Source organism: Triticum urartu, chromosome 2A (genome assembly GCF_056163025.1).
Source record: "Triticum urartu cultivar PI428250 chromosome 2A, HENAU_Tu73, whole genome shotgun sequence".
NCBI classification, from domain to species: Eukaryota; Viridiplantae; Streptophyta; class Magnoliopsida; order Poales; family Poaceae; genus Triticum; species Triticum urartu.
The window spans coordinates 733,589,126-733,711,548 of NC_141874.1; the positions used below are offsets into that span (position 1 = coordinate 733,589,126).

A 122,423-nucleotide genomic window follows, 5' to 3' on the forward strand; every position below is an offset into this window, starting at 1 on the left:
GATCGTTGGATGACATAATACAGTTACGGTGTAGGTCGATGGTGGTACTCTAGCTCGAACCAAACTCCGATCCGGCTCATCCGACCTCCAGTTTAGGTTCACTATTCATCAATTTTAGTGCTACGTATTCCTATTTGCATTATACTTGGTGCATAAAATTAATGAATCATCAATTTATTATTATTTGTTTGGACAGGGCCTCAGTCTGTTTGGAATCAGATACAACCATCTGATCCATGATTGTTCTTGGGCATCATATTTCAAAATATACTTTTTTTGGATTTTGTAAAGGTTGCAGATAACAAGCCATTGGGAGCTAATGGTTCAGCTAGACCCTGCATTTTCTTGACCTTTTTCCTGTTAGGTAAATAAACTACCATGGTACTTTTCTAATGCGATTGTAAAGTTTTGCCAATCCGGTGAGCATATGAGACTGAAATATTGGGTCCACTCTCAGGAACTAAACTGCTTACTGATTACTTTACCTCATGTTATTCACGTGAAAATAGCAGAAGTTTTCTTATCTAACTTCATTTGATTTATTTCTATGCATTGTAGCCCATAGCAACGCACGAGCATTCTACTAGTCAAGGTATAGATAGAGTAATCTCTCTGAATTTTGTTGCCTTTTTCATAGCAACAGATACGGTAGTTGCTTTGTAATGTGGCAAAACGGGATAATTGCCAAATGGTGAAAGGAGTGGCTTTTCACCAAAGGAGTAAGTGTCAACCTCTTGAATGCTTGTTGATATAAGTTCTTGAATTAAGTAGGTGGGGTTAGTGACCAACAACAAACCAAGAATTTAAGGGGGGCATCCAAAAACATGTGGAGCTAAAATATATATGGTGGAGTGAGTAGACAAGGATGATCCACTATTCAACTTAACCTGATATTTTTACGAGAGGATGAGTATGGTAGTAGAAATATCTCCACAAATTTTCATGAATTTCTCAGCTCAAATGGGCGGGAAAGGTAATTACTTTTAATTAGAAAATATTGCATCGGAGATAGCATTTTTTTAAAGATAAAGGGTTTCCCCTTTCTTTATATTATAAAGCAACCATTCGATACAACCAGCTCACTGGGGCTGCGGCACAAACAAGCCCCAAAAAATGAGAGAAAGAAAGAGAAACAATGCCGACGCCAACATCTCAACTAAGCAAAGATGGCTGACACCCGCTGCACCCTCCGGAGAAGTTCTACCGCACTCCTAGCACTCCAAAGCCTCACGTACCAAATCTAGATTTTATATGCATTGAAGAACTACTGTGATTTATTTATTTGTATAATCTTGCAAGCAGAGTAGATGATGGCTCCTTTGTAAAGCCAAGGCTAGGGTCTAATATTTCAATAAATTAGAATATGATTTTTGGATGGCTATGATCAAGGTAGGTGAGACCAAGGACATTCAAGGATGGAATGAGAATATTTCCTGTGATGAAAAAGTAAAGATGCCATGTTCCATATTGTCATCCACCTTAACCAAGAACTAAATTCAAAGAAAAACATATGAAGGGAAAACATGATAAAAATCACAAACATGATTAGACAGGTTCTCGTCTTCTACCGAGCCCGGAAGGTTTCCATTTTGGTTCTAGCATCTTTTTCCAGCTGCATGGATTCAATGGTTGTAGACTGTAGTGCTCCTTGACCATGTGCATGCATCATTGGGCAGCGCTCCAAACATGGTAATGTGGCCATGCTGTACGGGTTTTTTCTCGGTTTTCCTTTAATTAACCAAGCTTGTGTTACCTTATTAACGGGTCAATTCTACTCCCACTTAATGAATAGGAAAAGGCTTCTACCAGTTGCTCGGAAAAAAACGCATTGCTGCGTACGCGACCACCCTCCACTGGCTCTGATGATATCAAAGCAATGCATTATCCCCTGCTGCGACGAGCGCATGATCACGAGGTTTCCCGGTCACCCTCTCAAGCTGCCACTGTACTCCAGTTTGAATTGTTAGGGAGTAGTAACGATTTTCTTTAGGCGTACCTGTAGCAGCGTTCAAGTCTGAGACTTGTTGGCCTGCTCTGAAAAGAGCTGTTCACATTGCCGCCGTCTCCGTACTAGTCTCGAATCCGGACTTTGCCACTTTGATAATCTTCAAATCCTTCGAGATGCCCATGTCGAGCTCTCTGCGGCCTCTCATAACTCTATATATATACAGCCGAGAAATAACACAAGCCATACCGGGCTACTACACGTACATGTCGTTGTACCAGTGTGGGTAAGCTCATGACTCATCAGCCAACTATTGTCATTTGAGGACGGTCAAAAACGATGTTTAGCTTGGAGAACGTTCTGTGCCTTAGCTTCGACGCTTTGAACTACGCGGAACAAACTGGCTATTGAGATCATCTCGTCCCACCCTTTTAACTATATTTTCAAATGGTTTCTATTTTTACAGCAATGGTGGCCTCTAGAGAAGAGGAAAAACAATGATGTGATGGCAACCATTCTTCTCAAGATCAAGCAGCTTCAAGCCTACCATAGGAACGCTTGAGCCAGATCAGTCCATCTAGTTTGCCATGCTAGCGCTCTTCTATGAGTCGGGCCTTGTACCCGTGTGCTTTATCTTTGCTTTAACTTTCCATCTTGCTGATGGTTTGTAATGACTCTATGTCGCTACCATGGCCGTTGTTGGCTTTATTAATTTAGAAAGCCGGGCACTTTCTGTGTCTGTTTCTGGAAAGAGCCTTTTCTTTAAGTTCATAAAAATGGATTTTTAATGCCTGAAAATTTTCAAATTATTTTGTACTCCCTCTGTAAACTAATATAAGAGCGTTTAGATAACTAAAATAGTGATCTAAATGCTCTTATATTAGTTTACGGAGGGAGTACATGCATGTATAGCAGTGTAGTATATCCGGCCAAATTTTCATCAATATAGGTGCTTGCATGTGAGAAATACAAAAAAACAAATACATGCAAAAAAGGGCTTTTTTTGTTGATTTTGGGGGCGGAATTTTGTCTTTTTTATGCAGCATATAATACAACATGTCATTGAACGAAATTTCACATGTACCTAGACCACATGCATGTATATTCATGTAAAAAAATCAAAATAATCCAATGCACCCGTGCACCAAAAGTCCGCTTTACTCATTGCTGGCTCTTTTTTGTGGGCGAGTCTACGTACGCGTCCACACCAGCTTACCTTTCTCCACATCTCTGGAGATATTCATCCGATACGACCGTAATTAGTACTGCAGCAAGCAAACCCACATGCCGTTACGTTTCTCCTGTCATCCTCTCAGTGTGGAGCGTAGACTATAATCTGGCCCCGTGGTGACGAATTTTCTTTGAGCGTGCAGCACAGTCGTTGGACTTTTGAGTCTCCAGCTTGCCGGTCGTCTGGCCATATGTGCTAGCTACATACGGTCTATGTCAATTGTCAACCTTGATGTATTCATCTATCACTTCTGCTTCGGTAGATCCTCATTAAATACATTAACGGTTGAGATTACCCCATACCCCCTCGTAATAAAGGGCACGATGGCCATTTTGAAAGTACATCACCTTCGAGTTTTTTTTGGAGTGCTCTGCTCTCTTCCCGGAAGGTAGGCCGTCTGTGCTATATATGGTCTATATCGACCTTGATGTTTTTATCCTTATCAACTAGTTCCATTAGTTCCAGTTTTGCCATCTTTCATCTATATCAGTGTCGGCGCAAGCAGCTATGCACTACGTCCCCATCTTCTTCCTCCTGTTCTTGAGTTCATTCTGCAAACCCGATGACCAGCTCACACTAGCAAAGCCGCTCACCGACCGCGACACTCTCATCTCCGAGAGCGGGGACTTTGCTCTGGGCTTCTTCTCCCCGAGAAGCTCCAACAAGAGTTTTTACCTTGGCATATGGTACCACAGCCTCCCGGGGCCACGGACTGTTGTGTGGATCGCCAACCGAGACGACCCAATCATCAACCCTTCATCCATGATGCTCAAGGTAACTAACAATTCTCGCATGGTATTATTTGACTCTGAAGGTCGTGATATTTGGATGGCAGCAAGCAATATCACTACTGGAGCGGCAGGAGCCTATGCAGTACTAAACAACTCGGGGAACTTTGTTCTCCGTTCGTCGAACAACATGGACATATGGCAGAGTTTTGATCATCCGACCGACACAATACTTCCAAACATGAGATTTTTGGTGAGCTACAAGGCACAAATCGTCGCACGCCTTGTTGCTTGGAAGGCCCCGGATGACCCATCTTCTGGGGACTTCTCATGCAGCGGCGACACAAGATCCCCAGACCTACAGTTGGTAACTTGGAACAAGGCTGGGTTATATTGTCGTATCATTGTGTTGGACGGTGTGTCGGTGTCCGGTGGCACACTAAACAACACTAGCTCCATCTCGTACCAAACAATTGTCACCTCTGGAGACGAGTTCAGTTACACGTTCACTGTCTCCGACAACTCACCGTTCAGGCACATGATGCTTGACTACACTGGCAAGTTGAAGAATCTAAGTTGGGACAATCGCTCTGCGTCGTGGATAGTCATCAATGAGCACCCCAATAGTGCTTGCGATCTCTACGCGTCTTGTGGCCCGTTTGGCTATTGTGACTTCACCGAGGCCATCCCAACATGTCAGTGCTTTGATGGGTTTGAGCCCGTCGACAGTAGTAACTCTTTTAAAGGATGTCAGAGAAAAGAAGCGCTGAAATGCAGCAAGAAAAGTCATTTCACGTCTTTTCCTGGAATGAAGGTTCCTAACATGTTCTTGCATATACGGAACAGAAACTTGGATGAATGTGCAGCTGAGTGCATCAACAATTCGTGTACAGCGTATGCTTATGCCGACTTGAGTAGCGGAGGTGCTATGGCAGACCCATCAAGGTGCTTAGTTTGGTCAGGGGAGCTTATTGATGCTCAGAAGGCAATCGGTAGCGAGAACCTGTACCTCCGACTTGCCAACTCTCCTGGTATTCGGTATTCCATGCCCTCTTTTTTTTACCTAGTCAGTAGTGTTTTTAATACTCTATTGCTAGTATATATATCAATACATATTTGACCCAAAAAATGTAGTACTATAAAAATAAGTTCCAAAAAAAATCTAAGCATACCATTTTCAAGATATCCAATCTAAATATATCAAGCAGTATCAGTAGTTAAAGTTTTAGAAGTTCCATATCCGAAACATCACGTTGTTTAGAACTGGAAGGAGTACATAAAAGGAATGCCTCTTAAAATTTCAGATTTTGGTATGGCAAGAATCTTTGGTGCAAACCAGAATCATGCTAACACAACCCGGGTCGTCGGAACATAGTAAGTAACTGGTGTACTAATAAACTCTTAGCGCTCTAGTTTATATGGTTTAGTATAGTTTGTTTTGTACATTCCTTGCTAACTTGTTGAATGTTTTAAATAGTGGTTATATGTCCCCTGAATATGCAATGGGAGGTGCATTTTCTGTGAAATCAGACACTTATAGCTTTGGGGTTCTTCTCTTGGAGATTGTTAGTGGCATGAAGATTAGCTCACCTCAGCTCAACATGGAATTTTGTAGCCTTATATCTTATGTAAGTATTGCATATTCACCATTGGCTCTTTGCCGAGCGTTTTCTAGCCGACACTTGGCAAAGGCAAGTCTTTGCCAAGTGTCCGTTTTCTGCCGAGTGCTTTTCAGCCACACTCGATTTAGGAGGGTCTTTGCCGAATGCACGACAGGATGCACTCGGAAATCACCTCAATCCCGGTAGTGAATATGGGAATTTTCTAATTAATCTCTCACCCAAACAATAATTTATTAACTTGATCATGACTTCCTACTATTGGTCAGGCCTGGAGATTATGGGAAGATGGAAAAGCTACCGAACTGGTGGACTCCTTCATTGCTGCGAGCTGCCCACTTCATGAGGTTGTACGGTGCATTCATGTGGGACTCTTGTGTGTCCAAGACCATCCAAATGATAGACCACTAATGTCCTCAGTTATGTTTATGTTAGAGAATAAAAGTGCACTCCAAAGCATCCTGTATACGTTGCTCTAGGTAATTATGAAGGTGAAGAAGTCAGGGAGGGAATGAGTTCAACAAATGAAATGAGTATGACAACGCTCAAGGGTCGTTAGTTTTTGCACAACTTGATGTGCATGAATTTTAGTGTACATCAGGAGTGGAGCTAGCATTAAAGCATTAGAACTATCTTTATTTGATTTGACCCAATGGTTTGGCAGAGGTGAGCCAATTAAGCATTTGTTTTGGCTGGGTCTCTGGTGTACATAGTTGTATGCTTTATGATTTACTCTCTAGATTCGAACTGAAGTGTTGCTTAGGCGGCTGCAATATTTGTGAGTCTATTGTACTAGAAGAGTTGTGAATAACAGAGTGGAGTAACCATTCAGGTCAGGAGGAGGCCTGCCTGGCTCCACCTATCATGGTCCTCGATGTTCAACCACGTAATTTTTACTGATATAAAAGAGTCATATTACAAAACATTTTAATCATCATCAATTCCTGTGACTATCACGCCCTTCGATTCGTCAAAAAAGTACTATGCGCTAAAATTCAGAATGCACTTCATCATTCACAGTTCACACAAATATTGTTGCCACATTAGTGTTAGATGACACGATATATAACAACCAAAAGTCAAAGGAGCCTTCAGCAACCAAGCATGGGTTTGTGTTTCTCAGGGGTACTCTGATATCTCTCTCTTGAGCAATGCGGTGTGGACTATTTGCTGAGAACTCCATTAAATGCTGCTGCAATGGGAGTGATTGTAGTAACCAATCGACATGATACAGTTTTGCATGCAATTGGGGTGGAAGATGTGCATCGAGTTGAACATTGATGCAATCGAGTTGCCAGAAGATACATGATGGGAGCTGCTTTGGAAGAGTGTGAACATTGATAAGGAAAGAAAATTGAAAACCTTCGAGAGATAGATGTGGTGGACTACCTCTCACAATCAAGGTTACTACTAGTGTCTTGTAACTAAATGGAAATCTGAGAAGGAGTGGAGAAAGGTTTTAAACAGAAGTGCTTGGTCTATGGGTAATCTTCCAACTGAGCTCAGAGGTGCTTTATATTCGAGTTATGATGATCTACCATGGCATTTGAAGCAATGTTTCCTCTATTTAGCCTCATATCCAGAAGATTGGCGCATATGCCATGATGATCTAATCAGGCTTTGGGCTGCTGAAGCTTTTGTGGAGGAGCATGATGAACAACTTCAAGAAGATACAACTGAAGAATATTACTCTGAGTTCATATATAAGAATCTCCTACAATCAGACCATTTACTTGCTGACCATAGTTGGTGCAAAATGCATGATCATCTAAGGTAGCTTGGTCAACATATGTCTGGAGAAGAAAGATTTTGTGGAGACCATCCGGGGATAAAACTTTGTCCAAACTAAGTTGTGTTTCAGTTGTCACTAACAAGGATTATATAGCACTCCCAATATGAACAAAGAGATGATTACATCGCCTTTTTCCTATTATAAGGGATCAAGTGTTGAGAATACAATTCTTAAGAGACTTCCATGCATTTGTGTTTTAGATCTGACTGGTTCATCTATTCAAAGCATTACAGATTGCATTAGAAGTTTGATCCACCTATGACTACTTGATCTTAATGATGCAAACATATCTTACCTTTTAGAGTCCATCGGTTCCCTCATAAATCTTCAGATAATAAACCTACAAAGGTGCAAAGCTCTGAACAGCCTTCCTTTGGCGCTCACTCAATTGTGCAATTTAAGGCGCCTAGTTCTGACTGTATACCAATAAATTAGGTTCTAGAAGGAATATGCAGATTAGAATTCCTCAATGGATAGAAGGATTTCCTATTAGTGGTGGAAGTGACAATGGAAAAACACAAGACGGGTGGAAGTTGGAAGGGTTGGAAGATCTCTCAGTCTCTCACAGCTAAGGCAGCTTGCGATTACCAAATTGGAAAGAGCAACTACTTGTACTATAGACTCATTGTTAACAGGCAAAAAATAATCTCACATATGAATCACATTCAGAAGATGCTGACAATATTGAGAATATCTTTCAGCAGTTAATCTCTCCACACAACCTGGAATATGTAGTTATTAATGGATTCTTTGGCCGGACGTATCTACATGGCTTGGCAACACCCACGTGTCTTCAGTTGTATACTTGAAACTCATAGACTGCAGTTCATGTGGGCATCTTCCACCAATTGGTCAGCTGCCCAACTTGAGATATCTGGAAATTGATGGAGTAATAGGGCTTACCAAGACGAGGACCGAGTTTGTGGACTGCGGGGTGCTGGTGCTAATCCCATGTCCAAGGATGCAGTTCTTGCTTTCCCCAAGATCAAAATGTTGAGGATACAGGATATGCCTAACTGGGAGGAATGTGTTGTAAAGTATAAGCGAGAGACAAATGACAAGTAGTAGAACCGTTGTTCTCATTGATAGGATTTGTTACAATATATACATGTATTAAAAATGTTCCTGATATATAGCGAAAATTTACAATGTGTATGAAAAAAGTACTCCCTCCGTCCCATAATATAAGAGCGTTTTTTACACTAGTGTGGTGTCAAAAATGCTCTTATATTATGGAACAGAGGGAGTAGTCATCAAATTTTCTTTAAATATTGCTGGTGTATATAGAAAATGTACAATTAAAAAGAAAAAAAACTGCATGTGGACTGTTAGATGCTCAAGGTCTGCTTCATCTTCTGAAAAATCTTAAGGTCTGGTTTCTATATATACGAGTTTTAATATAGTTAGGTGTATACTTAATGATATACTGCATGTGGACTGAGTTTCTTGGCTGGTGGTTATAATGTACACTGGAATGCTGTGAACTGAGATGTAATAAAACTGTTCTGTTTGAAACGAAGATATTCCTGTTCCGTGTACCGTCGCTATTATCTTTAGTTTGCTCATATGCTCAAATGAAGAAACATATTTAGATTGCTTTGATGCACTGCACTTCCGCAATATGTGTCAGATGTTTCAAAATCCTCTTGGCTAGCATCTCTTCCTGGAGTACTCTTGAAGGCTGGCACGGTCTGTGTGGACTGGATGTGGTGTTAATTCTGAAAGAAATTTAGCAGTTGATCAGCTGTATAGCAACCTGTGAATCAGTAATGCCAAGAAAATGTGCTACTGAAAACAAGATCGCTCATTGTGGCTATAGTTCTCACCTTGAACATTTCAGTTCTACTGAGACTACATGTTTGAGAAAACATTGCAAAAAAGTTGTTTGTTCATGTCACTAATTCTTCTATGTAGGTATGCTAGCATGTGCTCGATTCATTCAAATGTTGTAAAAGTCCCAGAAGGCACGACGCACCTCTTACGAGCAAGCAAAACAGACACAGCCAAAGATCAAGTTAGAATACAGACTGGTGAATCGTGATGCCGCCTGACTGCCTCGTTCTTCCCCACATTGGCTGGCTGACACCGCCACTGCGCCATCACCGCCTGAGCCTGACTGCCTCCGCCCCTTCGGTCTTCTGACCGCTTCTCTCGAAGGACTGGGTTGGGTCTTGGGTCCATACATAATCCTTCTTCGGGTGCTCCAACCGAAATGAGCGCTCTCCCAAGGCCAAGTGGTTCCTATCCTTCATTACTACCCTACAGCCCAGAGACAACAGAAGCTCTCTGTCAGTAATCACCCAACTGTTGTGAGATTGACGAGGCAGTACCAAACAACCATCAACTCTGGTGATGAGTTCTACTACATGTTCACAATCTCCGGCAACTCAACCTTCATGCGCCTAGTGCTTGACTATACCGGCAAGATCAAGTTTCTAAGCTGGAACAACCACTCATCATCATGGGTACTCATTGCTCAACGCCCGGGGACTGCATGCGACCTCTATGCCGCATGTGGTCCGTTTAGTTACTGTGACTTCACTCAGATAATCCCAGCATGCCAATGTCTTGATGGGTTTGAGCCCGTCAACCGTATTAACTTTTCCAGAGGATGTCGGAGAAAGGAAGGTTTGAAATGTGGCAAGCAAAGTCATTTCACGGCCATGCCGGGATGAAGGTCCCAGATAAGTTCTTGCACATACGGAATAGAAGCTTCGATGAGTGCGCGTCTGAATGCAGCCTAAACTGCTCGTGCACAGCTTATGCTTATGCCAACTTGAGTAGTGTCGGCGTTATGCCCGACCTGTCAAGAACCTATACGTCTGACTTGCTTATCACTAACTATGCCAGTGTATCTGATTAATTTGCAAGTGAGCTTGACATGATGTTTTGAATATTGACAGTCTTCATCATGTTAGTTCGACCATTATTGTGCTGTACAGTATGTACTAAAACCAGCATAACCTTAATAATATAAATGTATTTTTGACAAAGTCTAGGCATATCAGTTTCAAGTATCCAGTCTAAAGCTAGTATTGACATCTAATTACCTTCATGGATCCATCATGGTATGTATGCAAGTGATTTTTGAATCTCTGATTGGTTACAATTATGCAGCTAAAAAGAAGACAAATTCAATAAAGATTGTGATCCCAATCATAGCATTTATGTTTTCTACTGGCATGCATATCACTGGTCTGGATGTACAAATACAGAGGTAAAGTTACAAATGTCCTCTTATTTTTAACAGGTACATATTAGTGTTTTTTTAAACTATGGATCCCCAAACCACAAACGGAGAAAGAAGGAAAACCAGAAGAAATTGGCACTAGGATACTTTAACACATCCAATGAACTTCAAGGTGAAAATGCTGAATTTCCATTTGTTAGCTTTGAAGACATCCTTTCAGCAACAAATGGTTTCGCCGATTCCAACTTGCTTGGACAGGGAGGTTTTGGCAACATTTACAAGGTAGTACAAAGCTGTACTTACAGTAGTTTTTGATGGAAAAAGAAATAATCCTAATTTACATTTCAATTATTATTGGACTTCAGAAACTACCCTTGACTCTCAATCGTTTGGTTTATCAGACCGTCAAACTTCTACCAAAAAATTCTCCTGCCCCAGGTATGCACTGACCAAGAAGCTACCCAGATTTGGATGATGCAGCATATACGTGGACAAGTTAATGACTTGGGTATCTAACAACTAATTATTATTAATGCCATTTCTAACATAAGGCTTCGCTGACACAAGAGTTAATGCATGTCGAAGTGGATCCCAAATTAGTGAAATATGGCCTTTTTTATGCCAAACTATGCAAAGTGGTTTAGAATGGATTGGTGATTAGAACTAGATTTATATTTATATTTGAGGATGCACCGGAAACATATTCGCACGAAAAGGTAACAATAGGAGTGAAAAAGTTGGTTTCCAGTTCTTTCTTAATTTAAAAAATGTGCTCATGTAGGCAACATTGGGAGGAGGAAATGTCGTTGCTGTCAAAAGGCTTAGTGAGGGTTCTAGACAAGGTATAGCAGAGTTAAAAAATGAAGTAGTTCTAATTGCCAAACTGCAGCATAAGAACCTAGTCAGACTTCTTGGTTGCTGCATTCATGAAGACCAGCTTTGCTTCTTGCTGATCATGATAGATGCTTCACGAAAACATGTGCTCGATTGGTTAACACGGTTCAAAATAATTAAAGTAATATCAAGAGGCCTTCTTTATCTTCATCAAGATTCAAGGTTAACAATAATTCACAGAGATCTTAAAGCAAGCAACATCCTGTTGGACACAGAAATTACTCCCAAAATTTCAGATTTTGGTACGGCAAGAATCTTTGGTGCAAACCAGGACCAAGCAAATACTACCCGAGTCATTGGGACATAGTAAGTAACTGGTGTACTAACAAACGCTTACACAGCTGTTTTTATGGTCTAGTATAACTCGATTTGTACATTCTTGAGTTCTTGTTGAATGTTTTAAACAGTGGTTACATGTCACCTGAATATGCGATGAGAGGTGCCTTATCTGTGAAATCAGACACTTATAGCTTCGGTATTCTTCTCTTGGAGATTATTAGTGGCTTGAAGATCAGCTCACCTCAGCCATAAAGAACTCTTCTAGCCTTTGTCTCTTATGTGAGTACTGTGGAACATATTTCCAGTTAACACTCCCCCCCTTGCAAATATTAGTAACTTTTATCTTGAACTCGTTCTATTGGTCAGGCATGGAGATTACGGGAAGATGGAAAAGCAATTGGACTGGTGGACTCTTCGATAGTGGCGAGTTGCCCATTTAATGAAGTTCTAAGGTGTATCCATGTGGGACTCTTGTGTGTTCAGGACAATGCCAATGATAGGCCCCCGATGTCATCAGTTATGTTTATGTTAGAGAATGAAATCGCAGTCCTTCCGAAGCCAAAGCAACCTGTATGTTTTGGTATGAGTAATTATGGAGATGGACGAGCGGAGAGCATAGAGAATTCTGTAGATGCATCAAGTATAACAAGAAAAGTATAGCTAATCATATAGCTAATCCACCATGGAGGCAAGGCCCCCGATGTCGTTAAATGTTTTATTTTTTAAAGGTATAGCTAATCATATAGTTTATGATTTACTCTATCTGAACTGCACATTTCATATGTGGTTGTCATATACGTTCATTTGTTGTACAAGAAAAGCTGTGAATTACACAGATGCTGATCCACCATGGAGGCAAGGGGACACAACCCCCCTTTACTTCCATCCTAGTCCATGATATCTGTCTTACTGAATAATTATTATCCTCTTGGTAAAATAGTTTTTTATCTGACTATTATTATCAGAAACCATACATGATGTATGTCTTACTTCCATCCTAGTCCATGATGTATGTCTTACTGAATAATTATTATCCTCTTGGTAAAATAGTTTTTTATCTGACTATTATTATCAGAAACCATACATGGTAGAATGTCCTACCAAATATGATTAACAGCTTCCACGTTGTGAATGTGCGGGATCTGTATGTCGTAATACATTGCAAAACATTGTCACCGTAATCAGTTTGTGTAACCATTTTGCACACCATCAGATTTACAAGACAATTGCACAATAATATTTTAAAATGCACCTTCGGTTTTCACACCTCAATCAAGTAACAAGGAGCGATGACTCCACGGGTAGCACACGAGGCCGCACTGCCGCTGCAGCTTGGGTCAACATTTCTGGATGCAGTCGGTGTGCGTGTTCCACTGGGTGGGATGTTGTGGCCTGTCATCTTCTACGGAGCTCAGTGGCGTGGATTTGATGGCTTGCTGATATGCTTGTGTCGTTGAGCGGTGCTCCAGGGGAAACAAGTTTAGCCAGGCAGCGTAGCCATGTTGTACGGTTTTTTGCTCGGTTTTCTCTTAACCAAGGTATTATTTTTTTGAAACTGTAATCAACCAAACTTATTTAACTTTTCACCAACTTACTTTATTAACCGGTCATTTCTACTTCTTCACGTATAGAGAGCGCTCCTTCTAGTTGCTAAAAATAGTAATTCATGGGCTATAGGCGACCCCCTTTCACAGGCTCTGGTAACATCAAGCAATGAATTATCCCCTGTTCCAACGAGGGCGTGGTCAGGAGGTTTTCCGGGTCGCCCTCTGAAGCTGTCACTACTACAGTTTGAACTATTGGTAATAACGATTGTTCTTTGGGCATGTGTCATTGTTCAAGTCTTTGAGACTTATTTGCCTTCTCTCGTCCATCCGCCATTGCTAATCTAGGTCCCACAAAAGGAGCCATTTTCATCGCTGTCTCCATCAACTAGTCTCAAATCCAGACTTTGCCACTTTGATATCTTCAATTTCTTTGACTCTTTGATATATTCAGATCATTCGGTTTGTTCTTGGGCCCATACTCCTCCGTGCTGAGATGCCTTCTCATAACTCCATATGCAAGCACAGAAACAACACAGGCATACCACACTACCACACATGTTCGCTGTTCCAGTGTGGGTCAAGCTCACGACTAATCAGCCGGCTCTTTTGTGGTCAAAGCTGTGATGAGGTTTCCCTGTCGCCCTCTTACTCTAGACTCCAACTGGACTTGTAGCGACAAATTTTCTTTGCGCGTACAGCACCGTTGTTGAAGACTTTTCATCTGCTCTGCTCTCCTGCTGGCCAACCATCTGTACTATGGTCTATGTCGACTCTCATGTCTTTATCCATATCACTAGTCCCACTAATTCCAGATTTTGCCATCTTTCATCTATATATGTGTGACACTTCCGTCCCTTGGCACAAACGGATGAAGGAGGTGGCCTAATGGCTATGCTCTACATTCCCATCTTCTTCCTACTATTCTTGAGTTCATTCTGCAAACCTGATGACCAGCTCACACAAGCAAAGCCACTCACTGACCGCGACATTCTCATCTCCGAGAACGGGGTCTTCGCTCTGGGATTCTTCTCCCCGACAAGCTCCAACAAGAGTTTTTACCTTGGCATATGGTACCACAGCCTCCCCGGGCCACAGACTGTCGTGTGGATCGCCAACCGAGACGACCCAATCATCAACCCTTCGTCCATGGTGCTCAAGGTAACTAACAATTCTCGCATGGTATTATCCAACTCCGAAGGCCGTGATATTTGGATGGCAGCAAACAATATCACTACTGGGGCGGTAGGAGCTTATGCAGTACTACTCAACTCAGGGAACTTTATCCTCCGGTCTTCGGACGACCAGGACATATGGTTGAGCTTCGATCATCCGACCGATACCGTCCTTCCAAGTATGAGATTTTTGGTGAGCTACAAGGCACAAGTCATCGCACGGCTTGTTGCTTGGAAGGGCCCGGATGACCCATCTTCTGGGGACTTCTCATGCAGCGGTGACCCAAGATCCCCAGACTTTCAGTTGGTAACATTGAACAAGGCTACGATATATTGCCGTATCATTGTGTGGGACGGTGTGTCGGTGTCCGGCCGCACATTTCTAACCAACACTAGCTCCATCTTGTACCAAACAGTTGTCAACTCTGGAGACGAGTTCAGTTTCATGTTCACCCTCTCCGACAACTCACCGTTCGTGCGCCTCATGCTTGACTACACTGGCAAGTTGAAGGCTCTAGCCTGGGACAACCACTCCATGTCATGGACAGTCATCAATGAGCGCCCCAATAATGCTTGTGATCTGTATGGCTCATGTGGCCCGTTTGGCTATTGTGACTTCACCGAGGCCATTCCAACATGTCAGTGCTTTGATGGGTTTGAGCCTGTTGACAGTAGTAACTCTTTTAAAGGATGCCAAAGAAAAGAAGTGCTGAAATGCCGCAAGCAAAGTCATTTCACGTCTTTTCCTGGAATGAAGGTTCCTGACATGTTCTTGCATGTAAGGAACAGAAGCTTGGATGACTGTGCAGCTGAGTGCATCAACAATTGCTCGTGTACAGCGTATGCTTATGCCAACTTGAGTAGCGGTGGTGCTATGGCGGACCTGTCAAGGTGCTTGGTTTGGTCAGGGGAGCTTATTGATGCTCAGAAGACAACCGTTGGCGACAATATGTACCTCCGACTTGCCAATTCTCCTGGTATTCGGTGTTCCATGCCCTCTTTTTTTTATTAACTCCAAGTCAGTAGTGATTTTAATGCTCTATCGCTTGTTTAATAGATTTTTTCCACGTAAATAGGATGTGCTCACAAGTTACCACCAATATTGACGGGGACATGCACATGGACATGATTTATCATGCAAATACATAAAAAAATGAAGGTGTGAAAGTTATGTTGCTTATGACTGACTATTTAAGTGTGAAACTAATTTGTGTTTCACCTTAACATCATGTTTTAATACTGACACATGTTTAAAATGTAACTTTAACCATTGTTTTGCAATGTAATATACATATTTAACCCAAAAAGTTGTAATACTATAAAAATAATTCCAAACAATCTAAGCATACCAGTTTCAAGATATCCAATCTAAATATCAAGTAGTGTCAGCCGTTAAAGTTTCAGAAGTTTCATATCGAAAACATCACGTTTTCTAGAACTGGAAGGAGTACATATGGAAGGTCCTCTTGTTTAAATAAACAAGGCATTCCTTTTAACATCATTGTACAATTGCTAGGTTGTTCAATTACTGCATTGACAATTCTTTCCAGATTCCACGTCTTAACTTTCCCTTTAGGCCATAGCTAGTTACTGTTTTTCCTCTTGAATTAATAATAATGGCCAATTCATATTTGCAAGATCAACTTTTTTTTAAGAAGGTCAAATCTTTGATTTACAACTGGCCATGTATTCAGGTTATGAAATAATTATAGTCTAGGTGCCTAATTAGCTTCACAAATCCGTCATGGTACTTATGGAAGTTAATTCTGAATTTCTGATTGGTCGCATTTCAATGCAGTCGACAAGAAAACTGCTCCACTAAAGATTGTACTCCCCATTATATCATGTCTGCTATTATTAGCATGCATAGTCTTCAGCTGGATGTACAAATATAGAGGTAAAGTAACAAATAACGTCTTCTTTTCGACATATTACATTAGTGCAAGAGTTAAGAAAAAGAGTTCATGTCCTAATCAACAGGCAAATGGGGAAAGAAGAAAAACCAGAAGAAACTGATGCTAGGATACATTAGCACATCTAACTCACTAGAAGGCAAAAATACGGAATTTCCATGTTTTAGCTATGAAGACATACTTTCAGGAACTAAGTCGTTTGCGGATTCCAACTTGCTTGGACGTGGAGGTTTTGGCAAAGTTTACAAGGTAACATGATGGGCTAGTCTTGTCATTCGATGTACAAAGAAACAATTTTAGAGTTGAGAAGTACCCCATGGGCTCAATTGAAGAACACATTTCTTCATGTAAAAATGTTACACATAGGTTCGAAAAAGTTAGTTTCCATTTTTTGCTCATTGAAAAAGTTCTCTCATGTAGGGCACACTGGAAGGTGGAAATGAAGTTGCTGTCAAAAGGCTTAGTAAGAGTTCTGGACAAGGTACACTGGAGTTCAAAAATGAAGTAGTTCTCATTGCAAAACTACAGCACAAGAACCTAGTTAGACTTCTCGGCTGCTGCACTCATGAAGATGAGAAGTTATTGATCTACGAGTACTTAGCTAACAAAAGTTTGGATGCCTTTCTTTTTGGTATGTGCTAGTTTGTTGATTACATACATTTTTTACATTAACCAAAATTATTCATGATGGCTTGTTTCCTTTTATATTGACCATGAAAGATCATGCACGAAAACATGTGCTCGATTGGTTGACACGGTTCAAAATAATTAAAGGAATAGCAAGAGGCCTTCTTTATCTCCATCAAGATTCAAGATTAACAGTAATTCACCGAGATCTCAAAGCAAGCAACATTTTGTTGGATATGGAAATGACTCCTAAAATTTCAGATTTTGGTATGGCAAGAATCTTTGGTGCAAACCAGAATCATGCTAACACTAGTCGGGTCGTCGGAACATAGTAAGTAACTAGTGTACTAATGGACTCTTAGCTCTCTAGTTTTATATGGTTTAGCATAGCGTAGAAATTACTGGTGTACTAATGGACTCTTAGCTCTCTTATTCCAGTTACTTAGCTTATAGTTACTTGTTGAATGTTTTAAACAGTGGTTACATGTCCCCTGAATATGCCATGGGAGGTACATTTTCAGTGAAATCAGACGCTTATAGCTTTGGGGTCCTTCTCTTGGAGATTGTCAGTGGCTTGAAGATCAGCTCAGCTCAGCTCAAAATGGAATTTGGTAGCCTTATATCTTATGTAAGTGCTGTGTAATCACTACCGGGATATTTGCTGCGTGTTTTCTAGCCTTGTCGAGTGTCCATTTTCTGCAGCACTCGGTTTAGGAGGGCCTTTGCCTAGTGCCCGACAGAAATCACTCAGCAATCACCTTGATTCCGGTAGTGAATATGGGGAATTTCTAATTAATCTCTCCACCCAAACAATATATTTAGTAACCTGATTGCAACTTCATGCTATATATTGGTCAGGCCTGGAGATTATGGGAAGATGGAAAAGCAACTGAATTGGTGGACTCCTTCATTGCTGCGAGCTGCCCACTTCATGAAGTTGTACGATGCATTCATGTGGGACTCTTGTGTGTCCAAGATCATCCAAATGATAGGCCACTAATGTCCTCGGTTATGTTTATGTTAGAGAATGAAAGTGCAATGCTTCCACCTCCAAAGCATCCTGTATACTTTGCTCTAGGTAATTATGAAGGTGAACAAGCCAGTGAGAACACGAGTTCCTCGAATGCAATGAGTATCACAATGCTCAAAGGCCGTTAGTTGGTGTATAACATAGTGTGCATTGAACTTTTTGTACATCAGGGGTGGAGCCAGTAGAGTTGGGTTCATCTAAACTGAATTACCTTGTATACTCTAGTACTAAATCACTTATTTGAATTATGTTTATTTGGGTTGACCCAATAGTTTGGTACAGGTGAGCTAATTAAGCATGTGTTTTGGCTTCACCCCTGGTGTACATAGTTGTATACTTTATGATTTACACTCTGAACTGAAGTTTTGCTTAGGTGGTTGCAATATTTGTGAGGCTATTGTAGTAGAAAAGTTGTGAATAACAGGGTGCAGAAACCATTCAGGTAAGGAGGCCGCCTGCCCGGCTACCCCTATCACGGTCCTCTACGTCCAACCACATTGTATTTTATTGATAGAAGAGTTTTATTACAAAACACTTTAATCGTCATCAATTCTTGTAACTATGTATCATGCCATCCCATTCGTCAAAAAGCTACTATGCACTAATTCTGAATACACTTCGGCATTCACACTTCAAACAAATATCGTTGCCACATTAATGTTAGAAGAAAAATCCAAATGTGTATGGATATATACCTCGACGGAGTTTTTTTTTTGACGTGTCGACGGAGGTTCTTGGCTCAAGCGGGTCCATGGAGATCCCGGAGTGCTAATAAGCCGTTTCGGATAACTTGGCTTAACCAGATATTGCCATAATTAATGCCGCAGCAAGCAAACCCCACATGCTGCCGTAAGGTTTCCCACTCTAGACTCCAATCACTACCCAAACTGTCCGGTTCCTCGAGGCATGGACCGGCAGCTCAATGAGGGGCGGGGGGGGGGGGGGGGGGGGGGGGGGAGTGTGCACACGTGGTGGTTTTTCCAGCACCTTCAATCTCCGGTTGCCTTCCATCTTTTTTTATCAAAATCTGATACACGATGCAGTATAGTGGCATGCTCAAACATGTAACCACTTTTTTTTAAGAAAATATAGCAGTGCCACTATCCAGCTTTCAAATGTGGAGGCTGCCACTAACTTTGTTGAAATTGAGATAAAAATGGATAGGCCTCAATTGAGTATTGAGATATGGACTTGCACAGAGACAACAAAGGTTGATGAATTTCAAATGAATAAATAAATAAGAAAAAGGCAAAAGGAAATAAAGAAAAGGGACATGGAAAAAGAGAAAATAAGAAAATACAGAAAAAGGAGTATCACAACCCCCCCCCCCCCCCCCCCATATGCAGATGCACACATGGCGCAAAAAAATGAGTTGCCCTAAACAAAAAGCAAACAATGTGAGTGGTTGTGTAAAGGGGTGAGTCCCTTAGTATTTCACAATTGATCCTCTTTCCATTTCCGATCCGCAAATAAATCACACGCTACAAACATAGAAAAGACAACCCACAACTTAGCTAAAGCCCACGATACGGGAACTAAAAATCCAACACGGCCCAACAGTTTTCCCACGAGCGTGGCCGTGCAGGGATCAACAACGAAGCCACACAAGAAAGAGAGCAACACGAATCTTGGTGTTTTACATCGTGCGATTGAGCAGTTAGATGTGGCATAAGTAACTCTCATCTAGATGTGATTTAGCAAAATTATTTGTGCAATGACCATGGACGCATTTTTTGGGAAGCGTGTGCCACTGAATATGCTTAGGATGGTAGAAGGGTTAGAATACAAAAGCAAATCACAAGTTCAACGCTAGCAACTAAAATGCAAATTGATAGTAGAGGTTTTCGATAGGTGGTGTTGACATTTCTACTATTCCGATCCATTCAATCCCATCTTCTAGAGAACTAGGTTGGCAAGGAAGGTGAGAAAGGTGACAAAGTTTGATGGTCAAAAATATTGGTTGCTTTATATTTGGTATTTTGCTCAAAAGGTAGCATTGGTGGTTTATAAAAAAAGTACCATGGTACCAATATTTTGGTTAATCTTATCAAGGTATAGATAGAGTAATCTCTCCGAATTTTGTATTCTTTTTCATAGCAACAGATAGCGTAGTTGCTTTGCAATGTGGCATAACGGGATAATTGCCAAATGGTGAAAGGAGTGGCTTTTCACCAAAGGAGTAAATGTCAACCTCTTGAATTCTTGTTGGTATAAGTTCTTGAATTAAGTAGGTGGGGTTAGTGACCAATAACAAGCCAAGAATTTAAGGGGAGCATCCAAAAACATGTGGAGCTAAAATATGGTGGTGTGAGTGGACGAGGATGGTCCACTGTTCAAATTAACCCAATAGTTTTACTAGAGGTCAAGTATGGTAGTAGAAACATCTCCACATTTCATGAATTTCTCAGCTCAAATGAGCAGGAAAGGGGAATTACTTTTGATTAGGAAATATCGCATTAGATATAGCAATATGTTTTTGCAAATATAGATTCTATATGCATTTGGGAGCTACTGTGATTTCTTTGTATAATCTTGCAAGCAAAGGAGACGAGGGTTCCTCTGTAAAGCCAAGGCTAGGGTTTAATATTTCAATAAATTAGAATATGTTTTTTGGATGGCTATGATCAAGGTAGGTGAAAACCAAGGATATTCAAGGATGGAATGAAAATATTTGTTGTGATGAAAACGTAAATATGCCATGTTCCATATTGTCATCCACCTTAACCAAGAACAAAAACAAAAAGATATGAAAGGAAAACAGGACAACAATCACAAACATTATTACACAGCTTCTCGTCTTTTACGGAGTTCGGAAGGTTTCCATTTTGGTTCTAGCCTCTCTTTCCAGCTGCATGGATTTGATGGTTGCAGTGCTCCTTGCCGATGTGCAGGCATCATTGGGCGGGCTCCGGTTGGCCATGCTGTACGGGGTTTTGCTCGGGTTTTCCTTAATTAACCAAGCTCGTGTTACCTTATTAACCGTCAATGCTACTCCCACTTAATGAATAGGAAAAGCTTCTACCAGTTGCTCGGAAAAAAAGCATGGCTGCGTACGTGACCACCCTCCACCGGCTCTGATGATATCAAAGCAGTGCGTTATCCCCTGCTGCGACGAGCGCGTGATCATGAGGTTTCCCGGTCACCCTCTCAAGCTGCCACTGTACTCCAGTTTGAATTGTTAGGGAGTAGTAACGATTTTCTTTAGGCGTACCTGTAGCAGCGTTCAGTCTGAGACTTGTTGGCCTGCTCTCATCAAACCGTCAGCACTAGAAGGTCCATGAAAAGAGCTGTTCACATTGCCGTCACTGTCGATTAGTCTCGAATCCGGACTTTGCCACTTTGATAATCTTCAAATCCTTCGAGATGCCCATGTCGAGCTCTCAGTGGCCTCTCATAACCCTATATACAACCCAGAAATAACACAAGCCATACCAGGCTACCAGACACACGTCGCTGTACCACTGTACCAGTGTGGGTCAAGCTCATGACTCATCAGCCAAATATTGTCATTTGAGCACGGTCAAAAACGCTGTTTAGCTTGAAGAACGTTCTGTGCCTTAGCTTCGACGCTTTGGACTACACGGAACAAACTGGCTATTGAGGAAATTATCTCGTTCCACCCTTCTAACTATATTTTCAAATGGTTTCTATTTTTACAGCAATGGTGGCCTCTAGGGAAGAGGAAAAACAATGATGTGATGGCAAACATTCTTCTCAAGATCAAGCAGCTTCAAGCCTACCATAGGAAGCTTGAGCCAGATCAGTCCATCTAGTTTGCCGTTCTAGCGCTCTTCTATGAGTTGCGCCTTGTATCTGCGCGTTTTACGTACCTTTGCTTTAACTTTCCATCTTGTTGATGCGTGGTCTCCAATAACTCTAAGTCTGTATCATGGCCATTGCTGGCTTTATTAATTTTAAAGTCGGTGCTTCTTGTGCCTGTTTCTGAAAAAAAACATTGAGCTTTTCTTTAAGTTCAAAAATATGGATTTTTACGGGCTGAATAAAAAAAAAAATTGTACACGCATGTATAGCAATGTAGTATATCGGGCCAAATTTTCATCAATAGCTGGCTCTTTTTTGTGGCCGAGTCTCTGCGTACGCGTCCACACCAGCTTACCTTTCTCCACATCTCTGGAGATATTCATCCGGCCGTAATTAGTACTGCAGCAAGCAAACCCACACGCCGTTACGTTTCTCCTGTCATCCTCTCAGTGTGGAGCTTAGACTCCAATCTAGCCCTGTAGTGACGAATTTTCTTTGAGCGTGCAGCACAGTCGTTGGACTTTTGAGTCTGCAGCCTGCTGCCGGTCGTCTGGCCATATGTGCTATATATATGGTCTATTTCAATTGTCAACCTTGAGGTATTTATCTATACCGAAGACTTTTGAGTCTGTTCTGCCCCTCCGATCCTGTGCTATATATGGTGTATGTCGACCTTGATGTTTTTATCCTTATCAACTAGTTCCATTAGTTCCACACTTTGCCATCTCTCGGCCTAATGACCATGCACTACATCCCCATCTTCTTCCTCCTTTTCTTGAGTTCATTCTGCAAACCCGATGACCAGCTCACACAAGCAAAGCCACTCACCGACCGCGACACTCTCATCTCCGGGAGTGGGGACTTTTCTCTGGGCTTCTTCTCCCCGAGAAGCTCCAACAGGAGTTTTTACCTTGGCATATGGTACCACAGCCTCCCCGGGCCACGGTCCGTCGTGTGGATCGCCAACCGAGACAGCCTAATCATCAACCCTTCGTCCATGATGCTCACGGTAACTAACAATTCTCGCATGGTATTATCTGACACTGAAGGCCGTAATATTTGGATGGCAGCAAGCAATATCACCACTGGAGTGGCAGGAGCTTATGCAGTACTAAAAAACTCGGGGAACTTTGTTCTCCGTTCATCGAACAACATGGACATATGGCAGAGTTTTGATCATCCAACCGACACAATACTTCCAACCATGAGAATCTTGGTGAGCTACAAAGCACAAATCATCGCACGCCTTGTTGCTTGGTAGGGCCTGGATGACCCATCTTCTGGGGACTTCTCATGCAGCGGCGACACAAAATCCCCAGACCTTCAGTTGGTAACTTGGAACAAGGCTAGGTTATATTGTCGTATCATTGTGTTGGACGGTGTGTCGGTGTCCGGTGGCACACTAAACAACACTAGCTCCATCTCGTACCAAACAATTGTCACCTCTGGAGACGAGTTCAATTACAGGTTCACTGTTTCCAACAACTCACCATTCAGGCGCATGATGCTTGACTACACTAGCAAGTTGAAGAATCTACGTTGGGACAATCACTCTGCGTCGTGGATAGTCATCAATGAGCACCCCAATAGTGCTTGCGATCTCTACGCCTCTTGTGGCCCGTTTGGCTACTGTGACTTCACTGAGGCCATTCCAACATGTCAGTGCTTTGATGGGTTTGAGCCCGTCGACAGTAGTAACTCTTTTAAAGGATGTCAGAGAAAAGAAGCTCTGGAATGCAGCAAGAAAAGTCATTTCACGCCTTTTCCTGGAATGAAGGTTCCTAACATGTTCTTGCATATACGGAACAGAAACTTGGATGACTGTGCAGCTGAGTGCATCAACAATTGCTCGTGTACAGCGTATGCTTATGCCGACTTGAGTAGCGGAGGTGCTATGGTAGACCCATCAAGGTGCTTAGTTTGGTCAGGGGAGCTTATTGATGCTCAGAAGGCAACCGGTAGCGAGAACCTGTACCTCCGACTTGCCGACTCTCCTGGTATTCGGTATCCCATGCCCTCTTTTTTTTACCTAGTCAGTAGTGTTTTTAATACTCTATTGCTAGTATATATATCAATACATATTTGACCCAAAAGATGTAGTACTATAAAAATAATTTCCAAAAAAATCTAAGCATACCATTTTCAAGATAACCAATCTAAATATATCAAGCAGTATCAGTAGTTAAAGTTTTAGAAGTTCCATATCCAAAACATCACGTTGTTTAGAACTGGAAGGAGTACATAAAAGGAAGGTGCTCTTGTTTAAATATACACGGCATTCCATTTAACATCATTTTACAATTGCTAGGTTGTTCAATTACTTCTGGCCTTCACTTTCAAATTCAACTACAATTCTTTCCAGATTCCATGTCTTAACTTTCCCAGGAGAATTTTCACCCGCAAATTTTTTTCTCCCAGAAGGCCATAGCTAGTTACTATTTTTTCTCTTGAATTAACAATAATGGCCAATGCATATTTGCAAAATCAACTACCTTTTTTTAAGATGACCAAATCTTTGATTTACCACCTGCCCTGGTAGTTCTGGTTAAGAAATAACGTTAGTCTAGGTGCCTAATTAGCTTCACTAATCCGTCATGATACTTATGGAAGTTAATTCTGAATTCTGATTGGACGCATTTCTGCAGTCGACAAGAAAACCAGTCCAGTAAAGATTGTACTCCCCGTTATATCATGTCTGCTACTACTGGCATGCATAGTCTTCGTCTGGATGTACAAATATAGAGGTAGAGTAAAAAAATATCCTCTTGTTTTCGACATATTATATTAGTGCAAGAGTTAAGAAAAAGGGTGGATGTCCTAATCGACAGGAAAATGGGGAAAGAAGCAAAACCAGAAGAAACTGATGCTAGGATACATTAGCACATCCAACTCACTAGAAGGCAATAATATGGAATTTCCATGTTTTAGCTATGAAGACATACTTTCAGCAACAATTTTTTTCTCGGATTCCAGCTTGCTTGGACGTGGAGGTTTTGGCAAAGTTTACAAGGTAACATGATGTACTAGCCTTGTCATTCGAGGTACAAAGGAAATAATTTTAGAGTTGAAAAGTATCTCAGGCTCAATTGGAAAACACATTTCTTCATGTTAAAATATTACACATAGTGTTTGGAAAAGTTTGTTTCAATTTTTTGCTCGGTTGAAAAAGTTTGCTCATGTAGGGCACACTGGATGGTGGAAATGAAGTTGCGTCAAGAGGCTTAGTAAGAGTTCTGGACAAGGTATAGTGGAGTTCAAAAATGAAGTAGTTCTCATTGCAAAACTGCAGCATAAGAACCTAGTCAGACTTCTCGGCTGCTGCATTCATGAAGATGAGAAGTTATTGATCTACGAGTACTTAGCTAATAAAAGTTTGGATGCCTTTCTTTTTGGTATGTGCTAGTTTGTTGATTACATACTTTTTTTACATTAACAAAAATGATACTCATGATGATCTGTTTCCTTCCATATTGATCATGAAAGATCATGCACGAAAACATGTGCTCGATTGGTTGACACGGTTCAAAATAATTAAAGGAATAGCAAGAGGCCTTCTTTATCTCCACCAAGATTCAAGATTAACAGTAATTCACAGAGATCTCAAAGCAAGCAACATTTTGTTGGATATAGAAATGACTCCTAAAATTTCAGATTTTGGTATGGCAAGAATCTTTGGTGCAAACCAGAATCATGCTAACACAACCCGGGTCGTCGGAACATAGTAAGTAACTGGTGTACTAATAAACTCTTAGCGCTCTAGTTTATATGGTTTAGTATAGTTTGTTTTGTACATTCCTTGCTAACTTGTTGAATGTTTTAAATAGTGGTTATATGTCCCCTGAATATGCAATGGGAGCTGCATTTTCTGTGAAATCAGACACTTATAGCTTTGGGGTTCTTCTCTTGGAGATTGTTAGTGGCATGAAGATTAGCTCACCTCAGCTCAACATGGAATTTTGTAGCCTTATATCTTATGTAAGTATTGCATATTCACCATTGGGCTCTTTGCCGAGCATTTTCTTGCCGACACTTGGCAAAGGCAAGTCTTTGGCAAGTATTCGTTTTCTGCTGAGTGCTTTTTAGCCACACTTGGTTTAGGAGGGTCTTTGCCGAGTGTACGACATGATGCACTCGGAAATCACCTCAATCCTTGTAGTGAATATGGGAATTTTCTAATTAATCTCTCACCCAAACAATATATTTATTAACTTGATCATGACTTCATGCTATTGGTCAGGCCTGGAGATTATGGGAAGATGGAAAAGCTACCGAACTGGTGGACTCCTTCATTGCTGCGAGCTGCCCACTTCATGAGGTCGTACGGTGCATTCATGTGGGACTCTTGTGTGTCCAAGACCATCCAAATGATAGACCACTAATGTCCTCGGTTATGTTTATGTTAGAGAATGAAAGTGCAGTGCTTGCACCTCCAAAGCATCCTGTATACTTTGCTCTAGGTAATTATGAAGGTGAAGAAGCCAGGGAGAAAATGAGTTCCACAAATGAAATGAGTATGACAACGCTCAAGGGTCGTTAGTTTTTGCACAACTTAATGTGCATGAATTTTAGTGTACATCATGGGTGGAGTTAGCATTAAAGCATTAGAACTATCTTTATTTTTTTTGACCCAATGATTTGGCAGAGGTGAGCCAATTAAGCATTTGGTTTGGCTGGGCCCCTGGTATACATAGTTGTATGCTTTATGATTTACTCTCTCTATTCGAACTGAAGTGTTGCTTAGGTGGCTGCAATACACTACTAGGAAAACGGTTTTTAACGATGGTATATGCGGTCGTTAAAAGTCGGATTGTGGTCATTAAAGTTCATTAACGACCACGGTCTACTGGTCGTAGTAGGCTCCGTCGTTAAAAGTATAACGACCACATAGCTTTCGTGGTCGTTCTTCTCGTAACGACGGGATGATGTGTTGTCGTAAATCCCAAGTCAATAACGACCACAATTATAGTATTAACGGCCATTTTTTCGTCGCTAATAATGTTCGAATGGCGATCGCTAATTTTTCATGGTGATCAAAGCATCATACCACGTTATATACCATCTCCGATCAACCACCTTAGAATCGCAAACGATCACATTATGCGACATCCAACATTTGAATTAACAAAAGCCTCTTTTATCTTTTATTAATAGACAAGAGAGAAATTGACAAAATTCCACCATACAATTCTACAATTAGTATACCATTTAAGAAATTTGGGTGAAAATCACTCTTTACATGACCACGGTACTACCTCATTTCTAATTGGAAAATGTGATAATATTTCTAAATCTTCAATCGAGAGGCACCATCCTTGTTTGAATGGATATAATTCTTCAGCAGCGATTACAATGCCTCCTCATTCTTCTATATATTATAAGCTTGATCATCAGTCCTAAAAAATGTTGGGAAATTTAATGAAAGTCAGTCAATGTAAATAAGTTGGCACAAAGTATAATACCAGATAAAATCAGTGTACGAAAACAACTAACTTGATCGTAATTAGAAGGCATCAATGGTTATAGGCATAGAGAGCATCGATATGTACTAATATGAATGATCATAACAGAATTCAAATGCAAACATCCACAGCTCTTATTCAAATCAGACAATAGCACCTACCGTCGGGAGCAGCTGGAAACACAATATATAATGAAACAAGAAACCACGGTGGTGCCAAAAACGTTTTGTTTTGTTTTTTGTTTTGCTAAAGCTAATTAAAGTACACAAAGAGTATGCTGGAAATACAGAACAATGAGCTAGTATTTTAGGATTAGAACTTGTAACCAAGTAGGTTAGCTTGTGTTAATCCTAGCTGCCACATATACGTATGTATATCCATTTGTAAACATTTAATAGTGAGAGGAAATAAACGAAAAGAACCAGGCTTGATACAAGCATGTGGCAATATGCCGGTTTGTGTGTGCACGTGTACTAGTACGTTTTCAGCCGTGAGGATCGATCAACGCAAAGATACATCAGGAGCTTTGTACGTGTGTGTTTCGTCAGGCTAGAATCAATTAACTTGATGCTAGCTTTGTACTGCATTGCTTCAGACAGTCTGGGGCAGGAATCAAGCTGCTTGTTCTCTTGTACCAACTCCTCTGCATATAAGTACATCCTATTGCCTACACCCGGCAATGTAAACTTAACTTTCCATGGATCACCATACTATCTTATGTATCCTATAAACCAATTTGGGCATAGATGATACCTCGCGTATTGGCAGACGGTCTGCAGGAAACAAACACCATCTTCTCTGAAGATAAAGTTCAGATTGAACTTAATAGATTTTTCGAGACCAGAAAAAACGGTGATTCTCAAATAGATTTTTCTGATGGTAGTATTCGAACCTGTAGAAACAAAAAGAACAAAATCAGCACCATCTTTGTTGGAACTGATTCAAGAGCAAACAGGCAAATGCGGAACCATCTTCTCTGAAGAAAACAACTTAAGCGATTTTTACCTTCCTAAAATACCTTAATTGGAGAAAGATCATAAAAGAAAAACATGTAAAGAAGAGCTTGTACTCACCGCTCTCCCTAATTCACATCTATCCATAAATCTGCAGCAAGGAACATCTTCAGGGTGGGGACTTCCTTCCTGCTGCGGCGACACATGCGCATCCTTCTCCCCGCGCACATCCTAGGGAAGACCACTCGTCCCCTCCACCCGCCGCCTCTCCATCCTCCTCACCTCAGCCCCTACACCATGCGGGAGGCCGGTCGAGGGTTAGCTATTACCTCTCATGCTCTCCGATGGCCATGGATGGGGGAGGACATGGATGTGTCGCATCTTGATGAGGCTGGATGGACGAGGCGCAACACGGAAGGTGGAGGTCATGCTCGCGGCGGCGGATCGGGTGGAAGAGGAAACGAGAGAGAGGCGGCGGGTCATGTGGGAGATGAAACGAGAGAAGGTCATGTTAGGAAGGAGAGATAATTAAAGGAGAGGTGATTGAGTCAATAACGACCACACCCATGAGATTTTTAAGCCACGAGTAGTTCGGTGGCTGTTACGAGTATATTTGGTAGCCTGATTTTATCGTGCGGGGTTTGCTTTAGTTCTTTTAACGACCAATAGTTTTTTTCCATCATCGTTAATAATTGTTTCTCTAGTAGTGATATTTGTGAGTCTATTGTACTAGAAGAGTTGTGAATAACACAGTGGAGTAACCATTCAGGTTAGGAGGAGGCCAGCCCGGCTCCACCTATCATGGTCCTCGATGTCCAACCACGTAATTTTTACTGATATAAAAGAGTTATATTACAAAACATTTCAATCATCATCAATTCCTATGACTATCACGCCCTTCGATTCGTCAAAAAAGTACTATGCGCTAAAATTCAGAATGCACTTCATCATTCACACTTCACACAAATATTGTTGCCACATTAGTGTTAGATGACACGATATATAACAACCAAAAGTCAAAGGAGCCTTCAGCAACCGAGCATGGGTTTGTGTTTCTCAGGGGTACTCTGATCTCTCTCACTTGAGCAATGCGGTGTGGACTATTTGCTGAGAACTCCATTACATGCTGCTGCAACGGGAGTCATTCTAGTAACCACTCGACATGATACAGTTTTGCATGCAATTGGGGTGGAAGATGTGCATCGAGCTGAACATTGATGCAATCGAGATGCCAGCAGATACATGATGGGAGCTGCTTTGGAAGAGTGTGAACATTGATAAGGAAAGAAAAATGAAAACCTTCGAGAGATAGATGTGGTGGACTACCTCTCACAATCCAGGTTACTGCTAGTGTCTTGTAACTAAATGGAAATCTGAGAAGGAATGGAGAATGGTTTTAAAGAGAAGTGCTTGGTCTATGGGTAATCTTCCAACTGAGCTCAGATGTGCTTTGTATTCGAGTTATGATGATCTACCACGGCATTTGAAGAAATGTTTCCTCTATTTAGCCTCATATCCAGAAGATTGGCGCATATGTCATGATGATCTAATCAGGCTTTGGGCTGCTGAAGCTTTTGTGGAGGAACATGATGAACAACTTCAAGAAGATACAACTGAAGAATATTACTCTGAGTTCATATATAGGAATATCCCACAATCAGACCGTTTACTTGCTGACCATACACTACTAGGCACTAGTAGAAAACAGGGCTATGGTCCAGGCCGGCTCAGCCCATTAGTCCCGGTTCAGTCTAGAACCGGGACCAATGTGGGCATTGGTCCCGGTTCTTGGGCCCAGGGGGCCGGCCGGGCCACGTGGGCCATTGGTCCCGGTTCGTCTGGACCTTTTGGTCCCGGTTGGGGGGACAAACCGGGACCAATGGGCCTCGCTCCTGGCCCACCACCATTGGTCCCGGTTGGTGGCTTGAACCGGGACCAAAGGCTCCCCTTTAGTCCCGACTCATGTCACCAACCGGGACCAATGAGGTGCCTATATATACCCCCTCGCGCAAGAGCAGAGCACAGTGCTCTGTTTTTTCTGGCCGAGGGGGAGAGGGCTTTGTGGTGCTCTAGCTCACCTCCTATGCACATGAGGTGTTCGATGGAATGCCCGAGCCACACTACTTAAGCTTTCTCCTCTCGAAGCTCGACCTCCAAGCTCCATTTTCCTCGAGATTTGTCTAGATTTAGCGGTCCGTCACGCCCCGTCCCCGTCTTCACCGTTGTCGATCACCCGCGCTGATCTCATCACCGACACCACCGTGGTGAGCCTCTTGTTCTTATCTTCTTTCTGAAAGGAAAAATATTCTTACTTGTATGTTTAGATAGATACTTGTATCATTTTCTTACATTTATTATTATATAGTGCGATGGTTTTGGTATCCGCCCCCGTCGGCCCTCGTCCTGTCTATGATTCGGATTTGGTATGTATATTATCTTTATAACTATTGGTTCATTTATTGTTTATGAAAATTATGCCGACCAACGTGACATAGATTTTATTTATCTAGGATGTATGTGAATCGGAAATGCCAACCGACCCTATTGTCGAGAGGTTAAATTTAGTTGAAGAAGAAAACAATTTGTTGAAGGAAAAAATAAAAAAAATTGAGGAGGAGAAGATGATATTGGAGTTGCATGTTGCGGATGTCGTCGATGATCACAAGATCAAGATGGATGCAATGCGCTTGAAGATTAGAAAGATTAGAAAATATGCCATTCATACCGAGGCTTGGTATCATTATGCCGTTGGATCAATTGTTACCTTGGTTGCGATTATGATTGCATTTGTTTTCGCATTGAAATGTTTTACATAGTTTCAATGTATGGTTTAATTAATTAGATGCTCTGGAGAGCTATATGTTATTAGATGAGAACTATGTATGCACTTTGGTTTTAATGTGATGATGAACTTCTATTAATTTAGACACTTAATTATATATAATCCACGCAGATGAACCGGCAATGGATGTACGGTGACAGACACACCCGCGAGTACATTAAGGGCGTGCATGAGTTTCTCGATGCGGCTGAGGCAAACAAGCAGAATGGTTTTATGTGTTGTCCATGCACTGAATGTGGGAATACGAGGTCTTACTCTAACCGTAAAATCCTTCACTCCCACCTGCTTTACAAGGGTTTCATGCCACACTATAATGTTTGGACGAGGCACGGAGAAATAGGGGTTATGATGGAAGACGACGAAGAAGAAGAGTACGATGACAACTATGTGCCCCCTGAATACGGTGATGCTGCAACGGGGGGAGCTGGTGAAGATCAAGAGGAACCAGACGATGTGCCCAATGATGCTGCCACGGGTGAAGCTGCTGAAGATCAAGAGGAACCAGACGATGTGCCCGATGATGATGATCTCCGCCGGGTCATTGGCGATGCAAGGACGCAATGCATTAGTCAAAAGGAGAAGCTGAAGTTCGATCGCATGTTAGAGTATCACAAAAAAGGGTTATACCCCAATTGCGAAGATGGCAACACAAATCTCGGTACCGTGCTGGAATTGCTGCAGTGGAAGGCAGAGAATGCTGTGGCTGACAAAGGATTTGAGAAGCTACTGAAAATATTGAAGAAGAAGCTTCCAAAGGATAACGAATTGCCCGACAGTACATACGCAGCAAAGAAGGTCGTATGCCCTCTAGGATTGGAGGTGGAGAAGATACATGCATGCCCTAATGACTGCATCCTCTACCGCGGTGCATACAAGGATCTGAACACATGCCCGGTATGCGGTGCGTTGCGGTATAAGATCAGACGAGATGACCCTGGTGATGTTGACGGCGTGCCCCTCAGGAAGAGGGTTCCTACAAAGGTGATGTGGTATGCTCCTATAATACCACGGTTGAAACGTCTGTTCAGAAACGAAGAGCATGCCAAGTTGATGCGATGGCACAGTGAGAATCGAAAGAAAGATGGGAAGTTGAGAGCACCCGCTGACGGGTCACAGTGGAGAAAAATCGAGAGAAAGTACTGGGATGAGTTTGCAAAGGACCCAAGGAATGTATGGTTTGCTTTAAGCGCGAATGGCATTAATCCTTTCGGGGAGCAGAGCAGCAATCACAGCACCTGGCCCGTGACTCTATGTATGTATAACCTTCCTCCTTGGATGTGCATGAAGCGGAAGTTCATTATGATGCCAGTTCTCATCCAAGGCCCTAAGCAACCCGGCAACGAAATTGATGTGTACCTAAGGCCATTAGTTGAAGAACTTTTACAGCTGTGGAATGGAAATGGTGTACGTACGTGGGATGAGCACAGACAGGAGGAATTTAACCTTAAGGCGTTGCTGTTCGTGACCATCAACGATTGGCCCGCTCTCAGTAACCTTTCAGGACAGACAAACAAAGGATACCACGCATGCACGCACTGTTTAGATGACACTGAAAGTATATACCTGGACAAATGCAGGAAGAATGTGTACCTGGGCCATCGTCGATTTCTTCCGACCAACCATCAATGTCGAAAGAAAGGCAAGCATTTCAAAGGCGAGGCAGATCACCAGAAGAAGCCCGCCATGCGCACTGGTGATCACGTGCTTGCTATGGTCAATGATTTACACTACGTAATGTTTGGAAAGGGTCCCGATGGACTAGCTGTTCCGAATGACGCTGAGGGATACGCACCCATGTGGAAGAAGAAATCTATATTTTGGGACCTACCCTACTGGAAAGACCTAGAGGTCTGCTCCTCAATCGACGTGATGCACGTGACGAAGAACCTTTGCGTGAACCTGCTAGGCTTCTTGGGCGTGTATGGGAAGACAAAAGATACACCTGAGGCACGGGAGGACCTGCAACATTTGCATGAAAAAGACGGCATGCCTCCGAAGCAGTATAAAGGTCCTCCCAGCTACGCTCTTACGAAAGAAGAGAAAGAAATCTTTTTTGAATGTCTGCTCAATATGAAGGTCACGACTGGCTTCTCGTCGAATATAAAGGGAATAATAAATATGCCAGAGAAAAAGTTTCAGAACCTAAAGTCTCATGACTGCCACGTGATTATGACGCAACTGCTTCCGGTTGCATTGAGGGGGCTTCTACCGGAAAACGTCCTATTAGCCATTGTGAAGCTATGTGCATTCCTCAATGCAATCTCTCAGAAGGTGATCGATCCAGAAATCGTACCAAGGCTAAGGAGTGATGTGGCGCAATGTCTTGTCAGTTTCGAGCTGGTGTTCCCACCATCCTTCTTCAATATCATGACGCACGTCCTAGTTCATCTAGTCGACGAGATTGTCATCCTGGGGCCCGTATTTCTACACAATATGTTCCCCTTTGAGAGGTTCATGGGAGTCCTAAAGAAATATGTCCGTAACCGCGCTAGGCCAGAAGGAAGCATCTCCATGGGCCATCAAACAGAGGATGTTATCGGGTTTTGTGTTGACTTCATTCCTGGCCTTAACAAGATAGGTCTCCCTAAATCGCGGTATGAGGGGAGACTGACTGGAAAAGGCACTCTTGGAAGAGACTCAATAATATGCAGGGACGGATATTCTTGGTCTCAAGCACACTACACAGTTCTACAGAACTCTACCTTGGTGACCCCGTATGTCGATGAACACAAGAACAGTCTGCGCTCCAAACACCCGGAGCAGTGCGACGACTGGATTACATGTGAACACATCAGGACTTTCAGCAGTTGGTTGGAAACACGTCTCAGAGGTGACAACACTGTTTGTGATGAGTTGTACTTGTTGTCCAGGGGACCATCTTTGACTGTATTGACTTACAAAGGATACGAGATAAATGGGAATACATTTTACACGATCGCCCAAGATCAAAAGAGCACAAACCAAAACAGTAGTTTCCGCTTTGATGCAGCAACTGAGAGCGGAAAGGATACATATTATGGTTACATAGTGGACATATGGGAACTTGACTACGGACCTGATTTTAAGGTCCCTTTGTTTAAGTGCAAATGGGTCAATCTGTTAGGCGGTGGGGTACAGGTAGACCCACAGTACGGAATGACAACAGTGGATCTGAAAAATCTTGGGTACACTGACGAACCGTTCGTCCTAGCCAATGATGTGGCACATGTTATCTATGTGAAGGACATGTCTACCAAACCAAGAAAAAGAAAAGATAAGGAAGCGAATACATCATACGATGAGCCAAAGCGCCACATAGTTCTTTCAGGAAAAAGGGACATCCTGGGAGTGGACGGCAAGACAGACATGTCTGAAGATTATGAAAAGTTTCATGAAATTCCTCCCTTCAATGTCAAGGCTGACCCAAGCATCCTGATAAACAATGAAGATTATCCATGGTTACGGCGCAATAAGCAAATGACACAAGCGAAGCAAAAGTGAAGACTTTCTCCCGCAACTATTATGATGATACCATGCCAAATTTGTAACAGACGAACATGCTACCATTGTCCGTTTTGTACATGCACATGCTATGTGGGTGAAATTATGATACCATCCCAACTTTCAACTTTTTCAGAGTTCATTTGAAATGCTTTCATGTCTTATGGTTCGAAACTTTGATACTTCGAAAGTGATTGTCCATTTTGTACACGAAGTGCATCAAGTTTTTGTCGTAACCCTCTCTACTTTTTGGAACATGCTATGTGGGTGAAATGATGATACCATGCCAACTTTCAACCTTTTCAGAGTTCATTTTGAAATGCTTTCCAATTTCAGAGTCATTTAGCTCAAAGAATGAATTAATAGCAAACAGAATAAACTACAAAACTTTTATGAAAATAAAAACAATCAATTAAAATATTATGTTATGATCAACTAAAATAAAACTATAATATTCTTCAATAGCAAAAAGAATATAATTTTTGTGACCTAAAATAAAACTATAAGTATTTAATTGTAAGTATAAATAAAAAAATAAATAGCAAAGAAGAAAAAAAATTCTATTTTTATAGTAAAGTTATTCATAAACTAGTGATTCACACAAATTTTTAAAAATTCAAATTTAAACTATTCAAAATTTAAAACTAATGGCACTAATAGAAAGTTTATAATTTTTGTGACCTAAAAGCAAAAAGAAATCACTAAAAAACTGTAAGTATTTAGTTGTAAGTAGAAATAAAAAATAAATAGAAAAAAAATTCTATTTTTATAGTAAAGTTATTCATAAACTAGTGATTCACACAAATTTTTAAAAATTCAAATTTAAACTATTCAAAATTTAAAACTAATGGCACTAACAGAAAGTTTATAATTTTTGTGACCTAAAAGCAAAAGGAAATCACTAAAAAACTGTAAGTATTTAGTTTTAAGTAGAAATAAAAAATAAATAAAAAAAATTCTATTTTTGTAGTAAAGTTATTCATAAACTAGTGATTCACACAAATTTTTAAAAATTCAAATTTAAACTATTTAAAATTTAAAACTAATGGCACTAACAGAAAGTTTATAATTTTTGTGACCTAAAAGCAAAAAGAAATCACTAAAAAACTGTAAGTATTTAGTTTTAAGTAGAAATAAAAAAATAAAAAACCAAAAAATGTAGAAATAAAAAAGAAAAAACCAAAAAAATGCCTCCTACTGGGCCTCCACGGCCTGAATACGACTAGAAACCCTACATGGGCCAGGATTTAGGCCCGCAGAAGGCCCAATAGGCCCACAGGCAGTAGCAAGGTTAGGCCTGAAAGCCTGCATTAGAGAGGAGCTCGAATGAGGAGGCACACCAGCGCTTATAAACCAGTGCCGGCGCCCTTCAGCTAGCGATGTGGGCCTAAACTTTTGGGCGCGGGGCAGCACAAGGCCACTGGTCCCGGTTGGTGGCACCAACCGGGACTAAAGGTGGCATTGGTCACGGTTCGTGGCACCAACCGTGACCATTGCCCCCCTTTAGTCCCGGTTGGTGCCACCAACCGGGACCAATGGCCTTCGCTTCCTGCCCTTTGGGCTGCCGAAAAGAGGCCTTTGGTCTCGGTTGGTGGCACCAACCGGGACTAATGCCCACCTTTGGTCCCGGTTGCTGCCACGAACCGGGACTAAAGGCTCTGCTATATAAGCCCACACTTTGGAAATTTTCACCAACTGCTCCATTCCCCATCGCCGACGCCGCCAGGCTGCTCGTCCTCCTCATCGCCGTCGCCGCGCCCTGCCCCGTCGCCGTCGCTGCGCCCTGCCCCATCGCCGTCGCCGCGCCCTGTCGCTGTCGTCGTCGTCGCGCCCTCCTGCCTGTCGCCGGCCGCCCTGCCCCGAGCTCGCTGCCGTCCGCGCGCCCTGCCCCGAGCCCCGCCTCCTCGATCGTCCCCGTCGCCGTGTGCCGCCCCGAGCCCGCGGCCGTCCCCGTCGCCGTGTGCCACCCCGAGCCCGTCGTCCCCGAGCCCCGCGCACGCCGTCCTCGAGCCCGCCGTCCTCCTTCCCGTCGCTGGCCTCCTCTCCCCGTCGCCGCCCGCCCCCAGTGAGCTCCCCCCTTTCCCATCATCGTCGCCGACGATGCCACCCATTGCCGCCGCTGCTCTCCTGTTCATATATGCAAAAGTTACATTTTTAGAAAATCATCTATATATGTTCAGAAAAGTTTATATGAATGTGGCTATATATATATATGTTCAGAAAATTTCTATATGTATGTGTGGCTATGTATGTGTATGTGGCTATGTGTATGTGTGGCTATATATGTTCAGAAAAGTTCGAACATGAGAGGGGGGATGATAGATGATGATGAGGGGGGGGGGGGAGGGGGGACGTCGGACATTCATGAGAGAGGCGGGGAAGAAGGGGAAGAAGAGGGAGAAGAAGAGGGGGTCGAGAGGGGGTCTAGGGTCGCCGAGGGGTCGAGGGTCGTCGAACATGAGAGGAGGAAGAGGATAAAAAAAGAAGAGGAATAAGAAAAGAAAAAAGAGGAGAAGAAAGAATAGAGGAGAAGATCTCCTCTATTCTTTCTTCTCCTCTTTTTTTTCTTCTTCTTCCTCTTTTTTTTATCGGGAACGAGGGTCGTCGAGGGTCGCCGAGCGGTAGAGGAAGAAGAGGATAAAAAAGAAGAGGAAGAAAAAAAAAGAGGGGTCGACGGTCGCCTAGGGGTCGAGGGTCGAGAGGGGGTCTAGGGTCGCCGAGAGGGGAGAGGAAGACGAGGAGAAATAAATAAGAAGAAGAAAAAAGAAGAAAAAGAAGAGGAGAAGAAGAAAGGAATAGAGGAGAAGAATAGAAAAATAGAATATATATTCTATTTTCTCTTTTCTCCTCTATTCCTTTCTTCTTCTCCTATTTTTTTTCTTCTTTTTTTTCTTCGACACGTGGGGGGGGGGGTCGAGAACGTCGGACATTCATGAGAGAGGCGAGGAAGAAGGGGAAGAAGAGGGAGAAGAAGAGAAGAGGAAGAAGAGGAAGTCTTCTCCTCTATTCTTTCTTCTCTTCTTTTTTCTTCTACTTCTTCCTCTTTATTTTATCGAGAACGAGGGTCGTCGAGAGGGTCGCCGAGCGGTAGAGGAGAAACCCTAAATAGAAAGTATCGTCGGTGTGAGATACATGTACCGTCGGTGTCGGACACTACATCCACATCCCACAAGTGGCGCGGGCTTCGACGCCCACGTCACTTGTGGGACGTGGATGTAGTGTCCGACACCGAAGGCCACATGTATCTCACACCCACAATACTTGCTAGCTATTTAGGGTTTCCTCTACCGAAAAGAAGAGGAGAAATAAATAAGAAGAAGAAAAAAGAAGAAAAAGAAGAGGAGAAGAAGAAAGGAATAGTGGAGAAGAAGAGAAAATAGAATATATTCTATTTTCTCTTCTTCTCCACTATTCCTTTCTTCTTCTCCTCTTTTTTTTCTTCTTTTTTTTGAATCCTTTGACACTAGGCAACCTCCCGACCCCTCGGCGATCCTCTCGAACATGAGAGGAAGAAGAGGGTCGTCTAGGGGTCGAGGGTTCCAGGGTCGTCGAGGGTTCGAGGGGTCGAGAGAGGTTTCCTAGTGTCAAAGTATTGAAGAAATCCATGCCTTCATCATTAGCCGGAAGTAACCAGGGCATGTTGGTACGAAGTTCTGCAAAGTTGTTCTGGAATGGAGTCCCGGATAGAATAATCCGCCTTTTGGTACGAATTCAGCAAAGGCCTTCCAAATAGCGATATTCGAAAGGCTCTTTCTGAACTTTGTACCAAAAAGCGAATTATCCTATCTGGGACTCCGTTCCAGAACAACTTTGAAGAGCTTCGTACCATCATGCACATGTTACTTTCGCCTAATGATGAAGACATGGTTTTGTTGAATCCTTTGACACTAGGCAACCTCCCGACCCCTCGGCGATCCTCTCAAACATGAGAGGAAGAAGAGGGTTGTCTAGGGGTCGAGGATTCCAGGGTCGTCAAGGGTTCGAGGGGTCGAGGATCGCCGAGGGGTCGAGAGAGGTTTCCTAGTGTCAAAGTATTGAAGAAATCCATGCCTTCATCATTAGCCGGAAGTAACCAGGGCATGTTGGTACGAAGTTCTGCAAAGTTGTTCTGGAATGGAGTCCCGGATAGAATAATCCGCCTTTTGGTACGAATTCAGCAAAGGCCTTCCAAATAGCGATATTCGGAAGGCTCTTTCTGAACTTTGTACCAAAAAGCGAATTATCCTATCTGGGACTCCGTTCCAGAACAACTTTGAAGAGCTTCGTACCATCATGCACATGTTACTTTCGCCTAATGATGAAGACATGGTTTTGTTGAATCCTTTGACACTAGGCAACCTCCCGACCCCTCGGCGATCCTCTCGAACATGAGGAAGAAGAGGGTCATCTAGGGGTCGAGGGTTCCAGGGTCGTCGAGGGTTCGAGGGGTTGAGGGTTCTTCTCCTGTATTCTTTCTTCTCCTTTTTTTTTCTTCTTCCTCTTTTTTTTATCGGGAATGAGGGTCGTCGAGGGACATAGATGTAGTGTCGTCATTGTCGATATATACCCCCTCCCGATAGCTTACTATGATTAGGTAGCTAGTTCTACGTTTGGCACTAATATATCCATCTTTCATGTTTGAATAATAATTGCCATGTTGTAAATATTTGTAGAAACTATGGACACCGCCCTAGACGAAGCAACAAAAGAAGCGTTATTGAGGGACATAATCGCAGAAGGAAGTGATGCCATCTCGTTGTTTCTCAACGAAACCGATGGTCTGGAAGGAGAGGGTGAACAAGCTGGCTACGGTGACCTAATGCCGGTGCAAGAAGAAGAACATGAGGACGGCTCCGGTGACCCAATGCCGGTGCAAGAAGGAGACCGTGATGATGGCTCCGGTGACCGAACCGAGTCCGGCCAGGTATATATATTAGTTAAGCCTATGCTGACTAGCTGATTGATGCATTCATTGTTTTGGTATGTACACATATTAATTAAGTCTTTGTTCTTTTTTCTAGCCCTCCGGATCGAGCACAACTTCGGTAAAGAGACAAGGCCCGAAGAAAAAGTTGAGCTCGGATGAAAAGTTTGAGATCATAGCAATCGCGCCCGACGGCCAACCTATTGAACCCCTCCGGACAAAGAGCGCATTTGTTGCTCAGTGCAGGGTTCTGGTTAGGGACAAGATCCCGATAAGCATCCAGCAATGGTTTAAGCCGGCTACAGAAGACCCTGAGGTGTCTTATGTCAATGATATGCAGAAAAATGATCTTTGGACTGAGCTGAAGTCAAATTTCACCCTACCGCCTGAGGATAATCCAGAGAACCAAGTTAAAGAGAAATTAATCAAGTCTTTTGCTCTGAAGAGGATGGCAGAACTATTCAGGAGGTGGAAGAAAGAGCTGAATAAGTTTGTCGAAAATAATGAGACACCAGAATTCAAGGGCAAATATGAGAAGATCAGATATCACTGGCCCGCATTTGTGGCCCACAAGATATCGGAAAAGAGTAAGAAGATGTCGGCGACAAATAAGAAAAATGCTGCAAAGAAGAAGCTTCACCATCGCACGGGGTCAGGTGGCTACCTCGTAGCCCGGCCTAAGTGGTCCAAGATTGAGAATGATCTGGTTCATAAAGGGATCGAACCAGAGACAAATAACTGGCCAGACCGTTGCCGGACTTGGTTCTTCGGGGCTGGCGGAACCCTGGACCCTGAAACAGGGAAGTGCATTTGGACGAACGATCAAATGGACATACCAGTCAGTAAGCTTAAGCAGTATATCGAAGCAGCGCAGGAAGGGACGTTCTTTCCAGACAGAGAGAACGACGAGCTCACAATGGCCCTCGGGAATCCTGAGCACCCTGGACGGACACGAGGCACGCCAGGCTCCATTCCGTGGAAGGTTGGGTTTCCGGACGCAGGCGGTTACAAATCCCATGAGAAGAGGAAAAAAGTGCAGCATACCCAAATGCAGGCGCTGCAAGCAAGGGTAGACGCGATAGAGGAACGAGAAGCAAATCGCAGCAAACGTACTGCCGAAGCCTCCCCCGAAGCTACCCCGCCATCTCAGCGCAGAAGCAGCGTGACTTCCACCGAGCTGCTTCAGCCGGAGCATGCCTTGACGGCTCCTGCCAGCTATCCCGTGGATGCTATCACGGAGTCTCAAAATTGCCACCTTATGACGCAATGGATGAATTTGAAGGTCAAGGCGGCTGTTGGCTCTGTTTATCCTACTGAACCCGGCACAACTTTTCACTGCCGGCCGATTCCAGAAGGATATGCTAGGGTGATGGTGGATGAGATAAAGGAGGGATTTGAGGACCACCAGCTTGACCACCCTACCGGTGAAGGGGAGACTCGGCTGGGGTCTGCTCTGAAGACTCCATGCCTATGGCGGAAGGACCTCATCAACCTTCCGAACTGGACGCCTCCGCCTCCTCCTCCTCCTCCTCCGGCAAGTCAGGGCACTCCGCCTCCACCGCCTCCTCCGCCGGCGAGTGACGATCAGGGCCCTCGGCCGGCTCCTTCTCCGGCGCGTGGCGGCACTCCGCCTCCTTCTCCGCCTGCGCCGACGCGCCCGAGCAGCCAGCCTCCTCCTTCTCCGCCTCGTCCGCAAGGGCGGAAGAGACTTGCCGCCACTCCAGCTGCTCCGGCGCATCGTAGTCCTTCTCCTCCGCCTCTTAAGCAAGTAAAGAAGACAACCGCTCCGTCTGCTCGGTCGGCGTCTAGCAGTACAACCAGAGGTGGGAGGACATACAGATTTGGTCCTTCTCTGAAAACTCCAGAGAAGATACCATATGAGAGGACCCTGGAGGAGAATGCCGAGATCGTGCGAGAAGAAGTGAGGAACTTCTTGAAGGGGTGAAAGCAAAGAAACATCCACCTCCGGAGGAGAAGGTAGATCGGGTGAAAGTGAAGCGCACTCTGGCTGCCCTGACAAAACCACCGAAGTCTGATTCGCCGAAAGGAAACTATGACCGCATTGTTGGAAAGGAATTTGCTGAAGCGGAGCGGTCGGGAAGTACTGTCAGTGATCAAAGGCTGAAAGAACGACGAGCTGGGAAACAAATTGCCCAGCTCGGCGAACAAGCGAAGCAATCATGCCCCCCGCTCAAGGTGCCTAGCCACAACGTCGCTAATGATCCGAGGATGGTGCCCGGTTATAGCAATCTTGCAGATTACCTGCCCGACGAAGTACATTATGAACCCATGGACGTGCAGATACAAAGATACGAGTACGGGAAGCCTCTCGTCAAAGATGAAAGATCTCTATCAACGATGATGCGAAGATTGCATGATTGGTACTTGAAAATCTGCAGAGACTCTGGGGGGAGGAGTACTTTGTATGTGAAAGTTAAAAAGGAGCATGACCTCGTTGGAATTGATCTGTTGCCTGTTCCATTTAAGGAGTTCTATCAGTTTTTCAATCAATTGGCCCTCGATAAAACAATGTTCGCCTGCTACTGTCTGTAAGTAGTACTACTTCTGTCATTAAGTTTCTCTATATAGCTTATCTCTTTCATTGCATGTATTTATAATCATCCTCACTATATTATGCAGATTGAAGATCGCCGAATTGAAGAAAAGACAAGTCGGTGATATTGGGTTCATTAACACATATCTCATAGATGCAACTCAGGTTAAATTACATCCCACAGATACCGAGGCCAACTTGCTACGATCGTTGGTAATAAATCAAAACAAAGATATAATACTCTTTCCTTACAACTTCAAATGAGTGTTACTGTCTTGTGCGTATTCGGTTTCCCTTATATATTAGTCAAGGCTATAGTAATGTAATTGATGAGTTATGCATGCGTGTGCAGTTTCCACTATATTCTCCTACATATTAAGCTTGAGCAGGGACTAGTAACCGTCTTAGACTCAAGACGAAAAGATCCCCGGGACTATGCAGACATGACTCAAATACTCGAGAAGTAAGTTAAATCGATCATTATCCACCATATCAGCAACTTTGTTCATTTCCTGATATATCAAGTAATTGTTTTCTTTCTCCGGCAGGGTTTGGAGAAAATTCACCAGAAAAGCTCCGGGACTGCCGAAGGAGCTGCAATTTAGACACCCGAAAGTAAGTACTATAGTAGCATTTTAAGCGCATGTACTAGTCATTCAAGCGCTAGTTTCATCAATACCATTTGGCATTCTTGCTTATCAGTTTGATTAACCTCTATTTCTTGTAAAGTGGTTGTGGCAGGAACAAGGGAATGATTTCTGTGGATACTATGTTTGCGAGTCCATCCGCCACACGACCTGTGAGCGGGGCTACACTGAAGAACAATATGAAGTACGTAAATAACAACATTCACAATTTTATTATATTACCATCATTTGTGTTGAGTTTCATTCATTCATAAATATATGTATTGACCCCCTTCTTTAAATTAGATGTTTCGGAAGCGGGTTGAACTCCTAGCACCAGCTCGCATGCGAGCAATTCAAGAGGAATTGGCGGCATTCTTTCTTGACCACGTGATCCCTGAAAACGGAGAATTCTATGTGGACCCTGAGTCCGTATGATTATATTTGTAAGAGATAATTATTGTATATATGTAGCCGGTAGTGTCAGATAGATATACGAGAACTTGTTGTTCGACCAATCTCTCGGAGAAAGAGAGGTGGTCGATATCACTTCTCTCTGTATGCATATATGTTCATCACGATCTTCTGTTTCCTTCGTTTGCTTACTAGCTAGCCAGCGTGTCTAGTCCTCTCTATACGTATGTATAGTACGTAGCGTCGACCAAGCACGGACATAAGAGAGGACACTTCTCTCTATTAATTATAGCTAGCTAACACAATATATGAAACACCTAAATTAACCCCCCAAAACCCCCAACCCCCCCCCCTTTCAAAAAAAAACAAAAACCCCTGCCACAGAAATGCTGACGCGTGGATGCCTATTGGTCCCGGTTGGTGCCACCAACCGGGACCAAAGGGTCTCCTGACTGGGCTCTGCGCACTGCCCACGTGGAGGCCCATCAGTCCCGGTTCTAGATTGAACCGGGACTAAAGGGTCGGGGCATTAGTACCGACACTTTAGTCCCGGTTCAGGAACCGGGACTAAAGGCCCTTACGAACCGGGACTATAGGCCCTTTTTCTACCAGTGAGGGAAAACCTTATACACAGAGGATTATCAGTAGCGCCTGTTAAAACTAAGCGCTACTGCTACTTACCCGTAGCGCGGGGACACAAAGGGCGCTACAGCTATGATGGTAGCAGTAGCGCGTCTACAGGAAAAACGCTACTACTATAATTCCCACACTGTTGCCGGCAGGCTAGGAATAGTAGTAGCGAGCTTGGGGAAAACGCGCTAGCGCTAAGTTCGTTGTAGCAGCGCGTTTTCTAGGGAGAGTGCTACTGCTAAGGAAAAGAAAATAAAATGAAAAAGAAATAGAAAAGCAAATGAAAATAAAAGAAATAGAAAAAGCAAAAAGGAAAAAAGAAAATATAAAGAAAAATAAAAGATAACACTACAAGGGGAAAGCCTATACACAGAATCTTACCAGCATCACACTTTAAAATAAGGCGCTGCTGTTATGTAGCAGTAGCGCGCGCACACAAAACTTGCTGCTGAAATAAATGTAGCAGTAGTGCGCCTGCCCTGAGACGCGCTACTGTTATAATTGCCACGACGCCGCTGCGGGGCTAGTTCTAGCAGCAGCACGTTAATACGAAGAGCGCTACTGCTACGGACCATAGCAGTAGCGCATTTCTGCAATAACCTCTACTGCTAAGGTTACTACAAAAATTTAGTCCCACCTCGCTCCGTGAAGAGAGTTTCTACCACCTTAAATATGTTACTTCTCAAACTTTCACAAGCACCTGGTCTTCATTGAACTCCATGTGTAGAATTTATGGCCGCAATATGAGTCTTCACCGGTTCCTAAACCGGTGAGGACTCATATTGACAAATCAGATTGTACACAAAAAGATCATTGATGATCAATGTATTTTTGATGTCTATTTTTACATGCTGACACATAGCAGTAGCGCGTTCTTTGTGAAAGGCGCTACTGCTTGGTCATTTAGCAGTAGCGCCTTTCTTTATAGCGTGCTACTGCTAAGCCATTCCATCTCCCACCCCCCACTCTCCTCTATCCGATCCACTCACACTCACACTCACTCGATGTCCCCCTCACCCCCTCCCCCCGCGCCGGTCCTTCCCCGTCGCCCCTCCTCCCTCTGCGCCGCCGTCACCTCCTCCTCCTCGCTAGACTCGGTACCGGCCTCCTCCTTCATCCTCCCTCCACTCGCCGCTCGCCAGCCCCTCCTCGGTCCGCCTTCCTCCTCCGTCCTCCCTCCATTCGCCGCCGGCTGGCCCCTCGCTCCGCCTTCCTCCTCCGCGCTACTCTCTTCTCCCTCATCGAGTCACCCCTCCTTCTCCCTCCTCCCTCCTCCATCCACAACCTCTCCTCCCTGCTACATTTTCATTTAGTAGGCTAGTTCATATGCAACACTTTGATTTAGTTGATTTAGCAGGTTAGTTGATTTAGTTGATTTAGTATGCTAGTTGATTTTAGTAGGCTAGTTGATTTAGTTGATTTAGTATGCACCTTTTTATTGTTATTTTTTCTGTAGATGGATAGCTAGATGCTTTTGTTTTTCTGTAATAATTTATTTTTTGGCAAAATGTAGGTGCCAATTTAGTTAAATTTGCCACTTGTTTTCTAATCAATTATCTTAGGCAATAGGTGCCAAATTAGATGAAATGTCTTGGCAGGTGGTATCCTGATTTGGTAGATATTTGTGAAAAGTTTTTTCGGCAATAGGTGCCACCGAAATGCTTTGGTAGGTGGTACCTTGTCATCTAATATGTTACTAGATCTTAGGATTATAATTGTCCATCAAATTGCTTCTCGCGGAAGAACCAAAAATATCACATGCTACTGTTTTTCTTTCCTGTGAAGTGGACCGTTAATCCTTTGCTCATATTGCTTTAGGAAAATGGCGCCACCACCACCACCACCATGTCTACTATGCAAGTCAAGGTGCGCCAGCAGCCTTGCAACTGGCAAGCTATTCAGCATCTACTTCCAGCCGAGTTTTCGTCATGAGGCGGTAGGAAATTAGATGAAATGTAACAACTATTTTAATTTTAGTGTTGGCATTACTGCATTGTGTCATTTTGCTTTTTTTACACAGATCGTCCCATGCAATGTGAGGTTGAAATTCAATAAGCTGACAGGAGACACTGTGACATTTGAGGCTCCTCGGGGGCCGTACACTATGTTTCCAACAAGCGCCATAGCTAATCTAGCAGTAGCGCGTTTTGTTGACATGCGCTATAACTAAGTTCCTTAAATAAAGGAGAAAGGAAAAAACGAAAAGTAAAAAAGAAAAGGAAAAAGAAAAGGAAAAAGAAAAGGAAAAAAGAAAGGAAAAAAGAAAAGAAAAAGGAAAATAAATAGCTACTTCCTATAGCAGTAGCGCGTTTTATGTACCAGCGCTATATCTAACTTAGCTAAAGCGTTGTTTTCCGACCGGCGCTACCGCTACGTTTGACATAAGCCCCACGCGGGCTTTCTCCCCCTTACCCCCTTCTCCCCCAAATCCCCACTCTACTGTCGCCGCCGTCTCCCTACATCGCCGTCGGCCTCTGCGCGCCCTCCCGTCGCCCTCTGCACGCCGTCTGCCGCCCTCCGTCATCGTCTGGTGTCCTCTCTCGCCGCACGCCCGAGCCCCGACCCCGACCCCGACCTCGACGCCGTGCGCCCCCTCCCTCGGCCGCTCTGCCCCTCCTGCTCCCTGACTCCGCCGACGCCTGAAGTGAGCACGCCTACACCTCCTCCTCCTCCCCTACCTCTGCCTAGCTTGGGTGCTTAAGTAGTTGTAGATGCTTAAGTAGCTAGGGTTCATCTAATTAGTAGGGTTCAACAACTTAGCTGTATATGCTTAAGTAACTAGGGCGGTAGGGTTTAACTAGAAATGTTAAGGCAGTAGGATTTAACTAGATTTTAATTAGGGCACTAGGGTTAGGGCAGTAGGGTTTAACTATAAATGTTAGGGCAGTAGGGTTTACCTAGATGTTAATTAAGACAGTAGGGTTTAGTTTAGAGAAAAATTCAATATAAAAATATAAATTTCTATTAGTGCTGCAAGTCTAGTTGGTTCTTAATTTTCAATCAATTTTATTAGGAAAGAAATTTAGGACATAATTTGAATTGAGTTCTAGGGTCCATAATTTGAAATTTAGGACATAAATTGAGTTCTAGGGTTCATAATTTTTATTAGGACAGTAACTTGGGACAGAAATATATAAACGTTCTAGGTTTCTAGGATTCATCCATCTATATTTGGTTTTTGAATTGAGTTTGCGAGAGGATGAGATTTGTGTAGATTTTATTGAAGTGTCAAACACTAGGAGATGCAAATTTTAAGTGGTCTTGTTATATGCAAATTCCTGAATAGTGTTTGCTCATGTATATCTACTGTTGTAGTTGCTCATGTACAGGTTCTTAAGTGGTCCTATTATATGCAACATTGATGTGGTTCGATTGTGTCCAAGTGGCCTTTTGTTGTTTGCAAGGAATGATTCCGAGTGACCTATGTTTTGTCGGAGTGTTGATTCATTTCTGTTCCTGAGGCGCTCGATTTGTCCATTTTTTAGCAAAGGTCATGCCAAAAAATTTCGTGAATTTCGGCACGACTTATGCTGGAAACTAGGACATATCGAGTGCCTGGGATTTGCCGCAACGGGAATGAATCAACATTCCGGCAAAACATAGCCCTTTTTAATGTCATTATTCATTTTATTAGGTCTAGAATTAATTGATTAGACTTAATCGTAGGAAACATGGCTAACAATGATGAGGGAGGGGGTTCTGGTAATTGCAACGTCTACGAGGCGGCAAACAACTATTTAAACTATCCGGACGAGCAACAATGGTTGCAGTACCCCTTTGTCACATCCGAGACTGAGACCGACACCGGCACCGACACCGAGACCGGCACCGAGACGAACACCGGCACCGAGACCGGCGTCGATGGTGGCGAATTAGCCGATATAGAACCGAAACCGAAGAGGATACGGCGCCCAAACCAAAGAGAGATCACGCTCAAGAAGACAAGGAACCATGTGCCCTGCTTCGGCCATAAGACCGACTTCTGCTGCATCCAGCAACCGAGTGGTACTCTTAGTGATGGATTCTATGTCCTCCACCACATGCTGTAGTACATACGGGATTGCCAGTACCTTCGCATGTCACCTAGATCTGGCGATGCCGATATTCTGCAATGGGCAAAGAAACTATGAAATATCCCGGATCATCGACTCCGAGGTGAATTCTATCACATTCAGCGCGAACTTGCCCAAATCATCATGAAGGAGGTCCTCGAAAAAATAGGGATGTTCTATGAAGAAGGGCAAATGTCGCGGGAATCCGTCTGAACACGCGTAGCTACTCAGCATCTCGGCCTGAAGCCTTCCACTTCGCTCGAGAACTTCCTTCCTGATTTGGATGGATGGCACGACATGTTGGAGTGATTGACGATATATGACAATGTGTCCATTTAGTCACTACTTTCTCTATAATGAAACTTTGAGTTATGCACGACGAAACTTTGTGATGTAACTAAACCATCCTCCTCTACTAGCGAAGATCACTGTAGTAGGGCATTTTGGGTACGATGAACTTTGTTATTTATGCTTATGATATGTTGCTTCTATTTTTGCTAACTCTGTCTCTTTCTGTTGCTCAACTATATATGTTGCATATTATCGACTCATGTGACCATGCAGGCACATAGATCATCGATGGTGAAGAAGTGCTATTAGGGAAGGTTCCAGGAGTGTGCGACGAGTGGCCTGAGTGTCAGTCGCAGGTGCACCGGTTTTCGGGCGGCAGCCACGGAGGGTTCGATAGTAGAGCCGACGCGGAAGATAGTTACTTGTGGTTGACGCTAGTGCGAGAGAGTGATCGGAACCGGCGCCCAAAAAACTACTACATTATCCCTCTCTTGCTCATAGTGATCGCTCTTCTCTTCTATATCTTTGTTTAGATATCGATGATGAAACATGTGTATGTGATGACCATGCAATTGCTTGTATTCGAGACATGTCACTTAACTTGTGTCGCTATATCGTGATTATGATGAGACGACATGATTTGTGTTGGATGATATGATGAGACTATTATGTGTATGAAATGATGAGCATATTTCATGTTTATGATATGATTAGAATACTGTATAAAACTTGTACAAAAACACCACAAATACGTAGCAAAAAAATATGTGAATATATAGCAGTAGCGCTCTTTAGCAGGAAGCAGTAGCACCATAGACAAGCGCTACAACTATTTAGCAGTAGCGCTCGATGGACGAACGCTAGCGTTTTTTGGACAACGCTCTGCTAAGTAGGTATAGCAGTAGCGCGGGTCAAAACACGCTACTGCCACAAGTTAGTTGTAGCGCTTTACTAGTAGTGCCGCTCCCTGCGCTACTACTAGGCATTTGACCTGAGCTACTGATAGGCTTTTCCCTATTAGTGATAGTTGGTGCAAAATGCATGATCATTTAAGGTAGCTTGGTTAACATATATCTGGAGAAGAAAGTTTTTGTGGAGACCATTGGGGGATAAAACTTTGCCCAAACTAAGATGTGTTTCAGTTGTCACTAACAAGGATTATATAGCGCACTCCCAATATGAACAAAGAGATGATTACATCATCTTTTTCCTATTATAAGGGATCAAGTGTTGAGAATACAATTTTTAAGAGACTTCCATGCATTCGTGTTTTAGATCTGACTGGTTCATCTATTCAAAGCATTCCAGATTGCATTAGAAGTTTGATCCACCTGACTACTTGATCTTAATGATGCAAACATATCTTACCTTTTAGAGTCCATCGGTTCCCTCATGAATCTTTAGATAACAAACCTGCAAAGGTGCAAAGCTCTGAACAACCTTCCTTTGGCGCTCACTCAGTTGTCCAATTTAAGGCGCCTAGTTCTGACTGTATACCAATAAATCAGGTTCCAGAAGGAATATGCAGATTAGAATTCCTCGATGGATTAGAAGGATTTCCTTTTAGTGGCCGAAGTGACAATGGAAAAAACAAGACGGGTGGAAGTTGGAAGGGTTGGAAGTTCTCTCAGTCTCTCACAGCTAAGGCAGCTTGTGATTACCAAATTGGAAAGAGCAGCTACTTGTACTATAGAGTGAGCAGCTACTTGTACTATAGACTCATTGTTAACAGGCAAAAAATAATCTCACATATGAATCACATTCAGAAGATGCTGACAATATTTCAGCAGTTAATCTCTCCACACAACCTGGAATATGTAGTTATTAATGGATTCTTTGGCCGGACGTATCTACATGGCTTGGAAACACCCACGTGTCTTCAGTTGTATACTTGAAACTCATAGACTGCAGTTCATGTGGGCATCTTCCACCAACTGGTCAGCTGCCCAACTTGAGATATCTGGAAATTGATGGAGTAACAGGGCTTACCAAGACTAGGACCGAGTTTGTGGGCTGTGGGGTGCTGGTGCTAATCCCATGTCCAAGGATGCAGTTCTTGCTTTTCCCAAGCTCAAAATGTTGAGGATACAGGATATGCCTAACTGGGAGGAATGATCCACTGTCGAAGAAGATTCTGCAACATCAACATCTGTGGAAGGGAAAGAGGAAGCCCTGACCCCAAGGATCCAGATGCTGTCATTACTCAAAGGATGCCCCAAGCTAAGGGCTCTCCCACGACAGCTTGGACAGGAGGCAACCAGCTTGGAATCGTTCCATTTAGGGAAAAGTATATTTTTCGTCCCTTAATTCTTTCGAAAGTATAGAGATGGTCCCTCAATTTTAAAACCAACAAAACTTAGTCCCTCAACTTTCAGAACCGGGTAAAGTTAGTCCCTGCCTTAGACAAACTTGGTTTATCTATGACGTGGCATGGTCAAAGCGGTATTGGACAGTCCATGTAAAGCACAGCCGGCAACGCTGGAGCCAGGTACGACACGGGGTGAGGTGCCCCGTGCTTTTCGTGCTGGCTGCACCCTCCTTGGCGCTCCATCCAGTGGTGGAGGAGACAGCGATTTGTTGCATGACGGTGACGGCGGCGCTCCAGCATGTGGTGAGACAGAGGCGCGTTGTCGCACGTCGACAACTTCCAGCGCAGGCGCAACAATGGAGGTAGTGGGCACACCTATGGCAGCAGCCCCATGGAGGATCCTCGCTTCCTCGGCCCGCGGAGACCTGAGGTGTCGTTGCATGGCGCTGGTCTACTCGGCAGCAGACGCACGAGCCAGCGACCGCAACAACGGCCGTGTGCTGTAGATGGGCTTGTATCCCGAACCTCATATCCACCCACAAGCATGACCCCCGCTCCTCCATGTTCGTGCAATCATGCATTAGTAGAAAAGGGGTCAAATGTGAAGCACATTAGTGCCGGTTTAAATTTAAGCCGGCACTAATGTGTCCATTAGTGCCGGTTCCAACGGCTAGGCGGGCGGAGATCATTAGTACCGGTTCATGAGCAACCTTTAGTACCGATTCATACCACACACCGGTACTAATGAGGTTGTGTCAGGCTGTGGTCAGGCTGGGGCCCCAACGAACACCTTTAATACTGGTTCATGGCATGATCCGGTACTAGAGTTTCTTAGTAAGATGATTTTTATTAGTCCCACCTCGCGAAGAGAGAGGCAGTAGGAGCGGTTTATAAACTGTGCGTGCAGAGACGATGAAGGAGAGGCGCAATGCTCACCTGCACGTTGCTTAGCTTCAAGCCTTTCGGAATAGCATAGACCGCACGGAGCTATGTGCAGTGCAGTCTACACTATTCCAAAAGGCTTGAAGTTAATTAACGAGCATTGCGCCTCTTTTTATTTTTAATAACTTATTACAACTCTGGACTTCTTGTGTTACGACAAAAACTGGATGCACTTCGTGTACAAACTGGACAATCTCTTTCGAAGTATCATGGCCGGTTTTGGACGAAAACTCATCTGTTACACCGGCACTTCATTTTTTAAACTTATTACAACTCCAGACTTTTTTGCGTTCAGTACGCACCATTCAAAGCCACGTAATCAACTTTCAACCCTTTCTGACATCATTTGCTATTTTTCATTCATTTACCGATTTGTTTTGAGAGCTAAATGACCGTGAAATTGAAAATCACTACAAAATGAACTCTGAAAATGTTGAAACTTGGCATGGTATCATCATTTCACCCACATAGCTTGTGCAAGAGAGTAGAGAAGGTTACGGCAAAAACTGGACGCACTTCGTGTACAAACTGAACAATCTCTTTCGGAGTATTAGAGTTTCGGACAAGAACTCGTCTATTACACGGTTACTTCATTTTATTAAAATTATTTGAACTCCAGACTTTTTTTGTGTTCCGTATGCAGCATTCAAAGCCACGTAATCAACTTTCAACCCTTTCTGACATCATTTGCTATTTTTCATTCATATACCGATTTGTTTTGAGAGCTAAATGGTCGTGAAATTGAAAATCACTACAAAATGAACTCTGGAAATATTGAAACTTGGCATGGTATCATCATTTCACCCACATAGCATGTGCAAAAGAGTAGAGAGGGTTACGGCAAAAACTGGACGCACTTCGTGTACAAACTGGACAATATCTTTTAGAGTCTCAGGGTTTCGGACGAGAACTCGTCTGTTACGTGGTTACTTCTTTTTTAAAACTTATTTGAACTCTAGACTTTTTTGTTTGTTTCGTATGCAGCATTCAAAGCGACGTCATCAATTTTCAACCCTTTCTAACATTATTTGTTCTTTTTTAGTCATTTACCGATTTGTTTAAAGAGCTAAATGACCGTGAAATTGAAAATCACTACAAAATGAACTCTGAAAATGTTGAAACTTGGCATGGTATCATCATTTCACCCACATAGCATGTGCAAAAGAGTAGAGAGGGTTACGTCAAAAACTGGACGCACTTCATGTACAAACTGGACAATCTCTTTCGGAGTATCAGGGTTTCGGACGAGAACTCATGTGTTACGCGGTTACTCATTTCTTAAACTTACTTGAACTCCAGAATTTTTTTGCGTTCCGTATGTAGCATTCAAAGCAACGTCATCAATTTTCAACCCTTTCTGAGATCATTTGCTTTTTTTCAGTCATTTACCGATTTGTTTAGAGAGCTAAATGGCCGTGAAATTGAAAATCATTACAAAATAAACTCTGAAAATGTTGAAACTCGGCATGGTATCATTATTTCACCCACATAGCATGTGCAAGAGAGTAGAGAGGGTTACGGCAAAAACTTGACGCACTTCATGTACAAACTGGACAATCTCTTTCGGAGTATCAGGGTTTCGGACAAGAACTCATGTGTTACACGGGCACTTCATTTTTTTAAACTTATTTAAACACCAGACTTTTTTTGCGTTCAGTATGCAGCATTTAAAGCGACGTCATCAATTTTCAACCATTTCTGACATCATTCGCTATTTTTCATTCATTTACCGATTTGTTTAGAGAGCTAAATGACCGTAAAATTGAAAATCACTACAAAATGAACTCTGAAAATGTTAAAACTTGGCATGGTATCATCATTTCACGCACATAGCATGTGCAAGAGAGTAGAGAGGGTTACGGCAAAAACTTAACGCACTTCGTGTACAAACTGGAAAATCTCTTTCGGAGTATCACGGTTTCGGACAAGAACTCATGTGTTACACGGGCACTTCATTTTTGTAAACTTATTTGAACTCCTGACTTTTTTTGCGTTCAGTATGCAGCATTCAAAGCGACGTCATCAATTTTCAACCCTTTATGACATCATTTGCTGTTTTCATTCATTTACCGATTTGTTTAGAGAGCTAAATGACCGTGAAATTGAAAATCACTACAAAATGAACTCTAAAAATGTTGAAACTTGGCATGGTATCATCATTTCACCCACATAGCATGTGCAAGAGAGTAGAGAGGGTTACAGAAAAAACTTGACGCACTTCGTGTATAAACTGGACAATCTCTTTCGGAGTATGATGGTTTTGGACGAGAACTCATGTGTTACACGGTTACTTCATTTTTTTAAACTTATTTCAACTCCAGACTTTTTTGCGTTTAGTATGCAACATTCAAAGCGACGTCGTCAATTTTTAACCCTTTCTGACATCATTTGCTCTTTTTCAGTCATTTACCGATTTGTTTAGAGAGCTAAATGACCGTGAAATTCAAAATCACTACAAAATGAACTCTAAAAATGTTGAAACTTGGCATGGTATTATAATTTCACCCACATAGCATGTGCAAGAGAGTAGAGAGGGTTACGGCAAAAACTTGACGCACTTCGTGTATAAATTGGACAATCTCTTTTGGAGTATTAGGGTTTTGGACGAGAACTCATGTGTTACACGGGCACTTCATTTTTTTAAACTTATTTGAACTCCAGACTTTTTTTGCGTTCAGTATGCAGCATTCAAAGCGACATCGTCAATTTTCAACCCTTTCTGACATCATTTGCTCTTTTTCAGTCATTTATCGATTTGTTTAGAGAGCTAAATGACCGTCAATTTGAAAATCACTACAGAATGAACTCGGAAAATGTTGAAACTTGGCATGGTATTATAATTTCACCCACATAGCATGTGCAAGAGAGTAGAGAGGGTTACGGCAAAAACTTGACGCACTTCGTGTATAAATTGGACAATCTCTTTCGGAGTATTAGGGTTTTGGACGAGAACTCATGTGTTACACGGGCACTTCATTTTTTTAAACTTATTTGAACTCCAGACTTTTTTTGCGTTCAGTATGCAGCATTCAAAGCGACATCGTCAATTTTCAACCCTTTCTGACATCATTTGCTCTTTTTCAGTCATTTATTGATTTGTTTAGAGAGCTAAATGACCGTCAATTTGAAAATCACTACACAATGAACTCTGAAAATGTTGAAACTACTCGAAAATAAATAGAAGAGAGTGTCACGAAAAAAGTTACTCAAAAATAAATAGAAGAAAATAAATAATGCAGAAAAGAAAAAAACTATATAAAAATTGTTGGGGCGCTGCCCAGTGGGCTTGCCAGACCTAGGGCGTGCAAATCCAGGCCCAGAAGGGCCAGCAGGCTCACAAGGCAGCACGCCATAGTTAGGCTTAGAAGCCTGCTATATAGAGGAGTTCAAAGGAGCAGCCGCCGCTGGGTTTATAAACCAGTGCGGCTGCTGAGGGAGTCCTGGATAAGGGGGTCTCCGGACAGCCGGACTATCTCCATTGACCGGACTGTTAGACTATGAAGATACGAGATTGAAGACTTCGTCTCATGTCCGGATGGGACTCTACTTGGCATGGAAGGCAAGCTAGGCAATACGGATATGGATATCTCCCCCTTTGTAACGACCTTGTGTAACCCTAACCCTCTCCGGTGTCTATATAAACCGAAGGGTTTTAGTCCATAGGACAACAACCATAACATACAATCATACCATAGGCTAGCTTCTAGGGTTTAGCCTCTCTCATCTCGTGGTAGATCTACTCTTGTACTACCCATATCATCAATATCAATCAAGCAGGACGTAGGCTTTTACCTCCATCAAGAGGCCCCGAACCTGGGTAAAACATCGTGTCCCCTGCCTCCTGTTACCATCCGGCCTAGACGCACAATTCGGGACCCCCTACCCAAGATCCACCGGTTTTGACACCGACATTGGTGCTTTCATTGAGAGTTCCTTTGTGTCGTCGCCGTTAGGCTTGATGGCTCCTACTATCATCGATAGCGATGCGGTCTAGGGTGAGACTTTCCCCCCCCCTCCCGGACAGATCTTCGTACTCGGCAGCTTTGCACTGCGGGCTAATTCGCTTGGCCATCTGGAGCAGATTGAAAGCTACGCCCCTGGCAATCAGGTCAGATTTGGAAGTTTGAACTACACGGCCGACATCCGCGGAGACTTGATCTTCGACGGATTCGAGCCACAACCGGGCGCGCCACACTGCCGCGATGGGTATGACCTAGCTGTGTCGCTGAATAGTACCCCAGAGGCTGCCGCTGCATCAGCTCCGACCCTTAGCTCGGAGCCAACTGCGCCAGTCGAGGACGGGTGGTTAGACACCGCCTCAGGGGCTGCAGTCTCAACGACGATCGAGCCGAACACCAGCCTAAACCTCTGCGCAGCCCGTGACTCCAAGGTGCCGGACTCTTTTCCGGACTCCGAACCATCCGCGCCCCCGCCAATCGAATCCGATTGGGCGCCGATCATGGAATTCACCACCGCGGATATCTTTCAGCACTCGCCCTTCGGCGACATCCTGAATTCACTAAGGTCTCTCTCTTTGTCAGGAGAGCCCTGGCCGGATTATGACCAACAGGCTTGGGATGTGAACGACGAAGAAATTCGATGCCCACCCACCACCCACTTCGTAGCCACTGTCGATGATTTAACTGACATGCTCGACTTCGACTCCGAAGACATCGACGGTATGGACGACAATGTAGGAGACGAACATGAACCAACACCTATAGGGCATCGGAAAGCCACCTCGTCATATGACATATACATGGTGGATACACCCAAAGAAGGCAATGGCGACGGGATAGAGGAGGATGACCCCTCCAAGAAGCAACCCAAACGCCGACGTCAGCGGCGCCGCTCTAAGTCCTGCCAAAGCAAAAGTAGTGATACTGACACAGGAGATAATAACACTCCGGATAGTGCCGAAGAAAACAACAAACCCCTCCAACAAGATTTAGAGCAGGAGGATGGAGGAGCCAGCTCTCCTGAGAGAGCGGCAGACGGAGAGGAGGAGGATGAAAATCACATGCCCCCCTCCGAAGACGAGGCAAGCCTCGGCGACGATGAATTCGCCGTACCAGAGGATCCCGTCGAACAAGAGCGCTTCAAGCGCCGGCTTATGGCCATGGCAAATAGCCTGAAGAAAAAGTAGCAGCAGCTTCAAGCTGATAAAGATCTGCTAGCTGACAAATGGACTGAAGTCCTCGCGGCCGAGGAATATAAACTCGAGCGCCCCTCCAAGAGTTACCTAAGGCGCAGGTTACTACCCCGATTGGAGGAAGAAGCGTATGATACGGCTGATCGGCCACCTCGTGGCCGCGATAGAGAGGCATTCCAGCCAGAAGCTTAGCCTCCACCCCAACGCCATTCAAATAAAAAGGCATGGGGAGATACGCCAGACCTGCGAGACATATTGGAGGACAAGGAAAAGCATTCAAGATCGACCTACGGATCACGAGGGCGCACCACTCTGCGAGACGACAAACGTCACGCCGGATACAGTAAAAGCAAATCCGGCCGGGCCGAACACAGCGGGCAAGACCCATTCGAGCTGCGTCGCGATATAGCCCAATGTAGAGGCGCCGCACACCCCTTATGCTTCACAGACGAAGTAATAGAACATCAATTCCCAGAAGGTTTCAAACCTGTAAATATTGAATCATACGACGGCACAACAGATCCCGCAGTATGGATTGAGGACTTCCTCCTCCACATCCACATGGCCCGCGGCGATGACTTACACGCCATCAAATACCTCCGGCTAAAGCTCAAAGGACCAGCGCGGCATTGGCTTAACAGCTTGCCAGCGGACTCCATTAGCTGTTGGGAAGATCTGAAAGCCGCATTCCTCGACAACTTTCAGGGCACTTATGTGCGACCACCAGACGCCGATGATTTAAGCCACATAATTCAGCAGCCAGAAGAGTCGGCCAGGCAATCGTCGACTGTCCGGATGCGGAGGCCTTAGCGGCTTCACTACAAGAAATATGTCAACTTATGACCTTCTGTCAGTGACCCTAGAAGAATTGGTCATAAATTTATGACCATTTTAGACCAATTGGTCAAAAGCTGTTCAGGGGGCTCCAAACCCTAAACCATTGCGACCATTTTGGTCAGAAAGGTCGTAATTTCCTTATACGAAATGGTCACAAAGCAAACAGTGCTAGTCCGCTGCCTTATTTCTAGTTGTTAATGACCAATATAGATGGTCATAGCCTTGTAGATTGTGGTGGGTTGTGATGACTAGGCGCCATCTCATCAGTTTTGCATATGTGTCATGTCCATGTGGCAGTTTTTGCCCTAAGTTGTGAAGCAACCTATATTTCTATCATTCCCAAAATTCCCAAAAAAATCTCATAAATTCTTTGGGGCATATCTTCATCAAATATGTTAAAATCCTTCCTTGCCTAGTTCAAAACTAATTCAACAATATTCATTTTCCTATTCTGTTCACAACAACACTTTATGAAGGAAGTGCTATTTATATATTCTTGATTGCCCTCAGAATTTTTGGGCACTCTTTCCTATCCAAATTATTACCGCATGACAAAATTCAGCTCCATTTGCCTAGCAAATCTTCCTCGGCAAATTTCCAAAGTTTTTGTCCACCTAGAAGCATTGTGAAGGAAGTACCTTTTTTATATCTCTAAATGACATGAAATTTATACAGCTCCTTCATATGCCCAAATTATCAACCTCCTCCAAATTGCAGCTCAGTCAAATCATCTATGTGAGCCCAGGTTCAATTTATATTTTATGGACAAATTGGCACGTTGCAAAGCAAGTGTTATATAGACCCCTCCTATTACCCTCAAACTTTTCGGGCACTCTTCCATACCCAAATCATTACCACATGATAATATTCAGCTCAATTTTCCTAGTAAATCTTTCTCGGGAAATTTCCAAAGTTTCTACCTCGAGAGAAGCTTTGTGAAGTAAGTACTAGCTAGGCTTACCCAAATGATCTGAAAATTTACCAGCGCATGACCATACCTAAGTAACTTACCTACACCAATTTTGAGATCATTTCATTCATCCAATCTCTCTCACTAGTTTTCCCAAGTTTCTGTCGATAGAAGAGCATTGTGAAGGAAGTACTTCTTTGGCATGTCCAAATGGTATCAATTTTCTACAATGCTTTCCTATGCCCAAATAACCATCCTCCACAAAATTTCAGCTCACTCCATTCATTATTTTGAGCCCAGCTTCAACATTCATATTTTTGTCCAGCGTGGTACTTTGCAAAGCAAGTACCACCTAGGATCCTCCTTTTGAGCTAAAAATTTGTGAAGACATTCTCCTTAGTAGATGATCATCCTCAGCCAAAACTCACGCCCATTGGCCATGTGCATTTCCCGTACTGCTAATCAAACACTTGGCTGCTAATTCATGTTTGAGCATCGATCGGTCTCCTCGTGAGAATCTTATGTTGTAATTTTCTTCCTAGCACCAACCTGGGGAGTGCCTAACCCACTAGACATGCCTAGGCCGCCCAGAACACATGGCAACATTACGGTCACGCGGTGACCACGCGACGGGCATGCGAGTTTACGCGCTCTAGAGTTGGGGCCCTCGGCCACCGCCCAAACCTCGACGTATCGCCACCAAACCATGTATTTATGATTAAATAGGTCCTTATGTAACTAGAAATGATTTTTGGAAAAAATAAATAGCAAACTATGAGGCAGCTGCAGTTCAAATTTGACCCGCTTCCAACTGAATCGACGGAAATTTGTCTTTTTCACGAGAGGTGGATCAAAATTTTTTACACCCAACCATTTTGTCAATTGTGCATTAAATATGGCCTAGTATTTTACAAAAATGATTTGGTCCAATTTTGCAACAATTATTTGGTAGTTCCTTCACAAAAAAACCACTTTTCGGGCACTCGAAAAATGGAAAATGGTTTTTTCGTCCAAAGAAAATGAAAACTTCCTTAGGCAACACTGTTTGCCATTCCAATATGCACCCTTGTGCACAATATGAGATCATTTGAACAAACTATGCCATGAATGTGGCCATAAGATTGATCATTTGGCTTGAAAGCCATGAATCTTCAGAGATGATAGCTCATTTTTTAGAACACTCTTTTAAAATAATTGCCGTATTACAAGTTTGTTATTTTTCCTGGGAACTTGGTCACATATAATGACACAATGCGAAGGTTTTCCAATTTTTTTGATTTTTTTTGAATTTTTTATGCCTGTTTCAAAATGCGGTCAAAACGGCGGGCTTGACCGTTCCTAGCTAGTGGTTGAATCTTGGAATTTTTTTGGTGTTTCTCTGATTAAATAGATACTTATGTACCTAGAAATGATTTTTGTAAAAAATAAATAGCAAACTATGAGGCGGCTGAAGTTCAAATTTGACCCGCTTCCAGCTGAATCGGCGGAAATTTGTCTTTTTCACGAGAGGTGGATAAAAACTTTTTGCACCCAACCATTTTGTCAATTCTGCATTAAATATGTCCTAGTATTTTAGAAAATTGATTTGGTCCAATTTTGCAACAATTATTTGGTAGTTCCTTCACAAAAAACCTCCTTTTGGGCACTCGAAAAATGAAAAATGGTTTTTTCGTCCAAAGAAAATGAAAACTTCCTTAGGCAACATTGTTTGCCATTCCAATATGCACCCTTGTGCACAATATGAGATCATTTGAACAAACTATGCCACGAATGTGGCCATAAGATTGATCATTTGGCTTGAAAGCCATGAATCTTCAGAGATGATAGCTCATTTCTGAGAACACTTTTTTAAAATAATTGCCGTATTACAAGTTTGTTATTTTTCCTGGGAACTTGGTCACATATAATGACACAATGCGAAGGTTTTCCAATTTTTTGATTTTTTTGAATTTTTTATGCCTGTTTCAAAATGCGGTCAAAACGGCGGGCTTGACCGTTCCTAGCTAGTGGTTGAATCTTGGAATTTTTTTGGTGTTTCTCTGATTAAATAGATACTTATGTACCTAGAAATGATTTTTGGAAAAAATAAATAGCAAACTATGAGGCGTCTGCAGTTCAAATTTGACCCGCTTCCAGCTGAATCGGCGGAAATTTGTCTTTTTCACGAGAGGTGGATAAAAACTTTTTGCACCCAACCATTTTGTCAATTGTGCATTAAATATGTCCTAGTATTTTATAAAATTGATTTGGTCCAATTTTGCAACAATTATTTGGTAGTTCCTTCACAAAAAAAACCTCCTTTTGGGCACTCGAAAAATGAAAAATGGTTTTTTCGACCAAAGAAAATGAAAACTTCCTTAGGCAACATTGTTTGCCATTCCAATATGCACCCTTGTGCACAATATGAGATCATTTGAACAAACTATGCCACGAATGTGGCCATAAGATTGATCGTTTGGCTTGAAAGCCATGAATCTTCAGAGATGATAGCTCATTTCTGAGAACACTTTTTTAAAACAATTGCCGTATTACAAGTTTGTTATTTTTCCTGGAAACTTGGTCACATATAATGACACAATGCGAAGGTTTTCCAATTTTTTTGATTTTTTTTTGAATTTTTTATGCCTGTTTCAAAATGCGATCAAAACGGCGGGCTTGACCGGTCCTAGCTAGTGGTTGAATCTTGGAATTTTTCTGGTGTTTCTCTGATTAAATAGATACTTATCTACCTAGAAATGATTTTTGGAAAAAATAAATAGCAAACTATGAGGCGTCTGCAGTTCAAATTTGACCCGCTTCCACCTGAATCGGCAGAAATTTGTCTTTTTCACGAGAGGTGGATAAAAACTTTTTGCACCCAACCATTTTGTCAATTGTGCATTAAATATGTCCTAGTATTTTAGAAAATTGATTTGGTCCAATTTTGCAACAATTATTTGGTAGTTCCTTCACAAAAAAAACCTCCTTTTGGGCACTCGAAAAATGAAAAATGGTTTTTTCGTCCAAAGAAAATGAAAACTCCCTTAGGCAACATTGTTTGCCATTCCAATATGCACCCTTGTGCACAATATGAGATCATTTGAACAAACTATGCCACGAATGTAGCCATAAGATTGATCATTTGGCTTGAAAGCCATGAATCTTCAGAGATGATAGCTCATTTCTGAGAACACTTTTTTAAAATAATTGCCGTATTACAAGTTTGTTATTTTTCCTGCAAACTTGGTCACATATAATGACACAATGCGAAGGTTTTCCAATTTTTTGATTTTTTTGAATTTTTTATGCCTGTTTCAAAATGCGGTCAAAACGGCGGGCTTGACCGTTCCTAGCTAGTGGTTGAATCTTGGAATTTTTTTGGTGTTTCTCTGATTAAATAGATACTTATGTACCTAGAAATGATTTTTGTAAAAAATAAATAGCAAACTATGAGGCGGCTGCAGTTCAAATTTGACCCGCTTCCAGCTGAATCGGCGGAAATTTGTCTTTTTCACGAGAGGTGGATAAAAACTTTTTGCACCCAACCATTTTGTCAATTGTGCATTAAATATGTCCTAGTATTTTAGAAAATTGATTTGGTCCAATTTTGCAACAATTATTTGGTAGTTCCTTCACAAAAAAACCTCCTTTTGGGCACTCGAAAAATGAAAAATGGTTTTTTCGTCCAAAGAAAATGAAAACTTCCTTAGGCAACATTGTTTGCCATTCCAATATGCACCCTTGTGCACAATATGAGATCATTTGAACAAACTATGCCACGAATGTGGCCATAAGATTGATCATTTGGCTTGAAAGCCATGAATCTTCAGAGATGATAGCTCATTTCTGAGAACACTTTTTTAAAATAATTGCCGTATTACAAGTTTGTTATTTTTCCTGGAAACTTGGTCACATATAATGACACAATGCAAAGGTTTTCCAATTTTTTGATTTTTTTTAATTTTTTATGCCTGTTTCAAAATGCAGTCAAAACGCCGGGAATGACCGCTCCTAGCTAGTGGTTGAATCTTGGAATTTTTTTGGTGTTTCTCTGATTAAATAGATACTTATGTACCTAGAAATGATTTTTGGAAAAAATAAATAGCAAATTATGAGGCAGCTGCAGTTCAAATTTGACCCGCTTCCAGCTGAATCGGCGGAAATTTGTCTTTTTCACGAGAGGTGGATAAAAACTTTGTCAATTGTGCATTAAATATGTCCTAGTATTTTAGAAAATTGATTTGGTCCAATTTTACAACAAATATATGATAGGTTCTTCACAAAAAAAATCATTTTGGGCACTCGAAAAAATGGAAAATGATTTTTTTCATGGATCAAAAGCATTTTACATAAAATCATTTGGTCAATTATACATACAATTTGGTCTAATACATAGAGTTGGTAGGTTCGTCACAACAAAACTATTTTTTATACTTCAACAACGAAAAATGCTTTTGTCCAGCAAAAGAACTTATTTTTTAATCATTTACGACCTATTTATATGGTCATAAAATCATCAAGGCCTTTATTCCATTCTGATTGGTCCACGAACACCTCACGCGGATCATGCCCGACCACCGTTGGATAGGCCTGGATCCGACGGCAACCCTCTTCCCCCACCCCCTCTACCCCTCATCCCTCTCATCCCCCTCCCGAATCAGCGCAGCTCTCATCCAAACCCTAGCCGCGCCATCCTCCGTGCGTCGCCGCCCCCATCGATTCCGCCTAACACCGCCGATCCCCTTCCACCTCTTCCACCCATCCCCTCGCCGCCACCCACCTTCGCCACCGACCAGTCCCCTCGCCGCCACCCACCTCCGCCACACCTCCCCTCCCCACCTCAGATCCTCTCCCCTCTTCCCACTCCCAGATCCAACTTCCCACCGCCACCTCCGGCGCCCAATCCTGGCGACCTAAGGCGGGATTCGACGGTGCCCAGCAGACCTACGCGCGTGGTGGTGGTGGTCCGCTCGTTGCCTCCCCTTCCTCCCAGAACACGCGCCTCCTCCTCCTTCTCCCAGATGGAGATCGACACGCCGCTCTCTCACCACGCCGGCGTCGCCCCCTCCTCCCCCAGCCCCAGCCATCCTCCCTTCCGCCACCCCCGCCTGCTCCGCCTACTCCACAGCCACCTCCTCCCAGATCTCCCTCTCCCCGACCACTCGACGCCTCCCCTTCCTTTCCTCCCATCACTCGCACCGCCGCCTCCTTCTCCCCGACAACAGCAGCAACCGGGGACGTGGTGAGGTACGGTGGAGGCGGACCTGCACAGGAGGGCTGAGGGCGTCTTCGACAGGGCTCGCTTCCTCTGCGCCGCCAACTCGGTAACATCCACTACCAATTCGAGAAACGAGTAACAAGATCACGCTGATTGCTGCATACTCTGCTTAACAGTCACATACAGAATGGATTGCAGGTGCAGGGTGTGGTGGAGCTGATCAACGGGGAGCTGAGGTTCGTGCTCTGCAATGCCGTGGAGAGGCACCACACTGACCTGCTCGTCGTCGGCAACCATGGCTACGGTGCCATCAAGAGGTAGTTGATGAGATTTATTTATCTCCAGTCCAGTCCGTGATGCAGAGCTAGTGCTCATGGAATTTGTCTGAACCTGGACACTTTAGTTGACGTGTTAGGGTTTTGTTATTCTCCTGCGGGGAAAGCTTGTGTACATAGCTGTCTCCGACTTGTATGCTAGTAGTGACTGAATGCTAAAATTGTTTTGTTTGCTTGTTTTTGTATGAGATATGCTACTTGTGAGGGGCTGTACCTAGATTAGAATAGTATTTTTTTCCTAATTAATCCACTGTAGTAGCTTTATTAGATGGAAATTGTTTAGTTGACGTGTTAGGGTTTTATTAGTATGTACTGGAGCCATCCTCAGTGGAGATGGCACCTACATACGTATAAACTAGAAACCAGGAATGACCTATTCCAAAAAATACCGGAAAATGGGCCATTGATCATTTGGCTGATACTATGAGTGTACCGTCTGAGTTGCTGCTATCCATTCCCCCATTCATGAATATCTGGCGAGTGAGAGTGACGAGAGAATTGCTGATATCTATTTGCCCCATGTATTTTCCATCTGAAAAAGTTACTGTTATCCAAATGATTTTGCCTGCAATAACCTAATCCACGTGAACATCAACAATGTCGTAGATGTTGGCTTGGTTATTCCAGACATTTATTTCAGTTGGAATTAGAAACATCTAGTACAGACTGTTCCTGGTGCAGCTGCAGGACTGCACCTTGTTGCATGTTGATTGATTCTTCTTTCGTTTTTGCGAATTTGATGCTTGCTAGTATTTTTTTTGTGTTCCTGCTCGGTTGATGTACAGTTTGTGATAGAGTAGGAAGGATTGCGTACTTGTTAACTTCTTGCCTCATTCAGTTAGTATCATCTTGCACTGTGTCTCTTATTTTGCATTGAGATTGAAATCACACGAGGTAGCTTTTTGCACCATACTCAGGTATACAAATGGTCTTGGTGCGAGGTCTTGAACCATGCTCCCGTATTTGTTTGGTGATTATTTTGGGTACATGTTCTTTTTCTACAGAAATATGTTGTGGTTCCTTGCTGAATAAACAAGTAACCAGTATAGATAATCATTTTAAAGTACAACTCTTGGAATTACTGTTTTCCTTGCTGTAAAATTACCTATTTGTTGTTTACTTGTTGCTATCAGTTAATCATACTTTATTCCTTTTATTGAGCTGCTCCGCCACCTCCCCTGGCGTCTTCGCGGGGCGCTCGACGGTAGGCAGGTCATGGGTGTGACGGACCTGCTGCTGCCGACTGTCTTCCTCGACCACTTCCCTGAGCTGCTCCTGCCGCCGACCCTCCTCAACTTCGCCCTGCTATTGCTGCTGGTGAGAGAATTTCCTCGATCTGTCGCTTCTTCCTCCTCCCAACTACATATGTGATGATTCTGTAACGGCTCTAGTTTGGCTGTAGCTGTAACTACTGTATTTTGGGTGTGATTCGATAAAAGCTATGTGGTTTGGGGTTAAGGAGATCGTGTAGCATTTGAAGCTGTAAAAGCTATGTGGTTTTACTAGTCATCAGTATTATGCTTATCAGCTTTAAAATTCTAAGACATGATGTATTGTTTTCCTTTGCTTATTTATAATTGTGTAGCATTTGAAGCTGTAAAAGCTATGTGGTTTTACTATTCATTGGTATTATGCTTATATTCAGCTTTAAAATTCCGAGACATCATGTATTGTTTTCCTTTGCTTATTTATAATATATATGATTGTCTTTCTTATTTTCATGTGTTCTGCTTGCTGCTTGATCCATTCGCTCGTACCCTTGCTGGTTTGGCTTGAGTTATGTTTGTCTTTCTTATTTTCATGTGTTCTACTTGCTGCTTGATCCATTCGCTCGTACCCTTGCTGGTTTGGCTTGAGTTATGATTGCACTGTTTTCTTCCATAGGTTGAGACCAACGAGGCATGGCGGATCAGGCCTCTACCCCCCACCCTGCGGACCACACCATCCTCCCTAAGGGGAAATACCAGGCCAAGTAAGTGCTCTCTTCGTCTCCATGCCCATTTCTAGAAGTTGCTGTATGCTCGTGCTGGGTTTGTGTGAAGCCCTTCTGTTTGAGTGAGATCTGAACTGCTATTGTGATAATGCAGAGTTGGTGTCTATTTCTCCATGGATATTTGAGTTTCTTCTTTTTGTTTATTCTGTGTGGTATTAGTCCGATGGTTTATTGCAAGATGGCTGTATGGATAACTCAGCTTTGTGTGTTTATGGAATTTCCTAGAGGGTTGATAAAACTGTGAGTCTGTCAGCTTGCTTGGAACCAATTGTTATGTGTTGCTTTGTGTAGTGCTGATTTTGCGCTGATATGAACTTACAACAGTATTTACATTGTAGTGTTTTCTGCATGTTGTCGTATCACTAGTTCCATGCTGCCTACACATTTGAGTCTATTACTTATTTTTGTTTTTATCCTTGATTAGTATTAATTGTTGTATTGTAGACTTAAAATTGTGGTGGTTCCTCTTTTACAGAAGCTCAAGTGTGAAGTGTGAAGCCGTGTAGTGTGAAGCCAAGTGTGGAGGCGTGAAGTCCAACTCAGAAAAGAGTAGCATATTGTAGAATATCTGTGTTGTAAAGATTGTAATAAATTTATTTAGTGGTATATTTGATGAATTTTATGTGTTCTTTGTTTTATTTGAAGTATTGATTATGTATGCGATTTGAAAACTTGTGAAATGGAAACCTGTTCAATGGGTCCACTTATGAAAATAATCTGTCAAATTTGTACATTTCTGATATATGGGACCAATTTGAGAGATGATCATGACAAGTGGGACCCATCCGACTAGTGGGACCAACTTGAATATATAATGGCTGAAAATAGAAAAGCAATAAATAATAAAAGGCCACGGGCCAACAATAAAAAAGGCTACAACGTTGGGCTTGGCCCATGAAGCGGACCAGAATTAACAAGGAAAAAAAATCCTAAAAGGCTGAATTAATGGGCTCGGCCCATGTAAAACGCCGAATTGGACCGGGCTGAATCTTGTGCCACGTCAGATTGCCACGCTGGATGCCTACGTGGCCTGGGGAGGTTGTTAGTGACCAAAACGCCACAGTAGACATATTTTGGTCATAAACGTTTGCGACCATTCCAGAAGAAAGGTCGCTATAGTCAGTTTACGACGCCCAGCTTTTGACCTTATGTTTTTGGTCACAAAAAGGTCATAAATGGAAATTTGTGACCTTTCAGTGACCAATAGTGGTGGTCATAAGTTGACATATTTCTTGTAGTGCTTTCAAGCACAACATCCGAGATGAGTGGCTAGCCCGGCACCATGGTCAGGAAAAGCCGAAATCCATGGCAGCTCTCACGACGCTCATGACCCGCTTTTGTGTGGGAGAAGACAACTGGCTGGCTCGCAGTAATAACATATCAAAGAACCATGGTACCTCAGATACCAAGGACGACAATAGCAGGTCACGTTGCAACAAGCATAAGCGCCGCATTAACAGCAAAAATACTGAGGATACGACAGTCAATGCCGGATTCAAAGGCTCTAAAGCCGGTCAGCGGAAAAAGCCATTCAAACAAAGTACGCCAGGGTCGTCCAGCTTGGACCGTATACTCGATCGCTAGTGTGAAATACATGGCACCCCGGACAAGCCAGCCAATCACACCAACAGGGATTGTTGGGTGTTCAAGCAGGTCGGCAAGTTAATTGCCGAAAACAAGGACAAGGGGCCGCATAGCGATGACGAGGAGGAGCCCCGGCAGCCGCACACTGGAGGACAGAATAGGTTTCCCCCGCAAGTGCGGACTATGAACATGATATACGCAACCCACATCCCCAAGAGGGAGCGGAAGCGTGCGCTCAGGGACGTATATGTGTTAGAGCTAGTCGCCCCAAAGTTCAACCCTTGGTTCTCCTGTCCGATCACCTTCGATCGCAGGGACCACCCCACTAGTATCCGTCATGGCGGATTCGCCGCACTGGTCCTAGACCCAATCATTGATGGATTTCACCTCACTCGAGTCCTTATGGATGGCGGCAGCAGCCTGAACCTGCTCTATCAGGACACAGTGCGCAAAATGGGTATAGACCCCTCAAGGATCAAACCCACAAAAACGACCTTTAAGGGCGTCATTCCAGGTGTAGAGGCCCATTGCACAGGCTCAATTACACTGGAAGTGGTCTTCGGATCCCCGGATAACTTCCGAAGCGAAGATTTAATCTTCGATATAGTCCCGTTCCGCAGTGGTTATCATGCGCTGCTCGGGCGAACCGCATTTGCTAGATTCAATGCGGTACCGCATTATGCATACCTCAAGCTCAAGATGCTAGGACCTCGCGGAGTTATTACAGTCAATGGAAACACAGAGCGCTCTCTCCGAACAGAGGAGCACACCGCAGCCCTCGCAACAGAAATGCAAAGCAGCCTCTCAAGGCAATCAATCAGTTCGGCGCTTCACAGCCCGGACACCTTCAAGCGCACTCGGGGCAATCGGCAAATAGACCGCCTGTCGCGATCTGAGCTCGCGCAGCAATACGGCGGCCACCCCAATCCCAGCCCAGCGGCGAAACTCGTGCCGCACGTCCATAATTACGCATTAAAAATACCATGGGCACAGGTGGGGAGGGGGGCACAACTGCGGCACACCCCAAGACGTAGCCTAAACCGCACTAGGGGCTTCTCGTTCGGTTATTTTTCTTTTCCTTTCAGGACCTTAATCTCTGGAAACACTGTCCGGCAGCACTATTGCCGAACACATGATACAGCAACCAAGGAGGCAGAAAGCTACGTTATACCACGGAATTCCCAGGTTGATTACAGTAACGAGTGAAATATTCAATTTAATATCATCCCTCAGCTTGCCCTTGGAAGGGACATAGTCCTACTCTTTGCTTATCGCACTATCTGTATCACTCTACTTTAACAATGCATGACATTACGACTATTATTGCATTCTTGTTATATATATATATATGTGTGTGTGTGTGTGTGTGTGTGTGTTCATTAATGACGCCTTGCAACCGTACACTCTGGTACGGCCAATACACCAGGGGTTTACGTACCCCACAATGCGGTGTGAAAAGTCCGAACACTTTCACAAGTGCGGCACCCCGAACTTATAGCATTATATGCATCAGCTCCGAATCATGTCTTTGGTCAAATGTTGGGTTTGCCCAGCTCCTATGTTTTGGTACCTTGCGTTCCGCTCTATCGGCTAAGGTAGTGCTAGGAGAACTACTGCGATTGTGCCCCAGTTCTGCTGGGTTCAGCACCTCAGTAGAGAAAGCTAAAACTGACTGTCATGATAACGCGAGAGATTGGTCGCTGTTCGGCGAGGTTTTCAACTCCCTAAAGACTTATGCCGCTTAGAGCGAGGGGCCGGCCCTGTCCGTCTTAAAGGAGTGTATCGCGCCCCGAATTCGGCCTTCCGAATACCAGGGGCTTCGCCGAAATTTAAAATTATAGAATTATATGGCTAAGTGAGAGTGGTAAAGCATCATTAGTCTGGTTGCCTTGTTCGCTGTGCTGAGCACCTCCCTCGAAGGACCCAAACATGGGGACAAGAGTGCTCAGGTTTATCCCGAACACCCCAGCACTCGTGGCATGGGGGCAGAAGCCGAGGACTAGCCATCTCTCAGATTGGATAAATAGCCAAACAGAAGGTAATATTTTAAATTCCAACAAGCGTTGCATAGCGCATATGAAACAAGTTTTCATACATACAGGATAAAACGAGCAAGTCTCATTCAAATATTACATCTTTTGAACACTCGTCCGCGATGAGACGGGCACCCGGCAGAACACCCTCGTAGTACATCTCGGGGTGGCGGTGCTCCTTGCCCTCTAGCGCCCCTCCTTGATCAGCTTCACGGCGTCTAGCTTCACCACTGCAATTTCACACGGGCGAAAGCCCGGCGTGCACCTTCAATGCAGACAGATCGCTTGACGACCTCCAGCCGCGGGCAGGCACCCACAAGCCGCCTCACCAGACCGAAGAAGCTGTTCGGAAGGGCGTCACCAGGCCACAGCCGTACTATAAAGCTCTTCATGGCCTGATCGGCCGCCTTATGTAGCTCGACCATCTGCTTCAGCTGGTCGCTCATTGGCACCGGATGTTCGGCCTCAGCATACTGAGACCAGAACAGCTTCTCCATCGATCTTCCGTCCTCGGCCTGGTAAAATTGTGCGACATCGGACACACTGCGGGGCAAATCTGCGAATGCTCCTGAAGAGCTCCGGATCCGGGTAAGTAATCGGTAATTTACTTTTACATGCTTGCTTTGCATATAGAAAGCCTTACCCGCCGCTATCTTCTTCATCGCGTCGATCTCTTGGAGGGCCTTTTGGGCTTCGGCCTTGGCACTTTTTACACTCTCGAGGGCCGCGGCAAGCTCAGACTCCCGCGTCTTGGAGTCAAGCTCCAACGCCTCGTACTTCGCCACAAGAGCCTGGAGCTCTTGCTGCACCTCGCCCACCCGAGCCTCGTGCTTCTCTCGCTCGGTGCGCTCCTTGGCCGCTGTATCTTCGGCCTTGGTCAGCGCTTGCTTCAGGGTCGCCACCTCGGTCGTGGCCCCTGGCAAACATACGATGATCCTGTCATTTTTCAATCGCATCCTCTTTTATATATACACAAGACAGGGTATTACTTACCCTTGTTCTCCTCGAGCTGCCTCTTGGCAAGGCCGAGCTCTTTCCTGGACCCCTCGAGGTCCTGCTTCAGTACGGCGACCTCCGCAGTTAGTGCGGCGGATGCCAGCAGTGAAGCCTGCATATGCATATTGAAATACTTATATTAGACTCCTGCGATATTATTTGATCCTCTGTTCGGCTTTTATTTGTGAACACCGAACAAAGCATCAGGGGCTACTGTCTATGCGGTAATATTTCTACTACATTTTAAAACACTTACTTCGAAGCCTATTAGAAGGCTGGCACAGGCTTCAGTCAATCCGCTCTTGGCGGACTGAACCTTCTGGATCACCGCACTCATGATAGTGCGGTGCTCCTCGTCGATGGAAGCGCTGCGAAGCGCTTCCAGCAGATTGTCCGGTGCCTCTGGATGGACAGAGGTCACCGGCACAGGCGTCTTGCCCCTCTTAGAAGGAGGCCGCCTGCCCGAGCCCGGAACCGCTGGAGGGTCCGGCGCGGTGTTCGGCTGAGGGCCAAACTCGGAGCTCTCGGGGGCTCCGTCCCCTCGGCTCCCGGAGTCCGGAAGGTCGCCTTGAGGCGCCTCTGGGACTGTCTTCCCTCGATCCGTTGCCTCTTGAGACAACACCTCGGCGTCGTCGGCAGGATGAGGGCAGGTGGCGGTCGGGATTGGATCGCTATCCATGTCCGACAAGCCCAAGGAGCCGTCCGATGATACATCGATACTTGCTCGTGGCGGCCTGCATAATTGTGTTCGGCGTTAGGGAAAGCAGTGCGACAAAGGAATCCTATGAGTTACTCTGGTATCCAAATACTTACGATCTCCCCGGGGGCTTGACCCTGGGCAAGCACTTGTCTTCGCCTTCGTCGGCGGCGGTGGAACCGTCCGGAAGGAGAGTCCTTCCCTTCTTGGACCCTCCGGCCTCCCCGGTTGGGGCGGCCTTCCTTTTCTTGTCTCCCCCAGTCGGTGGGGGAGCATCTTCTTCTTCTTCTTCCTCGTCTCCGGGGGAAGAGTGCGCCGCAGAGTGATCGGACGGTGAGTCCAACGACGCCTGGCGTCGGGAACTCTTTCGGGTTCCCTTAGCCTTCTTGGTCTTCTCCGGCACCGTATAAGGGGCCGGAGTCAACATCTTCGCCAGAAGAGCGTCTGCGGGGCCTTCGGGCAAAGGAGCCGGATAGTCGATCTTTCCGGCCATCTTCTGCCAGTCCTGTCGAAGGTACAGGAGCTTAGATCCCGCATAGAGTCAATCTATATAAAAATAATAAGTATCTTGTGAAAGGTAAAGCAGCTTACCGCACTGGCTTGGCGCTTCGTGCTGAATCCGCGATCCTCAGCAATAGGGGGGGGACCTCAGCACTTTTGAACAGCACCCTCCAGGCGTCTTCATGAGTCGTGTCAAAGAGCCTGTTCAGAGTTCGGTGCTGCGCCGGATTGAACTCCCACAAGTTGAACTCCCGTTGTTGGCACGGGAGTATCCGGCGGATGAGCATAACTTGGACTATGTTGACAAGCTTGAGCTTCTTGTCCACCATGTTTTGAATACATGTTTGGAGTCCGGTCAGCTCTTTCGAACTACCTCAGAACATGCCCTAGTCTTTCCAGGAGGTGAGCCGCGTGGGGATGCCAGATCGGAACTCGGGGGCCGCTGCCCATGCAGGGTCGCGCGGCACGATGATATAGAACCACCCCGATTGCCAGCCCTTTATGGTTTCCACAAAGGAGCCCTCAAGCCATATTACGTTAGGCATCTTGCCCACCATGGCGCCTCCGCACTCCGCCTGGCAGCCGCCCACCACCTTCGGCTTGACATTGAAGGTCTTCAGCCGTAAGCCGAAGTGGGGCTTGATGCGGAGGAAGGCCTCGCACACGACGATAAATGACGAGATGTTGAGGATGAAGTTCGGGGCCAGATCGTGGAAATCCAGGCCGTAATAAAACATGAGCCCCCGGATGAAGGGATGGAGAGGGAATCCCAGTCCGCGGAGGAAATGGGTGAGGAATACTACCCTCTCATGGGGCCTGGGTGTGGGGATGAGCTGCCCCTCATCTGGGAGCCGGTGCGCGATGTCGTCGCGCAGGTATCCGGCTCTCATCAGTTTCTTGATCCACCTGCCTCCCGCTCCGGACATGATTGGAGAAGGTCGAGGTGGGAAGTGCGGACTTGGGCGCTAGAGCTCGAGTGTGCGAAAACGGATGGGTAAGGGAGGAAGAAGGCGTGGATAGAAAGGTGAATCCTTATCCCTTTATATGGGCGGACGAAACTAAGCGTCCCCACTTGCCTGGTAAAACTCGCTTATCCCCCAAGCGCCGCAATTGATGGCGCGGTTGGGTTACCCACACCCGTATTGATGAGAATCCCGTAATAAGGGGACACGATCTCTGCTTTGACAAGACGTGTCGAAAAACTGCCTCGCGTTATGTGCGGGGCTGATTAAAAGAAACGGTTCGAATAATCACCGGGCCGTGACGTAACGTCATGCTACCAAAACAAGCCAGCAAATTAGATCTGCGAAAATATTATTCTCTGTACGGTGGAATGTGGAACTTATTTTGCAGGGTCGGACACTATCCTCGTATTCAAATTCTTCTGTGATGTATTCGGAGAAGGAACCCGCCTTGCAATGCCGAAGACAATACTACGCGCCGGACTCATCGTCATTGAAGCCTGGTTCAGGGGCTACTCAGGGAGTCCTGGATAAGGGGGTCTCCGGATAGCCGGACTATCTCCATTGGCCGGACTGTTAGACTATGAAGATACAAGATTGAAGACTTCGTCTCGTGTCCGGATGGGACTCTACTTGGCGTGGAAGGCCAGCTAGGCAATACGGATATGGATATCTCCCCTTTCGTAACCGACCTTGTGTAACCCTAACCCTCTCCGGTGTCTATATAAACCGAAGGGTTTTAGTCCGTAGGACAACAACCATAAGATACAATCACACCATAGGCTAGCTTCTAGGGTTTAGCCTCTCTGATCTCGTGGTAGATCTACTCTTGTACTACCCATATCATCAATATCAATCAAGCAGGACGTAGGGTTTTACCTCCATCAAGAGGGCCCGAACCTGGCTAAAACATCGTGTCCCCTGCCTCCTGTTACCATCCGGCCTAGACGCATAGTTCCGGACCCCCTACCCGAGATCCGCCGGTTTTGACACCGACAGCTGCCCTTCACTCGGCGAGGTGGGACTAAACATTGTGCAGGTTGGTGGCAGCGCACAACCATTAGTACCGGTTGGTGGCTCCGACCGGTACTAATGGGTGCGCCTATAGTACCGGTTGGAGCCATGAACCGGTACTAAAGGGGGACGTTTCCCGCCGCTTGACCTGGCCAAAATTGGCCTTTAGTACCGGTTGGTGGCTCCAACCGGTACTAAAGGCCCCTCCTATATATATAGCACTTGTGAAAAAATCAATTTCATCTCCTATCTCCAACCTCTCTCCCGTTCCGCGCGCGTCGTCGCCCTCGCCGCCCCCGCCCCTTGCCCCCGCCGCCCGTCGTCGCCGTCTCGCGCCGCCCCTGCCGCTCCCCGTCGTCCCCGTCGTTGCCGTATCGCCCCCGCCGCCCGTACGCCGCCGCCCTTGTACACACACGCGCGCGCGCGCGCACACACACACACGCGCGCACACACACACACATTTTTTTTACTTATTTTCTGTTTTATGTTTTTTAGATTAATGCATGTCAAATTGTTAATTAGATGATCGAATTAGATGAATTACCTAAATAAGAATGTTAGAATGTTAATGTTAGATGAATTAGATAGAAAAATTAAATATTAATGTCAATTGTTAGATGAATTAGCTAGATATTAATTAGGTATATGAGATTATTTGAACTAGTTGAATTAATATAACTAGTTTATTTTTAGTAAATGCTTAGTTGAACTAGCTAGTTGAATTAGAACTAGTTTATTTTTAGTAAGAAAATTTAGGTATATGAGATTTGTTGATTTAATTAAAATATTACTATATATAGCTATTTTATATATTTTAGTAAGAAAATTAATAGAACTAGTTTATTTTTAGTAAATTCTTAGTTGAATTAATAGAACTATTTTATTTTTAGTAAGAAAATTTAGGTATATGAGATTTGATGATCTAATCAAAATATTACTATATAGAACTACCTACTTTATTTTAGTAAGAAAATTAATAGAACTAGTTTATTTTTAGTAAATGCTTAGTTGAATTAATTGAATTAATAGAATTAGTTTATTTAGATGAATTAATAGAACTAGTAAGTGTTTAATGTTTCACCTATATATGAACATATGTTAGATATTAATGTCAAATGTTAGATGAATTAGATAGAAATTATATGTTAGATATATATTTAATTTAGTTATATGAGATTTGATCATCTAATTAACATTTTACTATATAGAACTAGCTACCTTATTTTTAGTAAGAAATTAATAGTACTAGTTTAGTTGAATTAGTTGAATTAATTAGTTGAACTAGTTAGTTGAATTAGTTGAGCTACTTTATTTAGGTATATTTTTCGTAAGTGCTTAGTTGAATTAGTTGAATTAGTTGAATTAATTAGTTGAACTAGTTAGTTGAATTAACAGAACTAGTTTAATTAGTTGAATTAATAGAACTAATAAGTGTTTAATGTTTCACCTATGAACATAGGAATGTCGTCTGACGACGAACATGATTTCATTATGTGCGAATACTGCGAAGACATGCGCGTCCTGTGCGGCAGAAATTTTCTAGTTAATGATATATAGTCGCTTCAGCATCAAGCTGGATGAGATATTGTTTATTCAATGACCAGTCTTTTTTCGTAATTAAGCATGACTTATGCTTCATTTGCTTCAACTTATAATTTTAATTTTTCACTATTCTACTAGCGTATCCCCTGCCATGCAAGAATTTTTGTCTTGGATAAGATAGGTTTCAGTCCTAACAAAATGATTGAGGTAAAAAAAAGTTTACTTGAAGACCGAGCATGGTTATACCTTCAACATCAAATTATACAAAGCAGACACATACACCTATTTTGAAAGCAAAACTTGGCAAGCACTATGCAAGGTTTATGCATTTGAGCCTGATATGGTTATCACCTTTGATATTCGTCCGGAAGATGATATTGAAGGTAACAGAGACATCTGGATCGATGTGCAGACGCCTCTAGTTCTACCATTATATCAGTTTCTCAACCATATTTATGCCTTCGATATTGTTTATTCAAACATAGTTGACAAGTAATTTTTATTGACAGCTTATTTCCAATCAAGCAAACATGTCCGGTGCTTAGTAGACAGGACCGTCCACTGTCCCGGGGCTGAACTAAACTGTGAGGAGATAAGTCATTATGTTTCATGGCTTGAGGATCTTCATACTGTCAAGACAAATTTTCTTCCTGCACTTAGAAATGTTAGTACTCAAAACGTGCGACCAATAGTGTTCGTACTGAACTATGGTCACATATATTTAGGAAAGATGGTAAGATTTTTAATATTTGTCCTCAGTGCATCTTTTGCACACATTATTTTTAAGCTAAACTTCATTGCTAAGTATGTTACTATACGATGTTCTTCAACAGGGACTCCCGATGAATGTTGTGCCTGATTGGATCGAGACTAAAGGTACCATGAATATTGTTAGCTTACAGCCAAGATATCCTACAATGCACTTTAGTGCATTCAGGATTTCTAATAGAGAGGAATGCTTAATAGTAAAAGACTGGAGCAAAATTGTGAACGATCGCAGAGAAGTACTAGGGAGAAGCAATCAGAAGCGCAACCCACGATTAGGAGACAGGTTCATCTGCATGCTCCAATATGATGAATCAGGAGAGCTATACATGTTCTATGCTATTTTACCTGAGAGAGAGAGAGCAGCAGGAGTGATTAGCTAGTTAATACTCTTAGTACTTGTCCTCTCATGTCCGTGTTCTTCGTCCTGAACTTAATCTCAAAGAGTGATTTGCTTCTGTGGTGTTATGAACGCTTATACTATCATTACCATGTTGAACTTGATGATATCTTTGCTTCTAGTACAAGTGAATGTTTCTTCTTTAAGCTAGTGTTGGTGGTGATTAGATAGCGGTAATGACTATATGATGATTAAATAGTGGTAATGACGACTATGATGATTTTTAGCTAGCTAGTATATACTGTTGTTGGTGATGATATATGATACGTCTCCAACGTATCTATAATTTTTTATTGCTCCATGCTATATTATCTACTATTTTGGACAGTATTGGGCTTTATTATCCACTTTATATTATTTTTGAGACTAACCTATTAACCGGAGGCCCAGCCCAGAATTGTTGTTTTTTTGCCTGTTTTAGGGTTTCAAAGAAAATGAATATCAAACGGAGTCCAAACGGAATGAAACCTTCGGGAACGCGATTTTCTCAACGAACAAGACCCGGGAGACTTGGACCCTACATCAAGAAAGAAAAGAGGAGGCCACGAGGTAGGGGGTGCGCCTACCCCCCCCCCTCAGGCGCGCCCTCCACCCTCGTGCGCCCCCTGTTGCTCCATAGACGTACTCCTTCCTCCTATATATACCTACGTACCCCCAAACAATCAGATACGAAGCCAAAAGCCTAATTCCACTGCCGTAACTTTCTGTATCCACGAGATCCCATCTTGGGGCCTGTTCCGGAGCTCCGCCAGAGGGGGCATCGATCACGGAGGGCTTCTACATCAACACCATAGCCCCTCCGATGAAGTGTGAGTAGTTTACCTAAGACCTACGGGTTCATAGTTAGTAGCTAGATGGCTTCTTCTCTCTTTTTGGATCTCAATACAATGTTCTCCCCCTCTCTTGTGGAGAACTATTCGATGTAATCTTCTTTTCGCGGTGTGTTTGTTGAGACCGATGAATTGTGGGTTTATGATCAAGTCTATCTATGAACAATATTTGAATCTTCTCTGAATTCTTTTATGTATGATTGGTTATCTTTGCAAGTCTCTTCGAATTATCAGTTTGGTTTGCCCTACTAGATTGATCTTTCTTGCAATGGAAGAAGTGCTTAGCTTTGGGTTCAATCTTGCGGTGTCCTTTCCCAGTGACAATACGGGCAGCAAGGCACGTATTGTATTGTTGCCATCGAGGATAACAAGACGGGGTTTCCTTCATATTGCATGAGTCTATCCCTCTACATCATGTCATCTTGCTTAAGGCGTTACTCTGTTTTTAACTTAATACTCTAGATGCATGCTGGATAGCGGTCGATGAGTGGAGTAATAGTAGTAGATGCAGGCAGGAGTCGGTCTACTTGTCTCGGACGTGATGTCTATATACATGATCATACCTAGATATTCTCATAACTATGCTCAATTCTGTCAATTGCTCAACAGTAATTTGTTCACCCACCGTAGAATACTTATGCTCTCAAGAGAAGCCACTAGTGAAACCTATGGCCCCCGGGTCTATCTTCATCATATTGATCTCCTACTACTTAGTTATTTCCTTTGCTATTTACTTTGCCTTTATTTTACTTTGCATCTTTATCATAAAAACACCAAAAATATTATCTTATCATATCTATCAGATCCTTACAGGGATTGACAACCCCTATTTGCGTTGGTTGCGAGGATTTATTTATTTTGTGCAGGAACGAGGGACTCGCGCGTAGCCTCCTACTGGATTGATACCTTGATTCTCAAAAACTTAGGGAAATACTTTGCTGCATCATCCCTTCCTCTTCGAGGAAAACCAACACAGCGCTCAAGAGGTAGCAAGAAGGATTTCTGGCGCCGTTGCCGGGGAGGTCTAGGCAAAAGTCAACATACCAAGTACCCATCACATACCCTTATCTCCCGCATTAAATTATTTGCCATTTGCCTCTCGTTTTCCTCTCCCCCACTTCACCCTTGCCGTTTTATTCGCCCTCTCTCTCTATCCTTCCTCTCTTTCTCTATTTGCCTCTTTTTGCCCGCTTGCTTTTTGTTTGCTTGTGTGTTAGTTTGCTTGCTTGTCACGATGGCTCAAGATAATACTAAATTGTGTGACTTCACCAATACCAACAACAATGATTTTATTAGCACTCCGATTGCTCCTCTTACCGATGCTGAATCTTGTGAAATTAATACTGCTTTGCTAAATCTTGTCATGAAAGATCTGTTTTCTGGCCTTCCTAGTGAAGATGCCGCTACCCATCTAAATAGCTTCGTTGATTTGTGTGACATGCAAAAGAAGAAAGATGTGGATAATGATATTGTTAAATTGAAGCTATTTCCTTTTTCGCTTAGAGATCGTGCTAAAGCTTGGTTTTCGTCTTTGCCTAAAAATAGTATTGATTCATGGAACAAGTGCAAAGATGCTTTTATCTCTAAGTATTTTCCTCCCGCTAAGATCATCTCTCTTAGAAACGATATTATGAATTTTAAGCAACTTGATCATGAACATGTTGCACAAGCTTGGGAGAGAATGAAATTAATGATACGTAATTGCCCTACTCATGGTTTAAATTTGTGGATGATTATACAAAAAATTTATGCCGGATTCGATTTTACTTCTAGAAATCTTTTAGATTCGGCCGCGGGAGGCACTTTTATGGAAATCCCTTTAGGAGAAGCTACTAAACTCCTAGATAACATTATGGTTAATTATTCTCAATGGCATACTGAAAGATCTACTAATAAAAAGGTGCATGTGATAGAAGAAATTAATGTTTTGAGTGGAAAGATGGATGAACTTATGAAATTATTTGCTAATAAGAGTGTTTCTTCTGATCCTAATGATATGCCCTTGTCTACTTTGATTGAGAATAATAATGAATCTATGGATGTGAATTTTGTTGGTAGGAACAATTTTGGTAACAACGCGTATAGAGGAAATTTCAACTCTAGGCCTTATCCTAGTAATTCCTCTAATCATTATGGTAATTCCTACAACAACTCTTATGGAAATTATAATAAGATTCCCTCTAATTTTGAATCTAATATTAAAGAATTTATTACTTCGCAAAAGAATTTCAATGCTATGATTGAAGAAAAATTGCTTAGATTGATGATTTGGCTAGGAACATTGATAGAATTTCTCTTGATGTTGATTCTTTGAAACTTAGATCTATTCCACCTAAGCATGATATCAATGAGTCTCTCAAATCCATGAGAATTTCCATTGATGAGTGCAAAGAAAGAACGGCTAGGATGCGTGCTAAGAAAGATGCCTTTATAAGAGTGTGTTCTTCTAGTTCCTATGAAAATAAAGATGAAGATCTAAAAGTTATTGATGTGTCCCCTATTAAATCTTTGTTTTGCAATATGAATCTTGATAATTATGGGACTGATTATGATCCACCTTTACCTAGAAGGCGTTCCAAGAATTCGGAATTTGTTGATCTTGATGCTAAATTTGATAAAAGTGGGATTGAAGAAATTAGAACCCTAGATGTTGCTAAACCCACTATTATGGATGTCAAGGAATTTAACTATGAAAATTTCTCTTTGATTGATTGTATTTCCTTGTTGCAATCCGTGCTAAATTCTCCTCACGCTTATAGTCAAAATAAAGCATTTACTAAACATATCGTTGATGCCTTGATGCAATCTTATGAAGAAAAACTTGAATTGGAAGTTTCTATGCCTAGAAAACTTTATGATGAGTGGGAACCAACTATTAAAATTTAAATGAAAGATCATGAATGCTATGCTTTATGTGATTTGGGTGCTAGTGTTTCCACGATTCCAAAGACTTTGTGTGATTTGTTAGGTTTCCGTGATTTTGATGATTGCTCTGTAAACTTGCACTTTGCGGATTCCACTATTAAGAAACCTATGGGAAGAATTAATGATGTTCTTATTATTTCAAATAGGAATTATGTGCCCATAGATTTTATTGTTCTTGACATAGATTGCAATCCTTCATGTCCTATTATTCTTGGTAGACCGTTCCTTAGAACGATTGGTGCCATTATTGATATGAAGGAAGGAAATATTAGATTCCAATTTCCATTAAGGAAAGGCATGGAACACTTTCCTAGAAATAAAATTAAATTACCTTATGAATCTATTATGAGAGCCACTTATGGATTGCCTACCAAAGATGGCAATACCTAGATCTATTCGTGCTTGTTATGCCTAGCTAGGGGCATTAAACGATAGCGCTTGTTTGGAGACAACCCAATTTTATTTTTATTCCTTGCTTTTTGCTCCTGTTTAGTAATAAATAATTTATCTAGCCTCTGTTTTGGTTGTGTTTTTGGTGTTTAATTAGTGTTTGTGCCAAGTAGAACCGTTGGGAAGACTTGGGGAAAGTTTTGTTGAACTTGCTGTAAAAAACAGAAACTTTAGCGCTCACGAGAACTGCTATCATTTTTATTTGGAAAGTTATATTTAGTTAATTATTTTTTCAGATGAATAATATATAAATTACTCACGTCCAGAAAATTATTTTAGAATTTTTGGGGTTCCAGATCTTGCGCTAGCTACAGATTACTACAGACTGTTCTGTTTTTGACAGATTATGTTTTTCGTGTGTTGTTTGCTTATTTTGATGAATATATGGCTAGTAAAATAGTTTATAAACCATAGAGAAGTTGGAATACAGTAGGTATAACACCAATATAAATAAAGAATGAGTTCATTACAGTACCTTGAAGTGGACTTTTATTTTCTTTCGCTAACGGAGCTCACGAGATTTTCTACTTTAAGTTTTGTGTTGTGAAGTTTTCAAGTTTTGGGTAAAGATTTGATGGATTATGGAACAAGGAGTGGCAAGAGACTAAGCATGGGGATTCCCATGGCACCCCCAAGATAATCTAAGGACACCTAAAAGCCAAATCTTGGGGATGCCCCGGAAGGCATCCCCTCTTTCGTCTACTTCTATCGGTAACTTTACTTGGAGCTATATTTTTATTCGCCACATGATATGTGTTTTGCTTGGAGCGTCTTGTATTATTTGAGTCTTTGCTTTTTAGTTTACCACAATCATCTTTACTGTACACACCTTTTGAGAGATCCATACATGTTTTGGAATTTGTTAGAATACTCTATGTGCTTCACTTATATCTTTTGAGTTATATAATTTTGCTCTAGTACTTCACTTATATCTTTTAAAGCACGGTGATTGATTTGTTTTATAGAAACTATTGATCTCTCATGCTTCACTTTGATTATTTTGAGAGACTTAATAGCATGGTAATTTGCTTAAAATCCTAATATGCTAGGTATTCAAAGTTAGTAAAATTTTCTTAAGAGTGTTTTGAATACTAAGAGAAGTTTGATGCTTGATGATTGTTTTGAGATATGGAGGTAATAATATCAAAGTCGTGCTAGTTGAGTAGTTGTGAAATTGAGAAATACTTGTGTTGAAGTTTGCAAGTCCCGTATCATGCACATATGGTAAACGTTATGCAACAGATTTGAAACATGAGGGGTTATTTGATTGTCTTCCTTATGAGTGGCGGTCGGGGACGAGTGATGGTCTTTTCCTACCAATCTATCCCCCTAGGAGTATGCGCGTAGTACCGAGGTTTTTGATGAATTGTAGATTTTTGCAATAAGTATGTGAGTTCTTTATATATGACTAATGTTGAGTCCATGGACTATACGCACTCTCACCCTTCCATCCTTGCTAGCCTCTTCGGTACCGTGCATTGCCCTTTCTCACATTGAGAGTTGGCTCAAACTTCGCCGGTGCATCCAAACCCCGTGATATGATACGCTATTTCACACATAAACCTCCTTATATCTTCCTCAAAACAACCACCATACCTACCTATTATGGCATTTCCATAGCCATTCTGAGATATATTGCCATGCAACTTTCCATCATTCCGTTCATCATGACACATTCATTATTGCCATATTGCTTAGCATGATCATGTAGTCAACATAGTATTTGTGGCAAAGCCACCGTTCATAATTCTTTCATACATGTCACTCTTGGTCCATTGCATATCCCGGTACACCGCCGGAGGCATTCATATAGAGTCATCTTTGTTCTAGTATCGAGTTGTAATCATTGAGTTGCAAATAAATAGAAGTGTGATGATCATAATTTCCTAGAGCATTGTCCCAAGTGAAGAATATATAAAAAAGAGAAAGGACATAAAAAAAGAGAAGTCCCCAAAGAAGAGAAAGGCCAGAAAAAAAGGAGAAGGCCCCCCAAAAAAATGAAAAATGAGAGAAAAAGAGAGAAGGGACAATGTTACTATCTGTTGCCACACTTGTGCTTCAAAGTAGCACCGTAATCTTCATGATAGAGAGTCTCTTGTTTTGTCACTTTCATATACTAGTGAGAATTTTTCATTATAGAACTTGGCTTGTATATTCCAACAATGGGCCTCCTCAAGTGCCCTAGGTCTTCGTGAGCAAGCAAGTTGGATGCACACCCACTAGTTTCTTTTGTTGAGCTTTTATACATTTATAGCTCTAGTGCATCCGTTGCATGGCAATCCCTACTCCTTGCATTAACATCAATCGGTGGGCATCTCCATAGCCCATTGATTAGCCTCGTTGATGTGAGACTTTCTCCTTTTTTGTCTTCTCCACATAACCCCACTCATTATATTCTATTCCACCCATAGTGCTATGTCCATGGCTCGCGCTCATATATTGCGTGAAAGTTTATAGGTTTGAGATTACTAAAGTATGAAACAATTGCTTGGCCTATCATCGGGGTTGTGCATGATGAGAGCATTTTTGTGTGACGAAAATGAAACATGACTAAACTATATGATTTTGTAGGGATGAACTTTCTTTGGCCATGTTATTTTGAGAAGACATAATTTCTTAGTTAGTATGCTTGAAGTATTATTATTTTTATGTCAAATGAACTTTTGTCTTGAATCTTTCGGATATGAATATTCATACCACAATTGAGAAGAATTACATTAAAATTATGCCAAGTAGCACTCCACATAAAAAATTCTATTTTTATCATTTACCTACTCGAGGACGAGCAGGAATTAAGCTTGGGGATGCTTGATACGTCTCCAACGTATCTATAATTTTTGATTGCTCCATGCTATATTATCTACTATTTTGGACATTATTGGGCTTTATTATCCACTTTTATATTATTTTTGGGACTAACCTATTAACCGGAGGCCCAACCCAGAATTGCTGTTTTTTGCATGTTTTAGGGTTTCGAAGAAAAGGAATTTCAAACGGAGTCCAAACGGAATGAAACCTTCGGGAACGTGATTTTCTCAACGAACAAGACCCGAGAGACTTGGACCCTACGTCAAGAAAGAAAAGAGGAGGCCACGAGGTAGGGGGCGCGCCTACCCCCCCCCCCCTCCCAGGCGCGCCCTCCACCCTCGTGGGCCCCCTGTTGCTCCATCGACATACTCCTTCCTCCTATATATACCTACGTACCCCCAAACGATCAGCTACGGATCCAAAACCCTAATTCCACCGCCGTAACTTTCTGTATCCACGAGATCCCATCTTGGGGCCTGTTCCGGAGCTCCGCCGGAGGGGGCATCAATCACGGAGGGCTTCTACATCAACACCATAGCCCCTCCGATGAAGTGTGAGTAGTTTACCTCAGACCTACGGGTCCATAGTTAGTAGCTAGATGGCTTCTTCTCTCTTTCTGGATCTCAATACAATGTTCTCCCCCTCTCTTGTGGAGAACTATTCGATGTAATCTTCTTTTTGCGGTGTGTTTGTTGAGACCGATGAATTGTGGGTTTATAATCAAGTCTATCTATGAACAATATTTGAATCTTCTCTGAATTCTTTTATGTATGATTGGTTATCTTTGCAAGTCTCTTCGAATTATCAGTTTGGTTTGGCCTACTAGATTGATCTTTCTTGCAATGGGAGAAGTGCTTAGCTTTGGGTTCAATCTTGCGGTGTCCTTTCCCAGTGACAATACGGGCAGCAAGGCATGTATTGTATTGTTGCCATCGAGGATAACAAGACAGGGTTTCCTTCATATTGCATGAGTCTATCCCTCTACATCATGTCATCTTGCTTAAGGCGTTACTCTGTTTTTAACTTAATACTCTCACTAGTAGAAAAGGGGGCTTTGGTCCAGGCCGGGTAACCCCATTAGTCCCGGTTCAGTCCAGAACCGGGACCAATGGGGGCATTGGTCCCGGTTCGTGAGCCCAGGGGGCCGGCCGGGCCACGTGGGCCATTGGTCCCGGTTCATCTAGACCTTTTGGTCCCGGTTGGTGGGATGAACCGGGACCAATGGGCCTCGCTCCTGGCCCACAACCATTGGTCCCGGTTCGTGCCTCAAACCGGGACTAAAGATTAGACCTTTAGTCCCGGTTTGAGGCACGAACCGGGACTAATGGGGATGAGACCTTTAGTCCCGGTTCGTGGCACGAACCGGTACTAAAGGTCCCATTTTCAAACTATACCCCCCCCATGTGGATCGCCTTTTCAGTTTTAAAAAAAATAAAAGAAAATGATGGAAATGTCAAAAAAATAAAAGAAAATAAGTTTCCCATGTGATATGTGGTCTAGTTGTTGGGAAAATTTGCAAATGTGAATTTTGACTTTATTTGCAAAATCTCTTTGAAATTTGTAAAAATGGGCATAACTTTTGCATACTAACTCGGATGAAAAAGTTTTTTATATGAAAAATCATCTACTCGAAAAGTTACATCCAAATTTAACATTTTCAAAATCCTCAAAAACCTAATAGAAAATAGTTACGGGGCTTTTAAGATCTAGAGTGAAAAAAATCGAAAAAAATTCAAACAGTGGGCAAACTGTGGTCAAACAATGGTCAAACTAATTATTCTAGAATATTAGTGTTACTAAATAATTATTTCAGTTATTTTAATTTTGGTCAAATCTGGTCAAACTGTGGTCAAACTAATTATTCAAGAAATATTAGTGTTACTAAATAATTATTGTTTTTTAAAACAATAGTTTCAAAATAAAACTATGAAATGTGTCACTTCATGCTCAAGCAAAATTCCTGAAGGTTAATAGGATTGACATCTTAGTATTGTCAGGAAAACAACAAGTGCAGACTTGGAACGAGGGAGAATAGAAACCGAAGTTAAGCGTGCTCAGGCTGGGGGAGTGGGAGGATGGGTGACCGTTCGGGAAGTTAGATGATTTGGAATGATGAGTGGTGATTAGAGGATAAATTGAGAAGTGATGAGGGGTGGTGATTACAGACTAGAGGTTAAAATAATTCAGAAATTTGAAAATAAAAAAATTCAAAAAAAATTTCAAAAAAAATCATAAAATTTCCTTTAGTCCCGGTTGGTGTTACCAACCGGGACTAAAGGTGGAGCTCCACATGGCCGCGCCCTTTAGTCCCGGTTCTGGATTGAATCGGGACTAAAGGGAGAGGCATTAGTACCGACATTTTAGTCCCGGTTTCAGAACCGGGACTAAAGGCCCTTATGAACCGGGACTAAAGGCCCTTTTTCTACTAGTGTCTAGATGCATGCTGGATAGCGGTCGATGAGTGGAGTAATAGTAGTAGATGCAGGCAGGAGTCGGTCTACTTGTTTCGGACGTGATGCCTATATACATGATCATACCTAGATATTCTCATAACTATGCTCAATTCTGTCAATTGCTCAACAGTAATTTGTTCACCCACCGTAGAATACTTATGCTCTCGAGAGAAGCCACTAGTGAAACCTATGGCCCCCGGGTCTATCTTCATCATATTGATCTCCTACTACTTAGTTATTTCCTTTGCTATTTCCTTTGCCTTTATTTTACTTTGCATCTTTATCATAAAAACACCAAAAATATTATCTTATCATATCTATCAGATCTCACTCTCGTAAGTGGCCTTATAGGGATTGACAACCCCTATTTGCGTTGGTTGCGAGTATTTATTTGTTTTGTGCAGGTACGAGGGACTCACGCGTAGCCTCCTACTGGATTGATACCTTGGTTCTTAAAAACTGAGGGAAATACTTACGCTACTTTGCTGCATCATCCCTTTCTCTTCGGGGAAAACTAACGCAGTGCTCAAGAGGTAGCAATATATATGATGCAAAAGTTTTTATATTAATTAATATGATGATGATGATGATGATGATGTTGATGAGTTATTATATCTCATTTATGAAAGAAAGCGCAGATTAGTTTCAACTGGATGGATCCTAGCTAAGTGATCAAGTGTATGCCATATGCCATATTACCTTGATCACGTGATCACCTAAGTGATCAAGTAATATGGATATGGCATATACTTGATCACTTAGCTGCCAGGATCCACATGCATCCAGTCGAAACTAATCTGCGGTACTTTCACCTAATGATTTAACAACTCATGATAATGTAAAAAAATCACTAAATTAAATTGAAAACACAAAATTAAAATAAAAATAAAAAATAAAACAAAAACACCCCAAACATTTAGTAGCGGTTGGTAACACAAACCGGTACTAATGATCTACCCGCACCCGGGGACAGGCTCGTGCCACGTGGTGGCACTTTAGCGCCGGTTCGTGCCGAATCGGTACTAAAGAGGGGGGGGGGGCTTTAGTCCCCACTCTTGCTTGGGCTGCTATCAGGAGCATCTTCAACATCTGAAGCTTGTACCAATGTACCATGCATGTGTGGCCTCATGTACACGTCGCTGGGGCGCCGGGGAGCTGTGGTGCGGCGAGGCACGCAGGGTAGCCCAAAATGGGGCATGGCTTGTCAGTCGATGGTGATAATCGGTCGCGGCAAGGTGCAGAAAGCACGACTGTGTACATGCAGACATTGCATGGCATGTGCTCGATGAAATGTCCACATTTTAGATAAAAATGTCCACACTTTAGATAGATGAAAGGAAAGAGAAGTATTGCCACATGGACCAAAGACCGGTCAAACATGTATGACGTGTCTGGTTTTAGTCAAAATCGTGTCCACATCAGTAGGAAACCACTTGAAAGCGTATGAGGGACTAAACTTATCCAGTTTTAAAAATTGAGGGACTAAGTTTTGCTGGTTTTAATGTTGAGGGACCATTTCTGTACTTTCAAAAGAGTTGAGAGACGAAAAATATACTTTTCCCTTCCATTTAAGAGGAGCAGGCAGCTTGAAGATGTTGAAGGACCTCCCATTCATCTCTCAGATGCTTGTAGTTGCTGGATGTGACGTCCTGGAGAAGGTCTCAAACCTTCTTAATCTGAGAGAGATCCATGTATCTGGTTCTCCAAACTAAAACTTAAAATTTAATGTTTGTTGAGGGGTTTGTATTTGCAGCAGCTCGGGCATCAAATCCAAGAGCAGCAAAGGACGAGTGTACATGTGTCCTAGAGAGTGAGAATACACCTAATTAAGATGGCAACGGAGACACAAAGTACGAACACTGGTTAGACATTTAATTTCTTATTTGGTCTGCGTCCTGCATTGTTCGATCGTGCATCTAGTCCTCTGCTCCGCCTATGCGCACTGTCTCCTTGCATAACTACCTGTCATGGTGGCATCACACTAGATGCCATGAGATGGCTAAAAGTGGGGGGCAGCGTGACTGCATGAGGACGCCGGTGGGTTCTGGAGGCGAGATTGGCACGCGCGAGAGCGAGACTAAGTACCTAGGTTCGAAGCCCTCCAGGGGAGGTAACACCACCAATCCTGCTGAAAATGGTATATTAGGCACACAAGGGTTACAATGGTGCTTCTGGAGCTGTATGGTGGAGGAGGAAGAAAGATCTAGCTCTCAATCTTGCCTCTCGTGTGTATGAATGGGCGTGTGCATGTTCTACTGAGGCTCCACGGAGAGAAGGCGAGACTCTATGCATGGAAGGCTCCAGGGGGGGGGGGGTGTCTTATAGGCCGCCCTCGGGTACAAGTGTAAAACTACATAGGAGGAGGGCCTGGTGTCAGCGTCTGGAGCCGGCAATGGGGCCCACTGGCTGCCTGGGCCCACCAGTTGCACGATGTTGTTGCTTGTCACCTCCCGTGTCATGGAGTGGTTGGAGTAGTGGGACTACAGTGGCGAGCTACGTTGACGTCGGGCACTCCGGTCAGCGAACATGACCGCACTGTAGCCATGCGCTCCCGTCGTGGGAGAATGGTCTTATCATACGGTCAGATGGGATGGTCGCTAATCCGCAGCCAGTCGGCCCGGCCATGGCATTGTGCCGACACGGCCTGCGCCGTGGAGCCAGATTGAGGGGCGCCAGCCGCCCTGATGTTTGAAAAAAACGCTTTAGGCTCCGGTGCCTACCCGGGGATCCGGCTTGCCTGCTCCCTCCCCATGCTCCCATCCGTGCTCCCACTTCATCCTATGGTTGTCTTTTTTCCTCATTTCTTTCTAATCTAATCATCTCCCCCCTGATTTTAAGGGGGTGGGGCCGGGCCTTATTTTGTTCCAATCAAATCAAGCCACGTACGCGGGATCAGGCAAGTATCGTCCCCTACCCGGGGGTCATCCCCCGACATTACCATTTTCATGGCCCTCTAAGGTTGACATTAAATTTGTGTACTTTCCATTACTAGCATAAGCATGTGGACTGTCTTTGATAAATTTGGCAGGGAACTTACAGGAAAATTATGTAAACAAGGGCCAAGAGTGAGACCTTACAGTTACACATCAGAATTAGATGGCCGCTCCATCAAGTAGACTGGACGTAAAATCATTGTTTGCCAGCACTATTTTGTCTGCCTTGACAACATCACTTAGTTGAAGGGGTGCAAAGCTCCGATCAGGACCATAGAAATGAGGAAAGTAGTTACAGCCATCAGCTGCCTCATAAATTAAGCCATCTGCAATCTAAGATACACAAGAACAATAAATTGTACAAGTAAATGTCTTGGTATCAATAGGTAGCAATTTGTGCATGTGTCCTAAAACCCATATAGATAAATACACTAAAACATACTGCCTCTGTAACTTAATGTAAGATGTTTTATACAGTTCATTGAATTGCAAAAACATCTTACATTAAGTTACGGACGGAGTAGTAAATCTAGAAAAATAAAGGATGTTTAAAGATCAATACCTTGGCAGCATCAACTTGTAACAAGTATAGACCATTTTGCCCATGGAAAAAATTCTTTAGTGTCACCTACACCAAGTCAAGGATAAAATAAACTTGGTTTTTGATAAGGACCAACATACATACAGATACAAAAAATATATATGAATGAATGCATATGATTCATATTTTCTACAAAAAATAAGATCCCAGATCAAGTCGGCATTGAAATAACAGGGGTGACAGCTTCAAAAAAAAAAGGGGTGATATAAGATATAGTCTTCTGGTTCCACTGAAGCTGGTACAGTAGAAGTCAGTGCTCAAGAAACATATATTACAAGATGTGTGACAGTTCAAGAGTGTGTGTTTTTATAGCAAAAGACAGTTCAATAGTGTGAAGGAGAATATCATGTATCATGTGAATAAGTAAAACATCCCCAAACCAGTGTCGTTAGAGTATATAGAGTATATTGGTGAGTTTGTCCCTTTGCACAAAAACACGGCCTAAGAACGCATCGTTTTCAGATTTAATTCCTTAATAGAAGAAATTTGCTGAATGTGATTTCCTGTTGGTATAGTATGCCGTAATGCCAAACGTTCTATTTAGTAGTAGCATTGATCTACATCTCGTTTCATGAATCATTGTTCAACAGCTTGCTCGTGTATTACGGATCAATATAACTTACCCGGTAGTGCCAGTCTAATCTAAATAAACTGAAAGATTCACTCAGAAAAGACATCTGGCATGGATTATTGGGCATAATCAGGCAATAAGCCCCAAACCTCGACACATCAGGCAATACAGGGAGAAATCTACTAACAAATCAGACAGAACAACATCTACACTAGAATCTATAGCGGAGATCTCACAAAACCGAGAGATCTGGAGAGGATGGGGGTAAAGGACGGAAGGAATCGAAGAGGTTTTCTGTAGCCGAGGGTACCTGGGCGAGGTCGCCGAGGTGAAAGCAGCCAGTGGATCGGTCGAGGTCGCCGCCGAGCGTGCCGCCGGTGCGCTGAAGCTCCGCCCACTCCTCCCCGGTGCTAATCCGGTACACGAATGCTGGCGGCGGCGGCGTTGTCATGGCGGTGGCCCGCTAAGAACTGTACGTATTTTCCAAAGTGAAGTAAAGCTTTGTAGACAAGTGGGCCTAAAATAAGCTGAAGCGGAGCGCTAAACATCACCGGCGATGCCCATGGCTTCCCCCGCACCGCGCTCCGCCCCGACGCCTTTCCTCCTCCTCGCCACAGCTCGATGCCCTGCGCCTGTCTTCGCAGAAGCTCGGGCTGCAGAGTGTACTCCAACCCCATTCCCTCTTCGCCATGTACTCCAACCTCGACTGCCCCCGCGCTGCGCGCAGGGTGTTCGATGGAGTTCTCCAACGGGACGTCATCTCTTGGAACTCTAGGGTAGACGATGTGACACAGGCGTTCCATGCAATGGTCGCCGACGGTGGGTGCCAACGCGGTGACGGTGGCGGTCATGCTTGTGGCGTGCAAGGATGCCGGAGACCTGGTGCTTGGTAGGTGGTTGGGGGACGGGATTGAGGTGAGATCGCTCGTCGGCTCAGCTCTCATTGGGATGTATGAGAAGTGCGGGGAGATGGCGGAGGCTTGGAGAGTGTTTGATGGCATCATTGACAAGGATGTCGTCGTTTGGAATGCCATGATCACAGGGGAAGTATCGATAGATCTCCACTTCACTTCTCATTTGAAAAAATCTCCGATGAATGTACGTAATCTTATCTGGCCTGATCATTTGTGTTTGGTATGTATGATGGCGTAGGTACTCGCAGAATGACATGTCAAAGGAAGCCATTTTTTCCGGTTTCACAGCACGCGGCAAACAGGGGCTCGTCCTGATAAGATAACCTTGGTAGCGGTACTCTCAGCCTGTGCTGCAGTTTGAACTGATGAGGAATGGGGAAGGGCTCCGGCCGGACGATGTCACTTCCATGAGTTTTGCTTGAGATTTTTTATGGTGCATCATACTACCCAATATAGTGGGTAGTATTTAGTTAATCCAATGGTCAATATGGATCAATCAAAATTTCGCTCTAGGATATACTGGTAATTCTCTATTAGGGTTATATTAGTTCTTTCTTAATCGCATCCTATCCATGCCGCTCGATTCGTCCGCCACTATTGATGCCACACGAACCCAAAATCTCCGGGCAGTTCGCCGGCACAAAGACATCTGTGCACTCTGTGAACCCCCTCGCGTGGAGGCACGAGCGGGTCTGCAGCCCACTTCACCGTGGTTCCCTCGGGCTACGGGCCGCGGCGACGAGGTCGTGGCAGCGTGGTTAGAGTACCATTCGCGGCCCCGGGCTCGCAGGCAAAGAGCGTCAGGCTCCTCCTATCGAAGGGGCTCACAGGCAAGAGTGTCAGGCCCCTCCTATCGAAGGGGCTCGTCGTCCCAGAGGCGTCTTGTGGGGACTCGCCGGAGAATTAGAAGTGTGCAAGGAGACCGACATGGAGGACCTACTGTACCGCGTCCCCATCTTTGATCCCGTCCTCGTGAATCTTTGCTTGCTGTCGTCTCTGGAGGAAGCGACGACGTCCGTCGTGTTGTGCCGCGATGAGGACGACGACATCGTCGAGAACCCAACACCAAGCCAAGTGCAACGCCGTCTCCGGCGCCCGTTCAACCTTGGAAGCTTTAAATTTGGTCCGACGGATGCTAAGCTCATGGAGTTCGCCGCCGACATGTAGGCCCTTCTTGGCCGGCCGGGCAAGGACGACAGCAACGAGAAGGAACTGTTTTGTATGGAGGCATTGGGCGTCATCAAGCCGATGGACGTAGAAGACGGCGGGCGAATTAAGCTGGAGATTGATGCCATGCGAGCGTGCGGCCTCCAACAGAGCCCAAGGTTTCCGGCGATATATGCTCGAGATCGATTTCGACCTTAGGCAACACCGGACTACAACGCGGCAAGCAGCCGTGCAACTGCCGACATTCAGTTCCTCCGAGGAGCCTCACTACGCTCAATCTATTAGGTGGCCATTAAGAGACCTGCTTGCGTGAACCAGCTTGTCCGATTGATAAATAGTAAACTACCCAAAATACCCCTAACTACTCAATATACTATTGAAAATCTGTTGTAGTATTGGCTCATCTCAGCCATCCAACCACATAAATGACGGCTCAAATAAACCTGATGTATCGTAAAAGGTCTCTTTTGCTTCAGTACAGCCCCCCCCCCCCCCCCCCCCCCCCCCGCGAAAAGTAAGTTTACACGAATCTTAAAGTTACTTTTAAAGGGTATCCTTGTACATTCACGGTCAACTAATTCTAATCCATATCTCCCAATGTGTCAAACAAGCTATCAGAACAATCTAATATGTTTGCTTGAAAGGGTATCTTTAATCTGTAAACTTTTCTAGGGGGTTGTACCGAAGCAAAAGTCCACTTCCATAGCAGTACTTTCTGCTTGTGTACATGCAGGGTTGTTAAAAGATGTTCGGCGTTGGTTCAATTCCTTGACATTTGAGTTCCAATAATCATTCCCAAGGTCGTGCACTACTCCTGCATGGTTGATTTATTGGCACATGCCGGACATTTAGAATAAGCACGTGATTTCATCGAGAAGACCCCTAGTAAGGCAGACACGGTGATGTTGGGGGATTTGCTTGCCGCTTGTCGGAAATGCAAAAACGTTGAGGTCAGTGCAAGGGTCATCAACAGGATCATGCTGCTGCAACCCTCAAACTCGTGGAACTACGCGGTTTCATCAAAGATATATGGAAGCTCAGTTAGATTGGATAACTCTTCACGGATGAGAGGACTGATGAGAGAGCGAGGTGTTAGCAAAATTCCAGGTTGCAGCTGGATTGAGGTTAGTGGCAGAGTTCTTGAATTCTATGCATGGGATGGACCACAGCATGGTGCGGAGTCTGGCTGGACGGAGCGAGCGGGCTTTTCGGCCCGCTCGTGGCCCGTTCTGGACCGGACCGTCCGGTCCTGGCCCGCTGAAGAATTTGTTCGGTCCGGTTGCTAAATTTCGGCCCGAAATTTTCTCGGTCCGGTCCGGTCTTTGCCCGGTCCGACCGAGCGGACCGAAGGTGCGGGCTGTTCTTCTTCACCGCGGCCACCGGCGACGCTCTGGACGTGTCCCACCCGGCGCTGTTCATGGGAATCAAGTACTCACTCATGCAATTGACACAGGGACAGGGGCAAGAGGTAGAAGAAGACCTAGATCACGCGCTGCCTTTTTTCCTTGTATTCAGTCAGACAGAGAATAGAAAGAACAAGAGTGCCGGCGTTCAATCCGATAATCGCGGCGCCATTCTTGACTAGCCCTTCGCTGCCGTTTCCTTTTACTAGCGACTAACGAGAGAATCCGAAAATCATGCGCCCATCCCATGCTTCCGTTTCCTTTTATCAAGTCGAACATAAAACAGAAGGAACATTCTATTCCTACGTGACTTTCTTACCAAATCTATACGTGATATCTTTGTTTGGTTTGTAATAACTGCCCCACGATTTTAGGTAACAGAAGCAATCCAATTCAATTAGTACATAAGTTTACGTAAAAATCATTCTTAGAAATATATCACTACTAAAAAGAAAAAGAACGACAGAAACAGGCTCGATCCTATAATCACGGTGCCATCCCACGTTTAACTTCACGTCAGATTTGATCCGTTAATCATGGCAAGGCCCGCACACAAAAAATCGTGGGCTCATACACGCACTACAATACTTGCATGCGACAGAAAAACTGCGAAGGAGGAAACACGCGCAGTTTCATGGCTAACAACGGCGCCCGCCGCGTCCTGTCGCTTCCATGTGTACACCACCGCCGGTCTGGACCATCGAGCGCCCTACACCTCCTCTTGCGCTGTCTAGCAACCCCTCATGCGCGTTGTGCCCTCATCGACGGTGACCACGGCTTGTCCTCTCGGTCCAGCCCGGGCTGGAGCGCGGTCGGTCCGAGCCCTGAAATCAGGACCGCCCAGCTGGTCGGTCCGGTCCGGTCCGGTCCGCCGGCAGCCGGTCAAAACGGCGGCTCGGTCAAGGACCCGACCGGCCCGGACCGTGTCCACCCTGAGTGCGGAGGATATGTATCAACTCCTCAACATGCTTCTTGATGAGATGAGACTGGAGGGATATGTTCCAAATCTTGATCTGGTTTAACACAAAACCGGATGCAGGTCAACTTCAGTATTGCAGTCTTACTGAAATCTGCTTTCAGGATTGGTAGTCATGTCAAGGAGGCTGGACTACACGCAATTTTTTATAAGAAATTCTGGCCAATATTGGACGATGAACTGGTAAAAGAAGTGCTGCAGGCAGTAAACACGGGAATCATTCCTGAAGGGTGGAACATGACCACTATTGTGCTCATACCGAAGGTTGAGAACCCGGAGACGGTTGCACAGTTCAGACCCATAAGTCTTTGTAACGTTGTTTATAAAGTAATTTCAAAAATGCTAGCGGCAAGGTTAAAACTACTACTTCCAGACATCATCAGTGAAACCCAAAGTGCGTTCGTGCCTGGAAGGATTATTACCGACAACGTTATTGTTTCTTATGAGTGCCTTCATACAATGAAGAAGAGGAAAACAGGGAAGCAAGGGACATGTGCCGTGAAGCTGGACATGCACAAAGCTTACGATAGAGTGGAGTGGGTGTTTTTGGAGGCAATCCTTGGGAAGCTTGGCTTTGATGCAAGATGGATAAAATTGGTTATGGCATGTGTGACTTCAGTGCAGTATAAGGTAAGGTTCAATTCAAATGAAACCTTGCCGTTCTCACCAACAAGAGGGCTTCGGCAAGGGGATCCCCTCTCTCCTTACTTGTTTCTGCTGTGTGCGGAAGGTCTATCTACACTTATTTGCCATGAGGAGAACCTTGGGAATTTACAAGGAGTTCAGGTGTGCCGTGACTCCCCTCGTATCTCATATTTATTATTTGCTGACGACTCCCTCATCTTGATGAAAGCAGACTGTAGGAATGCCCAAACCTTGAAAAGAATCCTAGATGACTATTGTGCAGCATCAGGCCAAATGGTGAGCGAGGCCAAGTGTTCTATCTTTTTCAGCCCCAATACAGAGGTGGAAACAAAAGCCGATGTGTGTCAAATACTGAATATAATGACTGAGGCGCTGTCTGACGAATATTTGGGGCTGCCATCGATGATTGGAGTAGACAAGGTAACTTGTTTCAAACATCTAATTGAAAGAATCCAGAAAATGGTAAATGGGTGGAAGGAGAGAACTTTATCCTATGGTGGAAAAGAAGCACTAATTAAAGCGGTGGCCCAAGCCATCCCTACATATGCGATGAGTGTATTTAAATTTCCAAAGAAAATTTGCAAGGGGATCACTGATGCAATGTCGCAGTATTGGTGGGGTGACGAGGAAGACCATAAAAGGATGCATTGGTTTGCTTGGTGGAGAATGTGTATTCCGAAGGAAAAGGGGGGTATGGGGTTTCGAGATGTCCAGAGTTTCAACTTAGCCATGCTGGCCAAGCAATGTTGGAGGCTGATTGAGCATAATGAGTCCCTGTGTGCAAGGGTATTAAGAGTGAGATACTATCCCACTGGCAACATATTGAATTGTGAACTGAAGAAGGGCTCCTCTTATATTTGGAGAAGCATTTGGGCGGGCATACAAACATTCAAAGAAGGTTGTATTTGGAGGGTTGGCGATGGTGCAAAAATTAATATCTGGAGTGACTGCTGGATCCCCAACAGTTTTTCAAGGAAGGTGGTCACTGTCCGGGGTAACCAAGTGCTCACAAAAGTAATTGAACTCATAGACCCGATTACAGGTGAATGGGATGAGCAGCTGATCCGTGAATCTTTTTGGCATATCGATGCAGAACGCATCCTACAGATCCCCTTGCACCAACAAGTAACAGAAGATTATGTTGCTTGGCATCTGACTAGGAGCGGGATTTTTTCAGTCAGATCAGCTTACTATAAACAATGGGAGGTTTCATATGTAGGCGAGGCAAATGAAGCAAACTTGTTTGGTGGGACAGCGCCACACCCAATATGGAAGAAATTATGGAGTTTGAAAGTTCCTGGGAAAGTCAAGATCTTTTTGTGGAGATGCTTACATAATGCAATTCCGTGTTTCAGTGTCCTAGCAAACAGGCACATAGGCCACGTCTCTCAGTGCCCAATATGTCGTTTGGCTGCTGAGGATATTAAGCACGCCATCTTTAGTTGTGAGCGAGCCAAAGCAGTTTGGTCATCTTTGGGGATTTGGAATACTATATCTAATGCTCTACTGGTGGACCGATCGGGAGCAACAGTACTGGAATTTCTATTGTGTGATCAGGTGCATCAGAAGGTGTATATGGATCAGTTTGACCTACCTGAACTTATCGCTATGGCTAGCTGGTATATCTGGTGGCAGAGAAGGATGCATGTTAGCGGGGAGGTAGTTCAACCTCCGGCGCGAACAGGACAATCCATTCATGCACTTACTCTGAATTTCACCCGTGCGATGGCCGTTCCCGCGCCAACACCGAGGATAAACTCTTGGCCAATAGTTCTGGAGTCGCAACAGCTCTTGAACGTTGATTCATCTTTCCGGGAGGAGGATCATTCGGGGTCATGTGGAGCCATTATAAGAGACCACAAAGGGAACTTCATAGCAGCTTCTACCTCACGTATTGACCACGTCGCAGACGTAGTCTCTGCTGAAGCTGCAGCACTCCGGGAAGGTTTGAAGTTAGCTATTTCGATGGGTTGCAATAACATCATGGCGAGGATGGATAACTTCATTGTAGTAAACGCTCTACAACTGAATGAAGGACAATCAATGGTGGCTGGCCCCGTCTTGGAAGAATGCAGAGATTTACTAAGAGGTTTAGGGAAGGTTTTTCTTGAGCATTGTAATAGAGAGTCAAATACGACAGCTCATGTGCTAGCTGAATATGGCCGTGCAAACGATCCGTCTCTATGGATCGAGGCACCACCAAGTTTCATTGCCAATTCCTTGGCAGACGATGTATCTGTTATTTAGTTTAATAAAGCTAGCCATGAAGGCCTTCTCGTCAAAAAAAAGGGAGGCTGACACGTGTGAAAGAAAGGAGGCGGCTGTTCTTTTTTCTCACAGCAGCATAAACATCAGCCGAAATACTGAATAAATGTCGGATGTCGAACATCTAACATTGCTTTGTATTCCTTCTCCATGGCTGGATACCAGGATCGAACCAGGTCTATTTCGAATCACCTGTCAACAGTGATCTTTGAATTACAGCAGCTTGCTAAGTCATGTACAAAATATTGGCTGCTTGAGCTGTGAGTATGAAAATACTCTTGAAACTTCCAACAGGCGATTTCAATTCGCCAATGGACTCGATTGGTTTTGCGAGCTGTCAGAACAAGCTAGATAACCGCGAATATAGAAAAACATAATAATTTCTTGCTGAACACATTCAGTACTCTAGTCTAAAAGAAAAATTAGTTGGCACCTGCGTAATGTTGGAGTTTTTGGAAAAATAGCATCCCAGGAGGAGTGGAGATGAAATCCAGAGGAGCTACGATATCGCTCCAAGTCAGCGTTCATGTAGAGTTTTTTTTTCCTGGGTAAGTTCTTCAGGTAAGAATGGTATTACTGATTTTTTTTGGACAGTAAAACTTATCTTCTAAAGTTGTTGCAGAGGTCAGGAGCTGGGATATCCTTGCTGCCAGTATCATCTTGAGTCGGTGATTATGAGCAATCGATTCTTTAAAGAATGGATGAAGACAGTACTTTTTCAATACAATACTTGAAGGGACAAACGAAAGAATGAAGGTATAGTTTTGGAGGCCTACACTATATGTCCGTTTCCCACTCAAACAATCATGATTTATGCCTAGCGATTTCTGTAGATCGACATGTCCATCCTACGGCAAAACCTTGTGCTTGCTTAATCAGTTCCGGGCCTCGTTGGTGCCGCCGCTCGGGGCGGACGGAGGAGCCGGGGCCCTCGGCAGCATGGTGGGCAAAAGTGGCGCGTACTTGTCGACGATCGCCTGGTCCTTCTGCTCGCTATCGCTGGATGCGTCGCCGGCCGGCCGGAGCGGGCGCCCGGCGGAGGCTTCTCTGAGGCTGACGACCAGGAGAGCCAGCACGAGGCACGTGGCTACGCGGCTGCTTCGGGCGCTGGCAGAAGAAGAGGAAGCCATTGTTTCGCGAGCGACGAGGAGGAGAGGGTCGGTGCAAGGACTGGCTGTGAGCTGAGACCTGAGCGATGAGAAATCTTTCTTGGAGAAGAAAGGGAGATGGTCTTTTTGTGTCCATCTGTGATGGGAGTTTGTGGTGAGTGTTGGGTGGAAGGGGTCAAACGGGGAGGCTGAGTGAGGTGGAAGGGAAGGAGGGGCTACGGATGTTCTCATCACTCCTTTTGTGTTGACTTGGTTAGAGATTTCCCCTAAAAAAAACTTGGTTCAAGAAGAGAGGCGCGGATGTTTGTTTTTTTTGATAAACTTCTCCTCCCTTATTCATTCATAATTAAAATAGCATCGTTTATAAGTAAAAGGATAACCTCATCAGGAGCGTTATCAAAAGATGGATTGTTCTTGTTCTACGGTGGGATCCATATAATCTTGTACAGGCAGCTGTTCTATTTTTTGATTTTCTTTTAAGAATATTTTTTGATGAAAGCAACTCATCCGATCCATTCTTAGTTGAGCTTTGGTTAAGTGCTACCAAACTCGTTTGTCTCGTGCATACTCCCTCCGTCCGCATAAGAGTAACTAACTAGATCTAGGCGTTCTTTTTGAATAGTTTACCGAAAAAGGCTTTCGCTCCGTTTTATAAATAAAGCAACCACCAAGCACAAAGTTATCAAGGTACCAACCAAACAAATACACACATAAAGCCACCGCAGGTAGGTCCGACAAACACGCACACAGACAAAACCCAGGTTCAGCTGTGGGCACAGCACAACAAGCCCAACACCGGCGCACGACACACACAACAAACTCAACGGCGGTGGCGGCGAGGTGGAGAAGATCTAATCCGGCTCCGGTGGTGGTGGGGGAAGCGGTGGAGCCATCCGGAGAGCCATCGAGCGAAGCTGGGTGATGGTGGAGGTGATGGCATCTCTCTCCTGGGGACGGTTAAGCAGCCGCCAAAGATGCAAGTAATCAGACCATTTGAACAAAGCGTCAGTAGCACGACGAAGAGGAATGCACTGAATCACAAACTTATTCCTAACAGTCCACAACGTCCAGGCTAGCACCCCGATGATCATCCACCTAATGTGGCGAACTGAGGGTGATAACGCCTGGAGTTCGGCGAAGTGTGCGGGGAAGTTGTTGTGGTCCTAGCCTTCACCCACTATTTCGCGGAAACAACTTCATAGGAACTGCGCGGACACGCAGGTGAAGAAGATATGGTTCGAATCCTCTTCAGGCCCACAGAGCGGGCACCACCCATCACCTGGGCCCTTGCGTTTCAGGACCTCCACGCCGGATGGGAGGCAGCCGTGAATCCATTGCCACAAGAATGTCCTAATCTTCAAGGGGAGCCGGATCTCCCAGATGGTGGTGAGCGCCTCATGACCCAGCAAAGGTGTGATGGCCTGGTATAGAGATTTAGTGGAGAATTGCCCAGATGGCTCTAGCCACCACCTGGAATGGTCATCTCCTAACTCAAGATCAGGCTCGTGTAACGTGATGCATTCCAGTAGCTCATGCGAATCAGCGTTCTCAGCCGGGCCAAACGCTCTCAGGAACGCGAGTTGCCCTAAGTCAATAAGGGCCGTCGCGACAGAGATCTGTGGGTCAGCCGCGATGGAGAACAGGACACATCATGGCGGTGCCCAATCCAACCGCGATCGAGGTGCTGATAAGGAGGATAGGCGGGAGCTGAATAATGGATTGCCAGAACTGGGAGCCTCCAGACCGCTGGTAGAAGGCGAGAGGTTGGCCACGGAGGTGTTTCTGCTGAATGAGGCGAAGCCACAGGCCACCCTCTCCATTGGCAATCCGCCACAACCACCGCGTTAGGAGGGCTATGTTCATGCTTTTGGAGGACGTGATCCCGAGACCACACTGGTCGCGCGGTTTAAAGATCTCCGACCAGCGAACCATGTGGTGTTTCTGCTTATCGCCCTCGCCGGTCCAGAAGAAGCGCCCCTGAACTGTGGCAATCTCATGATGCAGAGTCTCGGGAAGGTTGTAGAAGCTCATGATGAATAAAAGCAGGCTGGCAAGGGATCGGTTAATAAGCATCGTCCGGCCCGCCTTCGAGAGCCACCGGCCCTGCCAGGGCTCGATGCGGTGTTGAAGCTTCCCCACCGTGGGGCGTAGCTCTGCCACCATGAGCCTCGAATCACTAATGGGGATCCCCAAATAATTTGTGGGGAAACACCCAAGCTAGCAATTGAGCTGATCCGCGATGCTCTTCCGTTCGTCTTGGTAGTATCCCAAGACCATTACCGCACTCTTGTCGAAGTTGTCCTGAGGACAGACTGTTGGGGAACGTTGCAGAAAACAAAAAAATTTCCTACGGTTTCACCAAGATCCATCTATGAGTTCATCTAGCAACGAGTGGTTGGATGCATCTACGTACCTTGTAGATCGCGAGCGGAAGCGTTCAGAGAACGGGGATGAGGGAGTCGTACTCGACGTGATCCAAATCACCGGAGATCCTAGCGCCGAACGGATGGCACCTCCGCGTTCAACACACGTACGGTCAGCGTAACGTCTCCTCCTTCTTGATCCAGCAAGGGGGAAGGAGAGGTTGAGGAAGATGGCTCCAGCAGCAGCACGACGGCGTGGTGGTGATGGAGCTGCAGTACTCCGGCAGGGCTTCGCCAAGCTCTATGGAGAAGGAGGAGGTGTTGGAGAGGGAGAGGGAGGCACCAATGGCGTAGGTGAGAGGCCCTCCCTCCCCCCCCCCACTATATATAGGGGGCCTAGGGGGGCACCGGCCCTAGGAGATGCAATCTCCTAGGGGGGGCGGCGGCCAAGGGGTGGGGGGCTTGCCCCCCAAGCAAGGGGGCGCCCCCTTTAGGGTTTCCCCACCCTAGGCGCATGGGCCCTAGGGGAAGTGGCGCCCCAGCCCACTTTGGGCTGGATCCCTTCCCACTTTAGCCCATGGGGCCCTCCGGGATAGGTGGCCCCACCCGGTGGACCCCCGGGACCCTTCCGGTGGTCCCGGTACAATACCGGTGACCCCGAAACTTGTCCCGATAGCCGAAATAACACTTTCTATATATAATACTTTACCTCCGGACCATTTCGGAACTCCTCGTGACGTCGGGGATCTCATCCGGGACTCCGAACAACATTCGGGTTACTGCATATACATATCCCTACAACCCTAGCGCCACTGAACCTTAAGTGTGTAGACCCTACGGGTTTGGGAGACATGTAGACATGACCGAGATCGCTCTCCGATCAATAACCAACAGCGGGATCTGGATACCCATGTTGGCTCCCACATGCTCCTCGATGATCTCATCGGATGAACCACGATATCGAGGATTCAAGCAACCCCGTATACAATTCCCTTCGTCAATCGGTATGTTACTTGCCCGAGATTCGATCGTCGGTATCCCAATACCTCGTTCAATCTCGTTACCGGCAAGTCACTTTACTCGTACCGTAATGTATGATCCTGTGACCAGACACTTGGTCACTTTGAGCTCATAATGATGATGCATTACCGAGTGGGCCCAGTGATACCTCTCTGTCATACGGAGTGACAAATCCCAGTCTTGATCCGTGTCAACCCAACAGACACTTTCGTAGATACCCGTAGTATACCTTTATGGTCACCCAGTTACGTTGTGACGTTTGGTACACCCAAAGCACCCCTACGGTATCCGAGAGTTACACGATCTCATGGTCTAAGGAAAGGATACTTGACATTGGAAAACTCTAGCAAACGAACTATACGATCTTGTGCTATGTTTAGGATTGGGTCTTGTCCATCACATCATTCTCCTAATGATGTGATCTCGTTATCAATGACATCCAATGTCCATAGTCAGGAAACCATTACTATCTGTTGATCAATGAGCTAGTCAACTAGAGGCTTACTAGGGACATGTTGGTGTCTATTATTCACACATGTATTACGATTCCCGGATAACACAATTATAGCATGAATAAAAGACAATTATCATGAACAAGGAAATATAATAATAATCCTTTTATTATTGCCTCTAGGGCATATTTCCAACACACACATCTGCTGGAAGCACAGCAGGAGGAACTTCAAGTTCATATGTCGCTCGTCAAGCCTTCCACCATGATAATTGTGTCATCCGCATATTGGAGGAGGGATATCCCATTCCCCCCAACTAGATGCGGGACTATGCCCTTAATGTGGCCCGTGGCCTTGGCTTTATCTAAGATGGCTGCCAGAGCATCGACAACCATGTTGAAGAGGAACGGTGAGAAGGGGTCGCCCTGGCGCACCCCACAGAATGTGGGGAAGTATGGGCCAACCTCGCCATTAATGTTCACCGCGGTCTGGCCTGAGGAGACCATTTGCATCACCCGGGATACCCACCTGTCGTCGAAGCCCTTCCACAACAAGCATTCCCGAAGGAAGGGCCAACTGACCGTGTCATACGCCTTAGGAAATCCAGTTTCAGGAAGACTGCCTTGAGGTGTTTGGTGTGAACCTCATGGAGTGCTTCGTGAAAAACCAGAACTCCGTCAAGGATATACCGACCCTGGATAAATGTCGACTGATCATGGTGAGTGATCCGGTCGGCAATGGGGCCCACCCTAATGGCGTACCCCTTCGCGAGGATGCGGAAGATGACATTAATCACTGTAATCGGCCAAAACTGGCGGATATCCGAAGCCCTGGTTACTTTGGGGATGAGGGTGATTAGCCCAAAATTCAGCCTAGTGAGGTCAATGGACCCTACAAAGAATTCCTCAAACAGGGCCATCACCTCCGGGTTTTACTACCTCCCAGAAAGTCTGGAAGAACTTCACTAGGAGGCCATCCGGACCGGGGGCCGAAGAAGGGTTCATACCCTTAATTGCCACCCACACTTCAGCCTTGGAGAACGGGGTCGTAAGGGTTGCGTTGTCAGCAGGAGAGACACAGCTGTGGGCCGGCCAAATGTCGTGCGCCAGGGCAAGACCTCCCTGAGCGGAGGCAGAGAATAGGTCTCTGTAAAAGCCGTCTACATGGGCCCGGATATCCTCCAGCCACTACAGGAGGGTCTCACCGTTCCAAAGGAGCGGGATGGAGTTACCACGTCACCGACCGTTGGCGATGGCCTGGAAGTAGGCGGTATTGGCATCCCCCTTGAGGACCCAATTCTGCGTACCTCGTAAGCGCCAGTAGGCCTCCTCATCCGTGTAGATGACTGTGAACTGGTCTTCGAGGTCGTACCTAAGCCTCCATTCCTCGGCCGAGAGGCCTGCGGCATTAGCGCGTAGATTGAGGGACTGGATGGCCTCAAGGAGGGCTTTCTTACGCTCGCGTATGTCCCGGTCCACGTTAGCACCTCATCCTTTCATGAATTGCCGGGACAGCTTAGCACGAAAGTGCCAGGAGTCGACGGCCGAGAGGGCTCGATGGGGGGCATCACGCGCCTTGCGCCACCGGGCGGCCACCGCTGCGACAAACCCAGGTTGGCACAACCAGAAGGTTTCGAAGCAGAAGCGGGGCGGCAAGGGGGACGCTCGTTCTTCGAAGAGAGGAGGAGGGGCACGTGATCGGAACGAATAGACTTGGAGCTAATTAATTGGTCAGTACTAAGAGCCGGCGCGCCGGCCTAAACACTCGGTCGGTCGCCTGTGGACCGTTGGATCCGACCCGCACAGGACCACCATGACTGTTGAATCTCCTCCTTGCACGATCGCGTCAAAAATGGTTCACATTGGACTCGGTCGTCCCTTTCCTCACTCCCACAAACTCCCCGCATCTCCTCCCAACCTAACCCGCTCCCTACACGCATGTCCTGCGTGCCCCCGCACCTCCTCACCTCCACCCCTGCCGCTGGCTCACCCCTAACGGAGTAAAATTTTGTTTTTCTAAACTTTGCAATTCTAGTATAAATTGCAACTATAGATTAGCACACATATAGAAACTAAACATAAATATGAATGTTCACGCAAATCACCAATATAGTTTACAAACCGAATTCAAAGTTTACAGTCTGAATTATTCAAATTTAAACACATCGAATGGTTCGGTTCAAATGTAGCAAAGTAGCATATGATAGAACAACTAGGACTCACTAAGACGCTGCCAGTGATGCTTAACTAGACATTGTTGGAGCTGAGAATGAACTTGACGGTTCTCGATCTTGCGATGCTCCTCAAGGAATGCTAAGATTTTGTTCGTATCATACTCTGGCTCAACCGGAGTCCCATTGGTGATTTACCAAAAGTTCTCAGGCATAACTCTCCCATATTTAATGATCATGTTATGCAATACGATGCAACAAGTCATGATCCGCCATAGAACCTTCGAGTTCCAGTACTCCGCAGGGCCACGAACAATTGCAAAGTGCTTCTGAAGCACACCGAAGGCTCTCTCGACATATGTCCTAGCAGCTTCTTGACATTGGGCAAAGTGAATGTTTTTGTTACCTTTTGGACGCGAAATTGTTTTGACCAAGGCGACCCATGGTGGATAGATGTCATCCGCAAGGTAGTAATCCATCGCGTAGTTGTTCCCGTTGACCGAGTAGTCCGAAGTAGGAGCTTCACCTTTAATAAGCCTAGAAAACAGAGGTGATCTCGACAACACATTCAAGTCATTGTGAGAGCCCAGCAACCAAAGAATGAATGCCATATCCAAAGGCTTAGTAAAACACTTGTTGTCGATGTTTACATGACGATGCAATGATGTAGAGAATGTTGGAAGGTTTTAGTGATGTTGAAATCAAGATGTTCAGCACACACCAGACGCTACTCAATCTCTCCCCCGCTCCCCTCCCCTCCCTCCCCCGCCGCCACTCGCGAGGCGTCGGGGAGGGCCTCAAATCTCCGCTGCCAAACCCCCCCTCCGCCTCCCCCTCCTCCCTTGCCGCCGCCAAAGGGCGCGGCTGGGCGAAGCCCGGTCGTCGCTGGCGGCGGCGAGGCCCTCTCGTCCCCCGTGCGTGGGGGTTGGCGCGGATCCGATCTCGCGGGTGGGGCGCAACGCTCGGTGTCGGGCGTGGTGGCGCATCGGTGCCCCTGAGCAGGCCGGCGATGGTGGTGTGGCAGCGGGCGGCGGACGACATGGCGGTGGTGAGGGCCAGTGTGGTGTCGCACTACAAGAAATCTGTTAATCCATGACGGATTTTTGGTGACATTTTCAGAAACTGTCATGGACGGCCTGGCAGAGCCCCGCAAGCCCGCCAAAGCCCGCGTAGACTTCACCCATATAAAATTCTAACCCTAACCCTCATCCTCTCCCTCCCCCGCAGCCCCTTCTGATTCCCCATCGTCCCTCCCACATTGCCGCCACCAACCATCTCCTCGCCTTCCTCCTGCCATTGCTCGCCGCTGGCCCTCCCCCTTCTCTCCTCTCACCTTGCAGCACCAGCAGCTACCAGATCCGCCGCATCCCACACGCATCGCAGCCAACGCCCGCCGGTTCCGGTGACTCCACCACCGCGCAACACACACATGAGCTGGTCTCCGACCCCTCCGTCCTCCAGGCAGCTGGATCCGCCGCTCCTGTTCTCCGGCGCTCGCCCACGACGCCTAGCCTGTGGCTAGGGTTTCGACTGCAGCGTCGCGTCCATCGTCGGCACGTCTCCAGCGGCTTCGCTCCATTGCACACCGCGCGGCCTCGCGCCCTCTCCACCTTCTGGATGGCGTCTCCTAGCTCATTGTGTTCGCCCGCGTTGGGCTGCACGGCGGCGACCCCACCTCCTCTCCTCTGCAGCATTTGGACCACTGGAGGCTCTCCCTTGCCCATGTGAGCACCTCAATCCCCATCTTCCTCTCCCCTGCCATCTTATTTTTTTTGTTAGGATGGGCTTTGACTGACCGAACGTGCTCATCTGTCTAAATAAAGAGGCAATGATTCAGCCTAAATATTTATAGGTTCCTGAAAATTTTTGAACATCAAATTTTCACCCAATTGTTATAGGTTCTGCCATCTAATTTTCACCCAATACATAAAGATGTCAGGAACAATATTTACCCTATGTCTGAATAAACCATATATCCAGGACCATTAGTTCATCCATGAATTCTAGGCAAGAGGAATAAGCTTACCCTGTACAAACATTGGTCCATGAGAATATGGAAACAGAGTCAGACCACAGCTGTTTCTGACCAAAACATAGCCAACTCAGTCAGAGTACTTTGACATCATAGTAACAGTTCTAAATGGAAATAAACTAACATACCAATGGTATTTTTATAAATAGAAATAATCAATGGCAAAGTCATAGTTCCACAAGAGTCTAGTGTCATTGTCACAAACTACTCATTTACTCTTAAGAAAAATGACACTGTATCCTTTTACATTAAGAAATCAATTGCTCTAACTACACATAATAAGTGTTCAGCATGCAGCTGTATACATATGCTGAGATTATACATATAGCTCACAACCATGAGTGTTGCAGGTCCTGAACATACACTTGCTCTGACTGAAACATACTAAATTAGATACAAAAAGGTCACAGATAGAAGAGATGTCTAGATATCAGAGTTACAACTAGCATGCTTCAATTAACAAGTAGAGATCACGGGCAGTTCGATGCATGCCTAAAAGATTCCTATTTACAAACCAAATACTACTAATCTGAAGGTCTTTTCATGCTCAATGAGATTGAATGGCTCAATATAGTAGATCAGCCCTTCACTTTGAATGGCTCAATGTAGTATGCCTCCAATAATACTATTATGCTTTTTCTTACCGTGCGTTGCCCACATTTTTTATGCTACCTTAGTATAATAGTGGTGTGTGCATCGGATGATTGCTTGGAAAATCAACTAATTAGTGCTCTTTGTATTCATTTGGGAGCTGGCTGTTATAACTTATTATAATTTTGTATGTGTTTTGGATTCTTTGCAGGTTTTGCAGTTAATCTGGAGATTGAAGTTTTTCAGTAGGATTACTTGAGTCCAAATAGCTGCGTGGAATTGGCTATGTAGTGTTGGAGATTAAAATCACCTAGTGGTGCATTTTCAACGAAGTCATGTTACTTGATTTTTTAAATGCTTATAGCGCCTTCTAGATATGCTTGTGATGTTTTGATATTAATTTTGTTTTTTGAATCAGACTTGTATTGTCTTGTGAACAAATGCTATTTTTTGAATAAATATAATTGGTTGTCTTGTTGTAAATTGTGATACATCGAGAAAACAGGCTGGACTAAAAAAGGGGGTTAATGTGGCGGACTGGAATGAAATTATTAGGCCAAAACCCTAATTGGGCTTTACTACAGGGCCATGCTCGCCTCCATGTCAGATCCACGTAGACGCCAAGTTAGGTCCATGTTGCTTCCACGTCATGAAAATCGGTGACGGCTTGTTCCGTCATATCCTAGTTTGGGCCGGGCGGGCCTAGGGCAGATCCATGACGGCCAAGGATCGTCATGGAAGGTTATATGTGAAATTATGACGCGATACACATGACGGATTTCAAATCCGTCATGGGTGGGCACGCATGACAGTTTTTGGTTGATCTGTGACGGACTAGGTCCGTCATGTATTAACAACTTTCTTGTAGTGTCGGCAGCGGTGCTTCCAACATCGCCTTGACGTCGCGTTCGGCGCCGCGGGTTGCGGCCGACCGGGTCGTGGGCGGCCCTCTCTGGCTGTGGTTCTCTGGTGGGAGGGGGCATGGCAGCAGAGGTGGTGGGCTGATCCCTCCCAGTCAGGCCCTTGTGGCTAGGTGGCGGCGCTCGCCTCGGGCGGGTCCCCCGGTAGCGTCTCTGGGCGGCGGTGATAGCTCGGCCACCCTTCCTCTCCGATGTCTGGCGGCGGCCGATGCCTCCCAGTGTCCTGGGCCTTTGACGCGGGGCGGAACTCGGTTTTAGGGGGAGCTGGAGCCGGCATGGCGTCGGGCGTGGCCATGGGCCACTTCTCCGCTTCCCCCTTCCCTCGGTCGATGTATGGTCGCAGCCCTTCACGAGGCAGGCTGGCCGCCGGTGGTTCTGGAGGTGGTTGGGGTAGCAAATATGAGCAAAGTCATGGCCTTTGGTTGCTACGGGGTGGTCTCATGGTGGGGCGGCGGCCCTGGCGGTGGGAGTCACACGTTGGTCGTGGGCGGATTGCATGACTCGGATGCGGGCAGGCAACCATGGCCGCTTGGGCGGCATGGTTGCGGGTGTTGATGGACCGGGGCGGCGGAAGAGTTGAAGCACCGGGGTGCATCACCTATCCAGTCCGTATACTGGTCGATGGTGACGACGTCCGTGAACGTCGTGTCCTCCTTGCAGGCTCCGTCGTTGTGCTTCTACTCCTTGCATCTTACTCTGGGTGAAAACTTGATCCTCAGATCGGACGGTGGCGACGTTCGTGCTCGTGCCCTTCCTGGAGGCACCGTCTTGGAGTCCTCAGGCCGGCATGTCCGTCACACATTCTCCCGGAAGATCGCTCGTCGTGGTGGTGATCTCCGTCGGCTCTAAGCGGATCCGTTTTGCTCATCTTTTAGGTGCTTTGTAGTCATTGTGGTTGTGTGTCGGTGCCCGGCATTCATGTATCTTGCCTTGGGTGTGTGGTGTATGTTTGTATCGGATGCTTTGTTGTTGTGTTCATGCATGCTTCATAATATAAAGCGGGGGAAAACCCTTTTTCGTAAGTTGCAATCAAAAGGCTTAGTAAGGATTCTGCGCAAGGGATACTGGAGTTCAAAAATAAATAGTACTGGTTGCTAAATTGTAACACAAAAACCTAGTTAGGCTTCTTGGTTGCTACATACATTCATGGAGATGAGAGGTTACTTATCTAGGAATAGTTATCGACCAAAACCTTGGATGCCTCTTCCTTTTTGTTATATTTAAATTTTTAATAGATATGACAACTCTCTAATTAGCCAAAAGGATATCACTAACGACTAGTGGTATACATTGTTTACTTTTCACCTTTGGAGATGCTTCAAAACAACATGTGTTAGATTGGCTGGTACCTGCAACCGGTTTGGATGGCGGTCTAACTATAGGATAGGTGTATAGTCTTCTAGTCCTATTTTTGCCGTTTGTGGCTTTGTTTGTCTCTTTTCAACTCATTTTGAGTTCTTGTATCGTACTACATACTTGGTGCGTATTATGATTAATAATATGGCTGTATGCATCATTTTGATGCAGAGGCACCGGGGGCAATCCTCCATTTCAAAAAACAATGAAAGCTCAGATAGATTGGATGAGTCTGCACGGATAACAGGGCTGATGAGAGAGAGAGAGAGAGAGAGAGGTCGGCAAAGTTCCAGGTTGCAGCTGAGGTTAGCGGCAGAGTTCTGAATTCTATGTAGGGGATCAACCACAGCTGGTGCGGAGGGTATGTTACCTTGAATCTGTCTTGCATGGAGCAGCGAGGCTTCTAGGCAAAATCGAATGAAATATTCAGTTGGGATTAACTCCCCGCGGTGACCATTTAAAAAAATAAATTATATAATCCACTACCTGTTGTGGTATTAATTGGTTGGCAAATAACATAAGACAATACTGAAAATTGTGTTGAGACTTGAGATCTCTTATTTAGGGGTATATTGGCATATTGCACCAAGTTCACCTCCAAAACTGTACCTGTTGCTCCGTTAGACAGTAACAATGTAACATCACTACTCTTGATTTTGTTCAAAATGCTTAATTAGCTTCCATCTCATTATTTCTTTTTCCTTTGCCTTGTGTAATAAAAAGTGCAAACGTGGGATCCAAGTTTCATCCGATAGCGGAGAGATCTCTCAAGCTGCATTTTGTTGAATCTCCTAAACTGGACAAGAAGCTGCAATAGATCTCTGATAGAAATTGTTTAAAAAAGTAGCCTGTAACGGACCAATCCGTGCAAGATACAGAGAATTGTTGCCTTGGCACTCGTTGTGTTCTTAAGTGTGGTTTTCTGTAGCTCAGGCTACACGGTACCCCTTATTTTTGCCATCCATTTCTGCATCGCGATCCGTGCAGACGCATTTGTCTTTTTTGTTTCTCTCAAACGACACAACATATAAACTTCAAATTTTGCAGAACAGCAATACATTCTAATTACAATCTGGGAAAAAACTTTCAGATTTTTTCATGCATTTTAAATACTTAAAATAATATTTTTAGTCAAACAAAATCTCATTTTCTATATTTATATCAGACCAAAAAATGTGAAAGTTTTATCACACATTGATGTTCTAATGTTTATTCGATCTGCAAAGTTTGAAGTTCATATGTGGTTTCATTTTAGAGAAACAAAAAAGAGAAATCTTTGTGTGGTAAGTTAGTTGGAGAGTACGGATCTCAAAGTAAGGCTGGAGGGTTGAGAATAAGAGGTTCCATGTAGCCTGAGCTACAAAGGAACTTTGTGTTCTTGAATGGGCAAATTGGTGGATTTTTATTGAGAATGCTCGCTCAGTTGATGGGCACTGCTGATATCCATGGAGCATTGCTTAGCGAAGCACCCGGTGCGGACCTTGGAGGTCTAGCTGCTCGCTGGCCACCATCCAAGACAAGCTGCTGCTTGCCGTGGCCCGTGCATCTTTGAATGTTTTACATGGACAGTCAAAGGGATGCTTGTTTACTGAACTCCAAATAAAGTTCCACAATTTAGCACTATATATGTTTTGTTTCGTTTGGGTATTTTGGTCATGATAATAAACTCAATCACTCATGTTGCTTCCATCCAGCTCAAATGCCATGCAACCCCTTGGTGCAGCGGCCCATCTTTTGCCCCCATCAGCTTTGCATATACCATTTTTGGACAGGTCAATTTGTTTTAGTGAACGTTCTCACTAGGATGCTATATATGGAGTTTATTTGTTTTGTTTCAGAGAAAGGTAAGGACCATTTTAGTGAATATTGTATTCCAAGAAGGATATTTCCACCATTTTTGGTCGTGGGGATTAAACAATACATCTCCAGACCATCTCTCGGAACAGAAACTCCCTACCCCCGCGTCGCCAGCCCCTGGCGACACGGGGGGCGATCTACCGCGCCGGCCCTAGGCCTCCGCTCATCTCTCCCTCCTCCTGCCGCCGCCCAAGGCCACGCCGGTGTTGCCTGGCCAGTGACGGCGGCTGCGGGGCCCTCCCCCTCGCGCGGTGGTGGCGATCTCCTGTCGGCGGCGACGGCTCATGGATTGGCGGTGCACCAGCAGCAAGGAGCAGCGGGCGCCCGGCGGCGAGTGTGACGGCAACGACAGTGCAGGCGCGTTCTCCCCGTGGCCGAGGAGCACCTGTGGCGGCGGCCTAGATCGCGGGCCTCGTCCGTGAGCCGACAGATCTGGAGGGCGTCTACAGGCAGGCATGGTGGGCCTGACGGCGCCGGCTTAGGCACCGCGGTGGTGCCGTGGCCGGTCAGGCGGCGGCCTGGATCCATCGTCCAGTCCTCAGCAGAGATGGCGGTGATCCGTGCACGAGATGCTTGATGGAGGTCCTTCGGACAGATCCGGGTGAAAACTTGCTTTCGGCTTACTGCCAAAGCCGGCGGTGGCGGCGCTATTTTGCGACATTCTCTTCTTGAAGGCATCGCCGAGGAGAGTTTCAAGGTCACTGTCTGCTACCTCCAGGGGAAACCCTAGATCAGTTGATCGGAAGACGGCGGCGTTCTTATGTCGTTCCCTCCTTGGGGGCGTCGTTCTTGGAGGTGTGCACGGGCTCGAGGGACCAGTGGACCACATCTTAGGTGGAGCGGTGCTTCATCCTACACATTGATGGTGACGGATCTCGACGGCATGGTGTAGTGCAGATTCGGCGACCGATGTGCGAGGATGGACTCACGCAGGAGGACGACGCCGTTTGGCGTCGTGGTGGCGTCGATGGCAGAGGGACCTGGCACGGTAGATGCAACAGTACAGCTCTGAAGATGGATTGGTGGCAGGTGGCTGCGGCGGCCTCATACCCGGCAGGCGTCCGGGTTAAAGAGGGTGCCGGACTGGTGGGTGCCCCATACCCGGAAGGCGTCCTGGTTGGGACCTCAGGTCATAGATGTTAGGTTTGTTGCGAGGTCTGTTTGGTATTATGCCCAGACTATCAGCATCCCTACATCAACTGGATAGGAGTAGCGGCAGATGTTGCCTAGACGGTGGCTTTAGTCTTACTCTTGTATGACTTTGTAAGGCCTTATGTGAATAATTAATAAAGTGGCTGCATGCATCGTCCAGATGCAGAGGCCGGGGGTCCTCCTCTATTTCTAAAAGAAAGAAGGATATTTCTAATTTTGATTGGAATATGTTGTAATGGGTATGAATTTCAAATGATTATATTTTGGTGCCACATACAATGAGAAAACATGCACTTAGACAAGAGATTATATGGTTGGTGACCACATATAGTAAAAAATTGATACTTGAATAAGTGAGGCTTGATTATTATTTTTGCGGGTGAGGCATGTTGATCGCTGAGATGTGATAATTCAAATTATTTGTATCAAGTAGGAATAGTGAATTGTGTAGTTCACATCGAGTTTCCAAGAAAGTCATTCCACATTCGATAAAAAAAACTGTTGTAGCTGACAGTTTGTCTAAATCCTTGATTAATGTGTGTTGTCAGAGACATGCATTGGACATGGACACATACTAAGGCGTAGGTAGATGGCTCAAGTTACCTAGCAGACTGTCCACACCCATGGCTCAAGAAAAAAAAGTATATAATCGGTACAAGTACAAGAATTTGGAAAGAGGGCTAACACATGGTTGTGAGAATAAAGGTGGGTGGACGGAGGGGGTGAATAGAAATAAGATGCTGTCGTTCTATTTCTGAATAAGAGCATATATCTAATCATTATGTTTTTCCGTTACTCCGTAGCATCACACGAGCATTCTCAACTTAGTTTTTATAGAAGACAGGAATATGTACAAGAATAGCAGGAAAGCACAAAAGCATATGCTACAGACCGATTGAAAAAGTAAACTAATATGAAAACATCTCCCTTCGGCAGATCAATGATAAATTCCCTCGATAAATAGTGGAAACCTCTGAAATCAGAGGAAATCCACAACACTGGTTGGCGCCAAGCGAGGCGATCGACTCCCAGTCCCGCCTACTACCTAAATTTTCTTTTGAGGGGTTTCGATCCCACCTACCCACCCGATCGACCTGCCGCATCCAGTGACCTAACCTGTGTAACCCCTCGCTGGGCACGACCTGGCCAAGGAGAGCTGTGTACGAGGCCCAACTTCACCCAACAAGCTAGACTCGACAACGATGCATCAACAGCCAACGGGTGCTACTACATATAGGTGTGCTCGCTGGCTAGCTGCGACCAGGCTTTGTACAGAAACAGCAAGCTCTAGCCAGAGCATGTGTCGGCCGGGAGTTCATGTATACAGAGTAAGTTGCAAGAGAGTTCGACAGGTAGATTTGGATTAGCTACTTCATATATACCGTCGGCGCCGGCCGCGCGGAGATGGTTCAGATGGGGAGCAAGAGCTGGCAGGAGTCAAAGGTGCTGTGGCACATCGCGCTCCCGGCGATCCTCACCACCGTGTTCCAGTTCTCCATCGGCTTCGTCACCATCGGCTTCGTCGGCCACATCGGGGAGGTCGAGCTCGGCGCCGTCACCGTCGCTATAAACGTCATCGAGGGCTTCGCCTATGGTGTCATGGTACGCACGAAGAACGTAGGCAGGCACGCCAATTAACATGCTTATATATTGGTGAACGTCATTTAGCGTGCATTCCTACTTGTTACTACCTCGGTTCTGGTTTATTGGTCCCCTTACTTTTGTGCTAAACTTTGGTAATAGATTTAACTAAGAAAATAATAATGCATGTCACAAAAAATTATATTTCTGAATTCATATTTGGACATAGTTTCCAATGATATTATTTTTTATCACATGCATTAACATTTTGTTAGTTAAATCTAAGGTCAAAATTTCGCACAAAATACGAAGGGGACAAATAATAAGTTTTGAGGAACGTAGTACCTACTAACTCCGTTTTAAAATAATTTTGTCGCAACAAGTCAAACTTGTTTATGTCATGCCAAGTCTATAGATTTTTTTATTAACATCTAGAATATCAAATTAATCTCAAGAAATTATTTATGAAATAGTTTTTGTACTATACGTATTTGGTATTGTAGACCGTTAAATGTTGAGGATATCAGTTATCGCTGCCTCTGGGTTGGCTGGGGATTAGAGATTAATCGAAAATCGGGCGATTTATCGATTTTATCGGTTGACTATTAATGGCCATTTTTTTTACAAATCCCAGGTTTCTCACACTAAAATATGATATGTTCAACAGAAACAAATATTGGACAGAAGTGTTATCTTGGTTCCTTGTCTTTGAATCGCTGTACATGATAAACAAAACAGGACAACCATACATATTACATAATAAGATCCACAAAACAGAAATAAACATAGTTCTTGCACACATAGTGCTAGAAATAGTCCCGATTTATCGGTATATTCCTGATAAATCGCTTGTCAGAGCGATAAATCGGTCCAAACGATAAATGATGACGATATGTGAAAATTGCTTTTGGAGCTCGACCTCCATGGAGGCCAGTTTTTGAAAAGTTCAAAATTCCAAAAAATTCATATTTTTACATTTCAAAAAATTCTAAAAACAATACAGACATAGATGTAGGAATAACACTTATGTGTGTAAATTTTTAGGACGAAATAGGTTGAAATGAGGGCTATGCAAAAAGACAAATCTATGACTTTTCAACACATGATACTATTCATTCAAAAAGTCCATGAGTTTGTTCTTTTTGCACAGATCACGTCTTAAGGTATTTCATCCTGAAATTTTACACACATACACATCACATCCTTATATACTTGTACAATTTTTATCAAAAAATTTGAAACCAAAAAGTATGAATTTTTTAAAAAATTAAAAGAGCGTCCATGGAGGTCGAGCTCCAAAATACCGTTCTCGATTATATGGCATAATCTTACCGGTCACCCACCGATTAGCGATAAATCGGACGATAAATCACTGAATCGACCGATTTTTTGAACAGTGGCGTATCATTTTTTTTGTAGGGTTGGTCAAACTTAAAAAAGATTGACTTTGGACAAACCTATAACTTCAATTTTAAACTTGCTGCATCCTACCATTTGGTTTTGTTACACTCACGTCTTATCTACTATCATGTGGTAGTATATATACTACTTTATTATTTTAAATATGTTCATATACTATATCAAATATTTGTTTTAAATAGCCTATACATGTTTGTTGGTTACCCATGAGCAGGGAGTGCGTGAGGGTTGTATGTAAATATGAGGGGTTGGGGCCCTGTGTGGTGGCAACAACGCCATGAAAGGAGGTGTAGATGAGTACTACCTCCATCCCGGTGTATAAGTCATTCGCATAGTTTTAGACCGATAATTTAACTATCTAAATATGTATTAAATATAACAAAAATATATTTAGAAAGTGCATCCATGTAGAAACCTAATGATATATTTTTCGTGACATATAACACATATTTAATTTCTCAAATCGATGACCGAAAACTACGCGGATGACTTATAAACCGAGACGGAGGTAGTAGTTCATTGGGAAGACGCTGAATTGGAGGCTGATCCAATGGCGGTAGCCACTGAAGATGAAGATGTCGATGGTGGTGGACCGTTGGGGTGGCCGAGAGGGAGAAAGGAAGAATCAAGAGAGGTTTAGCATTGACCATCGACAGAGATAAAGGGGAAATGAAATACATTGATCTTTACCGCATGCCTCCAACAGTAAAAGAGGAGTGGCTAGAGTGGATTTTTGTCACGCAAACTTGTGGTGTGACGATATTGCCTTCCACATAGAGTATGTGCACCGTGTGGTGTGACTATATCTCGGTGTGTTCAACTACTTCTGGCTGAAGCCCACCACGTGTCATTGGCGCGTTTGAAATTTTACTCTTTCTCGAGCACGCATATGTTGCAACTACAAACCACGCGCTAGCTGATGATGCTAGGGGTTGCATTTGCAGGTTGGCATGGGCAGCGCGCTGGAGACGCTATGCGGGCAGGCGGTGGGTGCGGGGCAGGTTGACATGCTCGGCGTCTACATCCAGCGCTCCTGGATCATCTGCGGCGCCACCGCGCTGGCACTCGCGCCGACCTATGTCTTCACGGCGCCCATCCTGCGGGCGCTCCACCAGCCCACTGCCATCTCCGCCGTTGCCGGGCGGTACACACGGTTGGTCGTCCCGCAGTTGTTCGCCTACGCCGCCAACTTCCCGCTGCAGAAGTTCTTCCAGGCGCAGAGCAAGGTCTGGGCCATGACCTTCATCTCCGGCGCGGGGCTCGCCCTCCACATCGTGCTTAACTACGTCTTCGTCACCCGCCTTGGCCACGGCCTCTTTGGCGCCGCCATGATCGGGAATGTCACCTGGTGGATCATCATCGTTGCGCAGTTCGCCTACCTCGTCTCCGGCTCCTTCCCGGAGGCGTGGAAGGGATTCTCGGTGCTGGCCTTCAATAATCTCACCGCCTTTGTCAAGTTGTCCCTCGCCTCCGCAGTCATGCTCTGGTTCGTACATGTTTCAATTCTTAGCTTGCTATACGATTATAATTCAATCACCAAGCAGATTAATTTAAATTGTGTATATGCACGATGTGTTCTTATCTAGCTTGGAGCTGTGGTACTACTCTGCAGTGCTCATCCTTGTGGGTCTCCTGAAGAATGCTCAACTCCAGGTTGACGTCATGTCCGTTTGGTAAGCAGTTTTTACCAGACGAACCTGCAACATAACTATGCGCGCACAGACAATAGAGTTTGTCTGACGAAGATTAAACGGTATTCCATGTCTGACTCTTTTTTTTACATCAACGTGTCTAAATTGTTTTACAGCATCAATTACCAGCTCTGGACCCTTATGGTGGCAATAGGCTTCAATGCAGCAGTGAGGTATATAGATAATGCACGCACAACACAAATAGTACTCCTAGCACAAAACTGCAACTGTATAAAAATAGACGTACAAAATTCATCAGTATTTTTGCTAATGTGAAAGTTCTCGAGATGCAGTGTTAGGGTGTCGAACGAGCTGGGCGCGAACAGGCCTAAGGCGGCCAAGTTCTCCATGATCATAGCGGTGTCGACGTCGGCCGCCATCGGGGCGGTCTTCCTCGCCGTGTTCCTCATCTGGAGGACCGAGCTGCCACGGTTCTTCAGCGACAACGACAGGGTGGTGAAGGGAGCTGCAAAGCTTGGCTACCTTCTTGCAGCATCCATCTTCCTGAACAGCATCCAACCTGTGCTCTCAGGCACGTACCATTACGCCAATCAGTTACCAAATTAAACCAGTGAGCCCAATGACAATTGGAACATCTCGCTTTGCAGGTGTGGCGATAGGAGCAGGGTGGCAGACGCTTGTGGCGTTCATAAACATTGTGTGCTACTACTTGTTTGGCATCCCACTGGGAGTCCTCTTTGGCTTCAAGCTAAAACTTGGTGCATTGGTAAGGGCAAAACCAAATCAACTTAAAATATTTCTGGATTCATAACCTGCTCTGAATATACAACAATGTATCTCTGCACTGAAGGGGATTTGGGTGGGCATGTCAATTGGCACGCTGCTGCAGACTGCTATACTTCTCATAATTTGCTTCCGAGCCAAGTGGGAGAATCAGGTGTGCAGTACTACACTAATATCACTCGATCTCAGTCTTTCTTTTTTCTATAGATAATGACTCGATCATACCTGAGCATATCTTTGTTTTAAGAAATGTCTGAACTTTTTACGGTGCAGGCTATGTTGGCCAAAGAGAGGATAAGGAAGTGGGGAGGAAGCAGCCAAATATTGCCGGCGGCCACACCAACGGCGACAGACGATATCATAGATCAATAATCAGATGGTTCCTGCATGCAGATTGGACAATGCTATTTATATGTACATGAAAAACACATGTAGATAGATTATCTATATTTGTACTGTTAAAGGGAATCTGTCCTCGTTTCGTTTCGTTTCGTTTGATTGCACCAGAGTTAATTGCATATAAGTACCACAATTGGGGCTAGGGCAACAAATTGGTATCACTTTATGTTCTTTTTGTAAATCAGTATCAAGTTTGGGGTAGGCCACAGCTAATCGAGCTGATCGGTGTTTAAAACGTATTTGATAGGAAAACAGGGGCCAATGTGGCGAGTTTCTTTTGCAAAAAACTCCTTTTCTTTTTATTTAATCACACAAAAGCCCCCGTCTAGAAAAAAAAGACTACCGTGAGATTTCTTTCTTTGACTAGCAATGTGCCCGTGCGTTGCAGCGGACCCAAAGTGGAATAGTGCTTGTTCACAAACTTCAAAGCAAACACTCTTGTTTTGATATACATATACCACTAAAAATATATTAAGTTTCACTCAAAATATATTTCTCAGGCTGTTTTGATGAGTCGACTCGTCAGGACCTTGCACGCACAAGGAGACCTGACGAGGCTTGGGAGGACGCTTGTACGTGCTGGTGAAGTTGCGGACGAATGCTTCAGTGAAGTCGACCCAGCTATTGATGCTGTGGGGCTTTAGCCTGTTCAGCCATGTTCGGCCTGTGCCCTGGAGCATGAGCGGAACGTACTTTACGGCGACACGCTTGTTGCCGTTTGCTATGCTGACAGCCGTGGAGTAGTCGACTAGCCAGTCTTCCGGCTTCACGGAGCCGGTATACTTGGGCGTGTCTCTTGGGAGCGTGAACCCTCTGGGAAAGGGCTCGTCCCGAATGCGAGGCCCGAAACAAGGTGGACCCAGCTCGTCTTCTTCTTCCAGCGCCAGGGACCGGTGAAGTCGGTCGATCCGGTGGCGGGCGTCATTCTCTCCAACTCCCTCTCGGCGGCCAAGGCGGTCACCGAGAGTCAGATGGTCAACAGGCGGCGGGGAGACTCGCCTCTCCTTGCGGGGAGGGGGAGCCGGACAGTCGTCCCGTCGTTCCACTGCTCTCGGGCGGCCGTCTCGGTCGCGCTCTATGGTAATCCGAGTCCGACTATGGTTGACAGCCGGCTCCTTGTCCTTTCTTCCTCGGGCACCGCCAGTCGGCGTCCGAGACGTCGCGCCTTGATCTCGGTGCGGGTCGTCGTTTGGCCGCTGCGACGCCTCCGTGCGGCAGCCGGCCTCGTTCTGCGCGGCGGCCACGTCGAGAAACCGCTGGACTCGCTCCATCATGAGGCGGCGCTCTTCGCCCTCGAAATTGTCCAGCTCATCCGCCGCTGCCTGGGCGGCTCGGATGTTCTCCGCTGGCGTGGCATACACGGGGCGGCTAGCCCCAAACAGGCTGGCGATGGCTACGCCACGCTGCTGAACCGCGCCAAGGCGTCTGGGCCCTGCCGGGGCCGGCGAGCCGCCAACAGCGCGATCCATCTCCCGCTGGTAAGCTTCTGACAAGCGTCTCATGCTGGCCAGCTTCTTCGCGCCTTCAACAAGCTGAAGGCGGCGCGCTTCTAACGTCTCTGCGTCAGCATCTTCCGGAATGGGCGCAGCTAGGTCTTACAGCGCCGCGCCGAGTGAGTCGGGCGTCCCTCCGCCAGGGAACTCGTCATGACTGATGACCAGCACGTCAGTGACGGTGCTTCCGTCGCTCTCCGCGTGGGGGAGAGGTTCGTCGTAGACCACCACGTTGGTGGGGAACGCGTCGACTAACGCGGTGTCGGAGTCGACCAGCATCGGGTCGGTGGAACCTACGGACTCCAAGTCTACGGCAGGCTCGCCGGAAACGTGGAGTTGATCGAGGAGGCCCGCGAGGGGGTTTTCGGGGCCGCCTGCGCCTGCGTCGGACGCAGGTTCGTCGGAGAGGCGGACCTCGCCGACAAGCTCGGCCAAGGAGCTGGCTGCGCAGGCGATCTCAACGCCGCGCAGCGCGTCACGCAAACTTCGTCTAGCGTGCCTGGCTGGCTGCGCTCGCCAGGGAGGAAAAGGGTTCCCGTCAAGAACAGATCTCCGGACGGCGGTGCACCAGGCCCCACGGTGGGCACCAAATGTCGGGGGTTTGGTGCGACATATGCCAACGGATGGCTTATCATGGTGGGGGCGAGTAGAACGTCGCCGGTGCCTGGAAACGGGATGAGGCGAAGACATGCACGCCGGCGAATCTTACCCAGCTTCGGGGCTCTCCGGGGAGATAATACCCCTACTGCTGCTCTGCGGGGTCTCCGCATGATCACTATGGTCAAGTGTTTACACGGTTGCTCCTTGAGCTGTGTCTGGTGGTAGGAGAGGGCAAGGCTAGCTCTCTCCTTCTATCTGGTATGGTATAGAACTACTGGGATCCAATCCTTTGCATGGGTGCCCTGAAGGGTTTATATAGGCCTACCCCCCAAGGGTACAATGGTAATTCGACTGGGCGCGGGCCCAGCCGTCAGTGCCTCCGACCTCCGACTTCTCCGCCGACTGCTGGGGCCCGCCGACTGGTGGGCCCCGCCGACTGGTCTGGTACGGAGCCGACAGGCCGCGTCCGCCGCGGGCGGGTCTTGCCAGCTGCTGATTACTGTAGCCGTGCTCCTGATGACGCAAGCTGGGTCATGGGGTCGTGGCAACAGCCCCGCCGCCTGGCGGGCGATCACTGTGGCCACTCCCCATCTCTTCTTGATTAATGGCGTGTGGGCCCCAGGGGAGGACTCGGCCGACTCCCCCGGGCCGACTCCCGACGGGTCTGACTGGCGGTTCTCCTGCCGTCTCCCGAGGTCTCGCTGACTGGTGGGCCCCGCTACCTCCAGGCTGTACGGACAAGCCGTCGTGGGCGCAGGACCCGGTATAGTGGTGCTGATGTCAGGGCCGGCCGGGCAACAGTGCCACGCCGCAGGGAGATCTTCCCAAGTACGGCGTGCTGTAGCCATGCCTGCCCTTGGTAAGGGGCGGGGAGTGGGCTTCATTGTAGCCACGCCCCTGCCCCGTCCCCTTCAATGAGGTCACGGTTTGTTGGAGTCGCCGGCCGACTCCCCAAAGCCGGCTTCTCTGGAAGTCGCCCCTGGGACTCGGCCGTGAGCGGGCAATAGGCCGCCTTGCCGTAGACTCCCTAGGAGGCGGCTCTTCGCCATGTGGTCTTGAGAGGCGCAGCCTGCCCCGATGTCTTGAAAGGTTATGGGGCTCGGGTTGGCCTACCCGTGGCCCATTACTCCGACACATAGCAAGCTCCTTTCCAATGTCTTCAGGATCACCAGAACTGCAGTCAGATTCTTCTTCAGATGAGGAAACAACTTTTGCCTTCAAAGCGCGAGTTCGGCCGTAGTTGGGACCGTAGATATCTCTTTTCTCAGAAAGCTGAAACTCATGTGTGTTGAGCCTCTCAAGTATGTCAGACGGATCAAGTGTCTTGAAATCAGGGCGTTCTTGAATCATCAGGGCTAGGGTGTCAAATGAGCTGTCAAGTGATCTCATGAGTGTCTTGACGATTTCATGCTTGGTGATCTCAGTAGCACCGAGAGCATGAAGCTCATTTATGATGTCAGTGAGGCGATCAAACGTGAGTTGAACATTCTCATTATCGTTTCTCTTGAAGCGGTTGAAGATGTTGCGAAGGACACCGATCTTTTGATCTCTCTGGGTTGAGACGCCTTCGTTGACCTTGGAGAGCCAGTCCCAGACTAGCTTCGACGTTTCTAGAGCACTCACACGGCCATACTGTCCTTTGGTCAGATAACCACAGATGATGTTCTTGGCAGTAGAATCCAGTTGAACGAACTTCTTGACATCAGCACGGGTGAGACCTTCACCAGACTTGGGAACGCTGTTCTTGACGACATACCATAGATCGACATCAATGGCTTGAAGATGCGTGCGCATCTTATTCTTCCAGTAGGGGTAATCAGTGCCATCGAAGACAGGGCACGCAACAGAGACTTTGATTATCCCTGCAGTCGACATAGCTAAAACTCCAGGTGGTTAAACCGAATCACACAGAAGAAGGGAGTACCTTGCTCTAATGCCAATTGAAAGTGCTAGTTATCGATTAGAGGGGGAGTGAATAGACGATTTCTATGATTGTCTTCAAAACATGGAAGTTTCGAAGACAAACGATAGAAATGAACCTATTAACATGCAGCGGAAGAAAGACTACACTTGGCAAGCCATATTCAAGTATTTAATGAAGTGGAAGCACGAAGACTATTAGCAGTTAGGCAGTATGGATCAGGATGGAAGATAGTATGAAGCCAATCAGAACAAGTAGTCACACAGTGAAGTCAAACAGATAATGCAAGCAGGCAATGACTTCACGAAGACAAACTGTAAGTAAAGAGAAGGAAGAGATAGAACCAGTTGCTTGGTGAAGACAAAGGATTTGTTGGACCAGTTCCAGTTGCTATGACAACTATACGTCTGATTAGGGAGGCTGAGATTCAACTCAGAAGACCGTGTCTTCACCTTATTCCCCTTAAGCTAAGGACACACAGTCCTCGCCTAATCACTCAGGTAAGTCTTCA

At 44.8% G+C, this 122,423-nt stretch overlaps 3 protein-coding genes and 6 pseudogenes across 6 annotated transcripts; 8 read left to right on the forward strand and 1 right to left on the reverse strand.

Moving 5' to 3' along the window:
• Window positions 1-3,638: 3,638 nt before the first annotated feature.
• LOC147987349 (receptor-like serine/threonine-protein kinase SD1-7) lies at window positions 3,639-12,338 on the forward strand (annotated as a pseudogene).
• LOC147987350 (putative disease resistance protein RGA4) lies at window positions 6,388-8,380 on the forward strand (annotated as a pseudogene).
• Window positions 12,339-14,076: 1,738 nt separating the features above from the next.
• Window positions 14,077-18,422, forward strand: LOC147987351 (G-type lectin S-receptor-like serine/threonine-protein kinase B120). Of its 3 annotated transcripts, XM_087545243.1 has the most exons (8): window positions 14,162-14,383; window positions 14,499-15,374; window positions 16,196-16,294; window positions 16,378-16,559; window positions 16,731-16,941; window positions 17,031-17,268; window positions 17,415-17,565; window positions 17,796-18,418. In XM_087545243.1, exons 1-8 carry the CDS (start codon window positions 14,293-14,295, stop codon window positions 18,093-18,095), a joined length of 2,148 nt encoding a protein of 715 aa, XP_087401369.1. In that variant the 5' UTR covers window positions 14,162-14,292; the 3' UTR covers window positions 18,096-18,418. The 3 variants fall into 3 exon arrangements, with proteins under 3 accessions (XP_087401368.1, XP_087401367.1, XP_087401369.1); XM_087545242.1 differs by having other exon boundaries at window positions 14,077-15,374; window positions 17,085-17,268; window positions 17,796-18,422; XM_087545241.1 differs by having other exon boundaries at window positions 14,077-15,374; window positions 17,796-18,420.
• A 4,025-nt stretch (window positions 18,423-22,447) lies between these two features.
• LOC147987352 (G-type lectin S-receptor-like serine/threonine-protein kinase B120) lies at window positions 22,448-26,266 on the forward strand (annotated as a pseudogene).
• Window positions 26,267-28,345: 2,079 nt separating this feature from the next.
• Window positions 28,346-87,279, forward strand: LOC147987353 (putative disease resistance RPP13-like protein 1; annotated as a pseudogene).
• A 1,284-nt stretch (window positions 87,280-88,563) lies between these two features.
• LOC125528703 (uncharacterized) lies at window positions 88,564-99,091 on the reverse strand. 2 transcript variants are annotated; one of them, XM_087540316.1, is made up of 4 exons: window positions 99,075-99,091; window positions 89,983-90,115; window positions 89,063-89,128; window positions 88,564-88,833 (listed from the first exon to the last, which is right to left on the reverse strand). In XM_087540316.1, exons 1-4 carry the CDS (start codon window positions 99,089-99,091, stop codon window positions 88,660-88,662), a joined length of 390 nt encoding a protein of 129 aa, XP_087396442.1. In that variant the 3' UTR covers window positions 88,564-88,659. The 2 variants fall into 2 exon arrangements, with proteins under 2 accessions (XP_087396442.1, XP_048549095.1); XM_048693138.2 differs by lacking the exon at window positions 99,075-99,091 and having other exon boundaries at window positions 89,983-90,123.
• Window positions 90,229-90,947, forward strand: LOC147987354 (pentatricopeptide repeat-containing protein At2g34400-like; annotated as a pseudogene).
• On the forward strand, window positions 91,835-94,178 carry LOC125528704 (pentatricopeptide repeat-containing protein At2g34400-like; annotated as a pseudogene).
• Window positions 99,092-113,432: 14,341 nt separating the features above from the next.
• Window positions 113,433-118,031, forward strand: LOC147987355 (protein DETOXIFICATION 29-like). Its single transcript, XM_087540317.1, has 8 exons — window positions 113,433-113,666; window positions 116,009-116,550; window positions 116,651-116,737; window positions 116,872-116,928; window positions 117,049-117,287; window positions 117,364-117,482; window positions 117,567-117,653; window positions 117,773-118,031. Exons 1-8 carry the CDS (start codon window positions 113,469-113,471, stop codon window positions 117,869-117,871), a joined length of 1,428 nt encoding a protein of 475 aa, XP_087396443.1. The 5' UTR covers window positions 113,433-113,468; the 3' UTR covers window positions 117,872-118,031.
• Window positions 118,032-122,423: the final 4,392 nt, after the last annotated feature.

Bases quoted from the DNA above. Each gene is read 5' to 3' on its own strand.
- LOC147987351 (XM_087545241.1), top strand. From the start codon at position 14,111: ATGGCTATGCTCTACATTCCCATCTTCTTCCTACTATTCTTGAGTTCA. The intron at 17,269-17,414 runs GTAAGTAACTAG...TGTTTTAAACAG, and splicing joins AGTCGGGTCGTCGGAACATA to TGGTTACATGTCCCCTGAAT. The intron at 17,566-17,795 runs GTAAGTGCTGTG...TATATTGGTCAG, and splicing joins TTGGTAGCCTTATATCTTAT to GCCTGGAGATTATGGGAAGA.
- LOC125528703 (XM_087540316.1), bottom strand. The intron at 89,129-89,982 runs GTACCCTCGGCT...GACTTGGTGTAG, and splicing joins ACCTCGGCGACCTCGCCCAG to GTGACACTAAAGAATTTTTT. The intron at 88,834-89,062 runs GTATTGATCTTT...TGTGTATCTTAG, and splicing joins TACAAGTTGATGCTGCCAAG to ATTGCAGATGGCTTAATTTA.
- LOC147987355 (XM_087540317.1), top strand. From the start codon at position 113,469: ATGGTTCAGATGGGGAGCAAGAGCTGGCAGGAGTCAAAGGTGCTGTGG. The intron at 116,929-117,048 runs GTATATAGATAA...CTCGAGATGCAG, and splicing joins GGCTTCAATGCAGCAGTGAG to TGTTAGGGTGTCGAACGAGC. The intron at 117,483-117,566 runs GTAAGGGCAAAA...TCTGCACTGAAG, and splicing joins AGCTAAAACTTGGTGCATTG to GGGATTTGGGTGGGCATGTC.